General features: G+C 44.4%; 2 protein-coding genes and 2 pseudogenes across 7 annotated transcripts in view; 3 read left to right on the forward strand and 1 right to left on the reverse strand.

The window, feature by feature from the left end:
* The first annotated feature begins 12,082 nt into the window (after positions 1 to 12,082).
* On the forward strand, positions 12,083 to 78,797 carry ZNF532 (zinc finger protein 532). 3 transcript variants are annotated; one of them, XM_066614415.1, is made up of 9 exons: positions 12,083 to 12,188; positions 37,700 to 40,066; positions 51,114 to 51,295; positions 59,007 to 59,183; positions 61,405 to 61,567; positions 62,646 to 62,924; positions 68,336 to 68,448; positions 72,106 to 72,253; positions 76,673 to 78,797. In XM_066614415.1, exons 2-9 carry the CDS (start codon positions 37,727 to 37,729, stop codon positions 77,165 to 77,167), a joined length of 3,897 nt encoding a protein of 1,298 aa, XP_066470512.1. In that variant the 5' UTR covers positions 12,083 to 12,188; positions 37,700 to 37,726; the 3' UTR covers positions 77,168 to 78,797. The 3 variants fall into 3 exon arrangements, with proteins under 3 accessions (XP_066470512.1, XP_066470514.1, XP_066470513.1); XM_066614416.1 differs by lacking the exon at positions 12,083 to 12,188 and adding an exon at positions 16,764 to 16,845; XM_066614417.1 differs by lacking the exon at positions 59,007 to 59,183.
* Positions 14,630 to 14,749, reverse strand: LOC136642553 (5S ribosomal RNA; annotated as a pseudogene).
* LOC136642974 (5S ribosomal RNA) lies at positions 73,698 to 73,817 on the forward strand (annotated as a pseudogene).
* Positions 78,798 to 136,982: 58,185 nt separating the features above from the next.
* The window catches only part of SEC11C (SEC11 homolog C, signal peptidase complex subunit), a 16,971-nt gene continuing 9,774 nt past the window's right edge, over positions 136,983 to 144,179 (forward strand). For 2 of the 4 annotated variants that reach the window (XM_066617656.1, XM_066617660.1), the window contains exons 1-4: positions 136,983 to 137,061; positions 138,688 to 138,759; positions 141,851 to 141,960; positions 143,310 to 143,459. In XM_066617656.1, the coding sequence (XP_066473753.1) occupies positions 138,718 to 138,759; positions 141,851 to 141,960; positions 143,310 to 143,459 (302 nt within the window). In that variant the 5' untranslated portion in view covers positions 136,983 to 137,061; positions 138,688 to 138,717. Of the gene's footprint in view, positions 137,062 to 137,106; positions 137,292 to 137,636; positions 137,702 to 138,687; positions 138,760 to 141,850; positions 141,961 to 143,309; positions 143,460 to 144,179 lie in introns of those variants that run through there. The other 2 variants (XM_066617658.1, XM_066617659.1) reach the window with 2 other exon arrangements.

The raw sequence follows: 144,179 nt of genomic DNA on the forward strand, positions 1-144,179 counted from the left end.
AAACAAGTGCTCCAGAAGGTAGCCTCCCCCCCAAAAAAGAATCAAAACAGAGGCTTCAGGTGATAAGGTGAACCTTTTTGACACTTGCAAAGCCGGGTGGATCCTGACAGTGATCTGGTTTAAACAGAAGTTCTTAAATTGAACTGGGCACTGGGTAGGGCTGAAAACCTTACTGCTTTTGGAGGGGGGGTGTTATTGCAGTCAGGCCACAGAGGAAATTCACTTGGTGGAACAGGGTTGGCTTCTGCTTATTTAATTATTTGTTTTACTTTAATTATTTATGCTTATTTATTTTAATTTACCTGATGATGTCACTTTCACCATGACATCACTTCTGGTGGGTCTTGGACAGATTGTCATTCTAAAAAGTGGGTCCCAGTGCTAAAAGTTTGAGAAATACTGCAATAAGGTGTTAGTAAGCTGATACCCTGGGGGGGGGCGCGCAGTGTGACACCACTAGTGACCAAAATCACAATTTGGAAGAATAATACCATCATGCGCAATTTCATGCAGAATGTATTCTATCTTTGTTCTATCAAAAGGTACGGCCAAAAAAACCAGTGGGGGCGGGGTGATGGTATGTCGCCACACGCACCACCTGGGGTGTTGCCCCACCCACTGTATGGGGGGTGACGCACTGGCATCCCGCACTGGGTGACGCAAACCCTAGTGACACCACTGCCTTCGGTGGTCCTAAAAACGTTTGTATTTCTAGCTCTGAGAGACTTACAGTGTAAGCAAGCCAAGGACAGAAACATCCTTTGAGCAATGTCCTCTATCTAGGCATGCATCTCTCCTGGCTGTGCCCATCTTTAGGCTGTGCCTATCTTTAAAAAGGGAAAGAGGGGGGACCCGGGAAACTATAGGCCGGTCAGCCTAACATCTATACCAGGTAAGATGGTGGAATGCCTCATCAAAGATAGGATCTCAAAACACATAGATGAACAGGCCTTGCTGAGGGAGAATCAGCATGGCTTCTGTAAGGGTAAGTCTTGCCTCACAAACCTTATAGAATTCTTTGAAAAGGTCAATAGGCATGTGGATGTGGAAGAACCCGTAGACATTATATATCTGGACTTTCAGAAGGCGTTTGACACGGTCCCTCACCAAAGGCTACTAAAAAACTCCACAGTCAGGAAATTAGAGGACAGGTCCTCTCATGGATTGAGAACTGGTTGGAGGCCAGGAAGCAGAGAGTGGGTGTCAATGGGCAATTTTCACAATGGAGAGAAGTGGAAAGCAGTGTGCCCCAAGGATCTGTCCTGGGACCGGTGCTTTTCAACCTCTTCATAAATGACCTGGAGGCAGTATTGAGCAGTGAGGTGGCAAAGTTTGCAGATGACACCAAACTTTTCTGAGTGGTGAAGACCAGAAGTGATTGTGAGGAGCTCCAGAAGGATCTCTCCAGACTGGCAGAATGGGCAGCAAAATGGCAGATGCGCTTCAATGTCAGTAAGTGTAAGGTCATGCACATTGGGGCAAAAAATCAAAACTTCACATATAGGCTGATGGGTTCTGAGCTGTCTGTGACAGATCAGGAGAGAGATCTTGGGGTGGTGGCGGACAGGTCAATGAAAGTGTCGACTCAATGTGCGTCAGCAGTAAAGAAGGCCAATTCTATGCTTGGGATCATTAGAAAAGGTATTGAGAACAAAACAGCTAATATTATAATGCCGTTGTACAAATCGATGGTAAGGCCACACCTGGAATATTGTGTCCAGTTCTGGTCGCCGCATCTCAAAAAAGACATAGTGGAAATGGAAAAGGTGCAAAAGAGAGTGACTAAGATGATTACGGGGCTGGGGCACCTTCCTTATGAGGAAAGGCTACGGCGTTTGGGCCTCTTCAGCCTAGAAAAGAGGCACCTCAGGGGGGACATGATTGAGACATACAAAGTTATGCAGGGGATGGACAGAGTGGATAGAGAGTGCTCTTTACACTCTCACATAACACCAGAACCAGGGGACATCCACTAAAATTGCGTGTTGGGAGAGTTAGAACAGACAAAAGAAAATATTTCTTTACTCAGCGTGTGGTTGGTCTGTGGAACTCCTTGCCACAGGTTGTGGTGATGGCGTCTGGCCTGGACGCCTTTAAAAGGGGATTGGACAAGTTTCTGGAGAAAAAATCCATTACGGGTTACAAGCCATGATGTGCATGTACAACCTCCTGATTTTAGAAATGGCCTATGTCAGAATGCCAGATGCAAGGGAGGGCACCAGGATGAGGTCTCTTGTTATCTGGTGTGCTCCTTGGGGCATTTGGTGGGCCGCTGTGAGATACAGGAAGCTGGACTAGATGGGCCTATGGCCTGATTCAGTGGGGCTGTTCTTATCTCTTTTTCTTACATGTACAGCCTAATCAGGAGGTTCAAGTGTGTGCATCAAACACACACGAATTCTTACTATTGATGGACCTGATGTCTGGATCCTATGTGGAAGAAGGATCCCTGCCTTAAAGAGATACTACACAGTGGCTATGGAACCCTAAACATTCTTTGGCAGGAAAGGATTTGGTTCATAGCTACTGGGACTTGTGGTATCACTGAAAAGAAAAAATCTGACCAGAGTCTATCTTAGCATCTCAAAGGCTTGTTCTCTCTGAATTGTAGCAACTGCTTCTGTTAATATGGCGGATCTGCAAAGATTTGGAGATACGAATCAATAGCAAAGTGCAAGCAAGTTAACAGAAACCATAGTGAACAGGCAAGAAACGTAAACTTTCACTAGATGTGGAGGTTGAGCTGTTGCCTTGCTTGAAAATGCTAAGCTGGATCGGTTGCTTGGGTGGGAGGCCTGGCCAAGGCCGCTGGCAAGTCTGTGCGGAGGAGTGGAGTATAGAGGAGTTGAGAGGTAAAAAACCGGATATCAGTCTTGAGATGCTGGTCTGAGGCTTGGTTGTAGCTGCTGTGAGAGCTTGGAAAATGTAAGAGCCAGCAACCAATATGATGACTGCACTATGAAGATTCTGTGAGATTGTCTCATGGAATAATACTTATAAGAATCTCATTGAAATATTGATTTATTTTCAGCCTGCCTATGTGAACCACCTTGAATCTATTGAGAAATATCATAATAAATAGGAATACTGCAAGGGGCTAGATAGCCATGGTGACCTGGGCTGTTTCAGCTCCGGTCCCCCTTCAGTGCTTCAGTTAGCAGAATCACAAACGATTCATCACCCCACAGGCCCAACAGAAGAGAGATGGTGTGTTAAAATCATTAATGCGTTCAGGAACCTGCATGGAAAGTTTAGTGCCAACGTTTCCCCTTTAACGTTTCACGCAGGTGAGCACACAGAGCTTCAATAGCTGATGACAGAGCCATCTGCAAAAGGCTAACCGGATGCGTATTAATAAGTGTGAGCCAAGATCTAATCAGACATGTGTGCCATGAATAATTTAGTGATGAGCGGCATATCTTTCAGAGAAGCAAAGCCCTGCATCTGGTGCAACAAAGAGAAGTGGGGGGGGGGAGGCATTGAAAACTTTTCCCAAACAGACAAGACTGCATACACTACATACTCAGCGTGTATGCACTCAATATATGCACAGAGGCTTTTGAGGCATCTGCTTGAAGGCCTAGCAACTGAGAATAGGAGGTAGCTGCCTTATATTGCCTGCCATTGGTTCACTGCAGTCACTATTGTCTAGGCTGGCTCTCCAGGTCTGTGGATGAAGATCTTTCCTGCCCCTATGCGGAGGTGCCAATTGATCTACAGCCTTTTTGTTGATCTTACTATTAGAGCCACAGAGGTAAAAATCTGCTCCCCAAATATTATGCAATGAAGAGTGTCAAATATTTAGTTGTTTTTCTTTCTTTAGAACAGCATTTCTCAAAGTATGGGTCCAGAACCACCTGGTTAGTTATGACCCAATTTTGGGTGGGCCCTGCAGAGCCTCCAGTGAAAACACAGGTGATGGAAAGATCAGATAACTAATTGCCTCAGGCCTTGAGGCTCTTCAAAAATCAGATAGCTGCTCACTGGCCTGCAAAAGGGCTGAGCTCCTGCAGTTTGAAAGCTTGGGTCAGTAGGGACACGTTCGAATCTTTAACTCTGATCATAACTCTGAAAACACACTTAACTTGTGTCTCCCTATAATTTTTAGACCAGTGGGACACAAGCTAGGAAGCACAAGCTAGGATGACAAACATACTATCTTTTTTGCCCTTATTGCACAGACTCCCTCATGGAGTCTAACTGGCCTGCAAAAGGGCTGAGCTCCTGCAGTTTGAAAGCTTGGGTCAGTATAGGGACACGTTTGAATCTTTGTTTGAGGTGTGCTTTTTTCTCATTATGAAAAATGGATTGAGTTTTTTTTTGCAAATAAATAAAATATTACTTGTAATATTTTACAAGTAAAATATTAGGCCAGAAGATATTAGGCCAGAAGATTAGGCCTAGATTAGGCCTAATCTAGATTAGATATTAGGCCTAGATTAGGCCTTAGGCCAGAAGATTTTGACATCTATGTTAACTGTAAAAGTGCTATGAACTTTTGTGATGAACATTCCATGGACACTGCTGTCTCAGTATGGCATAGACAGCCTAAAAATTAAAAGGTTTACCAGAGAAATCATGGTGCTGAGACAGAGCCAAGGAAATACAAGTGAAACTGTTCCCTTGTCTCTGTTGAGCAGAGCTGAGAACCGTAAGGATACATGGAAAATAATTACTGTTTAAAATGCCTTCTGCTTTATTAAACTGTGTGAGCTGTGCCTGAAACAAAGGCAGCCTTATCATAATATGACAAATTTGCTGTATAAGGCTAGATAAGGGTTGACCATGATAAGGGCAGTGGGTTTTGATCATAACTCTGAAAACACACTTAACTTGTGTCTCCCTATAATTTTTAGACCAGTGGGACACAAGCTAGGAAGCACAAGCTAGGATGACAAACATACTATCTTTTTTGCCCTTATTGCACAGACTCCCTCATGGAGTCTAACTGGCCTGCAAAAGGGCTGAGCTCCTGCAGTTTGAAAGCTTGGGTCAGTATAGGGACACGTTTGAATCTTTGTTTGAGGTGTGCTTTTTTCTCATTATGAAAAATGGATTGAGTTTTTTTTTTGCAAATAAATAAAATATTACTTGTAAATAAATAAATAATATTTCTTTCTATATCACTTTTTTTAAAGTTTTGTAAAGCAGATACAGTATCATTTTAAAAAGTGGCTTGCGGTGCTGAAAAGTTTGAGAACCACTGCTTTAGGAGATGTTTACCCTCCCTTTGCAATCAAACCAAAGCTCACAGTGAATTACCTGGATATAAAAACAAAAATCCATCAAAATATATTGAAGTACAATCATATAGAATTAAAACAATACTAAAAGGCGGCAGAAAGGCCAAAATGACAACAGAGAGTACAATGCAAAGATAATTAAAGATTTGTCAGTGCAGCTGGGTCCTTCAGTAAATGTTGAAAAGCAGGCAGAGTGGAGCTGGCTTCACTTCCTTGGGTAGGGCAAAAAAGCTTCATCCATACTGTAGTCCCAATGTAGGTTAGGTTCCCCTCAGCTGGGGGGGAGGGTTAAAAGTGGGTCCCAGATCTGAAAGAGCTGCAGACTTCTGGGGTAGTACATAGAGTTGAATTTGGCCTGGGGAGTCATGAATTCAAATCCTGTTCAGCCCCAAAGTTCACTAGAGCCCTGTTCTCATGACAGATCTAGGATGAGTGATCATGCATAGAGGAGAGATCTACAAGCATTCAACGGGATATCTGCATGGAGCCCGTGCCCATATAACTCATGTGTATGGAACTCTCTCTGCAGCTGGGGACCCGGCTTTTCCAGGATTCCTGAGCATGCAGTGATTGCTCAGCCAAATAGACTTCCTGCAGGCATCCAACTGAGGGTGTCTAGTTCAGGAGCAAGGCCTGTCACCATGATCCCACACACCAACTTTTAACAGTGTTCATTTACCCTGAACACATTTATTTTCTATTGACAGATTACATGTTTTTATTCCAGCATTCTTCCAAGTTGCTCAGGGTGGCATTTATGGGTCTCACTCTGCCTATTTGATCTTTACAGCAACCCTGTGAGGTAGACTAACCTGAGAGTGACTGGTCAAGTCACCATACAAACTTTGTGGCTAAGGGAGAATTTCAGCTCAGTTCAATGCTCTAATTATTCTGCCACAGTGCCCCTGCCAAAGGGGCATAGGTAATCATCAGTCTTCTTTGGGCAGAGAGGTTGGGTACTGGCTAAAGTCTTAAGACAGGGTCAACAGTACTGCCAATTTTTTTGGCTCTTACTTTGCTGCCATTCACACTTTAGAGCTGCCATTACTCTAGGACCCATGTATGTGAGATGATTTTTGATTTGCATACTCAAAATCATCCTGGCTAAAGGACTGCACTGAGGGCTAATTGTCCCAGATTCTAGAACTACAGTTGTTGACTTAGGCCACTCTTTCTCTTTCTGAGCCTAATCCACTCTGCAGGATATTGAGAGGATAAACTAGGACATCCCAATTTACGTCCATGCCTCCACTCATTGAAGGCCATGATGGAAATGTGATTAGGAAGAAGAGTTGATCCTTCCGCCCCTCCCTTTCAGCATTTACAATATGACGATCTCCAAAACGTTATACAATTGAAAACTAGAAATCCGTTTCTAGTTACTGAAATCTTAGAAAATAATATGAAGTACGGAAAAATGTACATTCAGGGACTGGATTAGAATCCTGACTATATTGTATAAGCTTGTAAATAAATAGCACTGTACTGATTGCTTTGGGAACAGGCCCTGAGCGAGCAATTAAGGTTCTGAAGTCTACTGCTGTTTTAATAAAAGTTTCAAAGGTGCTAGATGCGAAAAGAATTTCACTTCCAGGTAGAGGAAGTGTAATTAAACTTATAATTTTATGTCAGATCAATGACTGGGGATGGAGCTGGAAGTGAGCAAAGTATTTTTTTCTGAAACACAACAAACACTGAGTAATTGCTGCCAGTTGTACTGTTATAAACGTCTGGGTATTTCTTAGCTCATCCTACAAAGTGAAGGGGGAGAGGAAACAAATTAAGAATGTGGCTTTCTTAGAATCTCCTTAAAATTCATCCTATTTTTAGTGTTTAAATTAACAGTAAATCCTCCCATTCATTCTGCTATTCAAAATTCTTGCTATCCAAATTCCCTGTATGTTCTCCGGTGGGTAAACCTTTCAGGAATGGTTACCAGTGGAACACTGGTTTTTGAGATAGGCTACCTCAGATTGCCAGATGCAGAGGAGGGCACTAGGACGCAGGTTGTGTCTTGTTGTCTTGTGTGCTCCCTGAAGCATTTGGTGGGCCACTGTGAGATACAGGAAACTGAACTAGATGGGCCTTTGGCCTGATCCAGTAGGGCTGTTCTTATGTTCTAATGTACTTATCCTTTCCCACACAATCTGTATATTTGAGGATCAAGACTAATACCAGAGGCAGAATGCCAAAACTTCTGGCACCAGAGGCCAACTGCTGCCTGTCCTTTACCTGGCAATGCACAAACCTCTACTCCTTCTGGCCCCTGGATTGACAAAGGAAAAGGGGGACAGAATGGAAGAGAGAGTGTAGAGCAGTGAAGAGTGGTTGACTAGACTGTGATGCTGTAGCCCACGTCCACACTTCCCCTTCTACTCCATCCACCTTTTTTCTTTTCCTGCTCAGGATGCAGGGGGAGAAGGAGTAGAGAGTCGAGTGGGCAGATGGAGGTGGTCACCCCGTACCAACCTGTTGCCCAAGAACAGGGGTGCCCAAACCCCAGCCCTGGGGCCACTTCCGGCCCTCAAGGACTCCCAATGCAGCTCTCAGGGACTCCCCAGTCTCCAATGAGCCTCTGGCCCTCTGGAGACTTGCTGGAGCCCACACCGGCCCAACACATCTGCTCTCAGCGTGAGGGCGACATTTTGACCTCTTGAATGAGATGTGGAATGAGGGCTTCCTCCACTGTTGCTGTTTCACATCTGTGATGCAGTAGCAGCAGCAAAGGAAAGGCCAGCGTTGCTTTGTGCAAAGCCTTTTATAGGCCTTGAGCTATTGCAAGACCTTAATTCATTCATATAAGTTCATCTTTAATATATTCATTTACGGAAACTTATGTAAATTTATTCAAATTTTAAATGTAAATTAATTATTTTTCCCCTGGCCCCTGACACAGTGTCAGAGAGATGATGTGGCCCTCTTGCCAAAAACTTTGGACACCCCTGCCCAAGAAGATGAACTCTTCAGATAGCTTCATGAATGGGTGGCCAGTCCTGCTGGGAATGGGATAACATGGAGGCCAGGGACATGTGGTTGTTGGTAAGGAAGGGAAGGCTATGCTCCCCCACTGGAGTTTTTCAAAAAGTGCCACCACTGTGGGAGGTGCTCAAGCACTTACAATTCACAAGCAAAGCCTCCCTACTCACCACATGTCCCTGATGGAGGCTACCTTTGTAAGCCAACATGGTGAACCCTCAAGCGTCCAAAGTAGAAGTAACTGCCAAGTGGCAGTTAGCTCCCTCATGAGCTGAGCAAATGACAACTACTCAGCTCTGCACACAGTTGCCTCAGTGGTCCTTGCTTAGAGTTGCTACTCAGAAAGCAACACCAAATGGTGAGAAGGAAAAACCAAGGGCAGGGAATTCTGCCTGTGTCATCATAGGATCTTTATAGTTCATTCTGACCAGCAATTGCAAAGTTGCTAAACGTTGAAACTGAATTCTTCTCCATGCAGAGCATGTGTGACTAGTGAGCTACAGCCCTCGGCATCATGTGAAGAAAATGGTGTTATTTCTTTTCTGGATCCTAGACTTTAATGGGACTATTGCAAAGATCTTTTGTAAGCACTGGGGGCCCTAACAGAGGATATAAGTGTTCAAATAAAATAACATATCCTTGGTAAATAGCACTTCTTTTCATGCAGACTGTTTCGTCATGCTCCTCATAGCTGTTTCGATAAATACATTCCTGCTGCAATCTTTTGTTCACTTAAGAAAGTTATTTTAAAAGCGGGTGATAGTGTTTATTTCAAGGTCATGAAAAGCCTCAGAGGATGATTACTGCAAGTCAAACTACTGTAAAAACACATAGGGAGCTGGGCAGATCAGGTTTGGTTTTTTTTTTTTTTTGGGTGTGGGGAGCTTGGAAACCCTAAGTGGAAGTGAAATGAGAGAAGGGCGGAAGGTTAAATTTAAGGCCAGGGACAGGATTAGAACACATGCAGGATTGACTGTACAGGATCAAAACTGACAGGAACAACATCCTTCATAGCCCTGAACCAAATGGCTTGGGCTACACTGTATCTGTGCTAAGGAGAACTGTCAACCATTCCAAATTTTTCAGTTACCTTTCCAGCTTTATCCCCCAGTTGCTATTATCCCTATCTGGGGTTGCTGGGGGGGGGCACCTGTATTGCCCCCCCCCTCAACAGCAAAAACAGCACCAGCAGCTTTCAGATTTATTTTGATTTAGAAAATTGCAGGGTGGGCGAAGGAAAGAGTTAAATACCTGATGCAATTCCCCTATCCCAACCTGTGGTTGCTTTTCATGTCAAATTAAAAAAGTTGGGAGATCTTAAAATGGCTCTCCTCACATCATATATAGCCTGGGTTTCCTTTCTCATCAAATTTGGTGCTGGAAAGGTGACACTGCCACTGTATGGTAGCCCACTCTCCATGAGTCTTGAGGGCCAGAATAATCAAATGGAGTAGAGGAGTGGGTAATCTTGCCAAATAAGTTACTTTGCTAAGTCAGGTTTAGCCACTCAGCTTTGTGAGTGGGTTATGGAGAGATGGAGGAAAAGGAGAACATAAAAGCCCTGCTGGATCAGAAAAAGGGTCTGATTAATCCAGCATCCTGTTTCCCACCAGGCCAACCAGATGCCTCTGGGAAGACCACAAGGAGAGAATGGCGGCAACTGTCTTCTCCAGCTTTTGCTTCCCAACACCTGGTATTCTCTGAGTACATGGAGCTTTCAGAAAGTCATCATTGCTATTGAGACCTCTCACCCACAAAGGTTGTTTATGGGACTATACAGTTAAACAATCCAAAAATATCATTTTAATGATCAATCCAACATGAGGTTATACCTGCTCTAAAATTTTCTTGGCACAAAACGAACATATCAAATGAAGTTGAAAGTCAGACCATTGGGCCATCTAGCTGCTGAAACCCAGCAGCTCCCCAGGGTTTCAGACAGGGGGTCTTTCCCAGCTCTCTCTGGAGGTATCAGGAACTGAACTTGAACCTGGGGCAGTTGCTCCACCACTGAGCTACAGCTCCTGACTTTCTTCATGCAGCAGGGTTAGAGCCAGTCACCTATGAATCTGCCAAGGCTACTTCTGATCAACAAACCACCCAGCCTGGCCATGATCTCAGGGCACATGACACCACCTCCTGGCTCAAACTAAGCATCAAACTAGTTCTAGTTGGTGACTGCCTAGGAAGACCACGTATACTGCATTCCATGAAAGATGGGACAGAATTGTAATAAATGTACAGATGATTGGCCTACTGGTTGTTTAGATACACACTGTGGTAAGTTATCATATGTTAAATAATTGTCTATATTCACTCAAAGTGTGTATATTTAAGACTGCAAGTGGATTTTTAACGGAGTATTGGGGAGGAGCAGGAACCCAACACTAAAGCTCATTATTTTTTTTGCTGTGGCCCCATCGCCATTACAAAATTGACAATATGGTCCTTAGGCCAGAAGATTTTGACATCTATGTTAACTGTAAAAGTGCTATGAACTTTTGTGATGAACATTCCATGGACACTGCTGTCTCAGTATGGCATAGACAGCCTAAAAATTAAAAGGTTTACCAGAGAAATCATGGTGCTGAGACAGAGCCAAGGAAATACAAGTGAAACTGTTCCCTTGTCTCTGTTGAGCAGAGCTGAGAACCGTAAGGATACATGGAAAATAATTACTGTTTAAAATGCCTTCTGCTTTATTAAGCTGTGTGAGCTGTGCCTGAAACAAAGGCAGCCTTATCATAATATGACAAATTTGCTGTATAAGGCTAGATAAGGGTTGACCATGATAAGGGCAGTGGGTTTTGATCTTAACTCTGAAAACACACTTAACTTGTGTCTCCCTATAATTTTTAGACCAGTGGGACACAAGCTAGGAAGCACAAGCTAGGATGACAAACATACTATCTTTTTTGCCCTTATTGCACAGACTCCCTCATTCTCCTGGGCACAAACCAAAGCAGGGAGGGAGATAAAAACACATTTCCAGTTTCACTCCAGCCATGAAAAGTGGTTTGTTCTCACACCTGCTTCCTTGGCCATCCCATTTTCCTTTCTGTGCTAGAGGGGAGATTTTTTTTTTTTTTTAAATGAGGCAAGCCCCAAACAGTGTTCCTATTGTTCCAAGACAATCAATGCATTCTTATCTGCTGGTGGTATTTTATCCTTGTTTGTTTTAAAATTCCTTCCAGTTCCAGATTTTAAAATGCCAACCCTGCTGGAGGAAACTGATTGCATTTCAGAGGAATTTGGGGTATTAAAAAACGTGCTTCTTGGGGTCTAGTACATGTTCCTTGCTGTAAAAAAGGGGGGAGAAGAGGGGGGCTCTTTTTGTTTCTTGCCAACCCAGTGCCCCTCTGGCCTGTTCCGTCTGGTTTCATGGAGAGGATTTCCAAACAGCAGCAGCCTGGCAACCCCTGCAGAGCCTGTGCAGGTCCCCTTTTTCCTGAGCTGTTCCTTTCTTCCTGGCCTGTAATTAAAATATCCCAGGGAGGGGGGCTGGATGCCTTGATGGCTTTTAACTCCTTTCCCCTGCGCTGCTTTTCTCCACAAGAGGGAATCCCTGATTTCCAAAGAAAAGAGGCACTAATCAAGGAGGGGGGAGGATCTTTCTCTCCCCCTTCCGTCTTCACACTCCAGTGACAAGTTTTAAATTGGATCCACAGGGGAGAATCGCTTCCACCCACCCCATCCATGCCTTTTTCCAAGCCACCGAGGCATCCCCCACCCCCCACCTTTTCCTCTAGTCCCAGCAAGAGCCTCGATCGCTCTCTCGCTCTCTCTCTCTCCCTGCCTGCCTGCCATTATGTGCAACCATCTTTTCCAGCCAGGCCTCTCTCTGCAGGCTGCTGTGGCAGGGAGAGGGAGCCCTTAAACATGTCTGCCTGAAAAAAAGCACCCCTGGCAGGATCAGCCCCTCCCCGGGTGGCAGCTCGCTGGCCTCTTGCACAAGGCTACCCGCAGCAGGTCTGTTTGCATGGGGGCGAAGAGTTTGCATGCAAGGTGGGGGATCGGGGAGAGAGAAAGAGTGAGATCCAGGGTCTAGATTCTGGGTGCCTTCCTTGGGGCCTGGCTGCTGCTGCTGCAGCCTCCAACACACTGAGCAAGGGGCACCATCCTTGGTCCAGCAGCCCCTCCGCACTGCATCTCGTCCGGGCTGCGTGCCCTGCAAAGCCAGAAGCACAGGGCAGCCACCGCTTCTCCCTCCTCCCCAGCAGGCGCTCCCGCTGCAGTGCCTACGCGGCAGGCAGGCAGGCAGGAAGCAGCAGCAGCCACCGCGGCCTCCGCCTAAGGAAGCGGGGCGCAGCTCCAGGAGAGGGCCGCGGGTTCTGCAGCCTGCCAGGCCTCGGGAGCTCCCTGCGGCCCGCCGGGGAGCCTCTGCGATCTGCTCGCCCGGGCACACCAGGGGCCGATCCCGGCGGCTGCAGGGATGCGGCTCTGGGCCCTGCAGTGAGCTCTGGAGCTGGGCAGGGAGCTCGTGGGTTTGCTCAGTGTCTGGAACTCTCTCTCTCTGTGTGATACATTGTGTGGCTCAGGTGTGTTTGTGATACACTGTATGACTCAGATGTGTGAGAGATACACTGTATATGGGACAGAGTGGCTTTTCCAAGACACCAGCCCTGATCTGCAGCTGGGTGTGGGGATCTAGGTGAATCAGTGATGAGGGTCCTTGTCTCTTCCTTCTTGGTGCCCTTTCAATCTCTGGGTGTCCCACCCTTGCGGAGAGCCCCGGAGCTCTGTTCAACACAGGAAGACTAACTCTGCACAGTGGTCACTGATGGCTTTGGGGTCTTGGCCTTTCCAACTGGCTGGCCCCTTAGTCCGTCCTCACCTCACACAGCACAGCCCTAGGCGCGGGTATTCAGACCTGAGCCCACGCGAGCCTCCCTGGTCCCTGGGTGTAAGGCAGGGACCTGAAGTGGGTGCGAAGCCAGGTGAGGCAGAGCCTCCCCACCGGAGTCCTTCAAAAAGCCCTGCCACCATGTGAGGCACCCAAGCACCCACAACCCATGCGCATAGCTTAGGCGCCTCATATGGCGGCAGCGCTTTTTGGAGGACTCCAGTGGGGAGGCTCTGCCTCACCTGCCTCCCCATCCACAGCATGTCCCTGGTGTAAGGATTGCAGTCTGAAATTATAACCAAACTCTGCAATGAGATGAGGGCTAGAAGCCAAATTAGGAATGGTGGCCCTACTTTGAGTTCAAGTGGGACACACACACACCGAGATAATTTAGGGTGCAATCTTAAGCACATTTACTAGGGAATAAACTCTGTTGAACACACATACACACACATGCATACCTTCCTCTGTCCTTTAGTAAACATGTTGTATTCACAATAAAGGGACAGGAAAGGATATGTTTGCATCCCCACAGTGGGGATTCTAACCCAGCTGCTAACAATTGTGTTGATGGATTCAGACAACTATGGAACAAACACAATCTGATTACAAGCTGACTGTGTGTGGTGCCTGCCATTGCACAGATGTGGACATCTCCCACCTCTGATCTACACTCAGCCTCTTCGGGGTTCTCTATGCAGAGTGGTAGTGACACAAGTTTTCACCATGGAGTTGAAGGCTGCAGAGGGCTGCTTGTCCAAACTTTTAGCCACATGGCTTTCGATTGTCAGAATCTGCTGTAAAATTACTTGGATCAGAGTGATCTGGACAAAAAAACCCACTTAGCCATGGAATCCCTTGGGTGACCTTGAGCCAGTCTCTCACCGCCTCACAGGGTTGCTGTGAAGCTTAAGTGGGGAGGAGGACCACATATGATATGCTATGAGCTCTTTGGAGGAAGGGTAGAATAGAATGTGTTTCATAATAAATTAATATGTTACCTTGGTGATGGGCCTGCTGCCGCCAACCCCCCACTGCTCTGTGGTTGGGGCTTCAGGTTGCTGTGGTAACAAATGCAAGCAGTAGTCATGTTTTCAACTGGATTGCATAATTCCTTCTCACACCAGTGGCTCTGATGGAGTTGTGCACGGGCATGGGAGCTAGCCATGCTGTTTGTCAAAACTGAGTGCTTGAAGACATTTCTGCCGTAACATGAAGCCCAGCCTCCCGCCTGCAGAGGTGCTTCTTCACTGGCAGCCATGTTGCCAAAGTGTGGACTACTGAGTGGTGGTTATTCTCGAGAAACCATGGCTGGGAAATTCTCCCTTGTGAGATGGTGGCGAGAGACTAAAAGGAAACAAAGCTTGGAGGGTTAGGAGACTGAATATGGTAGAAACAAAATGGGATTAGGGCCCACACTGGTTAGAAAGTGGATAGTGGTGGGGAAGTTATTATGGTGTTGCAACTGTAAAGCTCCTTCTCTGTCACTGGCTCTCATCCTGCAGTGGAACATGTGAAAGTTTGTGTGGTTGGTTGGCAACCTTCAGTCTCGAAAGACTATGGTATATGCTTACAGCACCCAGTATTCCCAGGCAGTCTCCCATCCAAGTACTGACCAGGCCTGACCCTGCTTAGCTTCCGAGATCAGATGAGATCAGGCATGTGCAGGGTAACAGTTGCTGCAACTGCAACAGTTGCTGAAAGTTTGTGTGACAAACTCCACAAATAGTGCAGTGTAATCTTTTCCCTTTGTGAAAACGGTTTCCAGTTATAGACAATTACTGGGCTGGTTCAGATGTTACGGGTACTGCCTGATGGGCCCTTCTAGTCTTGTGATGCAGGCCCACATCACAAGACTAGGAGGGCCCATCAGGCAATAATATCTGCACCCATATCTGGCTCCTCTTCCTGGTACCCTTCTGCATAATCATGGGGTGGCGGCAGCTTTATTTAAAAGTGTTTAATTTGCGCATTGAAGGAGGGCTCAGATGGACCATGCTCCTGTGTGATAGAACACAGAGGCACATCAGAAGGGGGAGCAGAATGCATGAAGGCACACACCCCTCATCATGCAATTAGAAGGGCTGGCCATTGCAGTATTGTCCAAACTGGCCCAATGTGGTATTATTCATTGTAGCATCTATTAAACCCAACCATGGACTTTTTCTCAGTTTAGTCCCAGTAACAAACCATTGGCAATAATGCCTACTGTTCCTAAGACCTTATGATACACAATGCTGATTAGCTACCAGCCTGAGCAAAATAAGTCCAGAGTTCTGGGAAACAGTTACAAATGGTAATAAATTATGCTGTTGCATGGAGGGGAAGTAGAAAGTGGACAATTTTTAAACTGACCATTTTCAGGGGCCATTTTTGTGTGAAGATGTGTTGGGTTGAGGTCTCATATGAAGGTAGCACTGAGGGATTTAAGCCATTTCTGCCCAACGTTGCATATATGCAACAGGGATAAAATGTGTACCATTTATAACTGTGGGCTGGGCAAAAATGGATTTGCAGCTGTGAAAATAGTACAGTGAAGTCATCTTGGTGCAGGAAGATTCTAGGTTAAGGGGCCAGATTTGTGAAGGAAAGATGAGATGAACATAGACTCCAGTGAGGACTTCAGATTAACATGTAATGTTTGTGCAGGGAAGGGGTTGGGGGTCTCTGCTTTTAATAATATGAAGGAAGGAATTTCAGGTGGTGAAACTTGAACAGGCTTGAGAAGAGCTACACCTGCCGAAATTCCCTCTTCTGTACTTAATGTAGGGGATGGGCCCTGTATCCAGGCGAGGTTCATAAAACAAAACATTGCTTTGTATTGAATGTCTAAGGGGTTGTTGAGCTCTGCCCCAGATGAGAAGGCCCTGGGGGTGGGGTGGGTGGCGTGGCGTGGCATGGCATGGCATGGCATGGCGTGGCATGGCATGGCGTGCGGCAGCAGTGGTGGTAAGACCTGTGTGGGTGAAGGCCTTGCAATGAAGTCATCTCTTTGTGAAACTGTAGCCACATAGTAATTTTACATGTGTGTTGCTGATGGGGGGTAGGTCAAAAAGACCTCTAGTAATCATCAGCATTGCAGGATGCAAGAATAATTCACAACCACCCCAAGTGCTGCAAGGATGTGTGTATTTGGGGTTGGATATTGAGCAAGAAAACCTTCCTTTGCAGGTTCTGAGGGCAGTCAGGAGAAGGGATGGCACTCATTAGAAGCATCTCTTGGGGAGCAGAGGCAAGGGAAGGGGGGGAAGCCCTGCTTAGCAGTCACCCTCTTGCTCCTGTGGCTGAGTAGCCTTTGTGCAGCAAAAGGAGATCCTGTAAGGATTTTTTTTTTTTATTGCAGTCTCTCTTTGTTAGCTACAGACACACACACAGCTTTTCAGCCAGGTTTTGGGAGGTAAGTTGGGGAGGAAAAAAAAGCACAGGGGACGCTTGTGTGTGGAATGCAGTGTGCATGTTGGGGGGGGGATTGTGTGCATGGGGGCTGCAGAAAGGGGAACAGGACAGCAATTGCCCTGACACCAGAGCAAGCAAACGACCGAGCCCCTCTGATTTTCAGGGACTTGTTGGCAACTCAGCGAGGGTTGCCATAGCTTTTTATGTAGGGTGACCAGAACCGGCTGAAACTGGTTTGAGGCAGATCAGCTCCTGAACACAATGCAGTCACTGAGCTACTACAGTGGGATAGCTTCCTCCCTTCATGGCAACCAAAAGCAGAGGATCTTGCAGAAAGATACCATCCCCTAACAATATGTGAATGCACACTTTAGACACACAGCGCTGGTACGTGGCTAATGTAGTCATAAAGGATTCTGTGTATCTCTGTACATATTTGCAACAACTGCAATTACTTTGGCTGTTCATGCCTTTTTTGGGGGTTTGGTTTTTCTTTTGCTAGAGGAATGGACAAGAGCTGAGATTTGTCACCCATTAAAAGATGTTTCCTTTGCTTTGCTAGGTGGGACATTTCTGCCGTTTTGCTTTGCTTTTTCTAAGCTGAACAAAATAAAAATGGATTGAAGGATTTGTATTTCTGCTTATGCTCGTGACTCAGGATTGCTGCTTTGCATGCTGTCTTATTTGCAGGGTGCTGTCTTGTGTGTTACTTTTCAGGGGGGAAAAAAGGACATTAAGCCTGTATGTGTGTGTTGTGTCTCTGTTAAAGGCCAAGAGCGAGCAGTGTAGTTGTAAAATTGCGCATGAGAGCATTTGTAAAAGAGACCATAAGGGCATATTCTTTTCTTTTTTCCTTGTAGGCCTATTGATGGGGACTGCCTTTAACCCTTTCAGGTTTGCAGTGGTTATACATCTGTGGCTATATATCTGATCAGTGACATTAACAAACAAAAAAATCTGCCCACAGGTCAAGGTCCACAAGGTGAGCTATGGTATTTTTTGAGCACAATAGCATGGAGATAACATGTGTACAAAACCTCAGTGCAGTTTGTGATTGTGCACCCAGGCACATTGATGAATAAACAGTGGTCTGAATTAGGTGAAGAAATGCTGTTAAACTTATCCATCTTTAATTGGATTAAAGCTATTGTTTATAAAGGCTTATTGATAACCAAGCCTCCTCCATTTGAGTTACCTTTCAGGCAGACATTTTCTCCCCACTGTTAACTCATAAAAGAACAGGCCCCTGTGTGACAATCATAAATTCTGGACCACATGGCAGAGAGCTGTATTGCATTATTTGGCCATTAAACTTTTATAATTTTCCATCTTCTCATTAACAAACAATCATTTCTTTTCCCCTTCTGATCAAATTAGAGAACTGTGTCTTTATTTGTTAAGTCAAAGGGCTATTGAGGCAGGCGTACATTTTTATACCAATAGAAATGTGGAAATATGTAAACAGAATGTGCATTTTGCTTATTAAACTGTATTGTATTGGGCTGTTGCAGCCCAGTGGAGGGGGGTAGGTTTATTTTAAAGGTTTGTAGAACTCCAATGGATTACTAGTGGCATAAATTACAATACCGAGCATTAATTACATACAGATAGGAAACCGGATGGACACTGCATCAGCTGGTAAGGAATGTCTCCTTCTGACTCGAAGCTTCAGAGCATTGGATAATGGATAAGATTTGTTTTCCTTCTCTAAAAAATAAATGTGTACTTAGATAAGGGCAGGCATTTTGCATCTTATGCTGAAGCTGGAGGCTTCAGAGAAAAGGAGCGGGGGAGGTAGGAGAAAGCAAAGCAGTAATGATTGTGGCAAAGGGAAGAACAAAGGCTCTTAGAGATTATATTCGAGCACTAAACATTGTTGCCTGAGGGATTCTTTTGCTAGAAACACTGTGACTTCCTAAAACAGGAAATCATCAGCAAGCCTGGAATCTTATGTGCATTATGATCCTACTAAAATCCAGCCTGTCCTGGCTGACAGCTGATATTATAAATCTGCAATCATGGGGAAAAAAGCAAATAAAGATGGAGGATATACAAGTGGAAAAAATGTGTTCTGATCTGGTTTGAAATTTAGGTTGTCCATTGTATTCAAGCAGAATAAAGTAGACAATCTTAAAAGCCTTGGGAGTATTTTGATTGGGTAAGTTTCTTGGGGGCTGGTGACAGGCAGGGTTGCCTGCATTTAGAGGGTGACACAAGCATTAAGGAACCTCTTTATTTCCTGATTGTGCAGCAGATGACATAAGGTATTTAAGGCAAAAATTGTAGTATATTGACAGTAGCATGCAATTTGTTCAGTCTGAAAATATTTTGTATAGAGTTTTAAACCAGGTATACTGTATTGTGCTGCTCAGATCTGGTGGGGCTTTCAGTAGCTTGCATGAGGGAGCCAAGTGTGTGCTGTGATTTCATTTTTGTGTTATGTTTAATATAAATATACAGAGGTTCTGTGTTTGGTTGTAGATGTCTGTTTCAGAAACCACTTGTCCATGATGAGGAATAGTATGGATGGCTGGGTCTTTTTTCCCCCCAGGGTCAGATGAAATCCATAGGGTTACATGAGATCACCTTTATGTTTTGTAGGCTATTCTAAAACTGTAAGTACTAACACTTCATGTTGTGGTAATATTCTCATTGAATTTAGGTTTTGGAAGTAGTGTGGCACCATGCATATATATATATATATATGTGCCTGTTCACATGTTGTGCTCTGCATTTATCTTGTCTTGCTTTCTGCAAAGGATTTTTTTCATTTAACTATTATGCTGAGAGCTGTTTGCTGTAACATGAGAAACCTGAACAGATATTGTTTATGATTCTTCAGATGTTTCTGTTTAATATATTCAAACAGTCTGTTCTCTGAGAGATTTTTGAGGGTTGGCTCTTTTTTTTTTTTTTTTTTTTTTTGCATGTAGGCCATCCTTTTAAGCTGAAAATGCAGATTAATATTTGAGGGCTGGCCCTCTTATCAGGAGCTCATGTTGGAATCTGCCTTATCTCAGTAGCAAATCTTGAGCAGAATAAGCGTTTGACTGACTTTAGATCTTTTTTGGAAATTAAATCATTTGCTTTATTTTCCCTGAAAGTATATAAATATAAATAAAGGAAGGTATACACAGACACTGGCTTAAATGAAGCAAGGGTAAAAATGTTGACCCAGATGTTTCTAGGGCCTACTTTGTGCCAGTCATTGGTGTTCTTGCCCGGAGTTATCTGTGGCTATTGTGAACAAAGAACTGCTATCCATTTTGCTCTGGCAGAAGAAGTAAACCAATGGAAAAGCAGTAAAGAGAGCCATTAGAATAATCTAAATTTCTGTTATATGCAAAACCCTGAATCCAAAAAACCTTGCAGCTGTGCCCTGCTATGGCACATTTGTAGAAGCCTTCCCAATCTCCATTTTAAGCTCTAGTACCTCACACTGCTAGAGGTGGTTTTTAAGGGTCCCTTGATTTTTAAGGAGGAGTTGGCTGAGGTGGGAGGGAGGGGCCTGAGAAGTCCTGGGCGGTATACAGAAGCCCTGACTGGATTTGTTGGCTTTCACCCAGGTTATTTTTAATACTGAATTACAGTGGTATGGTCTATAGTAGGGCCGTACATACAGCAGATGCATGGTTTTTGTTTAAACCTCTGCTTAAGGGGTTGAGTGAATGCCTTGATGCTCTTCTCATAGATGTCTTAGCACATTGATCGTGTGCTAACTAAAGTGATCACTTGATAACCTGAATGTATGAAACATCAGTCACCACAGATTGTTACCTCAAGGAAGCATCCCAAATGGGGCCAGGAAAGGGAAACTGGGGTTGTGGTAGTGGTGGATCCTTCTGCATGGAAATCTGTCTTTTGAATGTGTGAACCTGCTTTGGTACCTGATTTACAGAGCAACTAGTCATCCATTCATTCCTGCTGATGTGCTGGCTATACAGCAGATTTTTTAGTTAGGTTTAGCTTAACCAGTGCCTAACTGTAACTTAAACTGAAGCGAACAGATTTTTTGTATAGGCAAGTCCTTGTAGTAATTTCGTGATGGCTGAAAAATTCTGATGCTAGAAGAATCACACACTCAAGTTCTGGAATAATCCTAGTTGCCAGGAAGTCTGTAAATTTGATGTTGTCACCGGGGCAATGGAAAAATTTAATTAGCTTTGCACATGGTGCCCAGGAATAAGAAACATGTTGTTGCGGCTAGCATATACCAAAATCTGAGTATGGATCAGGTCCACAGCCTACACCTCTTCCCCTTTTCTTCATAGCAGCACCGCACAGCCCATATGGTAACTATAAACATGAGACACACCCTGCTGGATCAAAGACTCATCTAGTTCAATGTATTGTTTTGCATGTGGCCAGCCAGCTGTTCCTAGGAAGGTTGCAAAAGGGGTATGAAGGCAAAGCCCTACCCTGTTTAGTATTCAAGAAATATACTGCTTCCAAACATGTTCTGGTACATGTAGCTATGTTATTATAACTATTGGATGTTGATAGACCTCTCCTCCTTGAATACCTTAAGAAGGCCTTTATGGTGCTCTTCACCTTTCCTTCACTCTCCCTTCTTTCACCCTTGATTTCTCTCTCTCCAACCCATCCATCCCTACCTTAGTTGTAGTATCCTACAGCTTGGCTTATAATTTCCAGGAACCCTCAAATTGATGAGATTGGTGTAGTTTTTTCTTCCTGTTGGCTGTGATAGATAATGGGGAAATTGATGAAGGTCACCTCTTTCTATTGCATTTGTAGTCCAAGTACACATTACAGGCTTTTTCATTGTCATTATTTTTCTGTTCATTTTATTGAACTGCCCAGGATCTGTATCTGAATTCTGTGGGACCCTCATGCAGCTTAAAAATAACAGTTTGATGAGATGGACTAAAGCTGTGGTTAAGCATATAAATTGCAGTCAGGTTTTTTTTAGCAGAAATACAGTACTGTCTGACTAAGGATGTGAGTCAGAGACTGTCAGGGTGTAGGATACATTGAGGTCACAGTCATGCATAGGCCCAAACAATGTGAACGAGGAATCATGGGAAACTGGGACTTGTCTCTACCTCTTCTCCAAGCTCCAGCAGCTTTTTTTTAAAGAAATGGAGAGTGAGCCATTAATCTGACACTTGGTATTGTTTTGGTACTGTCCCTGTCCCTGTATGTACACCAGGTTTCTGACAGGGATGGGTGCATCTAGAAACCCTTGGGGGCTTGCTTGGGGTTGCTGGATTGATCAGTGTTCTGTGGCTTTGAGTACTAATCTGCTGGGGGAAGCACAGAGAAACACAGAAGCTGCTTCTGGACTGGCTCTGAAGTACTCAATACTCATAAGAACATAAGAACATAAGAACAGCCCCACTGGATCAGGCCATAGGCCCATCTAGTCCAGCTTCCTGTATCTCACAGCGGCCCACCAAATGCTCCAGGGAGCACACCAGATAACAAGAGACCTCATCCTGGTGCCCTCCCCTACATCTGGCATTCTGACTTAACCCATTCCTAAAATCAGGAGGTTGCGCATACACATCATGGCTTGTACCCCATAATGGATTTTTCCTCCAGAAACTCGTCCAATCCCCTTTTAAAGGCGTCTAGGCTAGACGCCAGCACCACATCCTGTGGCAAGGAGTTCCACAGACCGACCACGCGCTGAGTAAAGAAATATTTTCTTTTGTCTGTCCTAACCCGCCCAACACTCAATTTTAGTGGATGTCCCCTGGTTCTGGTATTATGTGAGAGTGCAAAGAGCATCTCCCTATTCACTCTGTCCATCCCCTGCATAATTTTGTATGTCTCAATCATGTCCCCCCTCAAGCGTCTCTTTTCTAGGCTGAAGAGGCCCAAACGCCGTAGCCTTTCCTCATAAGGAAGGTGCCCCAGCCCCGTAATCATCTTAGTCGCTCTCTTTTGCACCTTTTCCATTTCCACTATGTCTTTTTTGAGATGCGGCGACCAGAACTGGACACAATACTCCAGGTGTGGCCTTACCATAGATTTGTACAATGGCATTATAATACTAACTGTTTTGTTCTCAATACCCTTCCTAATGATCCCAAGCATAGAATTGGCCTTCTTCACTGCCGCCGCACATTGGGTCGACACTTTCATCGACCTGTCCACCACCACCCCAAGATCTCTCTCCTGATCTGTCACAGACAGCTCAGAACCCATCAGCCTATATCTAAAGTTTTGATTTTTTGCCCCAATGTGCATGACTTTACACTTACTGACATTGAAGCGCATCTGCCATTTTGCTGTCCATTCTGCCAGTCTGGAGAGATCCTTCTGGAGCTCCTCACAATCACTTCTGGTCTTTACCACTCGGAAAAGTTTGGTGTCATCTGCAAACTTAGCCACTTCACTGCTCAACCCTGTCTCCAGGTCATTTATGAAGAAGTTGAAAAGCACCGATCCCAGGACAGATCCTTGGGGCACACCGCTTTTCACCTCTCTCCATTGTGAAAATTGCCCATTGACACCCACTGTCTGCTTCCTGGCCTCCAACCAGTTCTCAATCCACGAGAGGACCTGTCCTCTAATTCCCTGACTGTGGAGTTTTTTCAGTAGCCTTTGGTGAGGGACCGTGTCAAACGCCTTCTGAAAGTCCAGATATATAATGTCCACGGGTTCTCCCACATCCACATGCCTGTTGACCTTTTCAAAGAATTCTATAAGGTTTGTGAGGCAAGACTTACCCTTACAGAAGCCATGCTGACTCTCCCTCAGCAAGGCCTGTTCGTCTATGTGTTTTGAGATCCTATCTTTGATGAGGCATTCCACTATCTTACCCGGTATAGATGTTAGGCTGACCGGCCTATAGTTTCCTGGGTCCCCCCTCTTTCCCTTTTTAAAAATAGGTGTGACATTTGCTATCCTCCAATCTTCTGGCACCGTGGCCGTTTTGAGGGACAAGTTGCATACCTTAGTCAAGAGATCTGCAACTTCATTCTTCAATTCCTTAATAACCCTTGGGTGTATGCCATCAGGGCCCGGTGACTTATTGATCTTTAATTTATCAATGAAGTCTGAAACATCTTCTCTTTTAACCTCTATCTGACTTAACTCCTCGGTTAGGAGGGGCCGTTCGGGCAGCGGTATCTGCCCGAGGTCTTCTGCCGTGAAGACAGATGCAAAGAACTCATTTAATTTCTCTGCCATCTCTAAGTCTCCTTTTATCTCCTCTTTCCCTCCCTCACCATCCAGAGGGCCAACCGCTTCTCTGGCGGGTTTCCTGCTTCTAACATATTTGAAGAAGCTTTTATTATTCCCCTTAATGTTGCCGGCCATGCGTTCCTCATAGTCTCGCTTGGCCTCCCCATCACCTTCTTACATTTCTTTTGCCACAGTTTATGTTCCTTTTTATTCTCTTCATTAGGGCAAGACTTCCATTTACGGAAGGAAGCTTCCTTGCCCTTCACAGCCTCTCTAACTTGGCTGGTTAGCCATGCGGGCACTCTCCTGGATTTAGTGGAACCCTTCTTTCTTTGCGGTATACACCTCTGCTGGGCCTCTATTACTGTTGTTTTAAGCAGCCTCCATGCACTCTGGAGAGATTGGACTCTTTTTACCCTCCCTTTCAACCTCCTCCTAACCAGCCTCCTCATTTGAGGGAAGTCCGCCTGTCGGAAGTCAAGTCGGAACCTGTCGGAAGTCAAGCAGGAACCTACTCCTGCTAGGTAGGTTCTGGCCCCAAGGAATTCTTCAGTTTTACTCTGGTTGGGATAGGGTTTCCAGGTTGTTACCTGGTAGATGGTCACTCTGTCCCATTAAAAATTATTGAAGCCTTTATAGTGACCCCAAATTTTGACCATTTTTCTGTGATCAGGTAGGGCTGGAAAAGACTCCTTTTTGAAACCCTGGAGAGCCAGGATGTAGTCAGTCTTGATCTAGGTAAATGATGACAAACCTTTTGGGCTCCATGTGTCAAAAACTCAGAAAATGCCTAACTTGACTCTGCTGGTATGTCACATATACCCTTTCTCCCAACAAAAGAGAAACAATTCTTTACATTTTTTTTTTTTTAAAATACAGTCCAGTCATGTGTGGTATTATGCATTATATAAAGAAAGTCAAATAGTTACAAAAATGATGAGAAAAACAAACCCATTTGTTAGGTGTTGGTGAACCCTGGCATGTCACCTTTGACATGCATGTCATAGGTTCACCATCACTGATCTAGGTGGACCAGTGATCTGACTCCATATAACGTGGCTTCATTTGTTGTGGAGGTTGATGTAACCATCCAATGTTTTTCCTGCCAGGTCATTCTCTGATTCTCCTGACATCTCTTCCTCAGCTGCAGGACACCAGGTGTGTAGTGTTCCTGATGAGGAAGGGGATGATGAAAGGGAGAGCCTGCAGCTACTTCAACTCATCTATTTTAAAGAGACAAGATTAAGGTTGCAATCTGACAACCCTCTCCTGGGATTGTCAAGGATGATTACAGGCTGTTGTTCAATGCTTTGCCATGTGACTACAGTTTTCTTAGTGCTGATGGTAAGGGAGATAGTAGAGTCAGGGATGTTAGGCCCGGGCACACACCTATCAGAGAACCCACCAGGCCTTGCTATGCCTAAACCCTAAGTATGCTGGCAGTGGTAGCACTCAAGATGCCATCAGAGATGGGTGGATGGGTGCCATGGGGGCCCCAGTACATGAATTTACCCCCAGGTCCCCAGCAACGATGTGGGCACTACATGGAGCCCCTCATGAATGTGATGCTCTCTCCAAACTTTTTGGCAAGAGTGCCGCATGAAATATCTGGCGCAGTGCTGAGGGCCGGGAAAAATTTAAATAAATATATTAGAGATGGAACTTAGATGAATGAATAAATGAATGAGTGGGCTCATTCACTCAGCCTCTCCGGCCCTCAGAACACCCTCCAGATGCAATCAGAGCACAGCTCTGGTCATGTTCAGTCAAGTGGGCCAGAGGCTTTCAGGGAACAAGAGGCTGGCAGCAGGCCAGATAGAGGATTGCTGCGGACCGCATCTGGCCCCCGGGCCGGGGTTTAGAGACCCCTGCTCTAGGAAGTTCTGCAATTGGCCTTGCTTTTGGGCCATGAGCACAACATGAGCTGTCAATAACCCTAACTCAGATGGGCTGTACTTTAGCTTAGTTTTCATGTAAGCAATTGCAAACACATTGTTATCTGACCTCCTTCCTTGGCAATGCCAAAAGCATAGTTCAAGAACACCAAGAAGATGCCAAAAAAGAACTGGGTCAAGGAGGCAGCCTTTTTTCACTCTGTTTATCGCAAAACTGTTGATCACAGAACCATGAAACTTCACAGTTCAATGCAAACAGCAGTTTTCAAAATGAATGAATCAGGCCATTGGTTCTTTGCTGTGGGTAACTCCAGCACATCTGGATTCCAAGGCAGAATGAGTCTTGACAGAATCCCAGCAATATTGCCAGGGACCTCCAGGTGAAATTAGGGACTATTATCACAGTTCAGTACAAACATAGTATGATCAGGACAATGCAGAGTAGAGTTGTTCACAGACTGAAGCAAACTTGCCCATCTGAGACTGAATATGGAAAGCAGGGTGGTGTTTGGTGGAAGGGCAAACAGAGAGGTAGGCAGGCAGACAAGTAGGTGGGTGAACAGACTAGAGGCCAATGCAACAGAGAGAGATTAGATCCAAACAGACATGCCCACAGCTAGTTGTTCTTCGAATGACAGTTCAGGCTTGACCTGGAATACTTATGATCAGGACAGGTCAAGGAGCACCAATAGGGTTCATTTTTGAGACTGTTATGGACTATGGGGAGTCAACCCCTTTTCTTTCCATTCTGCATCTCAGAATGTGGCTTGCTACAATGCAAATCAAAAGGTTCCAGGTTCAAGTTTGACTGAGAGAGGCCTACGACATGATCCGTTTTCACTGTTCGAGAATATGTTAACTTCCAGTTATTATTAATGCACAGTCTTTCAGTAATTTGGGCTGCAATCCTAACTACACTTTCCTGAGAGTAAGCCCCATTAAACAAAATAGGACTTACTTCTGGGTAGAACTGGTTAGGACTGTGCCCTAAGTGCACAATCCTATCCAACTTTCCAGCACGGATGCAAAAGGACATGCGCTGCATCTTGTAGTGTTGGGGCAGTCACAAAGGCCTACTCAAGGTAAGGGAATGTTTGTTCCCTTACCTCTGGGCTGCATTGTGGCTCTATCGGTGCTAGAAAGTTGGATAGGATTGGACCCTGCATCCTCTAGTCCAGGGGTGTCCAAACTTTTTAGCAGGAGTCCCACATCATCTCTCTGACACTGTGTCGCCGGCCAAATTAATTTACATTTCAAATTTGAATAAATTTACATAAATGAATATATTCACATAAATGAATAAATTTACATAAATGAATAAATTCATTACATCAATGAATAAATTTACATAAATGAATATATTAGAGATGGAACTTGTAGGTCTTGCAATAGCTCAAGGCCTATAAAAGTCCTTGCACAAGGCAAGGCTAGCCTTTCCTTCACTGCCACTGCTGCATCACAGACGTGAAACAGCAAGCAGTGGAGGGAACTCTTGTCCCACAGCTCATGCGAGAGGTCAAACAGTCATCTTCACACTGAGAGTAGTTGTGTCAGGCCAGCATGGGCTCCAGCAAGTCTCCGGAGGGCCAGATGCTCATTGGAGACTGGGGGCTCCCTGCGGGCCGGATTGTGAGTCCCTGAGGGCCGCAGGTGGCCCCCGGGCCGGGGTTTGGGCACCCCTGCTCTAGTCACACTGAATTAACAAAACTTATTTTCTACTCTACAGATAGGAAAATACAGAATGAAAAGACAATGCTAGTTAAGCCAGCTTTTATCTTTCATAAAATATGTATTTGGTTGATTTCAGCTCAGGCTGGCTTGTGGTTTTGATGGAGAGCAATAATACTTCTTCTGTGGTGAAAGAGGGATGAGTACTACATAGACCAACTATGTCTGGTCCCTTTTCCTGTAATCATCATCTGAGCTAATTTCCACAGCTCTTCTTTGTATACTGGGAAGTGAACTGAAGCAGTCCATGTTGATTTACCGGGCATAGAGTAAAATATTTCTTTGAATTATTCACACAGAAGTCAGTTTATTTATTCAAGATGTCCTACAAGCCTATGTCAAGATGGAAAAAAACACACCCCTTACCTCTTATCAAGGTTTCATTAACATCTTTGTTTGTGATAAATGTATTTAATTATTTATTCATTGTTTTATTTGAAGATTTATACTTGACCTAGCCCTCAGACTCTCAAAGTGGCTTGCAAAATAAAATGATCATGTAAAAATTTTTTAAAAATTCAGTACAGATTTATACTTAAAAATGTTTAACATTGTAACCGAAGCAAACAAAGAAGAAATCTTTAACATATCTCACGAACTGCATGTCCTGAAGCTAGCAGCTATCCTATGTAGTAGTTTTGCCAACTATGATAGAAGCTATTCTTGGAGATTTTTTTCTCCAACATGTGTTGGAAATTTCTGAAGGCCCTGTAAAATCTCCGGGATTGCTTTCAGTAGTCAAGTCCAAAGTGATGCCAGTTCCTAGTGGCTCCAGGCCAAGCAGAACCAGGGGACATCCACTAAAATTGAGTGTTGGGAGAGTTAGGTCAGACAAAAGAAAATATTTCTTTACTCAGCGTGTGGTTGGTCTGTGGAACTCTTTGCCACAGGATGTGGTGACGGCATAAGAACAACTCCACTGGATCAGGCCATAGGCCCATCTAGTCCAGCTTCCTGTATCTCACAGCGGCCCACCATAAAAGGTTGGCAACCCTCCTGAATTATGGGGCTCAGGCAACCACATGAGCACTAAAAGTCTCTGAACTGACCCCACCTACCCAGGGTGGTGATTGGAACCTTCTGGACTGGAGGTTTCTTGTCTTCACTGGACCTTGGCCTGAGCGCAAGGACTCCTTACCTCTAGTATGTATCTATGGGCCCAGTCCTATCCAGCTTTCCAGCCCCGGTGTAGCTGCAATGCAGTCCTTAGGTAACAGAACAAAAGTTCCGATACCTTGAGGAGGCCTCTGTGACTGCCTCCCCACCACAGGATGCAGTGCATGCCCCATTGACACGGCTGCACCGGCACAGGAAAATTGGATAGGATTGGGTCTTTGACTCTTGACTCTCAGGACTTGTGCTTCTGGCCTTTCCCCTGTTTGGCTCTAGTTTGATTTCTGGGTCTGACCCCATGTGGATTCTTGACCTCTGACTTGCATTACCCATCTTGGATTCTGGTTTGATAACTGGTTCTGATGCCTGGCTTGCCTCGCAGTCCTAACCTTTGACTTTCCACAGTTGCTGTCCATGGCCCAACCCTAACAAATGCCCACCAGAGTTCTTCCTATAAAGCAGTGGTTCCCAAACTTTTTTGTCTGGTGGCCCCCTTGACCTACTGAGCCATTACCTGTGGTTTCCCATTAGGGCTACAATCCTATACATTGTATTGGGCAGGAGGATTTTCGTGAAGATTCCATGGCTCCCTTGACTGATTTCCCTGGGGAGCCATGGCTCACATTTTGGGAACCACTGCTATAAAGGAAGGTCTTCACTTAACTGATTGCTGAATGCCAGTTTCATGACTTTGTTGCATGCCAGAAACTGTGCCAGCCCACAACATTGTAATACCTGAGGCAGAACATTCAGCCGGCATCTGTTCCCTTGATAATTAAAGGGATACATTCCCATTTTTTCTGTGAATGCTCCTTGAATGAACCAGAGCAGTGTAGGAGTGTACTTTAGTGCACAGGAGGTTTTTACTGGAGGATTGTGGTCCATAGGCCAGATTTCGATCTCCCACTGTGCTGTTGTTAAATATCACCTGAAATCAATAGCCTAGGTAGCTCACTCATCTTATCTCATGAGAGGGTCCCCTCTCATCAGAAGAGTCATATGAATTGTCCCCCAGTTGTTTCCACTGGCTTGCTCTATGAAATGTATATTAACACTTAAAGGTATATTGATTTCTAGTCAGATTCCTTGGTTGTTATCTTTTGGGCCAGGAAAGATCATCCATGTGCAATGCTGAGCTGTTCCCCCTTTTCTGGAGATCTCTTGAACTGCCCACAGCTATGCCTGATTGAAGCACTATGACCTCTGCATGGAAGTTGCTTTCTACCATAGTGGAAGTCCACACAAAGGACTTAATTTTTAAACCTATGCATGTGGTTTGCTATGCTGATGTGCCTGCACTGTATATCTCTGATAGTAGATATGGTGCAGCTGTGGGGAAACACCCACGATATGGCATTCTTAAAAAGATTCCCCTGTACCATGGAGCACCACCACGAGAAAGGTAGAGAAGTAGATGAAATTGTACTGTGTAAACTAATGGCATGCCTGGAATAAGGCAGGATTAGAGATTATTGTAGAAGCTTTTACTGAAAGCTGTTGGCATGAGGATGAGTACAAGGTCCGTTAAATTACAGGAAATGTAGAGGCTGCCTTGTCTCCTGTGAACAAAGCTGAGAGTCTGTGGATGAGAAAATCATGTCAGTAGACTTGGGAATTTCTTGGTCTGCACAAATTCTTCTCTTGCATATCATGAGGAGCAGAAGAGATTGACCAGAAGCTGCGTGGACACTTGCATAAGAGTCCTTGGCTATGTTATTTGTGTACCTCCCATGAATATTGGCAAGGCCCAAGCAGGGCAAGGAGGTAAAGAATTAAATTTCATGAATTGATTTGAATGAGACAAACAAACATCCACCCACAGGAGAAAGAAATGTATTGCATATACTGTCCTGGGCCCCGGTGATGTATTCTAAAGCCACACCCTGCACCCATTTGTTATACACCTTGCCTGGTGGTGGTGGTAGACATTTGCATTGACCTGATGGAGGAAAACACGATTGGAGAGAGATGGTCAAACTGCATGTAACGTTTATGTAGTTTGTCATCTATCAATGGGGTTATTGCAGGATATGACCTAGAAGTGTTTGGTTTTTTGTTTTGTATATCCCACACACCCCAAAAGCAATACAAAACCTAACAAATGCCACAGGGAGCCACGTGCTGGAGGGTTAATGCATTTTCCTTGGACCTGTTTCCTGTTGAAAATTCCCCTCCTCCATTTTTCCCCTGAATTAGGTGTTTGCAGTAAGTAGCCACTTCAGGGGCGAATAGTCACTGACTGGGGAATTTTCAAAGGAAAGCTGTAGTATGTAGTTTGGCCTTTAAGGACTCCCCTGAAGCAGAAAGCTGACAAAGCTTCAGAGTAGGGACATTCCCTTCTCCCCCAAAAAGAGCCTGCATCTTGATTTGTCCTTGCTTGCCCTTCTCACAGACATCACCACCTCTGTGTCTCTTTTTATTGCCTTCTCACCTACTTTCTGCCTAGCCAGTCCTTTAATTCCAGCTGAGCTTATGCTACGTCTTTGTCAGTTGACTCTTTCCCCTGAGTCCTAAAGCCAACCTAGTTACCCTGCTTAGCAGCAGTTCTTTCATGCAATTAACCCCTGCCACAGTCACTCTGGGCCAGTTCCAAGTGGGCAGTGTTGTCTAAGTTGTTGCCAGGAGGCACTGCTATATTATTTCAGTGGCCTGAGATACTGACAGACTGTGCAGCCTCTGTGTCTCCTGCCCTATTCCACTGTAGGGCCTCTCACCCACCCTCTTTCACTACATTCTATTCCAGTGGTTCTCACGCATTTAGCACCGGGACCCACTTTTAGAATGAGAATCTGTCAGGACCCACCAGCAGTGTTGTCATGACCGGAAGTGACATCATCAAGCAGGAAAATTTTTAACAATCCTAGGCTGCAATCCTACCCACACTTACCCAGGAGTAAGTCCCATTTACTAGCATTGTTAAAAGAATATGCATAGCACCTTGTTAAAAGTAAAGGTCTGTAACATTTCCCCAAATGCAGTCACATCCCATAGGAGCACCAAGTCAAATCTATTAAAAATAAAACCTTGAAATGAATGGGGACCCACCTGAAATGGGCTCACAACCCACCTAGTGGGTCCCAACCCACAGTTTGAGAAACACTGTTCTATTCAACCAAATCGGAATCCTGTTTGCCAAAGCAACCTGGGAAGGATGGTGGGTGAAAGGATCTCAGGAAAGAGGCTCAGTATTTGCAGTCTGGCTCAGTGCTGAACAACATTTGAAGTTCAGTGGGTGTCAATGGGCAATTTTCACAATGGAGAGAGGTGAAAAGCGGTGTGCCCCAAGGATCTATCCTGGGACTGGTGCTTTTCAACCTCTTCATAAATTACCTAGAGACAGGGTGGTGGCCAGGTTTGCAGACGACACCAAACTTTTCCGAGTGGTGAAGAATAGAAGTGATTGTGAGGAGCTCCAGAAGGATCTCTCCAGACTGGCAGAATGGGCAGCAAAATGGCAGATGCGCTTCAACGTCAGTAAGTGTAAAGTCATGCACAATGGGGCAAAAAATCAAAACTTCACATATAGGCTGATGGGTTCTGAGCTGTCTGTGACAGATCAGGAGAGAGATCTTGGGATGGTGGTGGACAGTTCGATGAAAGTGTTGACCCAGTGTGTGGCGGCAGTGAAGAAGGCCAATTTTATGCTTGGGATCATTAGAAAAGGTATTGAGAACAAAACAGCTAATATTTTGACAAATCGATGGTAAGGCCACACCTGGAGTATTGTGTCCAGTTCAGGTCACCACATCTCAAAAAAGACATAGTGGAAATGGAAAAGGTGCAAAAGAGAACGACTAAGATGATTACTGGGCTGGGGCACCTTCCTTATGAGGAAAGCTACAGCATTTGGGCTCCTTCAGGCTAGAAAAGAGATGCCTGAGGGGGGACATGATTGAGACATACAAAATTATGCATGGGAAGGATAAAGTGGATAGAGAGATGCTCTTTACACTCTCACATAACACCAGAACCAGGGGAAATCCACTAAAATTGAGAGTTGGGAGCGTTAGGACAGACAAAAGAAAATATTTCTTTACTCAGCGTGTGGTCGGTCTGTGGAACTCCTTGCCGCAGGAAGTGGTGAGGGCATCTGGCCTGGATGCCTTTAAAAGGGGATTGGACAAGTTTCTGGAGGAAAAATCCATTATGGGTTACAAGCCATGATGTGTATGTGCAACCTCCTGATTTTAGAAATGGGCTATGTATTAGAATGCCAGATACAAGGGAGGGCACCTGGATGCAGGTCTCTTGTTATATGGTGTGCTCCCTGGGGCGTTTGGTGGGGCGCTGTGAGATACAGGAAGCTGGACTAGATGTCGCTATGGCCTGATCCAGTGGGGCTGTTCTTATGTTCTTATGTAAGTTACAAATACCACATATGGGTGTCTTACCTAGGGCTATAGCCCTGAGCTGATCTGCAGTAGAAGCCTTCGGCAAGATGCAATAGCCCAGTGATTTTCAATCTTTTTCATCTCACAGCATACTGGCAAGGCACTAAAATGGTCAAGGCACACCATTTGTTTTTTGACAATCGACAAGGCACACCATGCTGCCAGTGGGGGGCTCACATCCTCCAACGGCCCTATTAATAAATGACCCTCTCCCAAATTCCTGCGGCAGACCTGTGGACCTTTCACAGCACACTGGTTGAAAATGGCTGCAATAGCCCATCTGATTATAATCCTTTGGAAAAAAAAAACTACATAAAATACTATGTCCCACCCTTCAATGTGCAGCTGCCAAAGTATATTATTTTAATAGGCTTCATGCTATTAAATAGTGCATCATCCGTGCATTTTTATCTGTTCAGATAAAAAGTGCAGATAAAATTGTACAGATGATGTATAATGAAAACATCACTGTTTACCATGTCAAGGCCATATTTATTCTCTGACTGTGGGAAAAGAAAAGCTTGCTTTAAGCCATTTCTGCCCAATGTTGCATATATGCAATAGAGACAAAATAGGTATACCTGTAGGCCAGGCAAAAATGAGTTAAACAACAATTGTTCCAGTCTATCTCTGATGGCCAGGAAAGATGAGCAGTGGCAAAATTCACTAGGATTTTACAGAACTAGAGTTAATGTGCAGACTATGTTTCTTTTCCCTGCCATGATCCTTCACAGGAAATTGCACTGAGAGCTGGTTCTCTCCTGGTGGCCATTTCAGGAAGGAGGGATGCTTCCCTGAGGTCAGGGGCAGATCCAAGGGGAGCCATGGGTGCATGCCCCCCTAAACTGTCACGCCAATGGGGAAGGGCTCTTGCTGGGATGGGGAGCAAAGTCGGGTGAAAGGGGAACGCCCACTGGGCAAGGAAGGTGTCTAATGAGCCAAGTTGGAATGGGAGCCCAGGTCTACCTGGCAGGTAGATCAGGGCTCCACGTCCAGGCAGGAGCTGAGGTCTACCTGCCCAGCCAAGGCGGCTGTTCCGTTCAACCAGAAGCCCAGGTCTACCTGCCTGGTTGACCTGGGCTCTGGAGTTAACATAGTGCACATGGCCCACCCCAGACATAAACACTGGATCCATCCCTGCCTGAGGTGTGCTCCAAATTCACAACTTGCCCATGTGTCAGTTCAGTTTAAATATCTATTTGTGTTTTGTTTACTTCCTCTTTGATTTTTCTGCTCATCCTTAGCTCATAGATGTCTCATGTATGGGTATTGCACCCGACTTCTCTCATCTTCATTTACATGTGAAACACGTTCCAGTGTAACAATATCCAAAAGGATTTATTATGATGCGCTCACACACTTCGTCAAACTCATTAATGAGAGCAGTAAATAAGACCCAGCCTAATCCACTGGTTTGCCATTTTGTAACTTCATGGCATCTTCCAATTTAAGATATTTGCTGTTATAAGTGTTGTTTAGTGCAGGGATCTCCAAACCCCGGCCCGAGGGCCAGATGAGGCCCACAGCCAGCCTCTTTCCGGTCCGTGGCCAGCTTCTGATCCCCTGAGAGACTCTGGCTTGTTATGCTTGTGGGGTGGGGGAATGGGGGTCAGTTTAAGTTTGTACTTTATTTATTAGGCTGTGTTGGTGCTTGGAGAAATCCTGGGCATTTGCACCCATTCATTTATTCATTCATCTATGTTCCATCTCTAATATATTTATTTAAATTTTATTATTTAATTTTATTTTCCGGCCCTTGACACTCTACCAGATATTTGATGCAGCCCTTCAGCCGAAAAGGTTAGAGACCGGTTGTTTAGTGTATCGGCTAGGCTTCAGCTACAGTACCCTAATCTGAACTTTCATTGCATCTTCTGTTTTAGTAAAATCTAAATTTATGTGTGCCACCAATACTTTCAAGGATTTCCTAACAAATGGTAAGCGAAAATTGACTATATTTGAAAAGGAAAATATAAAAAGCCATACAGATCCTAGACAGTGAGCTTGGCTATTGTACCATTAGCTTACTTAGTATATATAGTTTAGTGCAGGGGTGTCCAAAGTTTTTGGCAGGAGGGCCACATCAGCTCTCTGACACTGTGTCAGGGGCTGGGGAAAAAAAGAATTAATTTACATTTAAAATTTGAATAAATTTATGTAAATTTACACAAATGAATATATTAAAGATGAATTTGTATGAATGAATGAGGGTCTTGCAATAGCTCAATGCCTATAAAAGGCCTTGCACAAAGCAAGGCTGGCCTTTCCTTTGCTGCCACTGCTGCATCACAGATGTGAAAGAGCAAGCAGTGGAGGGAACTCTCATCCCACAGCTCACACGAGAGGTCAAACAGTCGCCCTCACGCTGAGAGAAGTTGCGTTGGGCCAGTGTGGGCTTCAACAAATCGCCGGAGGGCCAGTGGCTCATTGGAGACTGGGGGCTCCCTGAAGGCCGTATTGAGAGGCCTTAAGGGCCTCAAGTGGCCTCCGGGCTGGGGTTAGGGCACCCCTGGTTTAATGGGAAATTAGGAGCCCTGTATTGACTTTGTACTGTGGGACAAAGTATAAGATTAGGCTAGTTGTTTCAAATTGACCTGTGGATTTTATTGCAAGGAAGTTTGGAATGTACAGATTTTAGAACAAAAAGTTTGAGTTTCTGTTTGGTAGATTAGATAGGTAGCAAAGAATAATTGAGGAAATGCATTAAACATTTTGAGCCTTGGAAGAGACAAGGAGGTTTCCTGAAGGCCTGCAGTCCTAAAAGTTGCTTTGGAATAAATTCTATTCGAGTTAATGGGGTGTATTTCCAGGAGTCAGGAACATAATCATTTAACAACTTGAAGGTAGGAAATGGGATTTTGGTGCTTTTTTCCTTATTAGAAGGCATTTAAAGGTGGACCTCGGTATCAGTGATGAGTCAAGTCAGTGGATACTGAGGTCCCATCTGCAGATTCTTGTTAACTTTTGCTGGTTCCTTTCCACAGAATAAAGGGTACTATATTGGCCACCGGTGGCACGAATTGCCTCCTTTTCTTATTGCTTTTGAGTATTAAAAAGTCCTGACTATATGTCTTAATTCTCCTTTTTAACAGATTTGTTCTTTTGCCCTTGAATTCAGCTGGGATCTTTGCAACAACATTGCCGATTGAATCTGAATTGAATTGGGAAGTGGAGTTTGAATCCATCCTTACAAAGAACTCAGAAATGGCTAGCACGTGCCTGGTTTAAAAGAATTTTATTTAATAGGTTATTTTATCTTTTTGGCATCTTATACTGACTTGCTGCTTGAGCAAATGTAATTATGATAATTTAGCTTTTGCAATAATCTCCATAGAAAATAACATACATATCCATTACAGCAGCACAGCTGAATGTAATACTTTAGGTATTTCAGAAGATTAGTGATAGGTCTGGACATTGTAGAGATAGGATAGGAATAAAAAAACAGGAATGTTGCTAAAGTCTGCCATGAAATGTTTGGAAATTACCATATTTTTCGCTCCATAAGACGCACTTTTTCTCCCCAAAAAAGTGGGGGGGAAGTGTGTGCGTCTTATGGAGTGAATACTGGGGGCAAGGTCTGCACAGGGGGCAAGGTCCTCATTTGCACAGGTGCCACAGGGGGAGGGCAGGCTTACTTTAAAAGTAAGTGTTCCTCCTCTAAAAACTAGGTGCGTCTTATGGTCAGGTGCGTCTTATGGAGCGAAAAATACGGTACATGTAGTGGTATTGGATAAAACGTGGTTTCTTTCTGATTTGCTATTAAAGCTTCACTGGCACGTGAGATAAACTCAGTTCTGGTCCATCATTCTGGGCTGGTACAGATGATAGTAGTGGTGTAGCTAGAAGGGGTGCAGAGCACTAAGTTTTGCAGGGAGTCTCGACACAGCGTGCAAGTGGCCCCTCGCCCTACTCTTCGGAGGCATTCCTGCGTACGCTTCCGTTTTGCTCCCACCGCCTGGAATGGCTCCGAAGGAGAGAGGAAGGGGCCCCTTGCACACTGCGGTGAGGCTCCCTTAGTCTTTTGCACCCCCTCTAGCTACCTCACTGGATGATACTTTTGAACCAGTCCTGCTTCCATACAGTTAGGAGTGTGCATGTCTCACTTCCCTCTGGGGCACCATTGCTGCTTATAATATCTTATGGCCTGCTCACATGTAACTGAACATGTAACTGAAAAGTTTTCTTAGTCATGCTTCCTTTTCTGTTTATAGTTGGAAACTGAATTTTATTCCTCTATAAATTGTCATTCACTCATCATCGTTTTCCGTCTAGTGGGTTTTCTCTTCAATAAGTTTCCCTATATCTGGGAACTGCAAGTGTGACCCATTAAAACATGCTTGCTTCCTGTCCCTACAAAGAGGGACAAACCTCTCTTGTGAAAATGCTTACCTAGAGAAAAAGTGAAAAGATGATAGTGTCAACAATTCTCCTTTACTACACTGTAACGGGTTACTTTTATCTTACTAATTCTTATATTATCAGTGCATTATCAGTGCATGTGGTTTGGGGCAGATTATGCATGGTACAGTGTAGATAGATAATGTTTAATAATGGGTTTTGATAGAATTTCTCTAATACTGTATTGAAATTTGGCATTTCAATGCCACAGTGAGTGTGGATGAGATGTTCTAATTCTTTTTTTTTTTTCTCCTGATACTTGGGGCTTGTACTTTTTCTGTGCACTGTTGTAGTAAGTCAGATGCTCATCACACATGACCGAAATCGTCCTGGAGCTTTGATGGATGTCAATTACAGACATCCTTTGGGTGTGTTGAGATCAGGTTTTCTCCTCTCATTGTTTATAACCAGAACAGTGTTCCTGTAGGTTCATTAGTAAAATTACAAACTCAAAAGTACAAAATTAAGGTGGCAAACTCTTTAAACTTCAGTTTCCATTGATATGAATGTTTGTTTTAAAAATCTCAGTACTGATGTAAAACATTTTTGTTCATTCTGTAGATTTACTTCTAAACAATTAACGTGACCATGGGAGATATGAAGACCCCAGACTTTGATGACCTGCTTGCGGCATTTGACATCCCAGATATGGTTGACCCTAAAGCTGCTATTGAATCTGGACATGATGATCACGAAAGCCACATCAAACAGAATGTGCATCCTGATGATGATTCCCATGCACCTTCATCGTCCGACGTAGGCGTCAGTGTCATCGTTAAAAATGTGCGGACTATTGATTCCTCTGAAGGAGCAGAGAAGGATGGCCACCATTCTACAGGCAATGGTTTACACAATGGTTTTCTCACTGTATCGGCTCTAGAAGGTTATAATAAAGAGGAAAGCAAATCTCTCAAGGATGAAGGCTTGGTTTCAGAGACGACACTCAAAGAGTCGGCTTTCAATCAATTTAGCCCTATCTCAAGCGCTGAAGAATTTGATGATGATGAAAAAATTGAGGTGGATGACCCTCCAGATAAAGAAGAGATCCGCGGAAACTTCAGAGCAAATGTGTTAACAGGGTCTGTGTCTCAGCAGGAATATGAGAAGCTAAAGGTTCTTGGAGGAGAAAATTTGATTAAACCTGGAGTTGCAGGTTCAGGAAATGCAGATAAAAACAAAGTTGTTAAAAGAGACTCTGAAACTAATTCAGCATCTTTAGGTATGTACGAGCCTTTTAAAGCAAGAAAAATAGATGATAAACTACTTAAAGAAAACCCTGAAAAACTACTTGAAAATAGAATATTAGATGGAAAAATAGGCCCCGAAAAAGGGGAAACCAACCTTGCCAGCATTTCACAGTGTAAAGCAAAATCATCAGCAAAACTCTCTTCCTGTATTGCTGCAATTGCAGCGCTGAGTGCTAAAAAAGCAGCAACAGATACTAGTAAAGACCCACAATCTAATTCAACAGAATCTTCTCCGTTGCCGAAAGATATGAATGAAAGTCCTAGGGCTATTGACAAATCACCTGAATCTCAGAATCTCATTGACTGTGCTAAAAAACCCTCTGTCAAACAGCCTGATAGTCCTAGGAGTGTATCAAGTGAAAACAGCAGTAAAGGCTCTCCACCGTCACCGGCAGGCTCGACACCAGCAATTCCAAAAGTTCGCATAAAAACGATCAAGACGTCTTCTGGGGAGATCAAGAGAACCGTTACAAGGGTACTGCCAGAAGTCGATTTGGACAGTGGGAGGAAACCGGAGCAAACAGCATCTATGGTGGCTTCTGTGACATCTTTGCTGTCCTCCCCAACTTCTGCTGCTGTTCTTTCTTCTCCCCCTAGGGCACCTCTTCAGTCAACCGTTGTCACCAATGCTATTGCTTCTGCAGAACTTGCCCCCAAACAGGTCACTATTAAGCCTGTGGCTACTGCTTTTCTCCCAGTATCCGCAGTTAAGACAGCAGGGTCCCAGGTTATCAATCTGAAGCTTGCTAACAACACTACGGTGAAAGCTACAGTAATATCCGCTGCTTCGGTGCAGAGTGCCAGCAGTGCCATTATCAAAGCTGCCAATGCTATACAGCAGCAGACTGTTGTGGTGCCAGCATCAAGCCTTGCCAGTGCAAAACTTGTGCCAAAGACGGTCCATCTTGCCAACCTTAATCTACTGCCTCAAAGTGCTCAGACCACCTCTGAACTCCGCCAAGTGCTTACAAAACCTCAGCAACAGATCAAGCAGGCAATAATTTCTGCAGCAGCTTCACAGCCTTCAAAAAAAGTTTCTCGAGTGCAGGTGGTGTCCTCTTTACAGAGTTCCGTAGTTGAAGCTTTCAACAAGGTGCTCAGCAGTGTTAACCCTGTCCCTGTTTACATTCCAAACCTCAGCCCTCCCGTAAATGCAGGTATCACTTTGCCCACACGTGGTTTTAAGTGTTTGGAGTGTGGTGACTCCTTTGCTCTTGAAAAGAGCCTGACCCAACACTACGATAGGAGGAGTGTGCGGATTGAAGTCACCTGTAACCACTGTACAAAGAACTTGGTTTTCTACAACAAATGTAGCCTTCTTTCCCATGCTCGTGGACACAAGGAGAAAGGGGTCGTAATGCAATGTTCCCATTTGATTTTGAAACCAGTTCCGGCTGATCAGATGATAGCCTCTCCTACAAGTAATAGTTCTGTTACGTCATCTGTTCTTCAGAACTCTGTTGGAGTGGGCTCCCACACCGTAACAAAGATACAGTCTGGCATAACTGGGACAGTCATATCCGCTCCAGCCAGTACTCCTGTACCCCCAGCTATGCCGCTAGATGAAGACTCATCAAAACTATGCAGGCATAGCCTGAAGTGTTTGGAATGTAATGAAGTTTTCCAAGATGAGACATCTCTAGCAACACACTTCCAGCAGGCTGCAGACTCAAGTGGACAAGTACAGTATCTTATATTTAAATTCCAGTGTTGCTGCAATATATTTAGAAGATTTGGATACATTTTCTGTTTTTCCTTTTACTGTGCGTTAATTGTGATGCAAAAAGAAACTCGGGGCGCAATCCTAACCCCTTCCCAGCACTGACATAAGGGCAATGCAACTCTGAGGTAAGGGAACAAACATTCTCTTACTTTGAGGAGGCCTCAGTGAGTGACACCCAACTGCAGGATACAGTACACACCCCATTGGCACTGCTATGCCAGTGCTGGAAAACACTGACATAAGGGGTTAGGATTGCACCCTCAGACAACATATTTCTGAAAGCTGCACATTATATGTCAGAGAGCTACATGTGGCTCATGAACTGTGGTTCGGCCACCCTTCTATAGATTTTGTTAGGTTACGGTCCCTAGCCCTTAACATGCCAATGTCACCATCATTCAACCAGTGAATGAACTCTCCATCCCCCACATTCCTTACAGTGTAAAGCAGGGGTGTCAAACATAAGGCCCAGGGGCTGGATGTGGCCCACGGAAGCTTTTCATCTGGCCCTTGGACTCTCATCTGCTAAGTAGTGCTGAGGTGTTACTGCTGAAAGGGCAACCCGCGTGATAACTGGGTTCTGCTGTATCTTGAAATATGATCGAGATTTGCGTATTTTCTGTTCTGTCATTTTGCTGTTAGTGTGTTCCTAAGTGACCAAAAAGTGCTTAATGACATCATTTCTTGCCTAATGACATCACTTCCGGCCCTCAGCAGGCGTCATAAATGTTCAGCTCGCTGTATGAAAGGAGCTTGACACCCCTGGCGTAAAGAGTTCAATTCATGGCCCCTAGTTTATACCACTTGTCTCAAGCTGTGTATGCTGTCAAATGTGTGATGTGCCAGGACAGCTGGATATCATCTGAACTATAGTGCCTGTAGTACTGTGCTGCCTAGTGTGCTGCATGCATGCACAAGGCGCATCTCTATTGAAGTCTGTGGCTTCTAGGCCATGAATTGAATATTTTCAGCTTATCTCTTGTAGTTTGAAGGTCAGAGCTAGGGCTCACCCTTCAAATCTTGTGTAAGATCATGATGTTTTTGGCTTTATTCTTTGATTGCAATTTTGTTTGGAGGTTTTAAACTAGAAATTTTTTTTTTATATATATAATTCCACTATAAAAATATAGTGTGTGCAGTGTTAGGGTGCACCCATCAGTGAATGGGTGCATCTGAGGAGTTTGTTTCAGGTCCATTATGAACCAGACAGAACCCTAGTCAGTTAGGGGTTTGTTCCTAAAGAGACCTGCTGAGGGCTGACACCCCAAATCTGATGTCTGAACTCACACTTTTGGTTTGATGTGCTATCTCCATATTAAAAATTGGGTGTTGCAACTGAGAAGGTAGCGTCTTGCTGTTTCTCAAGGTATGCTTCTTGGAGCTGTGGGTCTCTTTGAAACCCTTCAGGGGCCACCATAAGTGGTTGCCATCTGGTCAGCACTGTGCCACTCTGTGCACGTGCCAGTGCTCTGGGGTCTCCAGAACTCCATTTAGGACTGTAAAGGGCTCTGGAAAGTTTAAGAACTACTGCTTTAGGCCAGGGGTGCCCAAACCCTGGCCCAGGGGCCATCTGAGGCCCTCAGGGGCTCCCAATCAGGCCCTCAGGAAACCCTCCATCTCCAATGAACCTCTGGCCCTCCAGAGACTTGCTGGAGCCCATGCTGGCCCGATGCAACTGCTCTCAGCATGAGGACGACTGTTTGACCTCTCACCTTAGCTGTGGGACGAGGGCTTCCTCCACTACTTGCTGTTTCACATCTGTGATGCAGCAGTGGCAGTGAAGGCTGGCCTTGCTTTGTGCAAGGCCTTTTGTAGGCCTTGAGCTACTGCAAGACCCTCATTCATTCATATAAGTTCCATCTCTAATAAATTCATTTATGTAAATTAATTCAAATTTTAAATGTAAATTAATTCTTTTCCCCCCAGCCCCCAACATAGTGTCAGAGAGACTATGTGGCCCTCCTGCCAAAATGTTTGGACACCCCTGCCTTAAGCCATTTAAAGACTTCATGGCCATTTATGAGATTCATGTCACAGACTTCCTGGTTCACAGTTTTCTCTCTAAAGGCTGTCATCCTATGTGTACTTACTAGGTAGGGGCTGCCCAATCCTAAAGGCGGAACCACAGCTCAGTGCAGCGGCATCAAAGCGGCAACCACTGCACCCTGTGGCAGACACCAAAGGTCTCTTTGGGACTTTTTTCCCTTTCCCCCTGGGGAATACCCCAAGCCCCGCAATGGGACTTATCAAATCTGTGCTGGCTATTTTGCTGGCACAGACTTGAGAGACCCTGTGTCAGACCGGAAGGCCCGAGATGGAGTTCAGTGTCCAACGAAGCAGAGCTCTGCCAATCCTACCCTCCTCCCCCTGCCCCAGAATGCATTCCCCCCTCTCCTGAGACCCTCACTGCTGCCTGGAGCTCTTACCTAGCTTTGTGCATTGTCCAGCTGGCACTAGACTCATCGCCAACTGGAGCTGGGCTGGTGCTGACTCGGCTCAGGGTGTTGCGGGTGTGTCTTATGGCATGTTTGTGACATCCAGTGCCGGTGGTATGAAGAGTTCAGGCTTGGGCTCTAAGCCCCTTGATCTCAGTGGGACTTAGGACTGAGTAAACATGCTTAGGTTTTGCAGTTAGCCACTGTTGCTTAAATTTCTGTCCAACATTGCATATACGCCACAGGGATCAAATGTGTACACCTGTGGGCTGGTCAGAAATGGGTTAACACTTAAACATGAATTTTTAAAATATGTTCCTCTAGGACTGGTTCTAAACTCAAGTGTCTCCTCTGTCAGTACGTTGCCTCTGCTCATTATTTGGCTCCTTAAATAAATTTTTTTTTAAAGCATCTGCAATTCTGTATGAAGGTGGGTGGTTTGGGAAAACTGACAGCATCAGAGAAGCACCCACTCCCATTCCCATGTGCACAAGCATATTTCCCAAAAATTCCTCCCTTGCATTTGACCTTGGGGCTACAGATGCTGAGCTAGAAAGGGAGCTTGGGAGGGCTTTCACTTGGAAGCCAGAAGTCTTAAGCTGCAATTCTATCCATAGTTTCCTAGAAGTAAGCCCCACAGACCATAATGGGACTTACCTGAATAGGCATGCATAGGATTGGCCTCTTATTTCTCTGCTACTAGTTGTCTCGGCCTGAATGAGATGTGAGTTTGCTGTGGACACCAAGGCAGTGGGATATTGCGTCTCAGAATATTAGTTTGAGGATTATGTGGATAAACCCATGGATATGCTTATGGGCATTCCTTTTACATGTGCACGTGACATATAGTGGGTAAGAGTGCATAACGGGTCAAGATTAGCAACCATGCTAGAAGATCAAGTATTCATATACAGTCCATATTGCCCATTATTCATGGCTTATTTAAGCATTTATTTAAGCATTTCTCTCATCTTTCCGCTTTAAACAGACTTTCAGCAGTACACAAGAAATATCCCAACAAGAAGATGAAAACAAAACCACAATAAAATGGAACTGCAGTGCTGTTTCATAAGAACAGCCACCAGTAGCAGCAAGATAAAGCTACTGATATTATAAAATACCTTGGTGAAAAGTTTGACCTTAGCCTGTCACCTAAATGATGATAATGAATGTAGCTGGTGAAATTCCCAGAGAGGGGGAGAGAGTCTAGTCTATTCTCTTCCAGATCTTTTGAAGATGGAGGCATCAGAGAAGGAGCTAGGAAGCTAGTTTACATTTCTGGGCATGACTATCAGTGGCAACTTGTGCCCGCCTTTAGATGCAGATGCACAAGCCTCATGCCTCCCTTTAGATGCATTGCACAGCATCTTTCCCCCAACCAGCAACCCAGGGGCTGCTATAGCAGCAATGTGAAGAACTGTCCTCTATCTCTTGGCCAGAAACAGCAGCGGTGCAAAAGAGTATTCTCTGACATGACACCTGCCCCTAGGAGCAGCTCTGATTTGAATCCTGAGGAAGGGGAGCTGGTTCTGCTGAAGAATCAGACCCATCCATACTAAACCTCATGCTCTCCCCCATACCTACTTGTCAGTGCTCGCAGTGAGTCAGGAGGGAGTTGCTGGAGGGGAGGAAGAGTGCAAGGATCGAATTGTGATGGCTGCCCCTTTAACATGTCTCCTTCTCTACCTAAAGTGTGTTCTGTTTTTACATGTACTGGCAATATTTTTTTAAGCCCTTATATGTTTAAATTTTACAATTAAATCTGTTGAATTGCTTCCTTTCTGAAATGTGCAGATGAACACAATGTTAGATTTTTAGGAACTTTTTCTATATAGAGCAGTACTCTGGTCCCTTGTCTTTTGAGATCCATTGAAGTGTGAAGTCTGTGTAAAGACATGGATGATATGATTTTCAGGCCTGTCATAAAATGTAGTGAAAAATGGTAATTTAATAGCTTTCATTTCTTGCCGGGTGGCAGTTTATATGCTTGACACTGCTTCTCATGTACCTAATGATTATGAAACAGGATGTAGATTACTGTTTCAATTCTTTCTCAATGTTGATTTTAAATTAAAAAATTTTCTCAGGGTACAAAACTAGGAATAGGATATCACATTTCAGCACAAATATGTGAACTTACAAAAAGAAAATGGTTTGCCAGATTGCAAAAAAAAAAAAAAATTGTTTGGCTGTTAAAGAATAAAAAGAGGTACCTAAGAGCTTGCCTCCTCTGTAAACCTGGCCTAGCTCTTGTTTGAGCTTTTGTGATGTCATTGAATCAGAAACATCTTAATTGCTGGAAGAAAATGTTACTCTTAGGCACATAAAGTTGTGGAGAACTAACAGCATAATCCTGTGCATGTCTGCTCTCGGTAGTAAGGCCCATTGTGTTCAGTGGGGTTTACTCCTAGGGAAGTGTATATAGGATTGCAGCCCAAGACTTACTGATGTGTGCATGAGCTAGAGAATTGCCAGTGCACCCATTTGATTCTTGGGGAAACCTGCATCCCTCCTTGGTGACTAATGGGACTGGGTAGTAGTGGAACACGCAGCCCACTGGTGCACTGTAAAGTGGGGAGGGTAGGGCAGATCAAGGCAGCGATGGCGGCAGGGGATAGACAGATTTGGTACAGGAAGGAGATGGGTTTGGTGGCAGTGGTGGCTGCCAAATCTCAACTGCCTTCCTGGACCTGATCCCAGCAATTTTGCTAGTACAGGTCCAAGTAGACCCGCCCATGCTGCAGAGGATTACCCTTGGCTAAGGGAATGATTGTTCTCCAACCCAGAGGAGACCTCCAAACTGCCCCCCTGCAGGATGCAGTGGCAGATATTGGCACAATTGCATTGTTGGGGGGAGAATAGGATTGGGCTGTAATTGACCTTGACACCCCACCAGGTTTGCAAGTGTGCATTGATCTGTGTTGTTGTATCAGGCTTTGAAGGGAGATGGATGTGACATGTGCCATCCCTCTTTTGGGCCCAATCTATCTGCTGTCACCTCTGCCCTTCCTTACCTATTCTGCCCATTCCCCACCCCTATGCTGGCATTACCTGCTCCATGTGCATTGCTCTACCTGCATTGCTCCATGTGCCAGTGGGAAGGCTTTGGCCCTCCCACCAGCACTGCTTGTAGGTGTAGTGTTGCAAAGTGCTTTATGGCACTTTTTCAACAGCTTTCACTGCCAGAGTGTGTGCTCTGCTGGTACGCAGGTAGATTAGGATTGGGCCATAGGATTGAGCCAAAATATTACCACCATCAACCTCATTTGCAGGATGCAGAATAGGGGCCCATATTAGAGATTTTCAGAGGATGAAACTGATGCTTATCACTTAAAGGTGCAATCCTAACCCCTTATGTCAGTTCTTTTCAGCACTAGCATAGCGGTGCCAATGGGACATGTGCTGCATCCTGCAGTTGGGTGTCACTCATGGAGGCCTCCTCAAAGTAAGGGAATGTTTGTTTCCTTACCCCAGAGCTGCATTGCCCTTATGTCAGTGACATAAGGGGTTAGGGTTGCACCCTAAGCTTATCACTGAAATTAGTTTGTTGGTGCTCCCAGTAGTTAGTGGCTACCATGTGTTTCTCTCAGGATTCCCCTCGTATGAGGGCAGCGAGCACTGCCCTCACTCTGCTTGAGAACAGCGCCAGTCACAGTGAGGGCAATGCTTTTCTCATTCTGGAGAGCATCCTGTGAGGGAAGGAAAACCTGTCAGCCACAGTGAGTTCTGTGAGCACTGATGCCAGGACTGCTCAACCTTTCTAAAAACCTTGATGAACAAGCTTGTCCAGATAGCAGGGCTGTCCTGAAGTGATAGTATTGCAGTTTGCCTGGTTAATTCCAATAAAGAATAAGACTCTGGCATGCTAACTAGTTGTGTGATCCCAACCCCCAGTGAAAAATTGGTATTTATTTTATTCTTTCATATTGCAGCTGGAGATGTATGTTTTTTTGTTGTTGTTGTTTTTGCAAGTAGCCTTCATTTCCCCTCACAGGATGTATCTGTGTATGAAGGATCTTCATTCTGATTTTTTGATAGCATTTATTCACTACCCTTGTTCATCCCACTATCCCTTGTTCAGGATTTTGTAACATAATTCACCTTCAGACTGTTCAGATACATGTATTTAAGATACATGACATGTATGTGTGATGTTTTATAGGGGACATGATTGTTAAATATCCAGTAACAATAGCCTGCTGTTACTTTGTCTAAAATTGAGGGTGCAGTCCTCCCCCCCCTCCCCCGGTTAGGCTGGTAAAAGTTCCTTGTGCCAGCCTGGGGGTGTCACAAAAGTGCCATAAGGCATCTTTGCAACACTGTAGGCGTTGGGAGGCCAGATCTGCAATCAGACTGGCGTGGGGGTTTAGTGAAGAAAGAAAGGGGGCATTCCAGGCCAGGGGGAAGGGTGGTGGGTAGACTGGGCCCAGGACAGGGGCGGGACCAGAATCTGGCACTTAGGCCAGATCCTAACCACCCTTCCCAGGCAGCCTAGCCTTGCACTGGACTGCTCGGATCTGCACCACCTATTTCAGTGTTGCAGATCAAGTAGCCCCACTGGGATGGCTGCTGTGTTACTTGGGTGGCCTGCTTGTTCCAGCACAGGTTAGGACTGGGCTGCCCGTGTATTTAGGGTATGGGTGTGTGTTTTCCAATTGCTTATATTTTGGACAATCATTTTTGTTCAGTTTTTTCTAGATGTGTTTTGCCAAATCCCAATCCACTGGGCCTTGTGCCTGCTTAAGGCTGATTAGTTTCCCTTGGTTGACTCACCAGTACAGCAAGCAAAAGTCAGAGTCAGTTCTCAGTCCAATCAACGAAAGTGGTCAAGTCAGAGTCCAGAGTCAATAAGCCAAGTCCAAGGTCGGTTTGCCAGTCAGTCAGTCAGTCAGTCCAATCAGTCAAAGGTGCCAAGTCAGAGTCCAGAAACAATATGCCAGGTCACAGTCGTCGTCGTCGTCGTCGTCGTCGTCGTCGTCGTCGGTCCTCTCCTCTCCTCCTACAACCCACCACCTTTCGTTCCTCCAGGTGCTGTTTATATGCTCCCAGGTTCACTTTAGCCTTTAGTGGCTGCAGCTGTGCAGCACGCCTCCAGCTACCACCTGGGCTTTAACCCTGCACTTACTTCGAGCAAGGGGCACTGTGGACACCATTTCCTATCTCCTCGGTAATATCTTCTGCGATGTCACTACAAGATGTTATTCTGGATCTTAATCCTGGGAACATGAGCCCTGTCCTAAAAAGCATTCCCTTACAGAACCTTTGTTTGAGCTTGATGGCCCAGATTATGAGGCAATTCTGGCTCCAGTCACTGAGGCCCAAATCCTAACCAACTTTCCCTCACTGACATAGCTGGGCCAATGGTTTATGTGCTGCATCCTGCAGTCGGCTGGCAGTGACAGAGGCCTGCTCAAGGCAAGGGAATGTTTATTCTCTTATCTTGGAGCTGCATTGCCCTTACCTTGGTGCTGGAAGGTGCAGCAGGACTTGGCTCAACTTGTCCGTTCTCCAGGCCTTGCTGCTCATGGAAGCTTCCGGTGGTCGGAACCTCTGGCAACCTTCAGATCTTAAATCTTTGGGCTTAAAGGTGGCTCAGCCCCTGCCCACTGTTGATCCCCCCCCAGGGAAGTGTGATGCTGATTGAGCCTTGATAGCAGGTGTAATAGCAATATTATTACCATTTTCCCCAAAATGACAGAGAATCCTTTAGAAGTTGGTACAGGTCTACAAGCGCTGCTGCTTGCAGGTCACCAGTTCTAGGTTCTCATGCAAAATACCAAGTAATGAAATGAGGGGGATGGGACGCTCCAAGTTCATGCTCACCCAAATGGGCAATCTTTAGTTACAGGCACTGACCGGGTAAAATTCAACACAGAGACCACAATTTGAGGAACAAATGTTTTGAGAGATTATACCTCTGATCTTTCTCCCCAATAAGGCCAGCAAGCTAGTGTGGGCTTCCTTCCTGCCGTGGGCCTTCCCCTAAGTTTAAAAAAGGTTGAGTTTCCCAGGGGCTGAGATCTATTGTTTGAAATACACATATTTACAACCTGTTTGGGGCAAGCCGTAATATTAAAGACATTCAAAATATTGATTCCTGAAGCACAACAACATGAAGCTATGACTCTTGAAATAACTTTCCTAATGAACTGTGTACACAAACACAAACTAATTACACACTAGGTAAAGAAATAGTATTGGAATGGAGATGCATATATTGAAGCACCTCTGCACTGGCAATGTGTGCTGCCTCTTGCACATCTAGCCTGATTTAAATGAAAGTTAATTTTGAAGCATTACGAATCTTCTTGTTTGTTTGAAAGCAAGTTAAACTCTTGATAGAAAGAAAAGAGCGAGCTGCGATGAAAAATTGTATTGTGGAGTTTGATGAAATGCCTTCCAGGTTGCCAGGCTACCCACAGATTAATTGTGCAATCTGTTTTATCTCTTATTTCCAAACTGAAAACCTGCCTACACTTTACACAGAACTAGCTGGAAGGATTGTGGATTATACCACATCAGACTGCAAACGGTAGATACTGTATATTTTCATTTTGAGTATTTTTTTATTGCAAATTTTTTTTTGCATGCAGTGAACCAACATGTCACAGAGAGGGCTGTACTTAACATTCTCCTCACATATGCTCATTTTCTGTATGGGGAGTTTTGCCGAGGGAGCATTAAAAATATGCTCTTTCCCCGCAGTCTGAAGTGATACAGTCCTGGGTTTGACCATCTCATTCTTTGCGTAACGTGTAGGATGTTTCTACGTTATATCCAGTCAGAGGTCGGTTTGTTGTGGAAAGAAATAGTGAGAGAGGAGAGATGGGGGGAGTGATTTAAATGGTGCTGCAAATGTAGATTCCTTTGTAGACATGTAAGAACATATGATGCCAAATTATATTGATTATATGCCTGACTGGTGCCATTGTTCAGTAAGGGATGGGAGCAGTCATGCCCCGCTTTCACTTCCAAGATGCTATACCACTTGCATAAGGGGTGGTTCAGATAAACTGCACTTTCAAACACACTTTACGTACGTATGCCTCTGGGAGGTCTCCAAACGGGACATGTACCCCTTTTCTTCTGCTCCCTTACGGCATCTGGTATTCAGTTCCCTCCAGAACCGACTTTAAGCCTATTGAACCAATTGCTCCCCACACCTAACAGCTCCCTGCACTAGGGTAATCTAGTCTTGTATGCAGTTTTATATTAAAATATGCTTAGATCCATTTGGTTCATTAACTCACTTGCAGTTTTAAAGTACACATTTTGATTGCTTTCCACTCTACCATAGAAATACAAAGTCTATAATGAATTTTATTTATACCTCTAAACTTCTTCCGACCTTGGCTGTATTCCTGGGGCCCTGCAAAGAATATATCCTGTTGGGTCCTGGAGCTCCTAAGGTCAGCCGTGGTTCCCCTGTTGCCTCTGAACCTGGGCTAGTAGCCCCTGATGGATATGTCATACAAGGATTTATCAAATCCCCCTTTAGAGCCATCACAGAATACAGAAAGCTGCCTTATGCCAGGTCAGACCTTTGGTCCATCTAGCTCAGTAATCTTGAAACTGATGGGCAGCAGCTCAGCTCTGCTGTACCTGGAGAAGCCAGATCTTGAACCTGGAAACATCTGGGTGCAAAGCAGGTATTCTTCCACTGAGCAGATGAACTCATCCTGACCACAGCTTGTGGAAACAAATTCCATAAATTTATCATGCAATATGTGAAGTATTTCTTTATGAAGTGTGTGATGAAATGTTTATTTTTGTTAAATCTAAGGATAAATGTAAGTTTCACTCCTATTGTACTGTTGGTTGGCTTTTTTTTTTTTTTGTCCTGCTCCTTCTACTGAGGGGCTGAGAATGATGGACTTTGGGATTCTAATGCTATCGCTCATCCTGGTAATCGCCAGGCTTAGAACTAGTTAACTTTGGCACTGGACCTCTATATAAAGCAGCTAGTTATTTCAGAAGTTTAATTTTCCCTACAATTTCTGCTTCTTGAATAAAGGGGAATTTTCGCTACATCCTGCTTATCCCTAGAACCTTTTAAAACATCCATAAAGCAAACCATTTTTGCTACAGGTTGAATAACGAGGCTTTGAATGAAGAATGGTGTTATGATTCATACACAATGCCATTAAAGTACTGTAGTGCTTTATTTACAACTTATGTCCCAAAAAAGGCAGATCCCTGCCCCAAGGAGCTTGCAGGCTTTGGTACTGGGGGTGAGAAATGAGGAAAGCAGGGATGGGAGAGAAAAGAGTAACAAGGAATGAGCAAATATAATTGCTTTTACATTATATATTATTCTGTATATAGGCTGTAATATATCTATTCTTAAACTTGACACAAAGAGAGAGTACATCAGTTAAAAACAACTCCCCCTAATTTTTTGTTTTTGCTTTTTAATTTTTAAATTGAAATGCCTCTAGCGATGCTTGGGATGGAGTTTCTATTTTACAAGTGTGTTTTGAATCACAGCCACCTTTGAAAAACGCCAAGTGTGTAAAACGCCAAGTGAACAAAATGGCTCATTGTCTCATCTGCCTTGGTTTATTCTTTAGAAGACCTGCAGTATATGTCAGATGCTGCTTCCCAATCTGTGTAGTTTTGCATCACACCAGAGAATCCACCAGCACAAATCTCCCTACACGTGTCCCGAATGCGGCGCAATATGCAGATCGGTCCATTTTCAGACCCACGTCACAAAGAACTGTCTACACTACACCCGAAGAGTTGGATTCCGGTCAGTATCATAATATTGCAAAGCTTACTGAGAAATGCAACAGTCTGTCCTAGTCTGACTAGACATAGGAATCTTTGCTCTTTTTGCTGTATCTTGGTGTTGCTTTGTGGTGGTGGTTCCTGAACTGTGCTAGAGAAAATTTCTCCTGGGGAGATTCTGTGTTACTCTTTGAATAGTTCAGTTGTTTATTGCCATGATAAATGGCAATTGTTTCAAAATTATTTTGATCAAAATGTTTATATTTATGTAATAATTATTACTGTAATATGATTATTTAGGGCTGTTTTAATTGATTAAAGTTGATCACTTTTAGGTCCAAATCTAAACCAACTTTCCAGCACTGGCATAGCTGTGCCAATGGGACATGTGCTGCATCCTGCACTTGGGTGGCACTCACAGAGGCCTCCTCAAAGTAAGAGTATATTTGTTCCCTTTCCTCAGAGCTGCATTGCCTTTATGTCAGTGCTGGAGAGTGGGGACCCAATCCAACTTTTCAGCGCTGATGCAACCACAATGCAGCACCAAGGTAAAGGAACAAATGGTTCTTTATTTTGAGGAGACCTCTGTGACTGTCCCCACACCACACAATGCAGCATTGACCCTGTTGGCATGGCTGCATTGGCACTGGGAATGGCATTGGCAGCTGGAAGCTAGATAGGATTGAGCCCTGGGTTACGATTGTGCCCTTAGTTGATTAATTATCTTCCTTTGAGGTTCCCAATGTAATCTATCAGGAACCACCAGTGGATTGGGCCTGATTGTTGGCGGGTCATGAAACTGAAACTGACAAACTGATAGCCGACCAGGAAAATGTATTGAGCCCTGTGGAAAGTGAAACTGAGCTACATCTGTACGTTTACTTGCAAGTAGACAAATGTGCCTCAGTCCACTTTGAAGAGCAGACTGAGAGGAATGCAGTGCCACCAGAATGGATCCCAATCCAATGAACACACATCCCAAAAAAACTCAAAGGAAGTCCCCCCCCCCCCAAGCCAACAAGGAAAAATGTATTGAGCCCTATGGAAAGCAAAACTGAGCTGCACATGTGTGTTTACTCATAAGTATGCAAATATGCCTTTGCTCTTATCAAAGGCCAGGCAAAGGAGAACGCAAGGCAACCAGAATGGTCCTGATTGAATGAACATGGAGCTCAACAAATGCTCCAGAAGTTGGTCCCCCCCACCATAGTATAAAAACAGAGGCTTTAGCAGTTGTTAAAGTGAAACTTTTTTTTAGTCTTATAAAGCTAGGTGGGTTCCAATAGAGTGTGATTTTAAATAGTGGATTTGGGTGCTAAAATGTTAGGGAACCACTAAATTATTCTATACTCAGTAAATATTCTTCCATGTATATTTATTGAAGTGTTCTAGCTTCTTTGATGTGGCTCTGATCTATTTTTGCACTTTTTAAGCATATCTTTGATATGTTATTTCAAAGGCTATGTGTTTGTCAGGAACCTTGCAGAGCTCATGAAGAACTATAAAGGGGGCAGTAGACAAAATCCCAGAACCAAGTACTGGAGATACGAATGCAGCTGGTAAAGGAGGAAGCAGACTTCAAGAGACTCACAAGGAGTAACATCAAGGAAGCTAGTAGGAGACGTTTATATAGTAACACATGGAATAGAACAGTAATGCATGGAAATCTGGAAAACAAACAGCACAAATTTGAAGCTCTGATATGGAAGGGCAAATATGATCCTGTAGATATCATAGAAACCTAGTGGGATGAAAACCAAGAGTAGAATATGGAACTTGAAGAGTATAACTTGGTTGAAAGGAATAGAGCCAACAGCAAGGTTGCATTATATATAAAACCAGGAATCTTGAGCATGGACGCCCAGAGAAAGCATCTGGGTATGAATAAAAGGAGAGAGGGGAATACAAGTGATGTCATCACAGGAGTCTACTATAGACCAGTTGGCCAAGCAGACATCACAGATCAAGCTTTCCAAGCAGCAAGCCATATTGGTAAAGGGAGACTCCAACTATTATGACCTCACCCGGACGTCTTAACTTGGCTAAGAGTGGGAAATCCAGTAAATTCTTGCCTCGCTGACAACTTTATCCTTCAGAACATAGAAGAAGTTGTCCCTTCTTCTGCTTTCCGGGGGTCAACCATCCTGGACTTGGTTCTTACCCAGTAAGGAAGAATTGGTTGAGAAGTGGAAAATGGCAGGTGCTTTTTGGCAAAAGTGATCACATCATCTTGAAATTTACTGCCTTGAAGTTTTGCAAAGGTGGAAAGGCAAGCTATGAGTTTTTCAAATAAATAAATACTTTCTCAGTATCAAGAGAAGGAAAAACTAAGGGTAGTTCAATTTCAGGAAAGTTATTTTAATGAACTAAAAGGAAAATTAAGTAGTATTCCATGGCTAGAACTTCTGAAGGAGATAGGAGCCCAAGAGGGATGGGATATTTCAAAAAATGAAAGCCTTATCTGATTCCCCACCATGCTATAGCTTGCATCTGTGCCAACAGTACATGCGCTGCGTGATTTGGTTTGGGGGGACGGGACAACCAGAGAACCAATGAGAGGTTAGTAAAATACTTTTTTACTGACCCCTCAGTAGGCCTTCTGGCCCCCTATGGGTCTCCTCAGTCCCGCACCAGCTAGGTAACTGGTGGAAATCCAAGGAGAGGAAGGGGATGGGTTGGGCTGAAAAATGGATAGGATCTGGCATGCACTTTTTCTCCCCAAACCCCTGCTTCCCCTCCATGCCCCAAACCACCCATGAACAGCCCACTCTGCCACTTCATCTGGGCTGGTGGACCATCCAGGTAAGTCTGGCACACGTGTGGAGTTGCTTCACTTCTACCAGAGGCTCCATCGTGTGCGATGCAGTGCAGCTTTTCAGATCACAAGATCTGTTGCCATAGGCAGTGGATAGGATTGGGCCATGGGATACTGAAGGCACAACTGCAAGCAGTTCCCACGAGCAGAAAAACTGGATCCACCTGAGGAAAGTTGAGAAGCAAGAACAATACGTGGAAGGAAGGATAGTAAGTGAAGGATCAGTATTGTCTGCAGAAAATGAGCTGAGGTTGGAAAGGAATGCCAAAAATAACAAAAAGATTTCTTTATTGTGTCCAAAAGAGGCTGTAGACCTGCAGTATGGAGAAGAAGGAAATTGGTAGCAGACAACAGAGAGAAGGCGGAGCTTCTTAATTAGCATTTGTCTACCACAAGGGGAAGGTGGTCCAGCCTAACAGTTGCATTAATGAACAACTAAGTGCATCACAACTTAAGATAGGAGAACAGATGGTAAGGGAACACCTAGTTATGTTAAATTCATTTACATCTCCAGGATCAGATAGACTATATCCCTGGGTGCTGAAGGAGCTTGTGGATTTGATCTTGGAACTGTCTGTAATCTTTAGGAACTCCTGGAGATTGGGTGAGGTGTCAGAGGACTGGAAATGAACAAATGTCACTGCTACCTTTAACACAAAAAAAAAGAAAAAAAGAAAAAGGAACAATGTGGGAAACAACAGACCTGTCATCTTGGCATCAACACCCGGAAGATCCTGGAACAGATTATTAAGTGGAATGTCTACGAGCAGTTAGAAAATTATGGGGTAATTTCCAGGAGCCAGCGTGGGCTTGTCAAGAACTAGTCTTCCCAGGCTAATCTCATCTCCATCTTTGATTGAGTGACTAGTAGATCATGAGAATGCTATGAATATAGCGTACCTAGATTTCAGCAAAGCAGTTGACAAACTCTCGCATGATATCCTTATCGATAAAATGGTAAAATGTGGGTTAGAAATCAGTGTTTCTCAAGTTTTGTCCTCCACTGTACCACTTCACATGGTCCACCCATTCAAAGTACCACCAGAAGTAACTGGCAGTGACATCATCACCAGTTACTTCTGGGTTGGGAGGCCAGATGCGAGGTAGCAAACACAAGTAAGAGGCTCAGGGTGGACGGGAGGGCTTTTTTGAGCACAGAAAAGCATGCCTTGGAGCTCTGCCCATTGAACCAAGCCTCCTACTACTCTTTGTTGCGTCTTGTTACTGGTCTCACTGCCAGGTGGCAGGGGTCCAGAGAGTACTACTGTATACCACCTCAAGTACTACTGGTGGTACCTGTACCACTGGTTGAGAAACACTGGCCTAGATGGTACTACTGTTAGGTGAGTTCAGAGCTGGTTGAACAACCATTCCCACTGAGTCCTAATAAATGACTGTGTAGCAGCCTGGAGGGAGGTATGGTTTGGGGAGGGCTCTGTCTTGGGCCCCATGCTGTTCAACGTTTTTATAAATAACCTGGATGTAGGAAGGATGCTTAAGGCTGTCTGCTTCATGTAGTTGTAGGCTCTTTCTGTTTGGAGGTTTTTCAAGCAGAGACTGGTCAGCCACCTGTCACTAATGCTTTAGCAGTTGCCTGCATTGAGCTGGGGTTTAATTAGATGACCTCTGAGGATACCCTTCAACTCTGATTCTAGGTAGGGCAGAATAGAGTAGGGATACTGAAGATGATTTTGTTTGGTTAACTTTATTTTTAAGGATATAATTTCTGTTTTGTGATTTAGTTCTCCTATTTGTTGATATTTTGTATTCTATTTTATTGCTGTTTCTTGAAAAATGAACATAGACATAGGTTTAAGGGGGTTGTTATTTATTTATGGTTTTAAAAACTGAAAGTCTGTTTTATTCATTTTATAAATATAGTTTTTTTAAGCGCTTAGGGGACTTAAGTCTTTATCTTTTTTGGATCCCCTTTTATTTCTCCAAAATAAAGACTTGATATGCAAGTCTCTAGGGAAGCGTTATGGTAGGAGGAGCAGAAAACTTTAGCTTACAACATCTGGTGGATGCTGAGGTTTCTGATCTGTGTTATCATGGAAGTAACTACCCCATGTGTGTTTCCAGTATGAAACAAAGGTGCTCGAGCCAACATTAATACATGACAAAGGACACTCTTTTGCCAACATATCAGGAAAAATTAATTTGTAGAGTAGCTTTGAGGAAGTGTTAAGGACAGGCTGATCTTGTAACAGAAGTCTTTCAGCTTTCACTTAAGTGTTCTTTTACTTATGGCTAGTTTGATAGTACATAGCAAATTGATAGCATTTCTTTGTTAAAAACAGTTATGGTACACCTTTAATATTGAATTGCATTACTAAGGATCTCAGTCCTTTCTTCTTCTAGCAATCACATTGAAAGGGGGAGGGGAACTATCTTCCCATAGACATTATTGAGCTTATGAAGAACTTGTAGTTAAGATCCTGGTTCAGACAAAATGCTAAATCAGACCAGCGCAGGCATCAGGCTTGAACCTCTTCTTTACGCAAGAGGGGGGCAGATTATTCTATTTCCAGTTTGAACTGCAGAATCATTTCATCTGAACCAGGGAAACTGAGTTGTAGGCACTGAGTTGTATACAGGATACCAAACCTGTTTCTAGTTTGTTAATCCTGGCTTGTTAATTAATCAGTCATTCAACCAATCACTTTGGCATCAATTCCTGGAAGGATCTTGGAAGAGGTTAAGCGGAATGCCCATGATTACTTAGAAAATAATTTTCTCTAGGAGCCAACGTGGGTTTGTCAAGAACAAATCATTCCAGATGTATCTCATCTTCTTTGATAGAGTGACTAGTCTCAGAATGTGGGAAAACTGGGCATGATACACATAGATTTCAGCAAGCATTTGACAAAGTCTTCCATGATATCCTTCTGGATAAAATGGTAAAATGTGGGCTAGATGGTACCACATTTAGATGGGTTGAAACTGTTCCCAGCAAGTGCTGTTAAATAGGTCTGTATCAACTTAGAGGGGTGGTATGAAGTGGAATGTTGCAGGGCTGTTTTGGGCCTTGTGCTGTTTAACACTTGTGTAAATGATCTGGTTGCTGAGGAAGAGGGAATTCTTTATCAAATTTGTCGATGACACAAAGCTGTTTGGAATAGCTAGCACCCTGGGAAACTGAATTTGGATTCAAAATATTCTTGACAGGCTCCACTAGTGGGCCCATACTGACAAGATGAAGTTCAGTGAAGACAAATTTAAGATACTCAGTGAAGGAACAAAAAATCAGTGCAGAAAAAGATCTAGGTGTCTTAGGGCCAAATCCTTTCTGACTTCAGCACTGATGTAGCTGTGCTAATGGTGAATTATGCAGTGGGAGGACAGTCATGGAGGACTCCCCAAGGTAAGGGACTATTTGTTCCCTTACCTTGGAGCTTCACTGGGGCCACATTGACACTGGAAAGTTGGATAGGATTGCGCCCTTAGTGGACCGTAAGTAGAACATAAGCCAACAATTTGATGCAGCTGCCAAAAAAATTGCATTGCTGGGGAAGATTAGCAGAGCCACAGAGTCCAGATCAGGTGAAGTAATAATTCTACTCTATGCTGCACTAGTCAGGCCTTACTTGGATTACAGCATCCAGTTTGAGATACCACATTTTAAGAAGGACATTGACAAGTTGCAGTGGGTTCAGAGAAGTGCAGTGAATGGTGAAAGGTCTGGAAACCAAGTCCAATGAAGAACAGTTAAAAGAACTTGGTGTGCTTAACCTGGGGAAGAGAAGACTAAGGGGAGATATGATGGCCATCTTCAAGTATCTGAAGGGCTGTCACACAGAAGAAGGAAAGGTCTTGCTTTTGGGTTCCTGAAGCAATATCCTTAGGATCAACATGGAAGACTCATGTGATCTGTGCAATGCACTCCAGGATCTATTTGCTGTGGTGCAACCCATTGATCACAGCTGTTTGAACACAGCCAAGTTCAAGAATTGTACCAAACATCCTGGGCAACCTTGCAAGGGAATCTGTGGCACGTCTCTCAAGTTGTTTTATTCAGATTCCTAGGTGGCAAAACAAGTCTAGCCTCTTACAGGAATTTTATATATTGTGGGTCCTTCATTATTGTTTGATTTTCACACAGTCAGGTAGGTGTTATTAACTGGTTTGTTTTATCCAGGCATTGAGTCCTTCCCAAGGGTCAAGTGCCTGGCTTTTATCGTCTTTTGATATTGTAAATACTGTCACAAAATGTAAGCTGTTCCCAATAAAGCTGCTTTTTGCAGTTGATTGATGGAAATGGTGTACCGGGGGGGGGGGCAAGGGGTGCAAATACCCAATTTAGGGGCACCAGGAGTATAGGTTCTGGGGTCAGCACCATGATCTGCTCCCCCACCATTGGCTTTTTCGAGGTCAGAACCATGCCGACAGTGGCTGCGCTTTTTGTGCGGTCAGAATTGCGCTGATCTGAGGGCTGCCCTCCTCTTCTCCCCTTAAGAAAAGAGGAGGAGAGGAGCGTTGCCCCCTCTTCTCCTACAGCCACTCTAGGACTGCATCCAAGGGCTGCCCTCCTTTCCTCTCCTTAAAAAAAGAGGAGGAGATGAGGACGGCCCTCAGAACAGCCAGGGAGTTAGGAATTCAGTCTAGGGATTCATTTTCAGAACCAGAACTGAGCTCATAGCCCTTTGACAGTGAAATTCACTCCTGGTTTCTCCCCTAGACTTTCTTTGTTGCAGCAGCCTAATTTCGGCAGGGGAAGAGCCTTTTGTTGTTGCTGTGAAGCAATTGGGAGTCAGAAGCCTTTGCCTATCTGCTGAAAATTACTTGGAGTTTTACCCACTGCTCCCAGTCTGTCTGCTACCTGTATTGTTCATCTATGGTATGGTGAAGGTGTTCTAGAACGATAGGATTGTGATGTACACACAAAGAATAGCAAAGTAACTCTCCATCTTTCTTGCAGCTGTGTCCACTGCAACGTGGTCTACTCTGATGTGGCAGCACTCAAGTCTCACATTCAGGGTTCTCACTGTGAAGTTTTCTACAAATGTCCCATTTGTCCAATGGCGTTCAAATCGGCACCCAGCACACACTCCCACGCCTATACTCAACATCCTGGAATCAAGATAGGGGAACCTAAGTAAGCAATAGTGATCTTTGCTTTCTTCTTGACACTGTTGCCTTTTTAATAACTACTGTACAAATGTCCATTTTTAGAATGCTAAGAAATATTCCCTGTCTTAGAGTCTTATCCATATGCCTCTGCAGAAGCAGGAAAGGATGGAGCAGGACAACTTCAGCTATAATCCTATGCATACCTAACTGGAAGCTGGGACGAATTCAGTGTTTGCGTTTGGGTGGGGTCATGAGCATTATCTTGACTCTAGAGCCCAGGTCAACCAGACAGGTAAATGTGGGCTCCTGGTTGAACTTTGGCCTCCATGGCCAAAGTTTGCTGGAGGGGTAGACTTGGGCTCCCATCTGGACTTGCTGGGTAGACCTGGGCTCCCATTCCAACTCTGCCCTCTCACCTTGCCCAGTGGGTGTTCTTCTGGTACCCAGCTTTGCTCCCTATCCCAGTGGGCGCCCTTCCCTACTGGCGCAAAAGTTTGGGGGGGCCATGCACCATGGCTCATCCTTGAATCTGCCCCTACCTGGAAGTAAGGCTGTTTGAACACAGTGGAACTTGAGTAAACATAAATAGGACTTCATTGCAATGCAAGAGGTTTTTCTTTGCTTCAGCTGTATTTCTGAAACTGGAGGGGCTATTTCATACATTATATTTATCAGGTATACAAAAATGTAATGTAGGAGAGACAAATGGTGTGTTTAGAAACTCTTTTACAAGACAAAAATTACAATAGAGATGTCATTGAACATTGTAATGATCTGGTTTGGAATATGAATTCTCTTAGCTCACACACAGTATGAATTGGACACCATGACAGTGAATGAAAAATAAGGATTTGCAAATAGCAAGAGAATGTTATTTACTCCAAATCCTAGTCCCCAATTACTGTTCAGACAGAACTAAGCAGCTGATTCCAAGATGAAATTGTTAAGGCAAAAGCCTAGGAAGCTCCAGAGCTTTTGAGAAGTAGAAACTGCAATTTCTAAGATTTCTAGTCAAAAAGCTCCCCAACCTAATTAACTTGTATAGCTTTTGCATTCACTAGGTGTCTCCTAGTATAAGTTAAATATAAAATAGTTAAAATTCTTTTTCTTCCAGATACTTCAATGTGTTAAATGCAAATGTTATAATGTAACATACATGTGACGACTGGCCCAAGTGGTTTGATTTTGTCTAGCTGCTGTTTTTCCAACTGTACTGGCCATCGATCCACTTCTAGATACAATTCAAGGTGCTGGCATTGACTTAACTGTCATACTCTTTCCTGAGGAAGTCCTGGGAACTATATTTCTTTAAGAGGCTAAGGAGCACTAACAGAATACTGAGCACCTTGCCAAACTACAATTCCCAGGATTCCCTGCCGGAAAGCCACAGCACGTGTCTATGAATAAAACAGATATAAACTTGCTTCTTAATAGTAAATGGGGAGGTGCAAAAGTCATCTGAGACTTTTTCCTGGCCTTACCAACTTTTTTTTTTGCTTACTCTTGAAATTCTTCAGGCATTTAATCTGAAGCAGAACTCACTCTGCATGTTTTAGTTTCGGGTAGAATTTGCGGCTGATCATTCTTCCTTCTAAGCAACAAGCATCTTCCTGTCTGCTTTAATCAAGACTCTGATATGATTAAAATGAGTTATAGCCACAAGATATCTTTTCAAAGTCAGTTGCATACCAGCACAGTGTTTAATTGTGCAAAAATTGCTCATGGGCCTTAGAATAAAAAGTCTTGTGGCCACAGGCTGATCTGCTCTGTCACTGTGGGTTCGGATGTGGCAGTCTTTTTCAGTAGGCAGCTGCCAAAGGAAGCCCATAAGGTCTGTGAATATCTGGTCCACACAGACCGACTGTGTGACATCACAGCCCATGAGCCCAAAGCATTCATCTTTATTTGTGATGAATAAAGAGACATCAACAGTCAAGAAGATATTTGTGAACTTCTGATTTTGGTTTTTTAAGGATTTATTTATTCACATTTTTAGACCACCCTTCCTCCAAGAAGCTCAGGGAGGCATACGCAGTTTCTCCCTCCTTTTTGTACTCACAATGACCCTGTGAGGTAGGCAAGGCTGTTGAAGATTCTATGAATTAGTACTACTGTTGAAGTTTCTACTAATTAGTATTAGAAGTTTCTACCACATCAGTTGAAGTTTCTACTAATGCCTCTCATTGATTGGGTAAACCCATTTTTGTGAATAATAATGTTTTAATGTCATAATGTTTGGTTTTTAGAATAATATACAAGTGTTCCATGTGTGACACGGTGTTTACCTTGCAACCTTTGCTGTATCGCCACTTTGATCAGCACATCGAAAACCAGAAGGTATCTGTCTTCAAGTGTCCAGATTGTTCTCTTTTGTATGCACAGAAGCAACTTATGATGGATCATATCAAGGTATGTGGGCATCCTTTTTCATTTGGATACAGGACTGTTGCATGCAACAATAATACAGAGTTAGCTAATGATAAGGAGGGCACCAAAAGCAGATGTTAGAAATGGTAGTCAAGAGACTAGAATTTGAAGTATGAATTCAGCAGATCTTTGAAATTTATAAACATATGATGTGCTCTTTTCCTCATTCTCTCTTGGACCCTGTGCATGGAAAGTGTATGCTCTACTACTGAGCTATGCACATGACCCTAAGTTGTGTAGGAGCAGGTGGAATACAGGTGGAACCTCGATATCTGCAAGGGATCTGTTCTCGGACCTCCCACAATAACGAAAATTGCTGATAAGCAAATCTGCAATCTTCTGCCCCTTATGCCCTCTGAAGAGGACCAGAGCTGTGCTCCGGTCACCTCCGAAGGGCTTTCCGAAGCCCACAGAGACAGCACACTTCTTCCTGCTGCCTCTGCAGGCTTCAGAATGGCCTGTGGAGGTGAAAAAAAGCTACTTCCAGTTTCCCAAGAGAAACCGAAAGTGATGTTTTCCATATAAGGCATTCTGAGGCCTAGGGAAGCCGGAGTTGCTGGGATTGATATTTTGCATGCAAAGTATATGCTCTGCCACCAAGGTTTAGCTCTGACATGGAGAGCCAGGCTACTGGTCAATAGCTAGGCTCAAAAGCCTGCACTGATTATTGCTGCCAACTCCAGCCTGTGCAGGAAGGTGCACTGAAGGAAGGTTCACTGGTGACCCAATGAACAGCCTGGGTGGGCAGAGTTGCTCTGTAGCACAAGAACCCTTTCTTGTCCAAGCTAGGGGATGCTTTTAACTTTGAGCTCAGTGGTCTGTCACATTTGGACAGTAGTTCCCAAATCTAGCCCCAGAAGCTCCTGACCTTGTTCCAGATTTACATCCAGGCAACACCCATCTGATGTTGAATTGATCTCCAATTGGAGCAAGGTTCTGCGGCTGTCATACTTTTATTGTTGCACTTATTTAAGTCAGCTGATAGTTGCACTTTGCATTATCTCTAACTTGCAGATGTAATTTGTGTGCTTTAATATATATATATATATATATTTTTTAGTCTATGCACGGAACACTGAAAAGTGTTGAGGGGCCTCCAAACCTGGGTATCAGTCTGCCACTGAGCACGAAGCCTACAACTCAGAACTCCGTCAGTCACAGCAAAGAAGACTCCAAATCTGTCAATGGGACAGAAAAGACTGAGAAGAAATCAGCCTCCCCTGTGAAGAAAGCAGAGCCCAAAAAAGTACCAAATCCTGGCTGGACGTGCTGGGAATGTGACCGGCTGTTTACTCAGAGAGATGTTTACATATCCCACATGAGGAAAGAACATGGAAAGGTAATTGCAGCTGCAGTGAACATTAGCTTGGTTATTGCAGCAATTTTCGATGTTTTTCTTCTCATGGCACACTGGCCTCTGTAGTCTTCATCTCCTGTGATGTCACTTCCAGCTTCCGGAAAACTTGTCTGGGTTCTGTGGCTCAAGGGCAACCATCTGTAGTAACAAGTTGTCTGTCCTTTTCTGCTGGCAGAGCAGTGATTTTCAATGCTGTGCTCCAAATGCCTCCAGCATACCTGTGGACCTTTCGTGGCACACCAATTTGCTATGGCACACTGTTTTAAAATTGCTGAGTTATTGGAAAAATTTGTTATTAATCTGGCTTTTCACTATAGCTGAGGTGAAAGTTCTCACATGAGAACATTTATCTCAACATTTATGGGGACAAGGGTGCAAAGGAGGGGCCCTGCCCCCTGTCAGTTTTTAAGAGAGGTGAGGGCCAAAACTCATGGGTGGCTTCCAGCAGCATACAACATGGCAACAGCCTGCTGGCAGTTGCTAGTTTTCCCTAGAAGCCTCCTAGAATAATTGACTGTTACCCTTTGGTGACATTTTTCTTCCTGTGCTTATAGACTGTAGTAGTTATTGGGAATGCTGGTTTAATAACTTCACCCAGAAACAGGAACTGTAGCTATCGATATGTAAGGATTTTGTTTACGGTATCATTCTTAGGGCTAGTTCATACCTTCATTCTGGTTATTGCAAACTACCATAATTGTTTCCACTACTTATTAGTGCAAAATTTAATATTTCTCACCACCAGTCACACCCATTAGCAAAGTTTCTAGTGGAACCCAGAATAGTCATACAGACTGGCCAGTAGTGAGGGTTTTAAAAATTATTCTTAGGGCCCAGTGCTATCCAACATTCCAGTACTGATGCAGCCACAATGCAGCCCCAAGGTAAGGGAACAAACATTCCCTTACCTTGAGGAGGCATCCATTACTGTCTGTCCACCCCCACTGCAGGACACAGCGCACACCCTATTGGCATGGCTACATTAGTACCAAAAAGTTGGATAGGGTTGGGCCGTTAGTGAGTTTAGCCCAAGAGAGGTGCTTTCAGTAAAGCTTTCCTCTGACATGGAAACTCTGCCCCAACCCTAGTTTTTTTACAAGCTTCCTTAATTTACTCAGGTAAAGATTGCTCTGCATTCCCTGTTCTGCTTGCTTAGCCTGTCTAGGACTGAGAACAAGTTTTGAGCAAAGCTCTAGCCAAAATGGACTCTGGCATCATTAGGCATCGTGTGTCCAAATCAAACAATTGCTTGAATTTGTCTGAAGTGACATCCATTCTTGTGAAATGGCATAAGAACATAGCATAAGAAGAACCCTGATGGAAGAGGCCAAGGGCACATCTAATCTAGCTTCCTATATCTCACAGTGGCCCACCAGATGCACTCAGGATAACAAGATTCCTATATCCTGTTGCTTCTCCCTTCCTTATGACATGCAGAAATTGGCTACCTCTAAAACTTGGAGGTTGCATATAGTGATCACTTGTAACCTGTGATGTAACCAGATTTCCTCCATAAATCTGTCCAATTCTCTTTTAAAGGCATCTAAACCAGTTGCCATCACCACATCCTGTGGCAAGGAGTTCCATAGATTAATAACTCTCTGGGTAAAGAAATATTTCCTTTTGTCTGTTCTAACTCTCCTGCCAGTCAATTCTAGTAGATGCCCCCTGGTTCTGGTGCTGTGTGAGAGGAAAAAGACCTTGCACATGCCCGATCTCATCTGATCTTGGAAGCTAAGCAGGGTCAGGCCTGGTTAGTACTTGGATAGGAGACCGCCTGGGAGTACCGGGTGCTGTAGGCTTATACCATAGTCTTTCGAGAATGAAGGTTGCCAACCAATCTATCCATCCCATGCATATGGCTATGCTTCCAAAGCCAATATCAAATTTATCTCAAGTTTGCTTTGGATTCCTCCTGCTGAAGGGTTTTCACAGTAGTAAAATTAAAAAGGAAAAGGCTCATAATTTTTCATTGCTGATTCTCAACACAAACCCCTGGGCAAGAGTAAAACTAATAAAAATCCTGTCAATTTTTCTGCCTGAGGTAGAGGGGGAAGAGTGAAAGCAACAGCTACCATATGGGAAATATCATAAGAATGTAATAAGCTTGAGGTGTTAGTATGAGACAGAAGAAAGCTCGTAAAAACCAGGGCCTCGTGGGTGAGAGATGCTGTAATGAAACACCCATGCAGCAGCTTTCAAAGATGGAAGCTGAAAAAGGGGAGCTTGCTGAATTGTGCCAGAGCTGGATATATTCATGAGTACAGATTGATGGCTGAAAGATTCTATCTGTGCCCTGCTTCTTCTTAGATTTTTGTTAGGTTTTGTCACATGGTTCTCAAGCCACTTCCAGTCAGTTTCTCTAGACCAGCAGTTTTCAACTTTTTTTAATTTTCACAGCACACTGACAAGGCGCTAAAACTGTCAAGGAACACCATGGGTTTTCTGACAATTGGCAAGGCATGCTGCACTGCCGACTGGAGGCTTGTATCCCCCAACGCCCCTACTAATATATGACCTAAATGCCCATGACACACCTGTGGACCATTCATGGCACACCAATGTGCTGTGACGTAGTGGTTGGAAAATTGCTACTCTAGACTAATAACTTAGGTTTTCGTAGATCCAGTCTCGTATGGGTCCTCTGACTACCTTTAATCATTTATGTTCAGCTAAGGCATCCTTGCCAATAGGGTATAGGGGGTGGTTTAATAATAATATAATTAACGTATATACATTGCAGTGTTTAATGTGCATTATCTCTGTCCTTACAATAGCTCTGTAAGGTAGACAGTGTTGATATCCTACTGCACAGGGGGGTTGTGACTGAGGGAAATTCTCTTGTGAAATTTGAGTTGATGACTTCCTGATTTATTATTTAGGGCACAATCCCGAGGCGCCCATGGGCCAGCCCAAGTCCCTTGCGCCAGCCCAGGAGAGATACAAACATGTTTGTAAGGCATGTTTGCACCTCCTCGGGAGGAAGCTGGGCCAGCACTCAGAGGTGCGCCAGCCTGTGGAGGCTGACACAAGCCTCCGCGCCAGCTTCTTTCACTAGTATTGCATCAGCCCTCCTGGGCCGACACAAGGCTCTGGAGTGGGCGGGAGGGAGGTGTTCCTGGGCAGTGGGCGGCCCTGAAGGCAGGATGGTGGGCAGCAGGAGGTGGGGCTGGGATCCAGCTGTTATCCGGCTCTCTCCCAGGGAGATCTCCCAGGGAGATTGGAGCGACTTCAAGCCACTCTGCTCTCTTCAGACTTGCGCCACCTCAAGAGGTGGCAGAAATCCGAGGAGACCCATAGGGGCAAGGGCGCTTTACCCAGGGGTAAGGGGAAACTTTTCCCCTTGCCTCTGGCTGAACTACCTTGGGCCCCTGTCCTGTGCTGGATACAGCGCAAGCCTCTTGGCTTGCCTGTTCCAGCACAGGATAGGATTGCTCCCTTAGTTACGTAGTGACAATATTACAGCAGCATTCTCTGTCTGGCGACTTTCTGCTCTGGTTATCTCCTGGTTGGCTTTGGCCTAGGAAGCTCCCAGATCAGAGGTGATGGCAGCAGTGGGCCTCAGCACATACCAGCCTTGCAGGGCAAGCCTGTCTCTAGGGCTAGTTAAAAACTGTTGTATATCCCCTTGACAATAATCATGGAGGGCTCCACAGACTCACCAGGGGAAGCTACATTTGTGGCTGGAGAATGACCTAGTTGCTTCAGCAGTAGAGCCAAAGATAGCCAAGAAGGGAGATCAAGATGACAGGAAGATGTGGCTTTGTGGTCAAGAGGGCAGGGACAATTACCTTCTACCAGAAATTCCAGGTGATTTCGAGGCAGGGCTCCTGTCAATCCTGTAACTGGCTATTTGTAAGCCAGCAAAGCACAGACTAAGGAGGATGAGCCCCAGAGTTCCTTAACGCTCCATCGAGAGGAGGAAGGGCCAAGGGCTTGGGAAGATGGGGTGTGTGTGTGTGTGTGTGTGTGTGTGTGTGTGTGTGGCGGGGGGAACTTGGCATAATTTCACCTCCTTCCACCTCACAGCAGAGACCAGAAATAGGCTATCCCACTCCACAGGAACATAAGAATTGCCTGGGTGGATCCGACCAAATGTCCATTTAGTCCAAAATTCTGTTTGTGATGTCATCCAGTCAGATGCTTCTAGGAGTTTTACAAAATAGGATCTGAAGGTATTGACTTGTCATTTCTCCCCGGGATCTGATGTTTCAAGGCATACTGCCACTGTATATGGAGGTTCCATTTACCTATCATGACTAATAGCCACTGCCCTGCTGTCAGTTTCATTGGACTTAAATTGGTGGTAGTTGATCATGCATTTGAGGCAAATGACAGCAGAGATTGGCCCCTGTGTAATCTTTGTGGCAGGACCACAGTGCAGTGGCCTGAAAGAAATACAGTGAGGGCCCAATCCTATCCAACTTTCCAACGCTGATGCAGCCATGCTAATGGGGTGTGCGCTGCATCTTGCATTTGGGGGGCAATCACAGAAGCCTTTTCAAGTTAAGGGAAGATTTATTCTCTTATCTGGGGGCTACATTGTGGCTGCATCAGTGCTAGAAAGTTGGATAGGATTAGGCTTTCAGTTACATATATAGCCATTAATTTACTGTCCTATGCTTTACAGCTGATCTAATGACACAGGCCAACACACATTTTGCTTCCTTAAATGTTAAACCAATTCCTGGTTATATATGGGGTGCTGATTCCAAAAATGGCATCCGTTTTGCCCTATCATGTCTAGTTTTGGAGACACAGCATAGCCTCTTTAGTGAATGGTTCAAGCAGCTTCCTCATGGGGAAACCTACACCATGAAACCTACCTCATGAGGAAGCTGCTTGAACCATTCACTAATGAGGCTATACTATATCTCCAAAACTAGATGTGATAGGGCAAAATGGATCCCATTTTTGGAATCTGCACCCCAAATTCTTATCAAACCACCATAAAGTTTGGGAAAAACTTTTCTGACGCTCAGTTTTATAGGCCTGTGTGAGTGGTATTTTTTTTGTCTTAGTTTTTGCCATCTGTTAGTTCATCACTTATTGACTTCCGTAGGACTAGGGGAAAGAGATGCAATTTGGGATTCTGACAACTAGAAAATTAATAAGCAGGTATTCCCCTTATCCCAGTACATTTTGATAGTTGTCAGCCCAGATCTAAACTGGATCAGAATTTGTGCCACATTAGTACTAAGAGATAAGTTACTTCCACTGTTCTCAGGAAATAATTATCTGAACACAACATCACTCCCTCTACTGGTCACACTGCAAACAACTTGCAACACTGCTGTAGAGGACTATTGGGTGAGTTGAGAAAAATTAAAATATTGACAAATACCCTACCTGATTTTTCTTAAACTCTAAATCTGTTTTTCTTTTTGCTAAAGCAAATGAAGAAACATCCTTGTCGACAATGTGACAAATCTTTCAGTTCGTCGCACAGTCTTTGCCGGCACAATCGTATCAAGCACAAAGGCATTAGGAAAGTTTACACCTGCTCGTAAGTGCTGCTGTTAAAGTTCCTTTTATAAAGAATTGGGGAGCAAGAGAGACAGACTTGAATTGAATTGAATGTGAATTGAACTTCCTGTTAATTATTTGAATGCTTCTAGAGTGGTAGCCGTGCAGCTCTGTAGCAGTGAAAACAAGAGTCTTGTGGCACTTTAAAGTTTAACACATTTATTATGATCTTTGGGCACCACTTCTCATGGAAGCTTTCATGGGAACTAAGGGGTCATTTGGAACATGTGTTGAAAAGCATTAGAAAGGATTGTTAAAACCCACCAATCTAGGAAAACTCTCTTTGTCTTTCTTGCTGAAAGGTTTTTCAAGGCCACAGTTGCTAATAGATTCATTCTACAGGCCACATTCTGTTCTAGGCTGCTGCAATCCAACAGCCTCCTCATGTTGAGCCCAAAGCAGGAGGGAAGGGAATTATCCTGGCTTAGAGATTCATGGAGTGGAAGACTTATTGGTGTACAAAGGCCAGCCAATATTGACCTGCAGAAGGTCCAAAATTTCACTTGGGAGTTGGCACCGTCTCATCTGGACAGTGGTTCTGGTTTTACAGAACAGCTTCTGTTCCCTGCCCACTGCAGTATTTTTGTTAGCAAACTGGGAAGAAAAATTATATTCGCAGGCCATAATCCACTCTAGTGTCCTTCCCTTTGCTGAACCGTTTGGCAAGGGATGTTAAGAGAACCTCTAGACATGAAGTTAGGCCTCCTAAATAAGGGTTCTTGGGCAGTTTTTCAAAGTACATTCCAACAAGATCGTGAGCTTCCTTAGAAGCTAACCAAGATTCCACAATAGAAGTTTGGTACCAGTGTGAAAAGTCCACTTCTAAATTTCACAGTAATGGTGACCTTGACAAAGATGCATATTGCAAGCTAGTTGCTTTTTTCTTAAAGAGCATAACTGTACAATTATGATACTGTACTAAGAGAAATGCAGCAGAGTAAAACAACATATAATAATGAAAAACTATAATAATGAAGAATGGGACCTAAAAAATCTGTGGAACGCCAACTGTAATTGAGAAGGCAGTATAGGGCAACAATGAATTAAACCAATTTCAATCAGCTTTGGAAAGATCTCAAAAAGACCCAAGGTCTGTTTTCTATAGTATTTGGCTTATTGCTACAAGAGGATTGGGAAGGTAAAGATTCAAGATTAAGAATAAAGTGAAGTCAGTGCCATGAAGAGTTTAGGAAATCTGGGAGGTCAACTTCTATTAACAAAATTATGGATAATATGTCTAGTGCAGTGTTTCTCAAACTGTGGGTTGGGACCCACTAGGTGGGTCGTGAGCCAATTTCAGGTGGGTCCCCATTCATTTCACTATTTTATTTTTACTATATGAGACTTGATGCTACCCTGGTATATGACTGCATTTGGGGAAATATTACAGACCTGTTGTACTTTTAACAAACTACTATGTATATTCTTTTAAGAATGATAGTAAATGGGACTTACTCCTGGGTAAGTGTGCGTAGGGTTGTAAAAAATTTTCCTGCATTATGATGTCATCTCCGGTCATGACATCACTTCCAGTGGGTCTTGACAGATTCTCATTCTAAAAAGTGGGTCCCAGTGCTAAATGTGTGAGAGCCACTGGTCTAGTGGTATGAAAGAGCGTAATTGAAAGTCTCTGTATCTGATATCTAACAGCACAATCCAGTGCATGTCTACTCAGAAGCAGGGGCTTACTCACAGGAAAGTGGGTATAGGATTGCAGCTTTACTCTTGCAAAACTATCTTGGTACCAGACCTTTGTTGGCATTGCATATCACCTAGAGCTGATGATATATGCATATGATGGATCTGTGTAAACATTCAATATTTTTGGAAAGAATTAGCAGAGACTAGTGAGCAATAGTTTCAAAGTTATATCCCTTTGTCATCCCTGAGCTTTTTGTTAGGATCCATAAAAGATGTTGGACTTCAAGAGATAATCTGGTTGCAACAGTAACCCTACGGGTTAATCCCTACAGGTTAATACGGGTTAATCCCTACGGGGCTGGATTAAAGTCTGAGGAGAAATCTGACGTCCAAAGAAAGGCGGTATATAAATACCTGTATAAATAAAACAGCAAGGGTAGAAATGACTGAGAAATGGGAGTGCATTAAAGACCTTCTGTCGAATTATTTTTTTAAAAAGTTTGGGATACTTTTTATATAACTAAGGCTACTCCTGTAATCAAGTTTTGTGAAAGCAAGGAAAAGATTAATCCAAGATTATGTCTTATCTTGAAAATAGGAATCAATGTTTAATATATTGGAACAGATATAATAACCAGTGTTACAATGGGAAATATTGATATTTGAGAGTTTTGTCATAGTACTTTATGGTATTTAAAATTTAATAGTATGTTTACTTTAAAGAAAATTGTGTCTGGATATTATTTTGTAATAGTTTCAGGCTTTATTATCATTGTGGTGGGGGAAGGTTGTGTTGATCTGTTATGCATATGACCTAGCAAGTAAGTTTCATTTGATGTTATGAATTGTTATGAAATATAGAGCCCGATATTATGGGCTCTAGCATCAGCAGTACGCTCGTAGTGCCGGCTCTGGGTGTCGCAAACATGCTGTAAAGCATGTTTGTGGCACTCTTCGAGTAAGTGACACTGCTAGGGAGGCCTGTTTTGCCCCACCAGTGCCTTGAAGGAGGCCTTAGCTGCCAGCAAAGCAAAGGTAAGCCCTGGGTGGTGCAGAGATGTGGGGAGGGTGGAGAGAGTTGTTTCTGGGCAGGGGGAAGGTTGGAAGGGCTGTCAGAGGCCTCCTCTGCTAGATCCCATGCTCAATGTCAGGTTTGGAAGCCCAACACTGAGCTTCTCAACTCTGTGCTAGCGGTTTTGCTCAGAATTTGACTGGCACAGGCTAATGACTGGCATTAGTTCCAAATTCCTTGGGACTTGGGAATTCCTTGATGCCTCCTCAATCCATCAGACCTTTATCAAGTATGTTTACATCAGGTATACGCCAAAAGGGAAAATATAGTTTGCTCACATAGTCTCTATTTACATTAGTCACATGTATTGTGCTTTTCAGGTGCAATCCCAAAGGTGCCCTAGTCCTGTGCAGGTCTCTTGAGCCAGCTGAAGACTGTAGCAAAAGTGCCATAAGACACTTCTGCAACAACACTGGAGGAGGGAGGCTGGCCCAAGCTCCATTGGGCCTGCACGACAGGAAGCCCAAGCCAGCCAAGTCAGGCTGGCATGGGGGTCTGGGGGGTGCAGGGGCAGGATGGAAAGCAGGTGTTTTGGGGCAGGCAGGCCTGTGGGTGGGCCATGGGTGAGTGGGGGATGGTACCTGGATCTGGCACTTGTGCTGGATCCTATCCCCCATCTCAGGCAGCCCAGAGCAGCTCCAGGCTGCTTGGATCTACACCACCTCTTTAGGTGACGCAGATCTGAGTAGCCCCATAGGGGCTGCTGCAGCGTTACTCAGGGTAAGGGGAAAGAATTCCCCTTGCCCTGGACTGAGCCGCAACTGGCTCCAACCCTGCTCTGGAATGCAGTGCAGGCTTGCTGGTTTGCCTGCTCCAGGGCAGGTTAGGACTGGGCTGTGAGTCTCTTAAGGTTCTTTTATTACCAGTGCAACTGAAGTAGCATCAAGTGTTTGACTATTTATATTTGTCATTCATTTTCTGTAGGCACTGCCAAGATTCAAGGCGTACCTTTACCAAAAGATTGATGCTAGAAAAACACATTCAGTTAATGCATGGCATTAAGGAGCCTGATGTGAAAGAGATGGCTGAATCAACCAGTGTAGGAGAAAGTGAAGTCAAAGAAGATACTAAGGTGAGAGAGGTGTGTGTGTGTGCTGTTTTCTTTAGAAATATTCTGAAATTGTAGCTGATGTAACTCTGTGTCCTTGTAGTAAATTGGAGTTGAAAGAATAAAGGTCATATTTCATCTTCAGTCATCTGGGAAGCACCTGCAGATTAAACAAAATCTGATTTAGTTCAGAAAAACAATACAGATCCAGCCTTGTTATACACAGATTTTTTATACACGGATTTTTTATACCCGGATTTGACTCAACATGAATGACCCCCTGCAAATGAGAAGGAATGTGCTGATCCCTGGAGAAGGGGAAAAATGCACCCCTTTAAAACCACAGTTTAAAAAACTGCTTTTTACTGTTGCAGAGAGACAGTCATACAAGTGATTGCAAGTATAACCTAAATATCCACAGATTTTTCTATCTCAAAGCTGATGAGAAGGGCCCTTTAAATTAAAGAAAAAACATGTTTAATAATGCCAGAGAGGGCATGGGCTGACAATCCATCAGTCATTCTCTCTGCAGGCTTCACTCATCTCTTCCCCTTGAGCACATGAAAGAAGGCTAAATGGCAGCAATTATCACCTCCATTCTTTCCCCCTTACTGGGGCTCCTGGTGAAGGGAGGGATTGCTGCCTCCTAGTGAAACCTAAGCTCCTGGAGAGACTGATTGACTCTGTGTGCATTTCAAAAGGTCAGCAAGGCTGTTTTTAAATCACTGGAGGAAAGAGACTTTGTTTTATATTTTTGTGTGTGTGCAAAGTTTATTTATTTATTACAGATACAGGTAAGGAAAATGGGTTAAATTTAGGGCTGGAACTACATAGGTTACACATGAGGGTATTGGCCATAGATTACAACATGTCTTAATCCAAAAAAGAAATCAACAACGACTGAAAAGAAAAATGGTCACTGATACAAAAATTATCATATTTGTCATTATACTAATTAATGATTTAACTAAACAATCAATATTGTTTAACTAAAATTATTTATCCAATCATAGAAAGGCTTCAGATTTTGCACATACAATATACTTGCTGCTATACTGATATGTACAATAAAATGTTTCTTATATTGATCTTCGATTTCTAATATCGCATTTAAGAGGAATATTTCCGGTTTGAATGGTACTACACAATTCAATATCTCTTGTAACAGTATGTCACTTTCCAATATTTATTTGCTTTCCACATATCCACCACATATAATAAAGAATTCCCTTAATCTCTTTGCATATCTAACAGTGAATGATTGGTCCCCTGACACCAGCTCCACCATGCAGCCCCCGCAGCCTCTTCTCCCCTTTTCTCCCTCTTCACAATCCCTTTAAGCAAAATGGGGAGTGCAGGACACGCTGGGGCCCCAGAGAAGAAGAAGGGAAAAGAGGGAGGAGGCAGGCCCACTGGATTCTAATTGACTTCCTGTTCGCTTTGAGTGAGTGAGAAGCAGATTGGAGTGTCTGACAGCAACTGTTACCCTGCATGTGCTTGATCTTGTCTGATCTCAGAAGCTAAGCAGGGTCAGGCCTGGTTAGTTCTTGGATGGGAGACTGCCTGGGAATACCGGGTGCTGTAGGCTTATACCATAGTCTTTCGAGACTGAAGGTTGCCAACCAACCATTCATGGAGGGTGGCAGGGTGGTGTCTGCAGACTCAGGGTTAAAAGCAGTCTGGGTCTTTTTCGTAACAACCTCCAGCTTGATGTGAGCTGCAACAGTTGCTTCACCCTTGGGCTAACCCTGAGCACAGTTTGTTATATTGGCATTCAAGACAATTCAATAAAATTGATTGGCAGTAGATTCAGGATGAACAAAAATAAGAACTTCTTTCATTTTAATTATGGAATTTACTGCTATGAGATAATGCAATGACCCAGGGTGATGTGACCTGGGACACTGCCCACTGCTATTGCTGCCACAATCACATACCATGGGGAAAAAACCCCTTCCTGTGCTCCTCATGTGGTTTTCACAAACTCGAAAGTGTGGAACTTTTGGTTTTATTTAGAGGGACCATGTGCATGAAGGAGTTTCTTCACTCACGTGGTCCCTGCAAATAAAATCAGAAGTTCCACACTTCTGGATTTGTGAAAACCATGCAAGGAGCATGGTAAGGAGGTAGATGATCTATTTCCCATTGGGATGAGTGGATCAGTGTGGCTTGTGTTCACAGCAAGTTAGAGGGAGGGCATGGGCCCCCAGCTGTTCCCTGCTCCCCCCCCCATTTGCTGCTGATGCAAGACTTATCAAGTCACCTCATGGAGCGTCACTGATGTTTTTAGAAGAGGAGTAGACAAATTCAGGATAGGTCTATCCTTGTCTACTTGGGTTTGTCTAGTTGTGGCATTAACCATTGCCATTTAGTTCTGAATTTACTTTAATGTAAAGATAACAGCCATACAGGAGTGTAATTTGAATTGATACCACAGTGAGCAGGTTGTTTGTTTGTTTTTTATCCCTTTGTTTCCATACCATTTTCCTGCCGAAAATCCTCCTTCAACTTCTGACAGGGCAAATTGTTGAAACTTTCCAGTAAACACTGTTCAAATGTTTTTGGCCCTGCAAGCATAAAGAGCTGCTTGGAGACGAATTAGCCTTATCCTGAATCAGACCATTAGTCCTCTTGCTCAGTATTGCATGCCCTGACTGGCATTAACTCTCCAGGGTTTAAGAGACAAGAGATGCAATCCTCACTTTCCTGGGGGTAAGTTCCATTGAACACAATAGGACTTACTTCTGAGTACACCTGCTTAGGCTTGTGCCCACGGTCTTTCCCAGTCCAACCTGGGGATACTAGGAATTTAACCTGGCACCAAAGTAAATAATCTATGGTTGTGCTATAGCGCCATCTCCAACAAATACAGACACAGATTTTCAGGTATCTGAATATCTGCAGGAGCTGTGTGCCTGATGCCAAATGGCCACTGTTCTTTGCCACCTTCAGAAGTGTCTGAGGATTTCCATTAGTATGGTGACCAAAGATTTCAGCTTGAGCAAATTTCTATGCCATCTCAAAGGCCCCCAAACCTGCACCTCACACACACACATTGGTTTAAGTCTATATTGTTTCCAGCGTCATAGTCCTGAAATTTCCAAATGCTTCTGGAAGTTCACAAGCAGGTCAGGAAGAATAAGGGTAATCCCTTGTTGTTTGTTTCAAGCATTTTGTATTTGGAGGTATGCTGCTGGTGAACATGCAAGTTCCAGGGCTTGTGGCCATTGAGATGCCTGTTCTACTTGTCTCATTCTTCTTCATGTCTCATCCTCCTGGCAGTGAATTCCACAAGTTAAATTACACATTCTGCAAAGAAATAATTTGTTTTGTCTCTCCTGAGTCCAGCTTAATCCAGTTTAGCAGTTGGATTCTTTGTATAAATAGGGCCTAGCTCAAAAACCCCATTGACCTTCCTTTGAGATGCAGAAGTAATGAGCATTCCTATGAATAAATCAACCATTTTCAACCACTGTGCTGTGGCACACTGGTGTGCCGCAAGTGACTGACAGGTGTGCCACAGGAATTTGGGGTACGTCATTTATTAGTAGGGTCATTTATTAGTAGGGTCAGTAGGGGATGTGAGCCCCCTACTGGCAGCATGGTGTGCCTTATCAATGGTCAAAAACCTGATAGTGTGCCTTGACAAGTTTAGGGCTTTGTCAGTGTGCTGGGAGATGAAAATGGTTGAAAATCACTGGAATAACTGAATGATTCTGTCAAGAAAATTTTTTAAAGCATTTATTTGAGATGTTTTTATCCCATGTTTTTTGAAAGACCTCAGGGCACCATATACAGACTTCCTTTCCACCCTCATTTTATCTTTGCAATAACCCTGTGACGTAGTTGTGAGAAAGTAACTGATCCATGAATACTAAATGAACTTTGTGACTGAGTGTGGACTTGATTCCAAGATTCCTCATAAGAAGAGCCCCGTTGGATCAGGCCAAAGGCCCATCTAATTCAGCTTCCTGTATCTCACAGTGGCCAACCAAATGCGCCAGGGAGCACACAAGACAACAGACACAATCTGCATCGTGGTGCCCTCCCCTGCATCTGGCAATCAGAGGCAGCCTGCCTCTAAAACCAAGAGCCTCCACATACCTACTATGACTTGTAACCTGTAATGAACTTCTCCTACAGAAATTTGTCTAATCCCCTCTTAAAGGCATCCAGGCAAGATGCCATAACTACTTCTTGTGGCAAAGAGTTCCACAAACTAATTACATGCTGGGTAAAGAAATATTTTCTTCTGTCTATCCTAGCTCTCTCAACACTCAGCTTTTGTGGATGTCCCCTGGTTCTGGTGTTACGCGAGAGGGAAAAGAGCATCTCTCTCTCCACTCTGTCCATCCCCTGCATGGTTTTGTATGTGATTTTGTATGACTCAGTCCTAGTCCTGATTTGTAACTATTACTGTAACAGCTCTGTTCTCAAATTCAGGTTCCCAGTCCAAAGCGTAAATTGGAGGAACCCGTTCTGGAATTCCGACCCCCTCGAGGAGCCATCACTCAGCCACTGAAGAAACTGAAGATTAATGTTTTCAAAGTTCACAAATGTGCAGTCTGTGGCTTCACGACAGAGAACCTTCTGCAGTTCCATGAACACATTCCCCAGCACAAATCGGACGGCTCTTCCTATCAGTGCAGGGAATGTGGCCTCTGCTATACATCCCACGTCTCCCTTTCCAGACATCTCTTCATCGTGCACAAGCTGAAGGAGCCTCAACCTGTCTCAAAACAGAATGGATCCGGGGAGGACAATCAGCAGGAAAACAAGCCTAGCCGGGAGGAGGAGCCCTCGGACGACACTGTGTCCGATAGAAAATGCAAAGTATGTGCAAAGACCTTTGAAACGGAAGCTGCCTTAAATACCCACATGCGGACACACGGAATGGCCTTCATTAAATCCAAACGAATGAGTTCGACCGAAAAATGACACCCTTCTCCTCCATCCGTCACATACACCAAAAGCAAAAAAAATACAACAATAAACCTTCTCTACTTCAGAACATAAAGGGGATGCTCTTGAGGGGGTACAGAAAGTTTGCCACACGCTTGAGTTAACGGTTCTGCCCCTGTCTGTTGCAATAGATCTATACCGAATTGTATCTTCCTCATCTCATCACTATAGATATATAAAGAGATATATATGATATATATATATATATATGATAAATAGTTATAATCCGACTCACCCACTCCATAACAGCATTAAATAAAACAGTATTTGGGTTGAACAGAGTTTGTATATATTTAAACAGATAACTTTTATACTCTTTGTTATGTGTTTGTATTGGTATTTAGTGAGGAAATCCCGGAGGTTTTTTTTTGTTTTCGTTTTGTCATTGTTTTGTCATTTCTAATAGCAGGCTTGTTTTAAAGCGGCATTCTTAACATTGGGGCAATGCTTAGGATTCTATTAAATCTCTCTACATCTACTGTGTTTTTGATATTTCTTTAGCAGCACAGAGCCACTTCTCTATAGAGCCTTCCCACACTGCTCCAATGCTTGAGAGATCATATGGGAGGGAACCCTGCCACAAGGCTTCTTTCCTTGTTAGCATTACCCATCCTAGGAACCCAGGTTATGTTGGCATGGAAAGGAGCTAAATTATTGGAAAGTGGGACATGTTGTAATTAGGCTGTCGTGTCTTAGAGCTACTAAAATGGTTTGGGAAAGTCGCATACCAGCAACAAACATGCTGCTAAGTTTAAAATCAGAAGTCAGTGTAAGTTGTTTTCAGGAGACTCCTTTGTCTGATAAAACTGCACCAGAAGGCAAGGATTAAAAAGTGGAATGAAAGGCAAATGGGGATCAACAGGGCTAATGCCCCCAAATTTAGCTCATATATACAATACTATGGCCAGAAGGAATTGGGATCATTTTTATACGATCTCTTGCATAAAATGTCTAGGTGCTTCTTTAAGATCTTCCCATACAGTGTAAGAGAGTCTGTCCATGCACACAGAACGTACTTTCCAGAACCCACTGCACAAAAGTCACACTGAAATGGGATCATGCAAAAAAAATATTCATTTAAGTGGAACTTGCACAGGAGAGCTTCTAGATGTGTTGCACTCACCCAGTGTGCTCTCTGTACAGGGAGAGGCTTCTGTGATCTGGAAAGATATTCGAAGAGCAAGTTGCTCCATGTATAGATAATGCATTAGGCACCAACCACCTGGCAATTCTTCGCTGCAGCCCCTTTAAAATGAGTAAGAGCTGCAGAAAAGCTGTTTGCAGCCAGGTGGATTGGGGCGCTTTGCACAATTAAGCAGTACACTCCTTAGTATCCTCTATTGCACTTTTGAGAGAGATCATTGGACTCCATATCATGTTTTAAAGATCTTTTAAGAGACTTTTCAGTATTTAAGTTTGTATTTTCCAGCAATTGGGACACAGAATAAGCTCTAGATTAAAATAAATGTATACAGTACTGTGAATAAGCTTACAGAATAATCTTACAGTTAAGGTGGAAAGATCAGACTTGGAGGGGCGGAGTGGTAAGTACTCCACACTCCGAAAGGTGCCTTGTAAGCACCCTTCCCCCTCGGCATTGGAGCCATTCGGGGCAATGGTGGTACTTTGCTGTTGCTGCCCCAAATGGCTCTGATGCCAAGGGGGTGGGGTGTTTACACAGTGCATTGCAGAGTGTACTGTACTTACCACTCTGGTCTCCTAGCTCCGCTTCTGTGGAAGTTAATGTGTCATGTCATTTCTTAAACACTGTATTGAAACTTTTGTAGAAATAATGCATTATGCATTAATCAGAAGTGGTCTTAACTGGTATGCATAGTACAAATGCAGACATTGATGTTGGATGTCAAATCCTTTCATTTATTATAAAGCCAGTTTCTAGTCCTCATGAGCTTAAAATCTCAGAAGCCAGGGTTCAGTACCTCTTTGTGGTTGAGGACCATGCTTCTGAATATTTCATAGCTCTTTGCTTATCCCTGTGATTAGCAAGAGCAGAATAAATTATGCTAAATAAATAAATATGTGCACATAAGTGTATAAGGGTACTGAACTTGGCTTTTCTTGGTACATAGTGCAATACAACTATAGACAATTGCACAGGCCCTTCATAGGAAAGCACGGACAAAAATTTGCCCCATGAAGTGCCAGTGAGATTGGCTATTCTTGTTTGCTTTTTGGGTGCCCTGTTTTAACCACACTAAGGTCTGGGAGGTCTCTTAAGGGTATTGATGTGGAATCTTGTGATGATGTAATAGGGATTTGTCTTCAAGGCTATTGTGGCTTATAATGTCCTATTAGCACGTTTAGGAATACTGACGAGTGTTTGGTTCAAGGTTGTTATCCACAGTCTCTTGATCAATTCCTAATTGCTGTTTGTGTATGACAGTGGCGGGGCAGAATTCACCAGTAGAACGCAAGCTTTGCATTCAGAAGGCCGCAGGGCATCTTCAGGAACTGCCGGGAAAGAGCCTCCTCTGAAACTCTGAAGATGCACTGGCAGTCAGTGTAGACAATACTGAGCTAGATAGAACAGTGATCTAGTTCAAAGCAAGGCAGCTTTGTGTGCCCATACTTTTTGAATTCTGCGCTGCTTATGTTTTGATCGTAGTGGTCTATACTTTGCTTAAAGGAGAACCCCAAGTCAAGGATGCCTTACGCCCAATGTCTTTTTTTTTTTTTTGCTTTTTGCTCATTTTGGTGGCTTGAGTCGGTAAGCAAGCCAGAGAATCATGCAAGTTAACGTGGTGGTTAAAATCTGAATTGAGATGCATGTTGCCAAGAAGAGGGCGGGGAAACCGCTACTTTAGAACCAGGTACATTTTTCAAGAGGTGCTTAAAATAATCTGCTGGTTATACAAGGATATTGTACAGATATCACAGGAAGATGAACAAGATCACACAGCACTTTGAATACTAAATGTATTGTATAGATTATCAGTAATAAAATGCCCATTGTGGCTTGTGATGTTGCAAAACAATGTGACTTCTTCAAAAGAATTAAAATCTGGTGTGCAATTCACATCCCAAAAAATTCCCAAAGATTTTTAAAAATTCTGAGTAAGTGCAGGAGGGCCCAGTCCTATCCAGCTTTCCAGCACAGATGCAACTTCAATGCAGCCCCAAGTTAAGGGAACACACATTCCCTTACATTGAGGTGGCCTCTATTTTTGCCTCCTGCTTGCACAACGCATCACATACCCACATTGGCACAACTGCATCGGGGCTGGAAAGTTAGATAGGATTGGGCCCTCAGAGTATTCAAAATGCATCTTATACATTATCTCAGCTATCCTGTAAGACTGGTCAGTATTATCCCCATCTTGCAAGCCAGGGCTGAGTCTGAGAGCCAGTGCTTTTGCCTGATGAACTCAAGGCTGACGTATGATTCAAATCTGGGATTTTCTGGTGCTTTTCCATTCCATCAAAAGCATCCAAAGTCATTTAGGATAAGTGGTGTTAGCTTACTCCTTTTGAAAAGCGCTGTTTTTCTTACGCAGTGCTGAGAATTAAGTACTCAAAGCTGATAACTTGTACAGTATTTGAATTCCTGAGGATGGTTTTTTTTTTTTGAATGCAGTTTTAGATCTCATAGTTATCACAATCAAAAGCCTCAAGCCCAGTTTTTAACCATTGTCCACAATATTAACCTTCCATGCATATTTAAAGGACATAATTTGGTAATATTGTTCTTCGTTCAGAAATCAGTCCCAAATCAGATATGCCATAAAATATAGTTAAGTGGATTTGGAAAATCAGTAGATATAATCTAGATGTTTGCATTGCTCAAACTGCTGCTGGTGTACAAAGTTGCTCCCATTTTCTTCTCTGCTGACATAATCTGTGCCATAGGGAGTGCTCAGGATGTGCAAAAAACAGTCTTTGACTCATGGAGGACAATGTAGATAAGGTATCCTTTGTCCTCAGCAGCACTGCCTCCATTTACACCAAAGACTCTGGATTAAGGTCAGTGTATTCAGAAGACCCCTCCTGAGCCCACAGAAGAAGGCAGGTCAGAGCTTTGGTGCCCGATGTGACCTTTCACTCCTATGTTCATGACATTAATGGAATAATTAGCATTATTATTGGATTTACATTTTTCTAAGTTTTGATTATTGGTTTTTTCAGTGCAACATTTGGTGCTTTTTTTTTTTTTTAATTCAAACACCCAAAAGTGTATCTATTATCAACAGTTAATGTCTTCAGGAAGTTCAGAAAGTTTACCATGCGCTGCCCCAATTATGGCGAGTTCTCTGTCGGTTGTTTGTTTTCCTTTTATACCACATACATATTCCTTAAATGAATTTTGTACTTTTTTAAGATAAAAAAAAACACAAATTTTTCTGTGTGTGTATGTATGTATATACATATAGAAAGAGAGAAAGATATCTGCATGATTTTATCGTAGTAAACGTTCCATTCTTTCAAACAAAGAGGGGGTCTTGCTGCTCTCAATGTTATGAATTTTGTCCATAATGACTGTATTAAACACATTTCATATGTAAATAAATGTGGGGCATTTTTTTTGCTCCTAAATAATTGTGAGATTCTGTTATTTATTGATGAACTCTTCATCGACTTTAGACATGTGAGAGCAGAGAAATACTGATCTTCTAACCATTCTTATAGATACTCTGAAATGAAAACAAGTTATCGCTGTTGGACATTCCTTGCTTTTTGTTTCTCATTGAAGACCAGTGAATGCTTCCTGTCCGACCCCCCCCTTCCTTTTGTACTCATCAAGTGGTGGGTGGTTATGGAGAATTTCAGGATTCTAAAACTGAACGCAGGTTCCTGTTATCCTTCCATCAGTGATGTGTACTAGCTTTTCACTGCCTTTTGGAAAATTGTGTACCTCTTAAACCCTCACGCTCGTTGACGTGCACTTTTCGACTTGTATAACAAATGGATTGTCACTATATGCAGTGATGGTGTTTCTTTTTTTTGTACAGAGTGAATGAAATAATAAAGGCTACCTTTTTATTACAATGGATCCTTATGAGTTGCTTTGTTGCATATGTATGTACTTTACATGTATCTACATCAGTGGTTCCCAAACTCTTGGGTCGTGACCCAGTATTGGCAGCCAAACCTGGGCCGTTCCCCCTTAAGGGGAGTGGCCCAGGAATGGGTCACCAACAGTGCCAGCTGCAGGGATTCCAGGACATTCCAACGTATATTGGTGCATCCTGCAGCTTCTCGGGGAGTCCTGGAGCCTTACAGGCTCCACAGCCCTCCGCATGGCTTCAGTGAGCTCCGATCTGCTATTTTGCCGTGAGCTCTGATAGCGGATTGGAGCTCACTGCAGCTGTGCGAAGGGTTATGGAGGTGGCTATCCCCCAGGAGGCTGCAGGATGCCCCCACGTACGTGGGGATGTCCCTGGGTCCCCAAAGCACCGTGATCACTGTGGCACTGTTGGGGCAACCCCCTGCTCCCGTCCCGCCTCTGCAGCAACTAAGAATGGTCCCAACGTTCGAGTAGGACTTTAGGAATTGCCAATCTACATAAAATAGTCTTCCTGTTATTTGTAGCTTACTCCCAGAGCCGACAGCTTTGTGTCACCTCCTTGAATGAATTTTGAGCAAACAAACTGTATTCATCAAGGTGGAGTCTCCCACTGGCCTTTATTTCTTGTGGAGCACAGTTTGGAAAATTACAGCTTTAGCTTTACTAAAGTGCATTCTTTGTTTTCCTCTTGTAATTTTAATTCAGGTTTTTTTTGTTTTTCTTTTTAGTATCAATTTCCCAAGAAAGTATAGGATTTGGGCAAACTCCAGCTGCTCCTTGGAAGTTCAGGCTGTTATTTATTTATTTATTTTTTATATACCACCTTTCTTTGGTTGTCAGATTTCTCCTCAGACTTCAATCCAAGGCGGGCAGGCTGTTCTAAACCCCCGTAGGGATTTTTACAGTTGAACAGTTCCAGTCTTTCATAGAACTCTTCCTTCCAGCTGGATTCCTTCCCGGTCTGGCCTCTCTCTGGCCCTTCGCCTCCCACGCTCCACTTGACGGCAACTCCTCTCTGCCACCGAGGGTCAGCTCATCAGTATATCAGTGTGTCATCAGTTCTCGGGTACTTCCGGTTGTTTCGAACTGACAGCCTCAGATCTTCAGGCATACAAGGCGGCAGCTCCACCAACTGAGCCAGACCTCCTCCTTATTTCTATATGAGAAGACACTGGCAGAGAACTACTGTAACCATAACCTTGTACAGTGGCTCCCAAATTTTTTAGCTACCCTAGAAGCAGCTGCCTGATTTATAAATTCCAAGGAGTGCAGCTATAATGGTGATTGGAAGTAGCAGCTTGTCTAATTCTTGGTGCACTCAGCTTAATTTGCCCTGTCAGTTTCATGACCCACCCAAAATTGGATCACAATCCCCTGGTGGGTCCTGGACCCACAGTTTGAGAACTGCTAACCTACTATGTTTAAAGTACTGGTTCCCAACCCATAGCCCGCAGACCCCAGGTGGTCTGTGAGACCCTGAGAAGTGGTCTGTGAGGTCTCAGGGGGAAAAAAAGATCACTTTCAATCACTTCCAGTGTCTCACGAAGCAATGCTCCTCCACTAGAAGAATGCATACCACCAGAAGAGGGCAGAGAATGACCCACAGCCACAGCTGGCAACAAAAGCAACAAGCCATAAATCTTCTCTATAAAGAATAAGTCTAATAAATCTTATCTAATTATTACAAATTTAATTGTATATTTTGTATACAGGGGATGGAGTGGGGGGTTGCATGTGGTCCATGACAACTGCAATCATTGCCTCGGTGGTCTGCGGGCTTCTAAAGGTTGGGAACCAGTGGTTTAAACCATGGACAAGTGAACATCTTCTGTCTCTGGATCTGCTCAGCATTTTCCACAACCACTTGGAAGGGTATGCCTGTGGGATAAAGATGAAATTGTTGTAGGAGTATTGTCCAAAGGCAAAGATGGCCTCTTGATCTGTGTAACTAATTGCAGCAGGTGTGTAAAAGGGCATATAGAGGAAATGGCTGAGGTGTCTAAATCAAGAGACACACAAATAGCCTTTTCACGCTTGGTGCAATTTCCATTCTGCTATAGCTGTTTTTGCAAAGCACATTGAGCCTTTTGAGATTAAGACACGGAGGTTGTCTCATCTGCTCACCTAAGGCGAGTGGCTCAAAGTCCTTCAATATACCACCAGGCAGAAAGGGAGAAGTCGAAAGATAAATAAGAGGTGGGGAAATGGCCATGTCCATAGTCATAGTCAAGTTCTTCATGCTGTCTTTGCTGCTACCATCTGCTTTTGCAAGGAACGTCTCTCTAAGATGTTGGGAAGATGTTGGTGAATTCCTCTTTGATTTGAATGTAGCAAATCCCAAGCCTTATGCTATTAAGAGTAAGTACATTAAAATACTTGAAGTATGTTTGCTTAAACTGTCACAGACTAATGATTTATTGAAAATATTTCTATCATGTCTGCTAACTAATGTTCCTGAAGTTACTTTAGATATACAAAGTAATTCCATACTTTTTGACTCAGAAGTAAATCTGACTGTGTTCAGGGAGTTACTTTTAGGTAACTATATGTATACACAGGACTGTAGCCTTTTAAACATATTTCAAGTAATTATTATTACTATCTCCAGAACTTAACAGGCACAGTAGAAATGTTTGATGTAAATAGTCCAACAGTAATACAATTAATAGCCAGGATGTTAGTGTTGGGCATGATTTCCTTTTAGAGCTGTAGTGTTTCATTGATTTATTTGTTAATCTCTTGAAAGTATTTAATTGACTAAAGACATATCCCTGATTAATCAGGAATCAAGTTTTTATAAATTACTTTAATGCAATAATATAGAAATATTGCAAATGGAAGCAAGTGAACCACCTTAGAAGCATCATTCCCTCCTTAATGTGGTCATAACTGTGTAATAAAAAAGGACTTTTTTTGCTTCAGAATTGTGGCTTTTGTCTATATGTAGGGGTGCTTGAAAATGGTGTTATTTGTTTCACTCAGTCGAAAACCAATTGTGCTCAGTAAAATTTAGGACTGGATCCTAAGCCAGGGCAGTGTTTTCAGCCAGTGTACTGACCTAGCAACCGCCATCATGCGAGCGCCATAAGGCAGTTTGGCCAACACGTGTAGGGCCTAAGCGTCTGGAGGGCGTTTCCAAGGTCCACAGTAAGTGTCCCCACCAGGTTGTGGGGAGGCTTTCCGAGGCAGGGAGAGGGTGGAACTGAGCAGAGGGAGGGCTGGCAGGAGGGAGGATCAGACCCAGGAGGGTGTGGGGATGGTGGCAGAGTCTGCTACAGAATCTAATGCCCCCTCCCGAGCCACTCCACCCAATGTGGGCTTCCTTGATTCTGTGCCTGCTAAATAGCAGGCACAGATCTAAGGAGACCCATTGCCACCAGTGGAGCTCAACATGGGGTAAGGGAACATTTGTTCCTTACCCTGAGTAGGCTCCGGTGGCTGGTCCTGCCCCACAGGATACAGAAGCAGCCATTTCAGTGCCACTCTTCCTTGCAGTACAGGACTATTGGGCTGCCAGGCTCTAATCCTATATTAGTCACTGGAAACAAACACCTCTCTCTCTCTCTCTATGTAATTTATTATGGGCACAATCCTAACCCACTTTCCAGCACTGGGGTTACCTATGCCGGTGCGGCATGTGCTGTATCCTGCAGTTGGAGGGCAGTCACGGAGGCCTCCTCAATGTATGTCAATGTTTGTTCCTTTACCTTGAAATTGCATTACCCTTATGTTGGTGCTGGAAAGTAGGTTAGGATTGCACCCTAACTGACTAAAGCTCATCTAAAGGGAACTAAACCCTGAAGTGCTGCCTCTTCTCAGCACTGGGAAGGGAAGACTGCGCAACACGATTATGTTTACCTCTATAGAGGGATGAGGAGAATCTTGAAGAGGCCATCCCTGCTGACCAGGTCGAAAGCCTTCGTGAGATCTATGAAGGCTATAAAGAGTGGCTGTCGTTGTTCCCTGCATTTCTCCTGCAGTTGTCTAAGGGAGAATACCATATCAGTGGTGGACCTGTTGGCTCGGAATCCACACTGTGATTCTGGATAAATGCTCTCTGCAAGTACCTGGAGCCTCTTTAGTGCAACTCGGGCAAACAACTTTCCTACAACGCTAAGGAGAGAGATGCCACGGTAGTTGTTGCAGTCACCCCTGTTGCCTTTGTTCTTGTACAGCGTGATGATGTTTGCATCCCTCATGTCTTGAGGTACTCCACCTTCTCTCCAGCAGAGACAAAGGATTTCATGCAGCTCAGTGATGATGATCTCTTTGCAGCACTTTAGGACTTCAGCAGGGATGCTGTCTTTTCCAGGTGCCTTGCCAAAGGCAAGGGAGTCCAGGGCCACATGAAGTTCTTCTAGGGTTGGTTCACTGTCAAGCTCTTCCAGCACAGGCAGGCACTCAATGTTGTTCAGTGCTTCTTCGGTGACTACATTTTCTCTGGAATATAGCTCAGAGTAGTGCTGCACCCAGCGTTCCATCTGCTGCGCCCGATCCTGGATGATCTCGCCTGTTGCAGACTTCAGAGGGGCAATTTTCTTCTGTGTTGGACCTAGGGCCTGCTTGATACCATCATACATCCCCTTGATGTTGCCCGTGTCAGCTGCTATCTGTATCTTGGAACAGAGCTGGAGCCAGTAGTCGTTAGCACATCTTCTGGCAGTCTGCTGGACTTTGCTGAGAGCACCTCGGAGGACCTGCAGGTTGCGCTCACTGGGACAGGCCTTGTATGCTGCTTGAGCTCTCCTCTTTTCCTCAATGACTGGTGTCAACTCCTCAGAGTGGACTTCAAACCAGTCTGCCGTCTTGTTGGTCTTCTTGCCAAATATGGACAAGGCGTTGTTGTAAACGGCATTCTTGAAATGTTCCCATCTGTTGGATGCGTTTGCATCGACCGGGCCTGGAAGAGATTCCTCAAGTGCTCGTGCAAATTCCTCCACTTCTCTCTGATCCCGGCTCTTGCTCGTATCAATGCGAGGTCTTCCTTCCCTTTTCGTGTGATACAGTCGCTTTGTTTGCAGTTTCACTCTGCTGCACACCAGCGAGTGGTCGGTGTCACAGGCAGCACCCTGATAGCTGCGTGTGATCTTGATGCTGGGAAGGCTGGAGCGTCTGGTGAGAATCAGGTCGAGCTGGTGCCAGTGCTTTGATCTTGGGTGTCTCCAAGAGACTCTATGTTGGGGCTTCGTGTTGAAGAACATCGTGTTGAACATCGTGTTGAAGAACATCTTCTCTCTTCGTGTTGAAGAACATCCCCAAGATTGGATGTCTACCCAGGCTCCTCAGCATCATCAGATCCTTCCACAACGACATGAAGGGCACTGTTGTCTTTGATGGCTCCACATCAGACCCCTTTGACATCCGAAGCGGCGTGAAGCAGGGCTGTGTTCTTGCACCAACCTTGTTTGGGATCTTCTTCGCTGTCCTGCTGAAGCAGGCCTTTGGAACTACAACAGAAGGCATCTATCTCCGGACCAGATCAGATGGAAAGCTCTTCAACTTATCCAGACTGAGAGCAAAGTCCAAAGTCCAGCTGAAATGTCTGCGTGACTTCCTCTTTGCCGACGATGCAGCTATCACTACCCACTCTGCCAAAGATCTCCAGCAGCTCAAGGATCATTTTAGCAAGGCCTGCCAAGATTTTGGACTGACAATCAGCCTGAAGAAAACACAGGTCATGGTTCAGGATGTGGACTCACCTCCCTGCATTACAATCTCTGCGCATGAACTGGAGGTTGTCCATGACTTTGTGTACCTTGGCTCAACGATCTCTGACACTCTTTCTCTCGATACCGAGCTAAACAAACGCATCGGTAAAGCAGCTACCACGTTTTCCAGACTCACAAAGAGAGTCTGGTCCAACAAGAAGCTGATGGAACATACCAAGATCCAGGTCTACAGAGCTTGCGTCCTGAGTACACTTCTGTACTGCAGTGAGTCATGGACTCTTCACTCACAACAGGAGAGGAAACTGAATGCTTTCCACATGCGCTGCCTCCGACGTATTCTCGGCATCACCTGGCAGGACAAAGTTCCAAACAACACAGTCCTGGAACGTGCTGGAATCCCTAGCATGTATGCACTACTGAAACAGAGATGCCTGCGTTAGCTTGGTCATGTCGTGAGAATGGATGATGGCCGGATCCCAAAGGATCTCCTCTATGGAGAACTCGTGCAAGGAAAGCGCCCTACAGGTAGACCACAGCTGCGATACAACGACATCTGCAAGAGGGATCTGAAGGCCTTAGGAGTGGACCTCAACAAGTGGGAAACCCTGGCCTCTGAGCGGCCCGCTTGGAGGCAGGCTGTGCAACATGGCCTTTCCCAGTTTGAAGAGTCACTTGGCCAACAGTCTGAGGCTAGGAGGCAAAGAAGGAAGGCCCATAGCCAGGGAGACAGGACAGGGACAGACTGCACTTGCTCCCCGTGTGGAAGGGATTGTCGCTCCCGAATCGGCCTTTTCAGCCACACTAGACGCTGTGCCAGAACCACCTTTCAGAGCGCAATACCATAGTCTTTCGAGACTGAAGGTTGCCAACTAACTATAGAGGGATGCATGTGTCTATGTGGATTTGAGGTTTTTCTACCTTAGGCACCAAAAGGTCTTCCTTTTCACCTCTGTACATGCTCATTTCAAGACCAAAATGAAGGCATATTCACTAGAAGATGCTCAAAATTAATGTGACCCATTAATCAACTGAAGCTTTAGTTCAGGGCTATCCAACAGGCACCCTATAGGACAGATCAGCCTGCGCCAAGGTACTTTATCTACTGCTTGGTGCTACACTCACAGTTTCAATGGTAAAGAAAAAATTGCCTCAGGTTATAAGAGACAGCGATCATCCTTATTTCAGTGTAAAGGTTCTAGTTGATTTTATATATAACAGCCTGCTGGTGCCTGACTGCCCACATATCTTCCTGCTCGCTGAGCTTACTTTATTATGGAGTTATTACAGCCAGTTTGTGCAGAAAATGTGTGTCCTGTGGGCAGGAGGTGGTGGGCAGTGAGGTGGTGTAGCAGGCAGCAACTGGCCATTGCTGAGCGGCAATTAAGGGATTGCGGACCAACACCCTCTCTGATGGGCATCAAGAGGTGTGACAGATGTAAATCACTAGGTAATTCAGGGCCTGATCCTGATCCTATCCAAAGATAGGATCCTATCCAATCCTCTTTCTGCCTTTTGCATTTTTTTTTTTCCAAATCAAGAAATATGTGAAAAAATAAAATCATTTTCAAACACCTCTAGCAGTCGCTGATCACACTTGAGGCCTGCAACAGACGCTGCTGTTTGGTTTGCACTTGCATGGTGCTGACCCAGACTCTATTACAGTGCTTGTGGTATAGGGTGTGTGTTCCCTCCTCAGCTGCAACATGGTGATGGTCAGGTACTTCATATAGTCGCTGGAAGCCTTCAGACAGCTTCCATCAGTGGACAATTAATCAATACATTCTTCAACTGTGTTGTTTTAACATTACAGTGTACGATTCTGCTGGAAAACCCGGCAGCAATGTTCTTAGTGGGAATACAGACCGACTGGGATCTTACAGAGAATGCATTTCTGCAGAGGCTCCTTCTGGAAGATTCCAAGGGCAATACTGTAAACTCCAACTGCAGCAGGTGAATTGCCTCTTATGTAACTGTTGTTTGGTTAATTACTGGTATATTACAGTTGCTTCAAAGACAGTTTCCAGAGGGCCTTCAGCAAAAGAGACTTGAGATGAAGACAGATTTAATATTAGTAACATTCTAAGGGCAAAGGCAGATGCAATGATTTAATTGTGAAGATGATAGACCCAGTGGCGTTGCTCGGAGGGTGCAGGGGGTACGGGCTGCCCCAGGTGACGTGCACAGGGGAAGTGACACCACTACTGGCCAAAATTTTTAAAAACTTGGTATTTTCAAATAATACCATCATGTTATATATCATTTGATGCAGAATTTCATGCAGAATGCAATGAAACAAACTGCGTTGAAATAGCTCTATTCTATCAAAAATTATAGCCCAAATAACAGTGGGCGGGGCAATGGTGCATCACCACACCCTTCGCCCAGGGCATTGCCCCACCCACTGCATGGGAGGAGGTCCATCATGGGGGTGACTTGCTGGCCTCCCTTATTGGGTGATGCAAACCCTAGTGATGTCACTGGATAGACCTGCAGTCTGGCATTGTACTGCCTTGAGAAGCAACTGCAGTCTGGAGTTGTCCACAAAATGGTTATAAAAAAAATTTGAACAATTCACTTTTTTCTAGGGTTTTTTTTTTCCTGTTCTACTAAATTAATGTCTTCAACAACTAGTCTCAACTCCCTGTTCATCCATAGGCGCTCCATGCATGACCTTGGGAAAAGTTATGTTGCGCAGCCAAACTCAGAGCCCAATCCTATCCAATTTTCCAGTGCTGATGCAGTTGTGACAGTAGGGTATGCGCTGCATCCTGTGGTGGAGAGGCAGTTACTGGGGCCTTCTCAAGGTATGGGAACATGTGTTCCCTTACCACAGGGCTGCATTGTGACTACACTGGAGGGGGACAGTTGGATAGGATTGCGTCCTTACCCCTTTACGTTTATTGTAAGGCTAAAATATGATACTCAGATTACAATGCTCAGATTACAAATGATTTTGTAAAAAACAAAGACTAGGTGCAGGGGTGTTAAACTCATTTAATACAGAGGGCCAAAGTTAGCATTCTTGATTCCTGCTGAGGGCCAGAAATGACCTCATTAAACAGGAAGTGATGTCATTAAGCAGATTATGGCCATAAATATGCACTTTGTTCTCATGTAGAAACTCATTAGCTGCAAATGACAGAATAGAAAATTTACAAATCTGGTTCGTATTTTCAAGAAATGAGAGAGCCCAATTATCAGACCGGGAGCGCCAAATTATAATGTGGGCTGGATAAATTGCTTCTGGGGGCTGTGTTCAGCCCGCAAAACTTATGTCTGACACCCCTGGACTAGAACTCCTGCACCTCTGAATACTTAGTTTAAGTATGAACGCAAGTATGAATTCAAGTTTAGTTTGAGTGCAATTGAAATCAGTGCATTTCAAATAATTTCCAAGAAATATCTTCTTTATTTGTCGACTTTGGTCAGTCAATATTAGCTTAGATTTTCCTTAAATGTATTCAAAAGAACTAAAGAGCATTATATCTCCTAGGATGGAATTGATTACTACAATGGAATATGTGTCCCTGACTCCTGCCAGGAAGAAGAAATTACAGCATTAGCTATACTAGGTAAATAGGCTGTGGTTGTGTTGGTCCTTATTGTTTGCTACTTTGTGGTTCCAGAAAGCCTAATTTGAGTATTGACCTGTCATTGTATCCATCTGTCCTTATCTGGATGGTTCAAACTTCACACCAATGAATTTCATTTTTGGTCTCTTTCAAAGACTGGGTTCTATGTCTACTTTATAAAAAATAAAAGCAAATGTAAAAACCAATCTTAATGAAATAAGAATATTCTCTCCTCCATGTTCTTCTATATCAGGGGTGCCCAAACCCTCACCCTGGGGCCACTTGCTGCCCTTGGGGACCCCCAATCTGGCCCACGGGTAGCCCCCAGTCTCCAAAGAGACTGTGGTCCTCCAGAGACTTCCTGGAACCTGTGCTGGCCCGATGTGAGTGCTCTCAGCATGAGGGTGACTGTTCGACCTCTTGTGTGAGCTGTGGGATGAGGGTTCCCTCCACTGCTTGCTGTTTAACATTTGTGATGCAGCAGTGGCAGCGAAGGAAAGGCCGGCCTTGCTTTGTGCAAGGCCTTTTATAGGCCTTGAGCTATTGCAAGACCTTCATTCATTCATATAAGTTCCAATATATTCATTTTCATAAATGTATTCAAATTTGAAATGTGAATTTTTTTTTCCCGGCTCCCGACACAGTGTCAGAGAGATGATGTGGCTGTCCCGCCAAAAAGTTTGGACACCCCTGTTCTATATTACAATATCCACCTACAAAGGACAAAAAAACTATGGAAATTATATATTTAAAAGCAATGGTGCATACATTCACATAACTTCTGTTTTTTCCATCTACAGTGCATGCTATTCCCTTTGCTCTTAAAGTAACCACTGTTACACATACTGCTTATAATGAACTTGAAGTGGGACAGATTGCACATGAAACGAATGATATAGCACAACACTTTTCTTATTAAATATTGTAGATGGAAAATAGTACACAGAAAATGCCTCATTACTTCGCTTAGTTTTAATTGCCAATACTGTACATGTCGGGCAGCCCAATCCTAACTAGGGTGGCACTGCCCGTAATGACCGTAGAAACACTATTCTGCTGTTGTAATATGACTTTTGGTGGTGCGCGCAATGCACTGGCAGTGGCCATCTTGGGAGCGCACTACAAACGGGTAGAGCCAGAAGCTCACAGCTACACCCAGCTGCCCTGCCCCTGATGATAAGGCAATGGCAGGGTGGCGTTGGAGTAATGTGATGGGGAGGGGACAGAATGGGGCAGGGGACAGAATGGGTCTTAGGGAGCCTCTTTCGGGTGTGGCCGGGCAGAGGATGGATTTCTGTGGCAATGGTGCTGTCAGTATCCTCTGCTCTTGCCCAGCCTTGACGCGCCCTCTTGGCTTTACTCAGTCCTGAGCCAGCTATAGAGCTGGTCAGACATAAAGCACTGCCCCAGCACCCAGGGCAGTGATGGCACAATGGCACATGAACGTTGTGACGTCACTTCTGGGTTCTCCCTGGAGGAGGGAGTGCTCACTGTGGTGGATTGGCACCCCCATTCCTTCTCCTGTGGAGACTCCTCTTTGAAGGAGAAAGAACGAGTGTGTGTGTGTGTGTGTGTGAAGCTGCCAGTGCCTCCTCCGTAACTAGGGTGGAGCCTGTGGGGCAGTCATGCACCCCCCCCCCTTGGCATAGCACCCAGGGCAACTGCCCCTCAGCCTCTGCCCTAGTTATACCTCTGGAGCTGATCCAAGTAGACCTATAGGGGTTCATGGCACAGTGGAGTAAGATAAGATAAGTAAACTCTCTGCCCCACATAGTACTTGTCCACATGCAGAATGCGTCCTGCAGGCAGGCACTAGTTAAGGATTGGGTCTTCAGCTGCCTAACCAATCTTCTTTCCTGTGAAATGATGACAATCTACATTAATTCAGCTTGAAATGCTTATTTAACAAGCATGTTCATCATTTATTGATTGGAGCACCAATCCAGTGATAGCTTGCCATCATGCAAATGGTTAGTCATTTTACCTACTACCTAGTATTAGTGGCAACACGATACTTTTCAATGACGACAGTCTGCATGTTGGCCCAGGCCATTCTGTTCTGAATAACCAAGAGATCAAGTAATACACAGACATGAATCAGCTCAACATCTGAAGTCCAACAGGCACTAAATGCATTGCCTTTGGAAACTTCCTGTTTAGCCCAATGCAGTGGATTCTCATTTTACAATTACAATTACATATTACAATCAAATCCCTTTACAGTGAACTCTTCATAGTAAAATAATAATTTATGATGGGTTCACGATTACTGCCAACAGGATCTTATGGGTGGCAGATAAGCCAATCAGCAATGAGAATGCAGGCATTTCGTTGCAGCCAATAGCAGTATTTTTTTAACATGGTGGCCTGTATATTGAGGGAAGGATACAGTCTTTAATTTGTGTTTCATGATTACAACACTGTGTAAACTGCTAACCATGTCCCTGAAAGAGCACAATAGGCATCTTTGAAATCACCTTTTAGAGAGGAAAATAGCTTAGTTCTGTGGCAGAAATTTCAAATTTCAACCAGGTCTTGGAACAAATTACCAAAAGACAGTGCATTATTTGGTTCACTTTACAATATTTTCACAATACAGTGGTGTCTCTGGAATGGATTACCTTAGTAAAGCAGCAGTCTGCTGTATACCCACTCTCCAATAACTTCAATTTATTTATTTATTTATTTATTTATTTATTTATTTATTTATTTATTTATTTTATTTAACTTTAATGACATCTTTTTACCAGTTTTTAATTTTGCTCACAAGAGACTCACCAAAAGAGTCTCCCACTGCTATGGCTGAATATCTTCTTCCAGAGCTATGTGTGCCCCTTCATTCCCGTGTGATACAACTGTCAATAGAGTTAATCGAACAACACAAAAGTTTGGTGAACTGTGAGAGGTTATTTCTTGAACTGCCAGCAGGTGGTGCTATTCAACTACAAAGACATACAGTGCTGTGGTTAAGGAAAGGGGATTAGAATGTCTACCAAGCTGAAAAAAATGGTGGAAACAGTTGCTTAGGTAGACTCTGTCCTTAGGGAAGAAGGTAACTTGATGACAGTGGCTTGTGTCCTAGAGCACTGTAAGTGTTGGGGAGGGAAATTCCACAACAAGAACATGGCAGAGAGTCAGTGGCATAACTAGGGTTTGCATCACACAATGTGAGAGGCCAGTGCATCACCCTTAGGATGAACCTCTTCCCACGTAGTGAGCAGGGCAACTGATGATGATGACCATGCCCTGGGCAGTGGGTGTGGTGTTTTTTTTTTTGGCTATAACTTTTGATAGCATAGAGATATTTTAAAGCAATTTGTTTCCTTGCATTCTGCATGAAATTATGCATCAATTGATATATAACCCCTGGGGGCTGGGGGCTAAGAATAGGCCCTCGGTTTGGCTGTACTTGTTGTAAGAGGCGACTAAACAGCCACCGGGTAGATGGGACTCATTAGCCTGGGAAGGCAGCTCATCTGAGAGAAGGAAAACTCTGATCCCAAACCTCCACTGCCTTGTGGCTACATCCAGTTATGGAAAAGGCTTCAGGAGTCAACCTCGAGGCAAAATCCAGAGCCAGAGTCCCTGAGGCAGTTCATGGCTGAACACAGTCACGTTCTGGCAACTCCTGCGATGTCGCTGGAACCAACCGTATTGGCTTCTGCCTTTCCATTGGACCATTTCAGCGACGTGGAGAGGGGGGATTTGCTGCATGCCTATCCTCCATACCTACTTTACCCAGGCTTCGTGCACTGGAGAGGACACTCTCTTCCAGAACCACTATTCAGAGCGTGATACCATAGTCTTCTGAGACTGAAGGATGCCAACTGCCAACTGATATATAACATAATGGTATTATTTGAAAATACCAAGATTTAAAAAAAAAAAAAAATTGGCAAGTAGTGGCGTCACTCCCAAGTGCACCTCACCCTGTGCGGCCTGCACCCCCTAACAATGCCACTGCAGGGAGTGCGTACCCCCTTACCCCATTGCAAGTCTTCTCCCACTGCTCTTTTCCCACCCACCCACCTGAGTTCAAAGATGAGCCCTTTATTGGGGGGGGGGGTAGATGCAGACTAGAGAGAGGTATCTCTCCCACTTGTCTACTTGCAGTTTTACCCTATCCCCTGCTTACAGCTTTTGGTCATCAATACTCATTCTGAAACATGGCCATTGTTAGCAAGATGTATAATCTGACCATTAATCTGTAATTGACCAGACCACCCGTTTGCTTATGGCCCCAATCCTAACCAACTTTCCAACTCTGACATAGCTCTGCTAATGGGGCATGTGCTGCACCTTGCATCTGGGGGCAGTCACAGAGGCTTCCTCAAGGTAAGGGAATGTTTGTTCCCTTACCCCAGAAAGGAAAAACATGAAAATGATTCTAAAAAGAAAAGGCTGTTGGAAGTTTGCCGTTCTTGCAAAAGGAAATGTGTTTACAGTGAGTTTAATCAAAATTCTTTGTGCCAAACAGAAGCACTTTCTGAATCTTAAAAGAGTAAATGTTTCCATTTGCTTCTTGAGCCAGCTGCTGAAATCCGTAATCACAAAATGCTGTGCTGTCCTGACTGTGGGGTATTAATTTATTCCTCCTTGACAGATGTGTTTAAATTCAAGACCATCTCTTTCCTATTGCCTTTCCCATCTCCATTTGCTCTGAATTCAACGGTCCCATTGACAACTGTGGCCAGATGCGCTAAGGACCTTTTCCCCATTGATGCATTCGTGGCTGTTTGCCTGTAAGTACTAAGGGGGCTTCGTCCATTGCTCGAAACCATTGTGCCGTCCAGAAGCAATTGTCACTCTGCAGTAATGAACTTCTGTTTTCCCCAGTTTTGTTAGCAGTTTCTTTATCGTCTTGCCAATCGCTGGAACTATTTACACTGCTTATGTATGGGGAAGAGCTGAGTGTGATGAATTCCCATCGGGTAGTTTGTCCTCTGCCAATTATGGGAGCACCTCTTCAGCTGAGAATGATGTGGGTAAATCAAAGGGAGTGAAGAAGCGCAGCCGTTATGGGACTGCATCAGCATGGCTCATTGTAGTTGATGGTCCAAGGCAAAGTATGCATTTTATTATTAATAATAATAACTGTATTACTCTTATAGTGTCAATACTGTGCATGGTGTATAACAGAGCAGTGTGAAAAAAGACGCCCTTGCCCTGAAGAGTTTGCAATGTCTTTTTAGATGTGGGTAAAAACCATAGAGAGAAAAAAGGGAAGAAAGGAGCAAAGGTCATAGGGCTTTTGCATCTGCAATCCTTTGGACTTTGTATGGATCGGGGTGATCAATATTTTTTTGGGGGGAGGGGATAAAAATGTACTGCAAATAAATAAAAAAGAAATATCTATTATTTTTATTGAGGCACTTATTTGTTTGCATGTTTACAGCCCAATCCTATGCTTCCTAGCACCCAGAGGAACAGTGGCACCAAAATGACAAGTGCTGTATCCAGCAGGCCAGGGAAGGCACTAGAGGTCTGCTCATGGGTAGGGTACATTTGCCCCCTTTCCCCAAGTAAGGCCGCAGGTTCCACAATGGGGCTCCTCGAGTCTGCGCTGGCTGTTTTGCCAGTGCAGTCTTGACAACTTCTGTGCCAGTCTTTTCAACCCAACATGGAGCACAGGATTTGGCAGAGGAGGACTCTGCCAGCCCCACCCCCTCCCAACCTGGCCTTCCCCCATTCTGCCCTCCCCTCACCCCATAATGTCTCCCCATGCTCCAATAACCGCACCCCCGGCCAGTGGTGCCACTTACCACAGGCTGGCATCCTTCATGTGCTGGACCCAGCACCAACTAGCACTGGCACTGTGCCAGCACTCCCTCCTCCCATGGTGCTGTTAACATGCTTTACAGCATATTTATGGCACCTGGAGCTCAGCGCCAGTGCTACAGGCCCATAGGATTGGGCCCTAAGTCAGTTATTTAGTCCTTTTGTTTCTTTAAGGCACTGCTTTCCAATCGGAGAAAAAACTCCAATGAGAAAAAACTCATACCACTGGTGGTATTTCATAGGATGGCAGGTGGTACTTGGCCCCAGACGCTTGGTAAGCTTGTGACATTGGCCCACCTGGCTCAATTCCGTTGAGAGTGGAGATGGCTGGGGTGGTGACGCATCAATGGGCAAGAAGTGGCCTGGCCCTTTCAGAAAAGGAATGGTTTGGAGAAGGAGAATTTAGAGCCGAGTCCCAACTGTGGGACAAGTTGCCCACTTCAGCACACAGTAGCTGTCTCTGGTGACAGAGGTGGGCTTGCAAAAATGGTAGTTGCAAAAAATGGCACAGTACTTGAAAAAAATAAAGCTAAACAGTTCAGAGTTTAGGATGTGTCATAATCCATCAGCATGAAGTATGAAAAGTACAGCAGGTTGGATCCAAGGTGAGCTACTGTGCAAAGAAAGGGGCTTTCATTCATGCAAGGTGTCCCCTCATTCTGTCCTGCTTCTGCTCCTCCAAGCCATCTCATACTGTTCTGGAATGTGCTCTGACCCAAGGATTGAACCAGGGACTTTTGGCATACCAAGCTTGTGCTCTCTCACTAAGCTCCTGCTGCTCATATAATTCCAGGTACAGTCCAGGACCAGGGCCTCGCAGAGGAATTTTATCAGGGAGCACAGAGTCTCTTTTGGGCCCCTTCCCAAAGAGGGAGGTGTGAAACAGAATGGAGATGATGGCAATGGGGACAAAACAGGCAGGGGGAAAGTGGTACCAGCTGGAATAGTCTTTGGGGTCCAGGTCCACAAACCAAAGACCTACTGTAGCAGGTCAGCTTCCTCCCAATGTGACACTGTTAAGGAATGTATGCAATCCTGGGCCTGGTGTGTATGGCAGTAGTCATGGCCATGTGCCCACAGTATTGCCCCCAGCATCCTGCGTGGGCAGTGAGATTGGAAAATGTAAGATCCCAGGAAATTTCTGGGCCCCCTCCTTTGGCTCCTGGGCCCCCTTCCTGACCCTGGGCCTGGGTACAAATTACCCCCTTTACCCCCCTCTCTTAGGCCCTGTCCAGGACAATCAAAGTTTTCTTGAAGCTGTTTGCCCATTAACCTCACTTAATACAGTCAACCATCATGAGAAGACTATTTCTCCAGTTTGTATAAATGTGATCTGTGCCATAATGAATTAATTCCCATGTGGTGCCTTTCTGTTTTCAGCATTCTTAGAGACTGTGGACTGCATTCTGAAAAGTTTTTCCTTGCAAAAGACTCTCCCAGCCATTTGGCATGTGAAGCCTTCAAGAGACGACTCCTTGGTTCTAAACGGGATTCGAGCTCTGAGTCTTTTGTGGGTCATTTCTGGGCATACCAGCCAAATGACAGCATGGCAGAATTTAGGTAAGGGCTAAAGTTGCGAATGCAGATATTGTTCTGATTGAAAGGAAACTCAATGTTCTCTTAATGCACTCACTTATCAACTCAATTGCTGTTTTATGCTGCATTTGACATTCAGGACTATGGTTCCTGGGCTGGTGACTTGCACATAAACAGTTCTGGCTTTGTTTTTACAGGGTACAATCAATTATGAAGAAGTAGAGCAGGACACCAAGTTTTCAAAAAAAAAAAAAAAAAAAGCTATAAAATAATAAACCACAGAGTTTGAAAAACTTTCTTACTTCAGATAGCACAGTGTACTTTGCATCTTTCTTGTCCCCTTAAAAATGGAGTGGAGGCTGAGTTGCTATTCACTTGACCCACTCCTAAATGTAGATACCAGCCTGCATTCAAATATTTTAAGCTTCAAAAGAAATGTCATATTACAGCATTTTTATGCATCTTTCCTTTCTCACATTTAAAATGGACTCAGGAGCTTGAATAGTATTCCTTGGTCAAATATAAGTAGCTAGCAAATAGGGACTGTATTTCTAGCTAGATTGTGTTCAGGGACTTAACATTGCTTTGTCTGCTAGGTTATTCCACCCAGTTTACAGCTTCCCCATTTTTTAGGGACCCTGGAGGGGAAGCCTGTGGGCACTTGCCCTTGAGCATCTCAGCCCCATCTTATGGTTGTTAATAGGAGTTAATGGTTACTCCACACAATTACTTGAACTTTTTTGTTGTGCTTTCCAGCCAAGCTCAGGCATTTTCCATCAGCTACCTTAAACTTTTCCTACCTGTCTTTCTTTCTCCATTTTGTTTTAATTCCCCTTTCTTTTGGACTTCTAATAAACTAGTTACATTTTGATCTTTTTTCTGCCTAGTTTATGTTCACAGGTAATTCAGTGGATTGTCATGTCTCTTTGTCCTGTAGATGGTACTGTGGGTTTTATTGTTAGTATGAACTTATGGGATTCAGAGCTCTCTTATGTGGGTTTTTTCCCAGATGGCCCTCCTCTGTTTAGTTTCTATAATTAGGAATGGTGGCAGGACCCATAAGAGGGGAGTAAAGGGGGTGATTTGCACCCAGGCCTAGGATCAAAAAGGGGGAGGGACCCAGAAATTTCCTGTGATCTTAACATTTTCCAATCTTACCCAGACTCACTTCCCACGTGGGATGCTGGGGGCTGCCGGCATAAGCACCGGGCCAAGGAATGCATAATTGACACTCCTTAACACAGTGTCACATCTGGGAAGAAACTGGCCTACTACAGTAGCTCTTTGGCTTGTGGATCTACTTACCATTTTGGTCCACATGGGACACTTTCCATTCTAGCCTAAATACAATGCTAATTTTCCAAAGCTAATTTTTGATATTTAAAAGATTTTAGAGATACTTAAGAGTGTGTTTGGTTTTATGTATTACCATATCTAGCTGCTGATGCCACACAGGCGGGCAGACCTGGGCTTCCATCAAACCTGGAAGCCCATCTGGGCTCCAAAGACTTTCGTGGCTGTCACCACCATCCCCTACCCTGTTTGCCCCCTCCCTATCCCTTCTGTCAATCCCTGTCACTGTCCCCCCACTGTGTTTTACCCATCCCCCTTGGGATGGGGCCCAAAAGAAACTTTGTACCATCTGATAAAATACCTCTCAGATGCCCTGGATGGTGGCACTGGACACAAATTAGCAAGGCTTTTTCCCTGTTCAGTTTCGGGTTCAGTAAAGAGAAAGCAGGGAGCAGGAAATTGTACATACACGATAACTACAAGGTAACACTCCCCTTGGTCAGATTGCCTTCTCCCAGGATTCACTCTCCTTCCCTTTCCCTGATAATCCATCATTATAATTGCATAGGTCCTGATTAGTTCTGTGTGTACCCATAGAAAAGAAACACTTGTGAAAAGCAGATGTCCAAATATCTTCTGACCTAGCTTGGATTCTGTATATAAATTCCTTCTGTGTTGCTACAGATAATACACTGGAATGGGAAGCAAAAGTCCTAAAAAATCCAATTTACATATATTCTCGCAGTGGACCTTTTTATTTAAGTGTTGATACATTTTTCATGATTAGGTAAGTAAAATATTATCTCTTGTTTAATCTGTTTGCAATAAAGGGACAATATTTATTGCCTGGTCAGGGCAGACACTGGGCAGGAGGTCTGGTCTAGAGGGTAGAGCCTCTGTTTGCCTGAAGATAACATCCGAAGGTCGCCAGTTCGAGGCCACCGGCACCGTGAACGGGGAGACCTTGAAGCAGCTGACAAGCCTAGCCCAGTTATGCTGAGTTATTCCACCTGCTCTTGTCAGCCTGTGTGGGAGGAAAATGGAGGCCAGAATGTGATACTAGATCATTAAAGATCCATCTGAAATGTTGTGGTTCTTGAAAGACAGAACCTTCTTCAATTGTAAAAATCCCTATTGGGATTTAGTATTGCCTGCCTATGTAAACCGCCTTGAATTAAAGTCTGAGGAGAAATCTGATGACCAAGAAAGGCGGTATATAAATACCTGTATTATTATTATTATTATTATTATTATTATTATTATTATTATTATTATTATTATTATATGGATTGAGAAACTAGGGCAGAGGAAAAGTGTTAATCCCCCATTTCCTGATACTAATATGAATTGCAGGGTGGGGGTGGGACCTTTTAGAAAAGGTGACAGATCTGATTATGAATCTCCTGCCATCTCATTTAGTTACATCCAAAGTGAACTACCCTTCAGGGTCATTTCCAGTAAGTTTTTAGGACCTTTCCAATAAAGACAGTTTTTCCAAAATTATTTTTCCACTGAAAGCACTACAGGTTGTGCCCCATTATCCACCCGGATTCTGTTCCAGAACTCTCAGTGGATTAAAAAAAAAAAATCAGTGGATACCAAATCAGTGGAAAATGTCTTTAAAGACCCACTTTCAGGTTTCTTGCTCCTTCACTGTCGTCCCAGAATGCACTGGTATAGAAGCTATACTGCACTCTGCTGGTATAGCATCTATATTGATGCATTCTGGGGTGACAAAGGAGGAGTAAGAAATGCAGAAGTGAGTCTTTAAAGCTATCTTTAACCCCAAGAGGCTTGCAACGAGTGTAGTGTAACAGGTAGGAAATGGGATTTTGGCACTTTTTTCTCCATTATAAGGCATTTAAAGGTGGACTCTGGTATCAGCGGTAAGTCAGTGCATGCCAAATCAGTGGATAATGAGACATGACCTGTATTTTCAAAATGTTATACTCCCTTTTAATTCTCTGATCAAGCAGCAATTGCGCAATTGGTTCTTTTTCATAAATGGAGCAGGGAGGCAAGTTGGGTCTGGCCTTGCTATGGGGTGGGGGAGGGAGGACTATCCAGAGGCATTCTTGACAAGCGACTCAGTTTTCTCATGTTGAGTGTTCACATACAGCATTTATATGGGGTGGAGTTAATAAGAGACAACTCTGGGGAAAATGGTATGGTAAACTAACACCAGTTCCGTTCTCCCCCCCCCCCCAGTGGCTTGTTGAGCTCCCGGTCGTTCTTGAACATGCTGAATCACTCAGAAAAAGAGATCACCTGCGGCAGTGCACTGAAGTATCTGGGCAACCGATTTCTCCGGTACAATTTGCGAGCGTTTTCCTCTTCCCATGTTTCCTTTACCAGATTTTGTTGTTGGAGCGTGTGGGGGATGTAGTTTATTTTGAAAACATGACACTGCCTTATCCTGAGTCAGGCTATTGGTCCAACCACTTCAGTATGATAATAGCTCTCAGAGTTTCGGAGAGGGATCTTCCCAGCATAGCTGGAGATGCTAGGATTTAAGCATGGGACCTTCTACACACAAAGTATGTGCTTGAACACTGACCTATGATCCCCTTCCTCATTGCCAGTCCAACAGCGCAATGCTATACAATGTCTACTCAAGAGTAAATCCCAGAGTAAATGGGTATGTCTTAAATGGAATGAAGTTCCCAGTAATAATTTAGCATTCAACCAGTATTCGAGAAAGATTAGATGAAAGAATTCAGCGGAAAAGTGTGTTCCTTTTCACACTTCTGAAGGGTATCAGAAATTCCCATCTGAGTATCTGCCCTATATCTTCAGTTAAAGGCCTATTTCAAATTTTTAAAAATGGAATCTATTGTGTACCATATTATCTCTTTATTTATTAGATTTGTATTCCACCTTTCTCCCCAAAGGGCACCCAAGGCGGCTAACAATCAATTTAAAATACAAACAAACAAAGATACAAATAAACATTAAAAATACAAAACACTTAAAAACAATTAAAACAAGATAAAATACATAGTATAATATGAAGTATATTTTGTCGTTGAAGTGGGCTCACAAACACAGTATATGCAAATATAAAGTTGAAGGCAGAAGGTCTGTCTTGTAAATGGAGTTAGTTAAACTGTGCAATGTATAACTAGAAGTTGAAAGATGGATGCCTGTTCTACAATCTAAATGTTCCTATTTCTGTTGTGTTGCCAGGCTTCAGCCGCTCCATTTGTATTCTGTGTGTCTTTTAGTGGCCTTGTATTCTGTTGTTTCCTGGGGTGCGTTATGGGAGCCTGCCAAACTTCAGGTAGAGAACTGCAGAACATTGTGGTGGGGTAACCTGTTGCTCATCAACAACTTCTTCCCTGGCTCAGAATCAGTAAGTCTGTGTGTTGTTTTGTTTGGCATGTTTTGCAAAACACAATGGCATGTTTTGAGGGCATTGTGCAGTAGCAAACTGTATAAGCAATGTCCCGGTTTACCTGATCGTCTCCCCCTTTCTCTTACCGAAGGGAAAGAATAATGTGAATCCAGTAGTCATGCACTGTTTCACTGCTGGAAGAAAGGGGGGAAAGTAGCAGAGTGATAAGCGAAAGCCCCCTTTCCTGTGGTAAAGATATATCCCACCACTCAGGCTAGTTGCTATCAAGAAAACGTGCACAGGGATGGAGGCTTGGTTGAGGTTTCATAAGAAATACTTTACTTATAGTTCATTGTTGTATACCTGCATCTTCTGAAACGCCAGTATACCTCTGTCTATCTTTTTGTTTTTCAAAATCAATTGAGCACACGTTGCTCCCAGGGTGTTTAGAATCAAGAACTGTATCACTACAATGACCTCAGGCTGGTTTATCTGAAACCCCGAAAGCATCTCAGGTCAAGAAGTGAAACGATCCTCCTGCAAGTATTTAAATATGAATCTTTCTCTTCCCACCCCCCACCCTCTTTCTAGTGTAATGGATGGACATGGTACCTTGCAAATGATTACCAGTTCTGTTTCACAACTCCTCTGTTGGTCCTTTCCTACATGAGGTGAGCATCTGTTAGGAGACAGTTGCATAGCTGATGATATTTCTTTACTCAGTGTGTAGTTAGTCTGTGGAACTCCTTGCCATAGGATGTGGTGATGGCGTCTGGCCTAGACGCCTTTAAAAGGAAATTGGACAAATTTCTGGAGGAAAAGTCCATCACGGGTTACAAGCCATGACGTGTAATGTGCAACCTTCTGATTTTAGAAGTGAGCTACATCAGAATGCCAGATGCAAGGGAGGGCACCAGAATGCGGATCTCTTGTGGTCTTGTGTGCTCCCTGAGGTATTTGGTGGGCAACTGTGAGATACAGGAGGCTGGACTAGATGGGCCTATGGCCTGATCCAGCAGGATTCTTCTTATGTTCTTAACGTGTAGCTCAGTGCCGAGCTCAGAATGAAGCCATGGAAGTGATGTCACAAGCGGAAGTAACTTCACATCCAGGCTTTTAAAAAAGTGAAACTCAGGAAGAAAACCCACCTCTTCCCCCAGCAACTTACCACCCACTTGTTCTGCCATCCCCCCCCAGTCAGTGGCATAGCTAAGGGCCCAATCCTATCCAGTTTTCCAGTGCCAGTGCAGCTGTGCCAATGGATCATGCACTGCATCTTGTGGTGGGGCAGCAGTCACAGAGGCCCCCTTAAGGTATGGGAACATTTGTTCCCTTACTTTGGGGCTGCATTGTGGCTGCACCGTTGCTGGAAAATTGGATAGGATTGGGCCCTAAGGTACCTATCTGCTACCATGGGGGCAAAGAAGATTTTGTACCTCCCCCCACAACAAAATCAAATTTAATTAAGTTAATAAATAACAAGTGTCTCTCTTGTTGGTTAGAGACACTGTGCTGGGGTGAAGAGGAACAGTTATTCTTCCCTTGCTAAATGTAAGAGGAGCCCCACTTGAAAAAAAGTCCTTCTTTACTCTGTTAGCAGCGGAAACTGTATTATGATACATGGAAATGAGAGCTGACTTACATTAACACCTTATTGGTTCTATGCTGTATCATAACAACATCTCATTGGCTCTCAGAACAATCAGTCTCATAGGTTAGTTTTGAGTTAAACAAATCCACTTTTTGTTCCATAAGGCAGTTGTGTTTTCATTTTGTGGTTAATTGGTCATAACTTTTGATATACATAATACAGATATTCCAATGCCATTTATTTCATTGCATTCTGCATTAAGTTACCTTTCCAATCATGTATAACATGATAGTATTCTTTGTACATACCAAGGTTTTCACAATTTTGGCCACTAGTGTCAAGCTCAGCCCACCCCCCCAAGCTCATTGCCCCGTGCAATTGGACCCCCTGCACCCCCTTAGCTACACCACTGTTAGGAGGTGAGATCACTTTCTAAAGCTTTACACATTCCAGGGCCGCCTGAAGCATGGCATTCCAACCCTATTTTCCAAGAGCTCTCCCAGTTGCTCTGTATTCTGCGTATCTTGGGCATCCCTAAGTAAACAAAATCTGGTAATCTGATTGCATCTTTATAATACCGGTTTTTAATAAATAGTTGTTCTTCATTGCCTCTGTACAATCTATGGAACAGGGCCTGTTCAACAGGCAAAACCTTTTTGGCTCGGGCAGAATTGGGGTGGGGAAAATCTAATTTATTGTATCACAAGCTGTGGGCAGACCTTAGTCAACTGAGAGCCTGATCCTGATGGACTTGTGCTGGCCCACCGCCGGCATGCACTGTCGCAAATGTGCCGTAAGGCACGGCTGAGAAATAAGCGCTGGCCCAGTGCTAGATCTGGCTCAGCGCGAACCTGTTCTGGGCCAGTGCCAGTCAGAGGCCGGATGAACACTGCGCAGCACTCCACGCAAGGCGGGGAGGGAGGCAATCTGGACGGGGAGGCGTTCCAGAGCAAGGGGAGGATGGGGGGAAGGCATGGTGAGGGAGGGAATGGGGGGAGGGGGTGGGACGGCAGAGCCCTACTCTGCCAGATCCATAGCCCCACGTTGGGCCTCCTGGTACAACACAAGGTTGCTTACTCTGCACAGGCTGAATAGCTGGCTCAGAGTCAAGCAGCCCCATTGCAGTACTTCTTACTTTGCCCGGGGGAAGAGGATGAATGCCCCCTTCCCCCCCCCCCAAAGAGATGTTGGGAGCCACCAGTGGCTGCCCTGCATCCATATCCATTTTGTGGCTGCCATAACCCCTGCTAATTGGGTAAGAGGCACTTTTTCAAGTGGGTGCTCCTTTTTTTAGCAGGGGGAGAGTAACTGGCCCACCTCACCCCAGCACTGTCTGTTCTAGTGGCTGTCTGCTGGTGTTCTTTTGCATCTTTTTAGATTGTGAGCCCTTTTGGGACAGGGAGCCATTTAGTTATTTGATTTTTCTCTGTAAACCGCTTTGTGAACTTTTAGTTGAAAAGCGGTATATAAATACTGTTAATAAATAAATATTAATAAAATAAATAACATTCAGAAAGTTGGATGTTTATAATACTGGTTTTTAATAAATAATTATTCTTCAATGCATCCTATAGTGGCAGCCATTTTGGTGCCACTGCAGCCCTGGGCACCAGGCAGCTCAGGATTGGGCTGCCCATCCCTACAGCAGCAAACTATTTGGGGCAGTATAGTGTTGTAATGATGCTATCCCTTCTTGATGAACAAATGTGGTGCCACACCTACAAGACAAGAGGTCTGGTGAAACTTTTCCTACTCTTTCTCAATCAATGTAGCAGGAAACTAGAATCTTTCAACTCCTGTTTCCTAGAGGATTGTTCCTTCAAGCTGTGTTCTGGTTTGGGCTTCTCTTTTGGACGTAACGGATTTGTTATGAGATGCACCCCACAGTGAGCCTTGGGTGCACACACTTCCAGAAACAGAAAATTGTGGTTTGTTACAGCCTGTAGCTGGAAATGCTTGAGACATACAACATTATGCAGGGGATGGACAGAGTGGATAGAGAGATGCTCTTTACACTCTCACATAACACCAGAACCAGGGAACAGCCACTAAAATTGAGTGTTGGGAGAGTTAGGACAGACAAAAGAAAATATTTCTTTACTCAGCGTGTGGTTGGTCTGTGGAACTCCTTGCCACAGGATGTGGTGATGGTGTCTGGCCTGGATGCCTTTAAAAGGGGATTGGACAAGTTTCAGGAGGAAAAATCCATTACGGGTTACAAGCCATGATGTGTATGTGCAACCTCTTGATTTTAGAAATGGGTTATGTCAGAATGCCAGATGCAAGGGAGGGTACCAGAATGAGGTCACTTGTTATCTGGTGCGCTCCCTGGGGCATTTGGTGGGGCCGCTGTGAGATACAGGAAGCTGGACTAGATGGGCCTATGGCCTGATCCGGTGTGGGCTGTTCTTATGTTCTTATAAGGCTGCAACAAGCCACAATTTTCTGTTTCATCCAAATATAGAAAACTATGGTTTGCAAAAGTCATAGTGAACAAAATAATATCACTTCAGTTACATCACAGATCTCAATGTCCTTCCCCCACCCTGAAAGCAACCCCTTAAGTTGATGAGTGGATGAAAAAATCCCTTTTGTTGCTTGTTTTGTCTTGGCAGAAATAAACATGGGCTGTTGGTCACAGGGGCTGTTCTGTTCCTGGGGACTTTCACAGTTACAGCTCTCCTGTCATCCTTCTACCAACTTCCTGTGGCAAATCCAGAAGATATGCAGTAAGGATCATGAAATTATCTCCATTAACGATAGTCACTAACTGGTGGGGTGGAACTTTAAAACTGGGGCATGACCACCATTTTCTTTTGTCCATTTTTTTTAAGAGAAGGGAAAGTGGAACAAGACTGGAGATGGGGATAGGGAAGATAAAGAGAACGTGGGAGAGAAGAGAGAAAGGAGGAGGAGGAGGAAGAGCAAGTCAGACATATATAAGAGGGCCCCATTTAGCAGGTTGAGAAAAAAGGTGAGAGTAACAAAGAAAGGAGAGGATCAAGAGCAGCTGTCAACTTGCACAAATACATTTAACTGTTAGGGTTGGAGTTCCCAAAGGATTTCAGGGCCCCGTCCGATCCAATTTTCCAGCACAGACATGCTAATGGGTCATGTGTTGCGTTCTGCAGGGGGGCCGGCAGTCAGGGAGGCCTCCTCAAGGTTCAGGGACATTTGTTCCCTTACCTTGGGACAGCATTGCAGCTGCATCAGTGCTGGAAAGTTGGATAGGATTGGGCCCTTAGTATAAAAATCTTTATCAATGAGATATTCAAGGGCCCAATCCAATTTTCCAGTGCCGGTGCAGCCGTGCCAATGGGGCGTGCATTACATCCTGTGGTGGAGAGGCAGTCACAGAGGCCTCCTTCAGGTATGAGAACATTTGTTCCCTTACCTTGGGGCCGCACTGCAGCTGCACTGGTGCTGGAAAGTTGGATAGGATTGGGCCCTAAGTCTTGTATAAACCTGCGTAATAACATTGCATTGCACAGAGTTGATGCAATTTCATATGGTTGGCTCAAAATTATCGGAGCTGCTTTGCTCACACTTGATTTGAAAATCTGTGAGTTTTGTAAAGCGCACAAACAGGAGGTGGAATGGTGTGTTCAGCTCTTGAGTTGTGCCGAATTGTGTTCAACAGCATTACTAGTCATGCTTGGCTACTACTTATTAGATATTTGGAAGGTCATTTTATCTGAGTCATTGACCAAATGTTAATCTTCGGGAATTTTTATTTGTTAATGCTTTTTTCTGTTCACTCAAACCTTCAGTATAACTATTTCCAATCCACTTGCAGGAAACTGTCTACTGTGATGTATTTCAAGGAATATTATTCAAAACCTTACTGCCGATATGGTCCATATCTAATTGGTATCTTTCTAGGACTGTTCATATACCATCAGCAAACACCAGTCCTACGTACTAAGGTAAATGGAGAGTTTGCTTGGCAAAAAAAACTGTGGACCGATCCACTGGTACTGTTTTTCAGGTTTGACTGTGAACTGTCTTGGGTATAATTTGTAGGAAGTTGAAACATAAATGTTGCTTAAAGTTATTTAAAACAAAAGAAAACAAACAAAAACAGCCTATCCTTTCTCCAGGGTGTGCTTACCCCATGGGTTATGATGACATTTTATCCTTAGAACAACCCTGTGACATAGGTCTGACGGAGAGACAGCAGTTGGCCCAAGGTTAGCATGGAGTTTAATAGCTGAATGCACATTTTTGCCAAAACCTCCCTGGTCCCAGGTCAGCAGTAAATCCATTACATCACACCACTCTGTCCACTATTTCAGACTGGCTGCTGATGTCAGATAGGTGCTGATAGAGCCAGGGAATACAATGAAACACTGAGGCTTTCAGAAGGAGCGTGCACCTGGAAGTACTTTGGGGGCAGCCCAATCCACTGTATCCTCTAGGGGTGATTCAGCTTCCAGAGGCCTCATTGGAGTAAGAGAACATTTGTTCCCTTGCCCTGGGGTAAACCCCTGCCAGGCTGCCAGGTCTACTTGGACCTGAGCTAGCTCCACAGCTTTTGCAAGATTGACATGGACCCATGAAGGTGGATCGAGGCTAGAAAGGGGGTTTTGGATTCAGCAGATGCCACTGCTGCCAAACCTGACCCCTTCCCGGTCCCAAGCCACCATCCTCCCTACCCCCTTCCTGGTCCCAGTCTGCCCTCCTCCCTGCCTGCATGGCTGCTCTGTTCCACTCACCCCACCCCTGCCTCCCTCTCACCTCCTGCGCTCACTTACTGGGGCTGGCGGGTGTCCATCAGCTGGAGCTGGCTTCACACTGCTTGCAGCAGTGGTCAGGCCGCATGGTCCAGCATGTCACCTTTTGCAGTGGCTAGAAAGTGCCTAATACCGCCAGGTGATGTTACATGTTCATAGGACTAGGGTGTAAAAAAAGTAGCCTTTCTTGCCAAGGTTTGCAATGTTGCATGGCTGGGTGGTGACTCCGTCTTCTAAGCCAGGGGTGTCCAAACATTTTGGCAGGAGGACCACATCATCTCTCTGACACTGTGTCGGGGAAAAAAAAGAATTAACTTACATTTCAAATTTGAATAAATTTACATAAATGAATTTATTAGCAATGGAACTTACATGAATGAATGAAGGTCTTGCAGTAGCTCAAGGCTTATAAAAGGTCTTGCACAAAGCAAGACTGGCCTTTCATTCACTGCTGCTGCTGCATCACAGACATGAAACAGCAAGTAGTGGAAGGAGTCCTCGTCCCAGAGCTCAGGTGAGAGGTTGAACAGTCATCTTCATGCTGAGAGCAGTTGCATCGGGCCAGCATGGGCTCCAGCAAGTCTTTGGAGGGCCAGAGGCTCACTGGAGACTGGAGGCTCCCCGAGGGCTGCAAGTGGCCCCTGGGCCGGGGTTTGGGCACCCCTGTTCTAAGCTGATCTACTTAGTCCATCTGGACTATCTGCAGTCAGAACAGAGATTGCCTCACTGAATATGCTGCCTGCACGTGTTTGGCACTGATTCAGATACCAATCATCATCCACAAACACATTTCTATGTACACATGTACAACTGGATGATAGTGTCCTGTTGTTAGCCAAAAATTTCTTTTAAGAGAACAGCAGTACCATCAAGATTGAATAGTAAGTCCTTTCCAAATATAGTACTGGTGGTTTCTTTCAGCACAAGACATAATGAATAAGAAACAATGAAACCAGGACAGATGAGTCAAGTTCACACAAATCAAGAATTCTTCTGGGATGAGCTACTGGTGAAAGATGCTTTGGGTACTTTCTTTTTTGCCTTGGTAAATGAGGGAAGACTTTGGATTTCAAATATTCAAGTCGTCTTGAAACGACTTGCAAAATGCTACATCTCAGCTGAATTTTGCCCTAAAAGGCTCCCATCATAACCTTGAGAAAGAGCAAAGACAACCTTGATCTGCCAAAAGAGAGATGGGGTGTTTGATGGTGTATTGCAAAGTGGGAAAGTCTTAGGAAGGAAAAAGAGATGGAGAGAATGACCCTGAAGCCTCATCTTGTGGGGTGTTTGAAGACACAACCAAACATGTTTGAAAGAAACTAAGAGCCAAATGACATTTGATGTGGGGGAATCAGTGATCTTCATACCAGCTATGGGGAGGGGGCTCTGATTTTGATTGGATTACTGGCATGGGGGTAGATATCTAACCCTTTCCCTTGCAATGTTTCCCTGATGAAAATAGGCAAAGTAAGACTAGTACTTTTCCAAACTAGATACCATGGTTTGAAGTGTCTTGTTCCAGTTTAGTCGTTAATACTGAACTGGAAATGGAAGGAGAAGCTGGGTGCAAGAGAAGAGGGGACAATTATGGTCCCACTTCTCATTTCCACTGTACATGGAGGCCTGCAGCAATTTGGCAGAAGCCAAAAGTTGACTGGGAACCACCGCAGCTGCGAACGTGCACCTACTCCAGTCCCTTCCTGATTCAGGAACGACTGGAGTACCTGCACACTCACAGCAGCAAAACCCAGAAGTGACACTGTGTGATGTCACAATGTCACATGATGTTACAACGTCACGTGATGTTACAACATTGCAATTCCAGGAGCCAGGGCCCCTGGCCACGCTGCTGAACGGACGGCAAAAAATAATGTTGAGAAGTTAAGAGAGCACATGCAAGATGAGAGGATGTGAAGGAGGCAGCATCTAGGATGGAAAAAAATTGCTTTAGAGGGAAATAGGGAGACCAAAGACAATATGAGAGACAATAAGAGAGTGCTCCACGTGCATATTAAAGAGAAGCAAAGTTTCACCCACATGACAGAATGATACTGATATATGAATATACGGGTTAATTCAGATTCACAACAAAAAAGAGTTTGTTGCTCTTGTCTGTGCAGGTGCAGGCTTCTGTCGGGTGGCTTTGCTCACTGTTTTCCATGTTCATGGTGGTGGCTCTGGCCTACTCCTTAGAAGACTCTCTTGGGTCCTACTCACCTGCCGTAGCTATTTATCAAGCCATTCACCGGACAGTTTGGGCAATTGCTGTAGGATGGATCATTTTTGCATGTGAAGAAGGCTATGGAGGTACTGTATATAACAGTGTTTCTCAGACAGTGGGTCGGGACCCACTAGGTAGGTCATGAGCCAATTTCAGGTGGGTCCCCATTCATTTCAATATTTTATTTTTAATGTACTAGACTTGATGCTATTCTGGTTTGTGACGGCACTGGGGGAAATGTTACAGATCTGTCCTTTTAACAGGCTACTATGTATATGCTTTTAACAATGATAGTCAATGGGACTTACGCCTAGGTAAGTGTGGGTAAGATTGCAGCCTAGGATTGTTAAAAATTTTCCTGCTTGATGATGTCACTTCTAGTCATGACATCACATGGGTCTTGACAGATTCTCATTCTAAAAAGTGGGTCCCAGTGTTAAAAGTTTGAGAACCACTGGTTTATAACACAGCTAGAGCTCCTGTTACCCCATTGACCAGATGTCACCCGTTTTTTGAACAGAATCAAGGTGTTTCACAGCTAGGACAAGACTACCACACCTAAGATGCAATCAGCTTAGTGTTGCAGCAGTGAAAGGTTGGACTTGCCAAAATTCTGCTATCTTCATGACCATTAAAGCCGCAGAACGTTTAATTCCACTTAGGTCTAGCAGAGTGGTATAGCGGACTGCACACATGGGGTTCCCTAGCAATTTCCCATCCAAGCACTGACCAGAACTGGAATCCAAGCACAACTCCAACTCTGCTTACCTTCAGCAAGTACTGTGACTCAGCACAGAGATTTCAAATGATACCATTAGGCACTGAAAGCCAGTTGAGCAGTGCCATACTTGGATGAAGAGAGATGGTATTTACTTGGTATGTGATGTATTTCTTTGCAGGTTTTGTCACCTGCTTGCTTTCATGGGACATTTGGGCTGTGGTAGCAAGAATCAGCTATGCCTGCTATTTGGTGCATCCAATGTTAATTCTATTGTATAATGGACTCCAAGAAACTCTCATGCACTACTTAGACATCAACATGGTGAGTGCTGTTTGCCTGAAATGCAATCCTAAGCATGTTTACTCAGAAGTCCTGCTGAACACAATAAGTCTTTCTTTCCAGTAAGCATGATTAGGTTTACAACAGAAGTTTTCAGAACTGCTAAGACATTGGGAAAAGCAGTGTAACTTTTTCCATTTTTAAGGCTCAGTCCTTTCTATAGTTTATGCGAAGTAAGATAGTAGAATTCTGGACTATACCACTTCAGACGACAAGGTTGCATTTTTAAGTTCTCTCCCCAAAATGTAGTAAATCAGAACATCAGGGCTATGCTAAACCTCTCTGATTTGCTAGTTCACTGTTGTGCAAGTTCTTTTGTGAGAAAATATTCCAAAAAAAAATAGCCCTCTTCAGATGCTGTTCTTTTAGCATGAGGCCAAATGGAAACACACTTGCTGGTCACCGTGTGCCCTGGCTATGCCCTTCAGATGTTGTCATGTTCACCTATGGCTGCAGCTGAATGTGGGGAGAGGTCCTCTCTGCCGAGAATCCTAGGCATCACCACCTAGTCTGAAAAGGACTGCACCACTTGCTGTTTTTGCCCAGAACTTCCCCAGCTTCTTCTCCCCCTGCCCCAGCCATGGCAACATTTGTCTGTGTGAACAAGGCTACCAACTAGTATGTCACCATCAGTGGTTTTACATTATCTATTGTTTGTATAAGGGAACCCAGAGTTATTGTCTGGAGCATTGTGCCAAATGATCTTGTCTCCATCTGTGCTTATCTTTTTCAGTTATACCTGTTCATTGGACACTGCTTGATGACGTTCATTGTTGGATTGGCGCTGACAGTGATGGTTGAGATCCCACTGAGAGAGTTAAAGCTATCTTTCACTTGCACACATCAACAAAGGGCTCAGGTGTAAAGGAGGTGTTGCAACCAGGGTCCTGCTGGTCTCCTTTCGGGAGGTGTTTTTGGCACTGCTACTACAGCACTTGAGATATGGTCCTGCCCAATCTTCAGGTCAAATCTTCAGCAAATCTTTGTGCTCTTCAGGTCTCCTTCACTTTGAGCTATTTCTCTTTTGGAAGTTCCCTCACCTACCCCATCGGCTTTGCAAATATACAGCCTGATATTCCACTCTGACCTTTTTTTTTTTTCTTTTAAACATTTGCTGTTCTAGAATAAAGAAAATTATTATGGTATTACTATGCATTTTCTTGTTGCGATCCCAGGCCCTGGTATGACTATTACAAGTAGTTTAGCAAGCGGGGGGGAGGGGGGAAGGAAGCAACATCCACCCCCGGGCAGCACCTGCAAATGCAACAGAACTATCTATTACGATTAACCTTTACACTTAAATTTGGCCGTATCTACAGAGAAGGGGAGAAAAAAGGAAAGCGGAAATGAGAGAAAGGGAAAGAAGGGAATGCAAATTGGAAGGGGCATGCTTTCCCTAAAGCTTTCAAGGCAACCAGGTTCAGTAGTGTAGCTGGAGGGGGTGCAAGATTTGCAGGAAGCTTCACTCCCCTTCGGAGCCATTCCAGGCCTTTAGAGCAAAACGGAGATGTACGCCTCCATTTTGCTCTAGCACAGGAGTGCCAAACTTGTTTCATACCAAGGGCTGAATAGCATTCACGATGCCTGCTGAGGGCCGGAAGTGATGTCATTAGGCAGGAACCGATGTCATTAAACAGGTCATAATCAAATATAAGCACTTTTTTCTTACTTAGGAACTCATTAGCTGCAAACAACAGAAGAGAAAATACACAAATCTTGATCATATTTCAAGATATGAGGGCCCAATCTTCACATGGGCTGCCTTTTCAGTAGTAACACCACAGCACTGCTCAGCAGATGAGAACCTGAGGGCCAGATAAAAAGCTTCTGTGGGCCACATCCGGCCCCCTGGCCTTATGTTTGACACCCCTGCTCTAGCAGTTCAGAATGGCTCTGAAGGGGAGGGGCCACTTGCATGGCTTGGTGAGGCTCCTTGCAAGTCTTAATGCTTTGCACCTCCTCTAGCTATGCTACTGCCCAGGTTTCAATACCAAAGTCCCTGTGCAGGGTCACTTCCTGTTTCATCACAAAAACTGAAAGTGCCCATTTCTTTTCTTTACACTTTTGCAGGCACGGGGACCCCTGCAGAGGGTTTTCCGCCCCCCCAGAACTGTAGTGCTGGCTGCAGGTTGGGAAACCCCCCTCCCATTCCCAGGAGCAGCAGGACCCTGCGGATTGCAGTGCTGTCTCCTCCCTCCCCCATAACAACTGACAGTGCTCCCAACTCCCTTGTAGAAGTTTGGGAAGTACAGCCTTAGAGAAATGACAAAATACCATACACCTGTATTTGTGAGAGTTTGAAATCAGGTTTTGCATACATCATTTGCTCATTGCCTCTCTCCATCCATAAAATCCATAGATGGTTTTTTTTGTTTGTTTTTGGTTTATTTTATTTTATTTTAATTCTTGGGGGTGAGACTCAGCACCTGAAAACCTACAACTTTTAATTAAGACTCAGGAGGTTGGTTTGACAAGGGTAGAAGTCAGACTCCCTTCCTCAACATTGATGAGAATAACCTGTGTAAACATTCCCTGTGGGTCAAGGAATAGATGCTTCTGAGTAGACAAGCAGATCTGTGTTTCAAGCACCGAAGGGCAAAGGAATGGAATTCCTCCTGGGATCCAGGTCTCATTTACAATGCACTTTTGAAATCAGTTAACCTTGTCTCACTGTCTCGATGGATACCGTACTTTCATTATTTTTCTACACACTATATCAAAACAAAGACAATGCAGTTATTGCTTGGAAACAATGGTATAGCTCAGGGGTGCCCAAACCCTGGCCCTGGGGCCACTTGCGGCCCTCGAAGCCTCTCAATGCGGCCCTCAGAGAGCCCCTAGTCTCCAATGAGCCTCCAGAGATTTGTTGAAGCCCACACAGGCCTGACGCAACTGCTCTCAGTGTGAGGGCAACTATTTGACCTCTTGCGTGAGCTGTGGAATGAAGGCTCCCTCCACTGCTTGCTGTTTCATGTCTGTAATGCAGTAGTGGCAGCAAAGGAAAGGCCAGCCTTGCTTTGTGCAAGGCCTTTTATAGGCCTTAAGATATTGCAAGACCTTCATTCATTCATAGAAGTTCATCTTTAATATATTCATTTATGTAAACTTGGGCAGGAGGAGGGCAGGAGGTCTGGTCTGGAGGGTAGAGTCTCCATTTGCCTGAAGATAACATCCACAAGGTCGCCAGTTCGAGGCCACCGACACCGTGCGACCTTGAAGCAGCTGACAAGCTGAGCTGAGTTATTCCATCTGCTCTGAGCGTGGGAGGATGGAGGCCAGAATGTGAAACCAGATCAGAAAGAAACATCTGAATGTTGTGGTTCTTGAAAGATAGAACCTTCTTTCAATTGTACAAATCCCTACGGGGATTTAAATAGCCTGCCTATGTAAACCGCCTTGAATAAAGTCTTAAATAAAGACCAAGAAAGGCGGTATATAAATACATGTATTATTATTATTACTATTATTAAACGTATGTAAATTTATTCAAATTTTAAATGTAAATTAATTCTTTTTTTCCCCGGCCCCCGACACAGTGTCAGAGAGATGATGTGGCCCTCCTGCCAAAAACTTTGGACACCCCTGGTATAGCTAACCACCAGAGAAAGGGGTAAATTAGACTTCACAGTAAGAGCTCCATATGCAAGAATGTGGATCATGTGAGTTTCCTATAGAGTAAGGTGGGAAGGGTGGAGGGCAATGTAAAGTGCAGTATGGAGGGGCAGGAGAAGGTCCTGATCCTTGTCTTCCTATGTCCCCCCCCCCAATCCAGTTCTGCCCAGTACTTGATTCCTGACATAGGGTTCTTCCAGTCTTGGAACCACAGTGGGAGAAAAATGGCTGGAGAAGAGCAGGTACAGCGTGGGTAGGGAAAAGATTCAGTCCCTTTATTCGGCCCATCCCTGCTACATTTCAAATTGCCCCTTTCCTAGCTGAGTCCCATTACTCACCTTCTGCTATCACATGATGCAGCAAACCGAACTTTCATTTTGCCCCAGGGCATGCAAGAATAAAGCATGGGCTACTGGACCAGGGTGACTGAATGGGCAAAGTTCTGCAGCAGGCCTGTCAGTGCATGATCTCCCAGTTAGGATAGGACTTGTCAAACAGTTTACAGTCAGTTTCTAGGAAACTTTATAAACACTGCAATAGTCCAGGAAAGCATACCCTCCAACCTTTCGCAGATGGAAATATGAACATATTCCCATGCCACCACCATCCATTACACACTGCTAAAGGCTGGACTTTATCTGATGAATTCTTTAACCCATCATTTCCCTGCCCTATGCTGCCCTAAAAACCCAGTGGGTGCTTATGTTTTGGGTTGAAGATTTATTTGAAAAATCATAATGACTGATCAAAATAATCATATTTTGATCAAAATAATCAAAATCATATATATGATCAAAATAATATTTTGATCAACAGCTCAAAATAAATGTCACCAACTGCAGCATGACAATGGCAGGCTGTGGAGTAAAGAGAACCTTCTCATGGATGCTCAGAGAGAAAAGTTACATCTGCAACCCATTTAGAGATTTAACTGTGAGAGGGTGTGGGAGGGAGTGCACCCTGAAGAATGACAACAGTGGCAACCTAGACCTAATGCATTTTAACAAGGCATTCCTCAAATATCAAACTGTGGGGACAGGGACCAGGAAATAGTGTGGGAAAGCAGTCTGCATTGGCTTAGCTAAATATTCCTTTTGCCAAACTGTTCTGCTAACCTCTAGGCTCCATGACACTTGGTCTCGGCCTCAAGACATTGAAGAGGAACCATTTCTCAACTGCTCTTTAGACAATGAAGGGCTCTCTGAGCCACTTATTACAAAATTGGCCTGCCAGTGTCACAGAAAGGAAGCCAGGCAGGAAAGAGGACAGTAAAACCACCACAGTGCCTGATGCCGCTTCTGAGCAGGAACCTAATGAAGAAACCTTTGATTGGAAGATAACAAAACTGTATATGTATGGATAGGAGTGAACATTAGCAATCTGCAAGGAGGAGCAGAGTTAGAATGGAAGTGGGGCCTGAACATGAGGGCATCTAATGCAATCAACCACTGAGCACAACAGGAAATGAAAGCAGTTGCGAAATGACTGCCACAATGTCACCACAGGTGTTCAGCGTTGAACAGGCATCCTTGTGCTGGGAGACCCCCTGTTGTCGGACTAACAGTCTTACCTGCAAACAGGATGACATTAAGAAAAGCCAGCATTGCTTGAAGGCTAGAGTATTCAATTGGCCATGGAAGAACTAAAATCAAATCCCTCCCAGATCATGGGATAGTTGGTGGCCTTTAACAGCTTGTGTTCTTTTTGCTTTTGTTCACAAGCTGCAAAATGGGTACAAAAGTGTCTTATGGCCCAATTCTATTTGGATGTTGCACCAATGTCTCATGGACACCAGTGGACATCATATCCAAAGCCCATCCAGGCAATGCCATGTCAGTGCAATGCCAAGGCCAGTAATGCCCTTCCGGTTATGTTGGCATAGTCCTTCCCAGCCATACTGACAGCATCCATGGAAATCCAGACACAGCCTGTCACTCACAGAGTAGCATCCTGATATTGGGGTGTCTTCAGCACAACATTGGCGTTACATCTATTCATTAGTGTTACATACATGCGTCATTGCATCATTGGTGCATCACTGGTTGATGTCCAAAGAGACAGTCACCACATTCATCTAGTCCAAACACTGGCAGCCAGAGAAGCACCACCAGACTGAATGGAACAGGAAGTAGGGGCAGGTGCAGGGCCAATGAGTAGCAAACTCTGGAGGGGATTTCCCCCTGCCAGCCACTGAGAGTGAGAAGCACAGCAACATCTCTGCCAACCATGGGAAGGTGCCCCAAGAACACCACAAAGAAACACACACATAATATGACACAAGGATGCCACCCCATCCCACATCCTAGGGGAGCTACAGTAGTGTCAGCAAAGGAGGGGCTAAACAAAGGACTGCTAGGAGCCCCTGCACCCAAGGTTCAACAAGGTCACAAATTTCACTCATAAACATACACATCTAAGGAATATATTTTTGAGCAGAGCAATATATGATACAGCAGTGTATTGCAAGGACAGGATCTTTACTGTCCAAGATTAATGTGGTCACAGATATACAGGAGCAAGATTATGAACAGGACTGTTTATACCAGGGGTGCTCAAACTTTCAACTTTAGGGATCTGTGGGATGACAAGTTGCACCTGCTGCAATTCTCTCTTCTATACACTTGTTAAAAGTCCAGCATCCCTAAAGTTGAAAGTTTGAGCACCCCTGGTTTATACCTTCCATGGCTGAGTTTACAGCCCAATCTTAACCTGCCCCGGAGCAGGCAGGCCAGGGGGCCTGTGCCGCATCGAAGCCAGAATTAGGGCTGAAAGTGGCTTAGTCCGGGGCAAGGGGAATCACTTCCCTTACCCCAGGTAAAGCCAAGGCAGCCCCAATGGAACTACTCAGTGCCATGCACACTGATTGTGCTATAGAAAGAAAAAAAGTATCCCATTTCATTTGGCCTCTCTGTTCTTCGCTGATGCGATTTGGATGGTTCATTTTCACTGACTATGAACACTTACGGTACATAGCTCTTTGTGTGCACGGTGAGGCAGCACAAATGGCAGTGCTAGAAAAAGTGATATTTGAGGACTAAAGGTTGCATTAAAAGGAAAAAGGAAACTGCAATCAGATAAAGCACAGGCCAGTTTTTTTGTACCAAGTAATTTTGTGGTGCAAATACTTTTTCAGCCTACTTGTGTTGTAAAAGGCACAGAGTAGGCTGAAAGCCGTGCTCATACAGACAGGAGAGCTACTGAACCTACTGGTGGAGTAAGGTGTTCATTAATCTAAATTGTGACCCATGGCGGTCTCTGTACAGTTAGATATTTTTGGAGAGCATTTACTCAAGCACAGATCAGCCTGTCAAGGGACTCCAATGTTGCCAGTCTTTGAACTCCTACGCTAGATCTCCTGGGAATCTGGTAAGGTAGCACACTGAATTTAAGAATTCCCTATAATTTTCTGACCTTTTTATTCAGCTAATATTATGTGCCTCTGAGTACCCAAAGTACACATTTAGATGCCAGACCAGTAATGGGGCACTTTAAAATCTACTTTGTTCTAAAACCTTTCACAAATATTATGACATGCTAGGAGTGGATTTCTCTCTATTTGAATTTCAGATTACTATTAAAAGGTTATCTATCTAATCTCCCACAAGATATGGGGAAAGGATGAGAGGAGCAAGATGAAAAAGAACCAGAATATATGGTAGTATATATATACTACCAGAATATATTTGGATATCCGTCAGTCGCACAGCTTACATTTTCCAGAGCACACATATAATACGAAGCTTGTGGCAAAAGTATGTAGAATTTGTAAAGTTTGATTCCCAACTATCACTGCCATGTTAACATTAATTTATTTCCTTTTCTCTATACATTTTCTTCATTATTATTTATACAGTGTTGTTAACGCGCACCGTGCTTTACAAAATGAAAGCGGACGGATCCCTGCCCCAAAGAGTTTACGATTTAAGAATCATCATAGGGGAGGCAGGATAAACAAGGAAGGAATCTGTATTTATTTCAATTACATTTCTGGTTAATAGCGGTGTAGGCAGCACCAGAGGGAGGCAAAGGTGGCAGCTGTTTGCAGACAATTTGATGCCCCCATCCACTGCTGGATACTGGTTGTCACTGGGTGGAACAGGGGCCAAAATAGAATGGGGAGACCAAACAGGGGCAAAAAGAGGATGGGGCAAAACAGGGTGAGGAGGGGGCAGGGATGGGCAGCTTGGGCCCTGGGAGGGGGTGGGATTGAAGTACTGGCAGCAATATCCTCCTCCTGTACCTGATCCCATGGCTTGGGTCCATGCAGACCTGCACCAGCTAGTGCAGGTCCAAGTAGAAAATCCCCCCCGGTGCTGCGGAGGCTTACCCCTGGATAAGGGAATGATTGCTCCCTCCTTTATCCAGAGGAGAACTCCGCAACTGACCTTCCCACCATGTTGCAGCAGTAGCCATTTAGGCATCATGGGGGGGGGGATTGGGCTGTAAGTTTTCTTCTGTTGCTTCCTTACTCATACTTTTGCTATCAGGGAGGGGAAAATATACAACCTTTGAAGGGCACTGTTGTCTTCGATGGCTCCACATCAGACCCTTTTGACATCCGAAGCGGAGTGAAGCAGGGCTGTGTTCTTGCACCAACCTTGTTTGGGATTTTCTTCGCTGTCCTGCTGAAGCAGGCCTTTGGAACTGCAACAGAAGGCATCTATCTCCGGACCAGATCAGACAGAAAGCTCTTCAACCTCTCCAGACTGAGAGCAAAATCCAAAGTCCAGCTGAAATGTCTGCGTGACTTCCTCTTTGCCGACGATGCAGCTGTCACTACCCACTCTGCCAAATATCTCCAGCAGCTCATGGATCGTTTTAGCAAGGCCTGCCAAGATTTTGGACTGACAATCAGCCTGAAGAAAACACAGGTCATGGTTCAGGATGTGGACTCACCTCCCTGCATTACAATCTCTGAGCATGAACTGGAGGTTGTCCATGACTTTGTGTACCTTGGCTCAACGATCTCCGACACTCATTCTCTCGATACCGAGCTAAACAAGCGCATCGGTAAAGCAGCTACCATGTTTTCCAGACTCACAAAGAGAGTCTGGTCCAACAAGAAGCTGACGGAACATACCAAGATCCAGGTCTACAGAGCTTGCGTCCTGAGTACACTTCTGTACTGCAGCGAGTCATGGACTCTTCGCTCACAACAGGAGAGGAAACTGAGCGCTTTCCACATGCGCTGCCTCCGACGCATCCTCGGCATCACCTGGCAGGACAAAGTTCCAAACAACACAGTCCTGGAACGTGCTGGAATCCCTAGCATGTATTCACTGCTGAAACAGAGACGCCTGCGTTGGCTTGGTCATGTCGTGAGAATGGATGATGGCCGGATCCCAAAGGATCTCCTCTATGGAGAACTCGTGCAAGGAAAGCGCCCTACAGGTAGACCACAGCTGCGATACAAGGACATCTGCAAGAGGGATCTGAAGGCCTTAGGGATGGACCTCAACAAGTGGGAAACCCTGGCCTCTGAGCAGCCCGCTTGGAGGCAGGCTGTGCAGCATGGCCTTTCCCAGTTTGAAGAGACACTTTGCCAACAGTCTGAGGCTAAGAGGCAAAGAAGGAAGGCCCATAGCCAGGGAGACAGACCAGGGACAGACTGCACTTGCTCCCGGTGTGGAAGGGATTGTCACTCCCGGATTGGCCTTTTCAGCCACACTAGACGCTGTGCCAGAACCACCTTTCAGAGCGCGATACCATAGTCTTTCGAGACTGAAGGTTGCCAGTATATAGGTAATAATTCACTAGTTAGATTGAACTTTGTGGCCATAAATGTGTTCTCTTAATGTAATTTTGTAGATGCTTTCACGCAGGTTGCCAACAATATGCCTGGCTGCCTATTTTGCATTCACTGACCCCAATATTGTTATAAAGATGCACTTAACACATGAAGGGGATTTGTGCTTCAAGCTCTGCTGATAGTCTTGTAAGCCAGACACGGCCGTATTAGTATTCAAGGTCAACAGGGGAAAAAATAACTTCTGTGTTAAGTTACTGCCACTTTCATCCAAGTTAAAATGCAGAGTAGCTACAAAAGAATGCAATTCATCCATAATTGAAGACCTCACGGCCTCACATTATGCGACTAGCTGGCTGCATTTATACCTCATTGCTGTTTTGAGAAATGAACGTCATCCTTGTTTGTATGCAAATAAAGCTATCTTATCTAACAATTTCCAGAAGGCATCTGGCATTACTACAAACCATATCTTTGGAAACTTGATTTCAAGACCACCGAGCCCTGCAGATTCTATGGAGGCTACACAAAATCAGAGTCTCATATCATCAACAAGCTTGGAACTGTCTACAAGAGTGATTTTCATCCTTTCTCATCTCATGGCACGCTGACAAGATGCTAAAATTGTCAAGGCACACCATCCGTTTTTCAACAATTGACAAGGGATATGCGCTGCCGGTGGGGGGGCTCACATTCCCTAATGGCCTTACTAATGAATGACCCTCTCCCAAACTCACATGCTACACCAATATACAGCAGCAAACAGGCTGAAAATCTCTGGTCTACAGAGTCTGAGATGTTCCTAGCCCTGTCTAGCATACTCCAAGGCCTAGCATGGCTACCTGCAGAGCAAGTCTAGCAGGAATGCTTCAGCACCAACTGTAACTTAGAGTGGAATCCAAACTGCACCCATGGCCAGTGCAAGTCCCTTGCGCCAGCCTGGGAAGGTAACAAACATGCTGTAAACCACATTTGCACCTCTGTGGGAGTCAACTGGGCCAGTGCAGGGACGCACGCCAGCCCGTGGAGGGCACATCCAGCCGCCATGCAGACCGGGATGGGTAAGAATGCACCAGCCAAGCTTGTCCACTGCAGGGGTTGGGGTGATGTGGAGAGAGCAAGAAGGAAGTGGGAGGGGAGCGTTTTGGGGCAGGAGGGGGGCGGGGGGCGGGCAGGCCCATGGGTGGGAAGGCAGGGAGCGGGCCAGGATCCAGCACTTAAGCCAGATCCTAGCCCCTTTCCCAGGCAGCCTGGATCAGCCTCTGGTTGCTTGGATTTGAGCCACCTGTATAGGTGGTGCGGATTCAAGTAGCCCCATTGGGGCTGCTGTGGTGTTACTCGGGGTAGGGGAAATTTTTGTCCCTTGCCCCAGGCTGGCCTGCAGTCAGTCCCAAACTTGCGCTGAATACAGTACAGCCCCGCCAGCCTCTCTGTTCCAGTGCAAATTAGGATTGCGTTGCCCGAGTTCTAGCCCAAATTCTGATTGGTTGCAACCCTGTCCCATCCCAACTGATTGGTTCATCCACATTTTGTATGGTTTCCTTGATTAATTCATTCTCCTCTGTCTAGTTTTTTGGGCAAATGGGGGACCTGGAAAGGAACCTCTGTCTCTCACCCTGCACAGCAGCTGTCAATCATATCTAACAAGGAGGAACTGGATGGTTCATTACAAGGCAGCTTCAAAATACAAGCCAGGTCCAATCAAAGAGCAGCAAATGAATCTGGCAGAGCCACTGAATAAAAAAGCACCTGAAGATAAATTAAGTACCAGAAGTAGACTGTCACTGGGATACATATTGTGTACCAGTATATACGCACTATTACATGACCCACAGGCAATTCGCTGTTGCTTCATTCTCGCTCATATCAGTGGGGTTTGCACAAGGAAACAAACCCAGTGGGTTATCTCCTCAATTCAGATGAAATCTGGGATGTTCTTTCTCCTATTAGCAACTTCTCAAGCTGCACAGCATGCTATGTAGCTCTCCAACCTTTATTTGTTGAAACTTGTTCAGCCTCCCAATCCCTTAATGATGCCTCCCACATAATGATGCCTTAATGATTTCCCACATTAAATATACAGAAACAGAAGTGCTACACTGACTGTGAGCAAAGATCCTTTGGAGCAAAACTAATTATTGTGGGATTCTGATAGGCTTCATTAAGAGCCAAAAGGGCTATCCATCAAATGTACATTTGGCTCAGACAGGTATTTAGTAATATACACAACATATTTCACAAATGGGTATTTACAGGATTCAGCTACTGGTGGTTCTGGCAGGCAGGCATTGTAAAATAGGAACATGCTGTATTCCTGGGCTGACTGGGCATGTAGGAATGAGTTTGCATATCCAGTTATGACTGGGTGCTTGAAAGGATGTCAAGTACAATGAACTCACTGGCTTCCATCCAACACAAGTTTAAGTGCATCTCACAGCTGCCATCCTCAATACCCTTACTAGAGAGTATGTTCCATTGAACACAGCAAATTGCTTCCAAATAAACATGCTTAAGGTCATCATGCTATACCTCTGTGTTAGATCTTTGCCACCATGTACAAAATCTCTGGGGACAGGGGACATAACTGGACAAACTTCTATCCACAGCCAGAGAATGCATGTCTGACAGCTTTCTATGAGCTGGCTGGAACAAAAACCTTCTGCTAAATGTCATATCTTTAAGGCTTTTGCGCAGTTTTCCAACACTGATCTTAATTCCTCCATGCCTTTTCAGGATAGATACAATGCTGGGAAGTTTGCCATCTACTGCTCATAGGTTAAGCCCTTACATTAAAAATGTGTTCCTTACTCCAGAACTAAGGGTCAAACTCCACTAAAAAGGGGGGGGGGCACACAGCAGATCCCTTACTATGATCCTTAAGACCTGCCATGATACCTGGAAGTGTGAGACTTCTGGTTTTATTTACAGAGGTAATGTGGTTCACGCTGTCCCTATACACAGAACTGGACATTCCACACTTCTGGGTTTATGGCAGTGTGCACGGCACATGGTAAATTGGGGGATTATCTGCTTCTCATTCCAATGAGCAGGAAACAGATCACTGTGGCCTGCACTGGTGGCAGGTTGGAGGGGAGTTGGTAGTGGCACACTCAGCGTGAGAGTCATCCTGAATCCACCACTCACTCAGACCTCTTGTAATCTGCCATTGATGCAACCCACATCAGGTGGCCTCTTGGATGGGCAAGCAGTTCTAGAGATAGAACTTTGGTCCTTATGCAAGTAAAACATGGACTTTGCTGCTAAGGTATGCATGCCTCCATTTTAAAAAAAGGACAACCAATTATAAGCCTTGGAGCAAGGCATTTGTGTTGTTTTAACCTTGTACAGTACCTGGGTGCTCCTAAAGAAGCTTCAGTTACTGAAGAACCACTTGCTCTTGTTATATTGTGTACATTTGTTGATTGTCCTTTCTCCAGGGCCCAGCCAAGCAACCAAACATTATTCCAGCTTGTGGGAATGAATTCCAAAGATCAAATATGCGCAGTGTTGTGGAGGAAGAGGGACAGATAATTCATTAATACAGACAGTTGCCCTAGAAATAAAGCCACATAACTCAGAAGGGTTTTTCAGCCATTTTCAACCACTGTGCTCCAAACCCACATAACACACATGTGGACCTTTCGTGGCACATCAAAATGCTGTGACACACCAGTTGAAAATTGCAGAATGAGACACACTGGCTTGAGGCTTCCAAACTCAGAGACAAGGGAAGAGAAGTTAAGCAGGGAGATCATATGGGGATGGAAAGTCATGCTTTTGAGTGCTTTGGTAATAGGATTAATGTAAGAATTAAAAGATAGATGTGACTTCGACCGGGAGCTCAAAGGGTTTATAAGAAATGGCAGTACAGATTTGAGGGCAGTAATTTAGGATATAAAGGAACACCTCATCTGCTACCCATCTTACACAGAAATTCTCAGGGGCTATTTTTTCTTAGCAAGATGATTACCATCTAAGTGTGGGCTTAGCATTGTGTCTGCTAAGAAGAGACACTGCAACGAAGGATGGGTAAATCAGAATGAACTGTAAAAACAAGATAAAACATCCCGACAGCAAGCAGGCCCTGTGGAAACATATACTGTAAATACCAAATAAAGCAGAAAGTGCACTAAACTCCAGGACAGTGTTCCAGCTACAGATCTGCTGTGAATACAAAAGTCTGGATTTTTCAGCTCTGACCAGCTGCTCCCTTGTGCTGGCACAGAGGGGCCAAAGAGTCTTCATGATAAGATGATTACATTAGGGGCCCTCACACTTCAGTCTCCCAATTCCAGCAGGCAAAACAAAAAAACTATTTAGTACTTACAACAAGTACAGCCAAACGGCTGTACTTTAGAGGCGACTAAACAGCTACCGGGTAGATGGGACTCGTCAGCCTGGGAAGGCAGCTCATCTGAGAGAAGGAAAACTCTGATCCCAAACCTCCACTGCCTTGTGGCTACATCCAGTTATGGAAAAGGCTTCAGGAGTCAACCTCGAGGCAAAATCCGGAGCCGGAGTCCCTGAGGCAGTTCATGGCTGAAAACAGTCACGTTCTGGCAACTCCTGCGATGCTGCTGGAACCAACCGTATTGGCCTCTGCCTTTCCATTGGACCATTTCAGCGACGTGGAGAGGGGGGATTTGCTGCATGGGTAACAGCCTATCCTCCATACCTACTTTACCCAGGCTTCGCGCACTAGAGAGGACACTCTGTTCCAGAAGCACTATTCAGAGCGTGACACCATAGTCTTCCGAGACTGAAGGATGCCAACAAGAATTTAGTACTTGTTCTGAGAAGGCTCATAATAAATAGATATAGGCTGCAAACCTATAGTACCTGGGAGTAAGTCCTATTGAGTTAAAATTGGGCTTTAAGGTTATCCCCCCCCACACACACACACTAGTCCTTGACACCTGCTTCCCAAGAAAAAAATCTCCTGAAATTGACAAATGAAAGCAAGTAGCTAACCACAGGGAGGAATTAGAAGAAGCAGAGCCAGTATTACTATTATTAATAATAACAACAATATTTATATAATAAATAATAACTAAACAACAACAACATTTATATAATAAGGCCCACATTTAGAGCAGTGTTTCCCTAACTGCATTTCAGGACTCACCAGTGGATCACAGGCTGATTTTTGGTGGGTCATGAAAGTTTTTAAAATTTTTATTTGATTTTTCTCTGTAAACCACTTTGTGAACTTTTTTGTTGAAAAGCTGTATATAAATGTTAATAATTAATAATAATTTGCAAGTACAATATTCTTACCCAGCTTTCAGAAGTAAACCATTAGCTAGAATATGAGGTAGTTTTCATACCACCAAATTAAGGTGTCCCATTTTCCAGTTTTCTCTAGTAATTGGCATATCATAGATCACATGAGATCCCAATTTCAGCCTTTTGTCTGACCTGGAAGTCCCTAACTCCACATCTTGTTCTCCAGTTCATCCTTCTGGGTACCCTGGAACAACTGTAAAATAGTGGTTCCCAAACTGATGTGTCGGGACCCACCAGCCAGGGAAGCACTTAGGTCTGGCCCCTTAAGGGGCAAGGGCAATGAACATAAGAACAGCCCCACTGAATCAGGCCATAGGCCCATCTAGTCCAGCTTACTGTATCTCACAGCAGCCCACCAAATGCCCCAGGGAGCACACCAGATAACAAGAGACCTGCATCCTGGTGCCCTCCCTTGCATTGGCATTCTGACATAGCCCATTTCTAAAATCAGGAGGTTGTACAAACACATCATGGCTTGTAACCCGTAATGGATTTTTCCTCCAGAAACTTGTCCAAACCCATTTTAAAGGCATCCAGGCCAGATGCCATCACCACATCCTGTGGCAAGGAGTTCCACAGACCAACCACACACTGAGTAAAGAAATATTTTCTTTTGTCTGTCCTAACTCTCCCAACACTCAATTTTAGTGGATGTCCCCTGGTTCTGGTGTTATGTGAGAGTGTAAAGAGCATCTCTCTACCCACTTTATCCTTCCCATGCATAATATTGTGTGTCTCAATCATGTCCCCCCTCAGGCACCTCTTTTCTAGGCTGAAGAGGCCCAAACGCCGTAGCCCTTCCTCATAAGGAAGGTGCCCCAGCCCAGCAATCATCTTGGTTACTCTCTTTTGCATCTTTTCCATTTCCACTATATCCTTTTTGAGATGTGGCAACCAGATTACTGCCCCAGCCCAGTAATCATCTTAGGCCCAAATCATAACCCACTTTCCAGTACTGGCATAGCTGTGCCAATGGGACGTGTGCTGTATCCTGCAGTTGGGGAGCACTTACAGAGGACTCCTAAAAGTAAGTGAATATTTGTTCCCTTCCCTTGGAACTGCATTGCCCTTATGTCAATGCTGGAAAGTAGGTTAGGATTGCGCCCTCAGTTGCTCTCTTTTGCACCGTTTCCACTTCCACTTTGACCTTTTTGAGTTGTGGTGACCAGAACTGGACACCGTATTCCAGGTGTGGCCTTACCATCGATTTGTACAACAGCATTATAATATTAGCTGTTTTGTTCTCAATACCTTTTCTAATGATCCCAAGCAGAGAATTGGCCTTCTTTACTGCCGCCGCACATTGGGTCGACACTTTCATTGACCTGTCCACCACCACCCCAAGATCTCTCTCCTGATCTGTCGCAGACAGCTCAGAACCCATCAGCCTATATGTGAAGTTTGCTTTTTTGCCCCAATGTGCAAAACTTTACATGACTTTACACTTACTTACATTGAAACGCATCTGCCATTTTGCTGCCCTTTCTGCCAGTTTGGAGAGATCCTTCTGGAGCTCCTCACAATCACTTCTGGTCTTCACCACTCGGAAAAGTTTAGTGTCGCCTGCAAACTTAGCCACCTCACTGCTCAACCCTGTCTCCAGGTCATTTATGAAGAGGTTGAAGAGCACCGGACCCAAGACAGATCCTTGGGGCACACCGCTTTTCACCTCTCCATTGTGAAAATTGCCCATTGACACTCACTCTCTGTTTCCTGGTCTTCAACCAGGTCTCAATACAGGAGAGGACCTGTCCTCTAATTCCCTGACTGTGGAGTTTTTTCAGTAGCCTTTGGTGAGGGACCGTGTTGAACACCTTCTGAAAGTCCAGATATATGATGTCCATGGGTTCTCCTGCATCCACATGCCTGTTGAACTTTTCAAAGAATTCTGTAAGGTTCATGAGGCAAGGCTTACCCTTACAGAAGCCATGCTGATTCTCCCTCAGCAAGGCCTGTTCATCTATGTGTTTTGAGATTCTATCTTTGATGAGGCATTCCACCATCTTACCCAGTATAGATGTCAGGCTGACCGGCCTATAGTTTCCCAGGTCCCCCCTCTTTCCCTTTTTAAAGATTGGTATGACATTTGGTATCCTCCAATCCTCTGGCATGAGTGTGATCCTGGGGATCGCGTTGCCACAATCTCCCTGATGCCGCAAGCGCTATGTGGTTCCCTCCTCCTAAGGAGGAGTTTGGGAATCACTGCTGTAAAGATTTGGGGGAACACTTCTTGCACTCCATTTCTAGGGAGAGTTGAGCAAGTATCTATACTCGCATACTATATGGAAGGTCTCTAGCAGCTTCAGGAGCACAGAACCCAAGTATTAATTCATTAGTCATTATTATTATAAATAATAATTAAAAATACTGTTTCTTTCTAAATCTCTCCCTTGCTCTTTTTTTTGGTCTAGTGCAGCTGTTCCCAAAGTTCTATTCAGACTTTGGGACTGCAGGTGAGTATCTGCGGGGGCAGGGGTTGTCCTGATGGTGCCACAGCAATTGTGGTGCCACAGGGACCCAGGGGTTTCCCCCCTTACTTGCAGGGTCCTGCTGGCCTTGTGGAGACCCGCAGTTTCCTCTGTGGGCCTCCCCGATGCTCAAAATCACTCCATTTGGGGATTGGAGTGCAGTTCCGGTTTCACAATATTGCATCCCCTTAGTGGGGAATGGTCCAGTTTTGGTTCCCTATGGTGGATCGCAGCCCATCACTTTGGGAACCACTGGTCTAGTGGGTCACGATAGATTGTTGTTTTAAAAAGTGGGTCCTGGTGTTAAAGTGTTTGGGAAGCACTGCTCTAGAGAGCATTTTTTGCTGTCTTCTTCAAAGGCCTCCTTTCCCTTTCACAAAAGTAAATGTTCTAGGGCTTTTTTTTGTTTATTTGCTTGTTTGTCTGGCCAGTTAATGGGAGGGGGGACTGGCAGTGAGGATAGGCTAACAGAGGTATTAAAAGGCTGGGCAGAAATTAATTACGTAAAATAATAAATAATGTACTTCCTATACACAGAGCAGTGTTAAGGCACCAGTTGCCACCTGCCCTGCAATATGTTTTCAGGGCACCCCTTTGGAGTTCAGTAGGCCAGGCTGAGGCCCAACGGGTTGCAGCAGTCCAAAGCATTTGCCTCTTGCGTTCTGGGTGTTGATTTATACACTTTTGCAGGCTGCTATCAAGGGCAGTCAACTGAGCTGCAAATGAAAGAGATTGCACCTGATGTTCTTTTAAGGATGCTTGGTTGGACACACCAGTAATTACAGATGTTGTTTTTCTTTGCTGCGGTGCCAAAAGATAATAAACGATATTTGTATTGCTCTGCCTGTTAACCTACATTTTTCAACTCAGATAGAAGCTGCGAGCCATTCAGCACTGAACAGTTTTCAGGAAAGCAAACAGCCCCAAGACAAACACTGATTATTTTATATATGGAAAGCAATAACACTTCAAAGTCAACCAGACCACAACAGAGTCCGAAGGAAACTGCAGGCGCCGTATATTTATGTATCCCCACTATGCTATTCTGGCTGTATTCACATGATCTGTGTGAACCCATAAATGAGAAACAGCTCGTGAACAGCAAAGAGAGAAAAGGATACAAGATGCACGTGCATGCAGGGGATCTCCCAGCGCACTCTCCCAGTTACACATATCCTGCGTATGTATCATGGCCCATTTGGCTTTGGCACACCTAAAACTGTCCAAGATCAGGCTGCAAGTGTGTTTTCAAGGCAGGGCTGAAAATAGCCCTATATGAGTTTAAATAGCTGTAGAACTTAAATGGCCTCTATCTATCTTTGATGCAGATATCGAATTCTATCTCATTCTATCTATCTTCGATGAAGCATTCCATCATCTTACCTGGAATCGATGTTAGGCTGACCGGCCTATAGTTTTCTGGGACCCCTCCCCTTTTTAAAGATTGGTGTGACATTTGCTATCCTCCAATCCTCTGGCACCGTGGCCTTTTTGAGGGACAAGTTGCATATTTTAGTCAAGAGATCTGCAACTTCATTCTTCAATTCCTTAATAACTCTTGGGTGGATGCCATCAGGGCCTGGTGACTTATTGATCTTTAATTTATCAATGAGGTCTGAAACATCTTCCCTTTTAACCTCTATCCGACTTAATTCCTTGGTCAGGAGGGGCCTTCGGGCAGCGGTATCTGCCCGAGGTCTTCTGCCGTGAAGACAGATGCAAATAACTCATTTAATTTCTCTGCCATCTCTAAGTCTCCTTTTATCTCCCCTTTCCCTCCCTCACCATCCAGAGGGCCAACCGCTTCTCTGGCGGGTTTCCTGCTTCTAACATATTTGGAGAAGCTTTTATTATTCCCCTTAATGTTGCTGGCCATGCGTTTCTCATAGTCTCGCTTGGCCTCCCGTATCACCTTCTTACATTTCTTTTGCCACAGTTTATGTTCCTTTTTATTCTCCTCATTAAGGCAAGACTTCCATTTATGGAAGGAAGCTTCCTTGCCCTTTTCAACCTCTCTAACTTGGCTTGTTAGCCATGCGGGCACCTCCTGGACTAGTGGAGCCCTTCTTCCTATGCGGTAAACACTTCTGCTGGGCCTCTATTACTGTTGTTTTAAGCAGCCTCCATGCACTCTGGAGAGATTGGACTCTTTTTACCTTCCCTTTCAATCTCCTTCTAACCAGCCTCCTCATTTGAGGGAAGTCCGCTCGTCAGAAGTCAAGGGTTTTTGTGACAGATTTACCTGGTATTCTTTCCCCAACATGCATGTCGAAATGGATCACAGCATGATCACTGTTCCCCAATGGCTCAGTAACATTGACATCTCTAACCAAGTCATGAGTACCGCACAGTATTAAATCCAGAGTGACCTGTCCTTTGGTGGGCTCCATGACTATCTGCTTTTGTTGGCATCCTTCAGTCTCGGAAGATTATGGTATCGCACTCTGAACAGTGTTCTGGAACAGAGTGTCCTCTCCAGTGCGCGAAGCCTGGGTAAAGTAGATGTGGAGGATAGGCTGTTACCCATGCAGCAAATCCCCCCTCTCCACGTCGCTGAAATGGTCCAATGGAAAGGCAGAGGCCAATACAGTTGGTTCCAGCGGCGTCGCAGGAGTTGCCAGAACGTGACTGTGTTCAGCCATGAACTGCCTCAGGGACTCCGGCTCCGGATTTTGCCTCGAGGTTGACTCCTGAAGCCTTTTCCATAACTGGATGTAGCCACAAGGCAGTGGAGGTTTGGGATCAGAGTTTTTCTTCTCTCAGATGAGCTGCCTTCCCAGGCTACCCGGTGGCACCTCTTAGGACAAGTACAGCCAAACTCAGGGCCTATTCTTATCCCCAGCCCCCAGGGGAAGCTGGGGGCCTAGCTGCTCTAAGTCACAGTCATTTAGTATGTCAAGAAATCTGGTCTCTTTTTCATGACCAGAACACAAATTGACCCAGTGTATATGAGGATAATTGAAGCTGTGTATGTGGCCCTGAGCACCTTGGAAGAAGAATGGGTTGATGACATTAGAAATGTACCAAATAAATGAAATTCATGCTTTGCAGGCAGTTCCAATGCACACCAATGTGCAGTACTGCAAATCCCACTGAATGAAGGCCTATACCTGAGTAAACTGGGAAACAGGGCAGAAGAGGAAGTCAAAAACCTGACTAATGAAAGAGGCTGCCACATAAGAAAGGCAATGCCCCAGAAAACCAGTGTGTTTCTATGGAGCCAGAGCATGCTTGTCTACCTTGACATTACTGTCAAGGGGAGCATGTAACAGAAATATGCAATCACTGAGAGAGCATTAAGATCGGAAAAGTCTCACTGAGTGCACCCTGATGCAGCCAAAACTTTGGGGCTATCTCAAGCAGCTCTTCCTTTGCTGCCTCCCCGTTCCTCATCTGTCTGGCTGCTTAGCAAAACCCTGTATATTTAAGTAAGCTGTTTGGAAGGTGGGGCAATGGGGGTCCATCTGAGTGTGTGCTTTATTTCTGTGGTGTGTGTTGGTGCTTGGAGAAATCTTGGAAATTTGAGCCCATTCATTCATTTAGTCATTCATCTAAGTTCCATCTCTAATGTATTTAAATTTTATATTAAAAAAAAATATTTTTCCAGACTTCAACACTGTTTGAAGATCTCTGAGCTACGTGGATGGGCCAGTCCTGGTTACGCCTAACTTGAATTTTGCTTTGTTGCTTCAAGGACACCTGACTTCCCATGTAATTTGCCCTATTGTGATAAGAGTGACAACGTGAGTTGCTATCATGTGTGCTGCAAGCATGCTATTTCTGGAAATGCTAGACATAAAAGACATTGTCTTAGAACAGTGTTTCTCAAGGTTTGTCCTCCACTGTACCACTTCACATGGCCCACGTATCTGAAGTACCACCAGAAGTAACTGGTGATGACATCACCACCAGTTACTTCTGGGTTGGAAGGCCAGATGTGATGCGACAAACACCAGTAAGAGGCTCAGGGTAGACAGAAGGGCTTTTTCGAAAAAGCATGTTTAGAGCTCTGCCTGCCGAGTGGAGCCTCCCACCATTGTTTGTTGTGCCACATTCTTGGTCTCGCTGCCAGGCGGCAAGTGTCCAGGGGTTCCGCAAGTACCACCTGACACCACCTCAAGTACCTCTGGTCATACCTGTAACACTGGTTGAGAAACACTGTCTTAGAATCATGCAGTGGGAAAGGGGTAGAAGCCCACCTAAACCCACAGGCAGGGCTACCTACTCATCCATTCCTTCATAAATCTGTGCAGTAGTGTAGCTAGAGGGGGTGCAAAGCGCTAGGTTTTGCACGACGTCTCACTGCGGCGTGCAAGTGGCCCCCCCCTTCAGAGCCACAACCTCCGTTTTGCTCTAGCAGCCTGGAATGGCTCTGAAGGGGAGGGACTCCTTGCACGCTGCAGTGAGACGTCATGCAAAACTTAGTGCTTTGCACCCCCTCTAACAATGCTAAGACAGCATCCCTGCTGAAGTCCTAAAGTGCTGCAAAGAAATCATCGCTACTGAGCTGCATGAAATCCTCTGTCTCTGCTGGAGAGAAGGTGAAGTACCTCAAGACATGAGGGATGCAAACATCATCACGCTGTACAAGAACAAAGGCGACAGGGGTGACTGCAACAACTACCGTGGCATCTCTCTCCTTAGCGTTGTAGGAAAGTTGTTTGCCCGAGTTGCACTAAAGAGGCTCCAGGTACTTGCAGAGAGTGTTTATCCAGAATCACAGTGCGGATTCCGAGCCAGCAGGTCCACCACTGATATGGTATTCTCCCTTAGACAACTGCAGGAGAAATGCAGGGAACGACGACAGCCACTCTTTATAGCCTTCACAGACCTCACGAAGGCTTTCGACCTGGTCAGCAGGGATGGCCTCTTTGAGATTCTCCCCAAGATCGGATGTCCACCCAGGCTCCTCAGCATCATCAGATCCTTCCACAAGGACATGAAAGGCACTGTTGTCTTTGATGGCTCCACATCAGACCCCTTTGACATCCGAAGCGGCGTGAAGCAGGGCTGTGTTCTTGCACCAACCTTGTTTGGGATTTTCTTCGCTGTCCTGCTGAAGCAGGCCTTTGGAACTGCAACAGAAGGCATCTATCTCCAGACCAGATCAGACGGAAAGCTCTTCAACCTCTCCAGACTGAAAGCAAATTCCAAAGTCCAGCTGAAATGCCTTCGTGACTTCCTCTTTGCCGATGATGCAGCTGTCACTACCCACTCTGCCAAAGATCTCCAGCAGCTCATGGATCGTTTTAGCAAGGCCTGCCAAGATTTTGGACTGACGATCAGCCTAAAGAAAACACAGGTCATGGTTCAGGATGTGGACTCACCTCCTGCATTACAATCTCTACGCATGAACTGGAGGTTGTCCATGACTTTGTGTACCTTGGCTCAACGATCTCCGACACTCTATCTCTCTATACTGAGCTAAACAAACGCGTCGATAAAGCAGCTACCAAGTTTTCCAGACTCACAAAGGGAGTCTGGTCCAACATGAAGCTGACGGAACATACCAAGATCCAGGTCTACAGAGCTTGCGTCCTGAGTACACTTCTGTACTGCAGCGAGTCATGGACTCTTCCCTCACAACAGGAGAGGAAACTGAACGCTTTCCACATGCGCTGCCTCCAACGCATCCTCGGCATCACCTGGCAGGACAAAGTTCCAAACAACACAGTCCTGGTGCGACCTGGAATCCCTAGTATGTACGCACTGCGGAAACAGAGACATCTGCGTTGGCTCCGTCATGTCGTGAGAATGGATGGTGGCCGGATCCCAGAGGATCTCCTCTATGGAGAACTCGTGCAAGGAAAGCGCCCTACAGGTAGACCACAGCTGCGATACATGGACATCTGCAAGAGGGATCTGAAGGCCTTAGGGATGGACCTCAACAAGTGGGAAACCTTCGCCTCTGAGCGGCCCGCTTGGAGGCAGGCTGTGCAGCATGGCCTTTCCCAGTTTGAAGAGACACTTGGCCAACAGACTGAGGCAAAGAAGGAAGGCCCATAGCCAGGGAGAAAGACCAGGGACAGACTGCACTTGCTCCCAGTGTGGAAGGGATTGTCACTCCCGAATTGGCCTTTTCAGCCACACTAGACGCTGTTCCAGAACCACCTTTCAGAGCGCGATACCATAGTCTTTCGAGACTGAAGGTTGCCAATATATATATAACTATTGTGCTACTGAATCTGTGCACCCTACTGTGCTGAGGCTGGAAGCCACATGCCAAGCAGAGAGGTGCTTACACAGCAAGCAAGTAACATAAAATGAATGACTCATGTAAGTGAGCCCAGCTGTATACTGTCAAGTGTTAAAAATACTCCAGGTTGCAGCTTCAAGTCCTCCTTGAGGACTAGCGCCTCTCTAGTTCCATTGCCAGAAACCTTCTGCTTGCTGCACCATACTGGTTTTTCAGCCCTGTGACCACGCACCTTTCCTCTATGCCCCGCCCCAAACCAGTGCCGATGCCAGCCCCTTCACCGCTTTCACCCCTCTCTCAAGCCCCGCCCATCGCTTCTCGCTCCGCCAATGAGCTATGTCCACGGTTAAGCAAAGCCACTCAAGGGCATAGGTGGCTAACGTACCGCCTGGCCCCAGCTCCTGCATTTATTTCCCATCAAACCTTATTGAGCTGCTTCGGCGCGACGTGCGCATCTGACGCGGCCTAACCTTCTATTTTTAAAAACCCAGAAGAAAGCTTAGTTTTTCAGGCAGCCATTGTGGTCACCCTCCTCGAGTATAGAAAGGACCCCACTCTCCATACAGATGCATTCTGGGAATCGTAGTTCATCGGGAGGTATAGCTGTGTTTGAGTTAGCACAGAAGGGAAGAGGAAAGGACTACAATTCCCAAGCGCCCGCACCATGTATGCCTGTCCCTGTCTGGGCTGGACAGGCAGCCCTGGGGAGTGCATGGGCTTTGGTGCCTGGAAGAGCAGAGGAGGGGAAGCAGGTGTTGTGCCCACCTGTGGCAGCTTGTTGGTGGGGGTTGGTGGCTCTCTGAGTCAGGGGCCCCTGGTTCTTTGGCCCCCCTTGCTCCTGCCTGTGTTGGTGGGAGGGAGGGGCTGCCCCAGGGACTGGCTGTAGCTCTGCACCCCCGCCCCCCGTGTGCTGGTGGAAGGAGGGGAGCTAGGGATTGGTGGGTGAAGGTGGTCTCCTCTGCTGGGCTGGGTGTGCAACCGGGTAGGCTGGGGTTTTTTTTTTTTTTTTTGGGGTGGGGGCTTAGTACTTAATGGTTGAAGTTCGGGGAACTTACAGTGTCAGAATTTAGTCTGGTTTTTTCTGTGTGTACTTTGGGGGGGGGTTAAACTGTGGAACTCCTTGCCACAGGATGTGGTGATGGAATTTGGCCTGGGTGCCTTTAAAAGGGAATTGGGCAGATTTCTGGAGGTTACAAGCCGTGATGGGTCTGTGCACTCTCCTGGTTTTAGAAGAAGTCTGTGGAACTCCTTGCCACAGGATGTGGTGATGGCATCTGGCCTGGCTGCCTTTAAAAAGGAATTGGACACATGCCTGGAGGAAAATCCCCATCATAGGTTACAAGCTGTAATACAGATTACAAGATGGGTCTGTGCACCCTCCTGGTTTTAGAGGTAGGCTACCTCAGAATGCCAGATGTTAGGGAGGGCATCAGGATGCAGGTCTTTTGCAGTCTTGTGTGCTCCCTGAGGCATTTGGTGGCCACTGTGAGATACAGGAAACTGGACTAGATGGGCATTTGGCCTGATTCAGTGGGGCTGTTCTTGTGAACTTATGTTCTTAATTAGTGAAACTTCTTGCCACAGGATATAGTGATGGTGTTTGGTGTAGAAGCCTTTAAAGGGGGATTGGACAGATTTCTGCAGGAAAAGTCCATCACAAACTGTGATGGGTCTGTGAAACCCCCTGGTTTTATGCTACTTCAAAATGCCAGATGCTTTTGAATCAATTCCCTGCTTTTGAATTGATTCCCTGCCTTATTAATTAATTCCTAATTCTTAGAAGAGCTCCCAGAGCCTTTAAAGAGCCTTTAAAGCCTTCCCAGAGACTTTGGGTTTTTACGGTGGCATTCGTATTGGGGTGGCGGTCCAAAATATTATTTGACCCTGGGTGCTAGATGCCTTAGCTATGCCACTGGAAGGATTCACACTGACTATAGTCTTTGCCTGCATGCCTTAAGTCAGGGGTGCTCAAACTTTTTTGGCTCGAGAGCTACTTTGAAACCCAGCAAGGCCCGGAGATCTACCAGGGGGGAAGGAAGCGTCTGACAGACACCCCCTTTAATGTATGGAGCCCCTGCTGGAGTCTAGTCAGTTTCGTCAGTTTTGTTGCTGCATGCCTGAAGAGCAGCTAAAGTGTCAGTTTCAGTTTAGTGCCAGCTAAATATGTCAGTTTCGTCTAGTCACTAGACGAAACTGACATATTAACAGTTTGGAGAGACAGGGCTCCGCGATCTACTCATTTTGCCTCGCAATCTACTGGTAGATCGCGATCCACCTATTGAGCACCCCTGCCTTAAGTGAAAGGTAACCCTGGGGAATTCATTACTCTCTCCACCTCCCTCAAGTTTGAAAATGACACTTTTTCTCTCTCCTTCCAGTCCTGATTGATCCCTCTAAAAACGTTCACCATGGATGTATTTGGGGACCTGCGGCGAATGAACAAGCGCCAGGTAAAACAGAAGCTTGGCCTGGGTGTGCCTAGCTGTACATTTGCAAGCACATGCTAAGAGTCGTTTGTATGTTCTGCAGCTCTTCTACAGCCAGCCTCTTATCATAATTGGTTCATGAAGCTCATGTAAGTCCTTTGCTGGCAGTCAGCTTGGAAGTCTTACATAGCTTGAGCTTGTTTGCTCAGATATAAAATTGGAAAGCTTGGAACTACATGAGCAAAAATTCTTCTGATACAATGGAGGAAAAGAAGAGATGTAGCATATCTTATTGTTTTGTGAAACTCCCAGTCTTCCTTAGTTTGCTGGATGGCTTGCAACTTTTTGGTGTCAAAAAGAAACCTTTTACTTTCCATACCTCTCTGTCAACTGATCTGTTTTTAATCAGCCCATTAATAGTTGCAGCGTGTTCTGTCTTATTGTTTGATGGTTTCTATTTATTGTGTTGTCTCTTAAGTGCTGTAATGCTACTTGTGGAGCTATTTTTTTTTGACAGTATAGACCAGTGGTATTCAGACTGGGGCGTCACAATGCCCCAGCTTGAGGGCCCTGGCCTCTGCCCCCTTGCTAATGGGGTCGCAAAACCGGAAGTGGAGTGCAAGCATTTGTGCAGGGCTCCCTGCAGCCCCAGGATGATACTGCAGGGACTGGTGAGTATATCCCATCCCTGCAGCCTCCCTGAGCAGCACATTGCAGCCTCCCCCCCCCGCCCCTGCTGCCTCCCCCCGCCCCCGCAAGGACTTACTGGACTTCTCAAACTCTTGAAGAATTTGAAAACAGCAGGTATAGACTGTAATTTGAGTGATAGTAAGATGGAGGAAGAGCTGGGGGGAGGTTGAAAGAGTTAAAGAGAGGATGATGCACACACTTCTTCATGATTTCTGCCCTTTGACAGCTTCGGAGTGGCCTAGGGAATATGGTTGAGCTGTACATTGCACAACCACTTCACTGCATGGATCCACTCAAACCTGTGACCTGGTTGTGTGAATTCTCTTAAGGTCTCGTTTATATCTGCATTTTCATCGCTTGACCATGCAGATGTTAAGATATGATGGATCATTCATAGCACACATTTAGCGTTTTCCTTTTTTCAAACACTTTGTTTCTCAGTGTGTTCATTTCCTATCCAGCTGTGTGTTGTCAAGCCATGTGTATGCATGTGTCGACCCAACTGTTTTGTAGACAAAAGCTGGTACTGAGCTGACTTGTTCTCTATTCTTCATATTTTTCCTTTCTTTAACCCTGTTTCCCTCTTCTCTTTCTTCCTGTGTCAAAAGGTTTCTAAAAAAAATTTTTTTTTAAACTTTGCAGGCACTCTTGCCTGATTTGCAGAAGAAAATTGCAACAATTGGGATGGAAAGACCACTCTTGTGGCCGGACTTCTTTCCCCCAAATTAAAATGTCACATTTCCCAATTTTCTCTAGTAATTAGTGTGAACCCAGTCTTTTGTCTGGTGTAGAAGTCCGTAAGTGCACATCTTGCTCTCCATCCTTCTGGGTACCCTGGAATGACTGTTAAGGTGTGGGAGAACAGTCTTTAGACTCCATTTCTAGGGAGGGTCTAGCAAATGTTTGCACGCACATACTGTATGCAAGGTTTCTAGCAGCCTCGGGACCCCATTATTATTATTATTAATTATTAATAAATAAAAATATTTCTATATCACTGTCACTTTTGAGGGGAGGGGTCTATCATAGCTTTGTGAGCTATAATAGATTGTCATTTTAAAAAGTGGGTCCCAATGCTAAAAAGTTTGGGAAGTACTGCTGTAATGTTCTATGCACATTGATTGTGCTATGTAAATGATGTTTTAAAATGATTATTATTGTTGTTGTTAACATCACATGCTCTTGTTTGACTTATTGTCCACGTCAGTCTTGTAGTGAACCAAAATGTGGAGGATGGGTTAAGAAACCTGGGTGGAGGGAGAGGGTAGTCTGTTTTTGTTTTCATTTTGAAACACTGTCCTGGCCTGAAAGAAGCCTGGATAGTAGGCTGTCCTTGGGTTTAGGCAGCGCATGCTTCCCTTTTCAGGCAGAGAAGCTGAATGTCCTACTTTTTCCGTATACTGATCTATGTGTCTTTTTGACAGAGTCTTGGCCGGTGTGCCCTCCTTCTTGATAACTGTTTTTGATTGCCCTACTTTGTGAATCCCTGCAATGCTGCTGCCCTCGTTATGAAGATATGGCACCCTGCAAAGATGCTTTGTGCTGAAAAAGCCACATCTATTCAAAATAAATATTCCAGAATATTTGCATTTCAGAAATAATCCAAGCAGTTGTTCATGTCCCTTTTCTGCTTAAAACTAATAATGCCAACGACAAATAGGTTTCCCTGTAACAGCAGTGCTTGGTTCTAGCAAGACAGGCAGCAGTATCCATTAAAATACCTTTCTGTGCAGTATATACATCTTAATTTTTTTCTAACATACTCTAATTTACTCTAAACATACTGGGTAGTGACTTGTAGAGTTATAAAAGTGCAAGCCCAGCTGTAGACAGCTCCTGGAGCTCAACTATTCCAAGAGATTCCCTGGTTACAATACCTCTTTTATGTGGTTGTGTCCTGATTGTGTGTGTTCCACTTTAAAAAATATTCAGGAATTTACATACAAACTCATTTACCCTATACTAGAGCTGGTGCGATCCCAATACTTGAGTGTAATTAACATGATTTATGGTGGTTAGAGATGCATGTGGTGGTGGGGCCTGGAATAGATTTTTTTTTTTTTCATATTGGTGTACAGCTAACTGATTTAGAGGCACTTTTATGTGGTGGCTTTCTTACCTGGGTTCTTACCTGGGTTTCTTACCTGGGTAGGGGGAGAGCTATTGTCCTTTTTCGTCCCAGCATAATGCCTTTTCCAGTGGCTGTTTACTGGTGTGTCTTTTCGTTTTAGGTTGTGAAGCCTTTGGGATGACGAGCCAATATTTTTTATGCTACGTAATCCACTTTGAATTGTTTTTGTTTAATAGTAGTTATATAAATATTCTTAATAAAACTTCATTAAATCAGGTGAAATAGGTTTCCTTTTTAGCCTACACATTTAATCAGTTGTTTCTGCTTATCACATTTTTTTTTGCTTCCTTGCAGCTATATTACCAAGTCTTAAATTTTGCCATGATTGTATCTTCAGCTCTAATGATATGGAAAGGCCTTATCGTTATCACCGGAAGTGAGAGTCCTATAGTCGTGGTGCTCAGGTATGATTTCCTTCTTCATTTGAGTATTTCTGTTCTTAGGATATTATAGGACTTTTAACAGCCCATCCCTGTCCAGAAACAGTATAAGTAATTTTCAGAGAGGATAATGAGACAGAGAGAGATCTTGGACAACAGCTTTCTGTTTTATGTGGTCTCTTTTTGCATTCACTGGTAAGTCCATTTTGAAACTTGTGATGTGATGATGCCATGCAACAGTTATAGATGGAGGGAGCTATAGCACTGTAATTGCTTGTCTGGTTGCCTTACCAAAAAATGCTCTTCCATGTGTATTTCCTAAGAACAACTTCATAAATGAAGTCAGTATGAATATGTATCTTTGACCATTGTACGTGCAGCAAAGTAGGGAGCCATGACCAGTTTTGCCACCTTGGTGCATGTGGCCATTGGAAGGATGTGTTTTTCAGTATATGTTTTTAAGGTGCTACACATGAAGTGTGGTTTAAACCAATTCGTACTTCAGCATTTCTATTTATTTATATGTCCCTCTGTCTTTAATGGAACTAGTCATAAAATCAGCATATTGATTATTTTAGCATCATTCATTGCTATTTTTAAGTATTTAATTCTGCCTTGAAATAGGAAAATATTTATTCAGTGTATATATTTATTGCATTTTTGTCTTGCTCTTCAGTTAGTAGCATACATGGACATGTGTGAAATAACCGATTTGACTCTCCCAGCAATCCTCAGAGGTTTGGCTGGAAGAGAATGAGCCCCAAAATCATAGCCTAAAGTCACTCCCTGAGTTTCTTGGCTGAAGAACTTAAACCAGGGAGACCTGGGCCCACATGCAACACTCAGTCCATTGCAACATCCTGCCATCTTAAAGACTTTTTAAAAAATGCATGCAATTTATTTTTCAATTCATGCAGCACTGGGCTTAGATAGGACTCGTGGGGACCCTATTCTATATGGTTAGGGCCACAACTGAAAAAACCCTGCACCATTTCCTAGTTTATCTTGTTTCCCATATTAAAGGGGCTTTAGTGGCATTACCAACAAATTTGAATGTGTGGTGTACTTCATCACAGCAAAGATTGCTAGTTTTTATTCATGGGTGAATGGAGCAGAGGGTGCCAATCACTTCTTGCAGAATTAATGGCAGCACTGGAGTATTTCTTAAAAACCCCAATTTTAATTTATACACAAAATGCTATTTGCTTCAACATTATACCACTGATTTAAATGGATTAAGTGATCACTGGTTGAAGTTTGTTGCATCCTGAAATTTGAAATGCGTTTCTTGTCTATGATTATAGCTGGTGAAATAAAAATACAATGTCTACTGTGTAATTCAGATTCCCCCCCCCTTTTTTTTCCACTTACAGTGGCAGTATGGAACCAGCCTTTCACAGAGGAGACCTACTGTTCTTAACAAATTTCCGAGATGACCCCATCAGAGCTGGGGAAATAGTGGTTTTTAAAGTTGAAGGCAGAGATATTCCAATTGTACACAGAGTAATCAAAGTCCACGAAAAGTAATGGCAAAAAAACCTATGCTTTTTCAGTGTTGTAATTGTGCTTTGCTGTTACCTGTAGAATTTTGGAAAGGATAGACATTTTCATTTAAAAGAAAACAGGGAAAATGAACATGGTGTGAAATGGAAATGTTTGGTTATTTGGTCATTAATACTATGAGAGATGTCAGCTGAGGTGTGTATGAGTTTGTGTGTGTGGGAGAGAGAGAGAGATACAGACTGGAGATGGGATGTGATCACAAACCGGAGGTGGGGCATGATCCCTCCACTTTCGTTTTCTGCAGCTTAGGAAGCCCTGCAAAGGGTCATGCAGGGCTCCTCCCAGGAGGCTGCTGCATGGACTGGTAAATACGTGCCAGCCCCTGCACCCCCCTTAGTGATGGGATCCTGGGTATCGCGTCACTGCCTTCCCCCCGCCCCCGCTGCCTTCCCGGCTCCCCCGCAAAGACTTACAGCAGTTCTCCCTGGGAGTTTGAGAACCATTGCCCTAACCCAAAGACTCACACAAAGAGCCATGTTTTCACCACTTCAGAAATTTTAAGTGGACAAGATTGGGCTAGGTGGACCTGTTGCTAAAGGCTATTCCAGTGTTGCATGAACTTCATGAAATTATGAGTTTTCCATGGTATATTGTCTTAGGTCTTGACAGGCTGCAGCCTTGCCATGTAGTCTAGCAACAATTTTCTGGTAGCATTTTTATGTGGCTTTCAACATCACCTT

Source organism: Tiliqua scincoides, chromosome 2 (assembly GCF_035046505.1).
Source record: "Tiliqua scincoides isolate rTilSci1 chromosome 2, rTilSci1.hap2, whole genome shotgun sequence".
NCBI classification, from domain to species: domain Eukaryota; kingdom Metazoa; phylum Chordata; class Lepidosauria; order Squamata; family Scincidae; genus Tiliqua; species Tiliqua scincoides.

Excerpts from the sequence above, each read along its gene's own strand:
- ZNF532 (XM_066614415.1), top strand. The coding sequence starts at position 37,727 with ATGGGAGATATGAAGACCCCAGACTTTGATGACCTGCTTGCGGCATTT. Across the intron at positions 61,568-62,645 it reads TTATGATGGATCATATCAAG|TCTATGCACGGAACACTGAA; the intron begins GTATGTGGGCAT and ends TATATTTTTTAG. Across the intron at positions 68,449-72,105 it reads AGGAAAGTTTACACCTGCTC|GCACTGCCAAGATTCAAGGC; the intron begins GTAAGTGCTGCT and ends CATTTTCTGTAG.